At 32.7% G+C, this 144,179-nt stretch overlaps 1 protein-coding gene across 1 annotated transcript; it reads right to left on the bottom strand.

Moving 5' to 3' along the window:
• Positions 1–28,386: 28,386 nt before the first annotated feature.
• LOC129231296 (troponin T-like) lies at positions 28,387–101,974 on the bottom strand. The gene is made up of 14 exons (XM_054865584.1): positions 101,793–101,974; positions 85,714–85,767; positions 64,350–64,388; positions 60,865–60,916; positions 58,193–58,306; positions 57,894–57,980; positions 55,137–55,313; positions 52,563–52,784; positions 50,779–50,849; positions 50,651–50,672; positions 40,748–40,828; positions 37,451–37,699; positions 31,056–31,155; positions 28,387–28,733 (listed from the first exon to the last, which is right to left on the bottom strand). Exons 2-13 carry the CDS (start codon positions 85,737–85,739, stop codon positions 31,081–31,083), a joined length of 1,215 nt encoding a protein of 404 aa, XP_054721559.1. The 5' UTR covers positions 85,740–85,767; positions 101,793–101,974; the 3' UTR covers positions 28,387–28,733; positions 31,056–31,080.
• Between the last annotated feature and the right edge of the window lie 42,205 nt (positions 101,975–144,179).

Here is a 144,179-nt window from a genome sequence, read left to right as displayed (position 1 = left end):
ATGAAAAGATGCTACGCGTCATTATTTAGTTTTCAAACTTTCAATGTCAGTTATATCTTATTTAGCTGACGGCGTATTATCATACATTTATTTTATTATTATTATTGTTAGTATTATTTGTGTAATGTTTCTTAAGTAAGTAAAAAGCTGATTCGTGATTTTCTTGACATTTTGGCTATCCGTTAAATGTCAGATAAATACCGTCAAGTGTGTCACTTCTTGAAGATTTTTAAGCACATCTTGCGCATTATTTGAGATAACATAATGATAATTCTACCGAAAACATTTACACTTAGAATTGTAATACCATGGCTGAAAAAAATCCAAATACCGAGGGTAGAGGGTAGCGAACTTTTTGATGTTACACAATGCTGTGTTCATGAGTATGTCAACTTTGTGCCACCATCTTTTTCTCGCTCGAAATACATTTTAAATTCACTCTTTCATAACGTCGTCACACTTAGCTATTCATAACTGAACTTTGCATTGAAAAGTGACTAATTTTGTATTTTTGCTTTATTTTTTCTTAAGTTTTCGGTGTAATGAAGAAATGCAGAAACATCCTTTATCTTTAAACGTTTAATAAAAATGTTTAAAATAAAACTTTAAATGGTAAAATAGTTTTTTACATTTGAACAGAGTTTCTTGATATTTTTTTTGACAGATTTTAAAGGAGTTTCATTTTATTTAGTTTAAAAAAAGTAACGTTTTGAATTCAACCAAAAAAAAAAAAGTACCTGTCGAAGACACTGACTAAATCATCAAACATTAAGTCAAGCAAAAACAGCATATTTCTTCAATATTAAAATAAGATTAATTCCATAAAAATAAATTGTCCCTATTTTTTTGTTATGGGTCCTATGGTCATATAAATTGGTTCTTGTATCTCCATTTTCCTCCTATCTCTTCTTCTAAAGCTTAAAAAAAATCAAACAGAAGTTCTCAAAATTATAAAACGACACATTACGAAGGAACAACACAAATGATTAAATGAATAGTTTCATTTATGAAACTGGTGACACAAAATTGTGACACGCTTTCTCATTGCAGGATAACCTTGACATATCACTTGGATAAAAAGTTTTTTGCAATCGACGGTTCGGGTTATTAACCTTCGATAACGTAGATATGCAACATCAAACTTCTCGAGAATTTAAAATATGAGGCAATAGTTGTTTCACATGAGACTTTCCCCGCTAAGCCAATAACAACGTCTAACACTTCATTTGCATTCAAATTTACCTTTAATAATAAAGGAAGGAAGGTTATAGCTTAAAAACAACACGCATTACTTTTTACAAGCTAGTGCTACACTGTAAAATTGATTCGAAGTCTGTACACTAATAGTTCGCGCGTGACTCGATATCTGTCGCATCGCAGGTCTTTTTTTTGTCAATGTCTCTTAACCAGTTTTTATCCTGGAAGGTCATTTGTCGACTGTGACCCGACATTAGTTTTTATTCGAGAAGCCTTGTAGTCGAGCTCACTCGAGATTTTTTTCAAGTCCAAAATAATAGATGTCGCGCACATGACCGAAGAACCACATGTTTCAATTTCCTTCTGTTAATTAAAAGGAAACCAACTTATTGCTTTTACCACCCAAAAGTGTTGAGTGGTGCTGGTTAACAAGATTAAAATCCGAATTGGTAAATTTAACTCCTCAATTTATCTCACAAGCCCTTATTTCTATCTTTCTAAGAAACTGGAAAATCGCCCGTGAGGATATGGCGGGTGAAAATTGCTTCTACATTTGAACGAAGCAATTGCCTGTTTGATGATATTTTGATAGTTGAAATTTTAATCCTAATTTCGGTGGATTAACCCTTAACTCCAGAAGATAGCGTTCATTATTAACCACTTTTTTGTTTCTTCGTTCCCCTGAAATGACACAGTCGTACCGGTAAAACAGTTAAGTTACCGGATCCCAGCCTAATCGACATAAGGTCCTGCATGTCAAACATTACCAAAACATGTTATCAAATTATCATCGCGAGTTTCATTGTTGATGACGTCAGGCGCGTTTTACTCGATCATTGGCTATTATACTATATAAGAGGATTGATTCCAGGATCAACTTTTACGTCCACGCAACATGACGAGAAATTGATTCTTGTTCATTTAAAACTTTTCAAAGATTAGCAGAGCCCATGGTCCGTTTATTTCTGTACCGTGCATAACCGAAAATCACTTAGCTCTGTGGGATTGAAAGTTCATTATAGTATACTAGCAGTATTAACAAAATCGATCTTCGACCACTATTGCTCTGAATTATTCCTGTATCCACAGGAACTTAACGTTTCGTGATTATACAAGAGTAACAATACTTAAAGTAATTGTTTCGAGACACAAGGAACACCACACGGGGAAATTTAATAAATGAGATGAAGTATGAAAGGAAGTTTTTCTCAATTACCCACCGTTATATAACTGTTTGTATGTCAAGGATGTTAAAAGAAAGAAATCCTTGTGTGTAAAGTAATAATGTTCTTCATGATTTGAATTTCTAATGACGTCTTTCAGGAAAACGTTTTGTCAATGCAGAAAACCTGTAACGAAATGAAAAAGGGGGAAAGTTCGTTGCTTAAGAGATAAGTTCATTGAAACTTGTATTAGTAGGCCGCTTTATTTGAAAATCTGTTTTAAATAGTGTTTACTTTTTTCTAAATAGAAATGTATATGTGTTACAATGGCAAAAAAGATAAATTTTTACAACCTTTGACGCAGCCAGGATTCGCGTTAGGAAAGCATGACCAGAAATGCAACCGAAAATTTATTTTTAAAGTCTCCCCCCCCCCCGCCCCGAAGCTTCTGACCTCGCTTTATGTTGCTAATTGTAGTATGGTAACATATACATTGGGTACTCCATATGGTGACATATAGAGTTCGGCAAAATTTCTGAAGTGAGTAATTTTTTCGCTATAAGGAAAACTGATTTTTAAAAAGAGCCTAATGTAAGTACATACGTCATTAACATTAGAAAAAGTAATTCAACGGTAATGTGCTGTGAAATATGTATTTATTATGGACCAAATGTTTTATTCTACGTAGTAAAAGAAATAGGATAAATTTTCTTTAGAAATAGCTGAAACAAATCAAGTTCAAAGTTGGTTATATATCTTCGCATAAAATACAAGTTAAATGTAAAAATAATAGAAGCACAAATGTGTAATATTAGTCAAATTTTTGGAACTGAGCAGAGGCGTTAAAAAGTATCTCTGTTTAATTGCAACTTTGTGGAATGTTCAAACGTTTTCTGCATCATGTAACTTCAGAGGCTTTGTAATATATTTTTTAAAAGGGTAATATCTGAAAATAGTTGTTCGAAGAAGTATTTAGATTTAAAGGATGCTGAACGCACATGGGTAGTTCTTTAGAAATTCGGAAATTTTTTGTCCCAAGCTCTAGAAAAATGTTTTCCATTTCGTTTCATTATTATTATTATTTATATTTTATCATCTAGCGCAAAAGTTATTAAACGTGAATAGTAAAGATTTACTGAGGATAAAATGATACTAAGTGGGATTTCTAGTATTTCAGTTGCTTGATTTTTTTGAAAGATAACTTTATAAACTGTAGATGTTATATGAAGAAGTTTTAATCTACGTAATTCTTTCGACGTAGGAGGTGAAAACTCGGTACCGTGTCATTAACTCTAACAATATATTTGTAATGTTTATTTTTATATGAATCTTTACTTTCTTCTCGTATGATGCTTATTTTCAAGGCTGAAACCTCGTATATTTAAGTCACTGATGATGTTCTACGATTTTCTCTTTGAGACGTAAGAAGTTATTTATCCTCTTGTCACATGGGAGGCAATAGTAATGTCCTTCACATCTTACAGATGAAATGTGAATTTCGACGTGCTCAACTTTCCAAATATGAAGATTAATTTATCCGTGCTTCTAATTCCTTCCTTACCGAACTTCGGTTTTACTTGGGCAACTTCATTCACTTGTGTCACGGACGTCTAGACAGCGGTTTTAACCACTAGACCACCGGTTTTCGAAGTGGAAGGTCTCCCTGAACAAGGTTCCTTTTCAACGTGTTTTCGTCCTTCAAAAACTGATTTGTGCGAGCGAGAACCTTGTGCTTTTGCAAGGAATATTACCCAAAGACCTGTTTCATCTTTTCAAAGGTCACACTAGCGGATTCCTTAAGTTTAATATAAAACTTGATGGCATAAATAAGAGCTCCTGTACTTGAAAAGTTTTGCTTCTAACATTGTTGTATGACACTTCTTCCCAATCCTAATAATTATACTTAAAATAATACTTTCTAAAAATACTCTAAGATGTCATAACAGCTCTCTACCTTTCTAAAACTGTTGCGCAATTTATGTTTCAATTTACTAACTCGCCATTAACTTAGGATTTTGTGTTAAATTTTCTTTTTCCAATGGATGCTCAGAGGTAAGGATTGATAATATCCAATTCTGGCTACTGCTATGCACCTTTCAGGAAAGCCATCACGTAGATTATCCGCCCATAAAAAAGTATTATGAGGCAGTAAAAAGCAAAGGGTATAAGTGACAAAATAAAATATTTGGAGATAACTAGTACAAATGGTAGGTGAACTTTTCCCCTGTCTTGGGGCAAGAGATAGTATTTTTCAATGAAAGCCGTAGGACCATTTTTTTAAACGCATTTTACTGAAAACTTGAAAATGTCCACTAAAATCCCTTTTGCTTCTTATTGCCTCGTAAAATGTTTTATTTCTTACAATAAGGAAGTTGTAGAAGTAAAAAAAAAAAAAAAGGAAAACTTATTTCTACTTGAAAACAATTGTGTTAATAAGTAATAGGTAGTAAATGAGTGAATTGTTAATGCAATATCGCTGCATTTGAATTATTCCTAGAATCCTAGGAATTCTATTTGAAATAAGCCAAAAAAAAATATATATAATTAGTATTTGCTAAGGCGAATTTAGGTCTGAAGGGGGAGCATTTTTTTAAGTTGGGGAAAATGAAATAATATTATTCTCAGTTCATAGATGGCAGCACTAAATGTTATATTATGCACGTTCTTTGTTTCACCCATGGTTTCACTTTCGATTCGAACAGGCCGCAGGTAGCGACCCTTTATACTAAGAAATGCGACACAGGCTGAAATAGCGTTTCTGCGCATACTTCCGAGTCGAAAAAACCGTCCAACTCGAATTGGCGAGGGCGTCCGCGCCTGGCGCGTTATCGCTTGTTTGGCGCAGAGCAGCCAGTTTCATGCGGTCAAGAATGAATATTCCACGTTTAATTTTGCCGTTTATGTATCATATCGTATTTTTTTTTTCAAGGATTGATATATTTGGGACAAGTGGTATTTCACAATATTGCTCTTTAGTCCTTCGAAATAAATCTTCGGCTGGGCCGGATTTACCTATAAGCTAAACAAGCTATAGCTTAGCCCCCCCCTCCCCCCGTTTTGTTGGGGCCCCTTACTCCCGACTCCCGATAAATTGCATGATTCGTTCCTTAAAAAAATTGAAAGGTACTTGAAAAGCCAGTAACCTAAGGCATTTAATTACAATAAACAAGCAATCTGCTCAATAAATTTAGTTAAGAGAGTAGTTAAATCTAAAACAGCTGAATTTTGATTTTTTTTTTCTTTTTTTGCCATACATTTTGCTTTGATACAGACTAATGAATGAAATATATTTTAAACACTACGCAAATCAAATCTTGTTAAAGGTTTAAAAAAATTTTAATAATAATATTGAGGCAAACCTAACACGGCAGCGCTGCGTATCCTTCACAATATTGCGAGGTTATGTTTACCACCCCAACACATTTAACACATTAAAAATTCATTAATATCTATTTATGATATTTTAAATAAATTTCAGTGATGAATTAAGTTTCAACTACTTAAGTTTCAACTTGTTTTTTACAAGAACATTTTGAATTCAAGCACATTAGCTTTTAATATCGTATGAGGAAGAAATCCGTAGAACTGAATTACGACGAAAATCGTTTCTTCGCTCAATTAAAATTTCATTCTGAAAAAGAATAATTGAGTGCATTATTTGTGCAAGTAATTTCAAAAAATTTCTATTTGAAAAAAAAAAAAAAAAAAAAAAAAACCGTCGAACTGAATTACAACGAAAATCGTTTCTTCGCTCAATTAAAATTAAATTCTGTAAAAGAATAATTGAGTGCATTATTTGTGCAAGTCATTTCAAAATACTTCTACTTAAAAAAAAAAAAAAATCTTTATTTTTTTTAATTTTTTTTACAAATTTTTATTTAATAAAAAATTATTATAGGATTTTAATTGGTGATAAAACTAATTATGGCAGTGATAATACTAAAAGTTTAAAATGCGCTGACGAAAACGATGTGCTTCCAGCGGGAATCGAACCGACGCCCTCCCTACCTCTAAGCGCGTCCCTTATCCACCATGCTACATGGCCTCGAGAACTGAGGAACTAAGTATTGTTCATATAGGATACTGCACATTGTGTTTCCAAAAACAAATATCGAAATTATCAGATATCATGATAATTTTAAAATAAACGTCGGATTTATATGTACTAATATAGCAGCAAACCCTGCGAAAAGAGGAGGAAATAAAAAGAACTAAAATGTTTTTAGAATGTAGAAGCCAATTGATTCAAAAGTTCACGCCATCAGATTTAAAAATTTAAAAAAAAAAAAAAAAAAGGCAAACGTACACTTGCTAATGGTTTTAAAGCAATAACTTTATTATATAAATCACGTAAAAGAGAACCCTTCAATTATCCAGCTTTGTTTGTTTGTAAATACAAACTTTTTAACATTGAATACAGTAACCTGATTGGCGCGTGTTTAAATCCCGAATGTCGCCAAAGCATGCTTTTTTCATGAATCGGAAAATCCAGCATTAAAACTAATATTACAGGAAAGAAAACACTATGAAATTCGAAAGAAAGTAAGTTAACACATTAAAGTACATCCTAAATGTATTGGTTTGCTATCAAAGTCGAAAACGCTTAGGATACAAAAAACAAAACCTCGAACGTAAGCCTGGCAAAACAAAACAATTTTTCACAAATTCCTGGGGAAATTTTCTCCTTAGTGAACGCAAGATATAGGTAACCAACACGTCAAAGAATGTAAAACCAAAAATTAAATTGCATAGTTTTCCGTATTTTAAAAGGAATCCACCTTTTTTCTTTGAGCGCGTGTTGCGCGCAATGCAAATCCTATGGACGGGAACTTGAGCGTTGGACGGTTTTTGCCAGTGACCAATCAGCGCGCAGTACACCTGTGTCGCATCTCTCAGTATAAAGGGTCGCTAGCCGCAGGGGGTCTCCATTCTCCATCCTACGGCCCGGAACTACGTCCGGTCCGCGAACATATTTTGTCCGGCCCACGGAAGCACAAAACCCTTTTTCATTCGCTCATCTTTTGCGAAAACTAAGTGTAAAAAATAATTAAAAATAAACTGTGGGTGTTCGGTGTGTGTGTGTGGGGGGGGGGGGTGACGCTCGTAGAGCATCGAAAACTGAAATAGAGTTGAGTTGTTTGTCCGGCTCTCCTCCAAGATTGACAATGTGACCTCGCCCTCAAGTTTTAAAAGAAAATGGAGGGGGGGGGGGAATTGTCAAAGATAATTTTTGAAAAGCAAAATAAATTTTTAAAATGACCTTCGCTACGATTTTCTTCGTTTACCATTCAGCGGGGGACGCAGCGTCTATTCCAGTGATTCCCAACCTTTCTGAGCCTATAACCCCTCCAGAGGTTGACTGACACCTGTTCCCCCTCCCCCATCTACCTTGGCAAAAACATAAGTTGGCTCTTGTGAACATCGATATTTTTGAAAATATAATACCTAGTTTCAAAATTAATAAATCAAAATGTCAATTTTTTACGTTCCCCCGCCCCCCCCCCCTTCCTTTTTAAAAACGAATCAATAGGTATTTGAAGAGAAATGCTTAATTGAAACCATTACTGACATACTTTTCAAAGGCAAAAACACATTCGTTATGTACAGTGGCGCACCCACGGAGGGGGCTAAGGGCATAAGCCCTCGGAGAGATAAGATGAAATTCAGAAATGACCATAACCTCCTTTACCAGACCGAAGAGATGGCCTAAAATCGCGTCTTTTCGTTTTTAATTTTGGGAATTTTACAAAATCTGAAAATTTGTCTTCTTAAAATACCGGCTGCTGTAAAACTGACAATCGACATTTCTCTCCACAGAGAAGTCAGCCTCTTTCTTTAAAACGAAATAGTTGTTGCAGCTTTCTTTATTCAATGTTTTTTCTTAATTTGGGCATAATTAAGTTGGTGTCTGTCCTTTATGATTTACAAATTTAAACTGATTTTCTAGTTCGATAGATAGAGAGAGAACGCAATAAGAATAGGAGAGCGCAATTTTATTCTTCCCTCAAATTTTATAAAGTTGGTATATAATTGAATTAAAAACTGTAATAAAACTTTTCTGGTACGAAATTAAAAAAAAGAAAAAATCTGCATAAACCTGGGATGTATGTGGCCTGGGATCAACCTGGGAAAGGTTGAAAAACACTGATTTTGCCTCTCTCTTCACGTAGCAGAGTTCCTTAAAAAATAGTCCCGCCCAGAAAAAAATCTTAAGTGCGCCACTGCGTTATGATATTATTTATTATTACAGTAAAACCTGTCTACAACGATACTGTTGGGACCTAAAATAATATTGTTATAGACAGGTTATCGTTACAGACAGTTTGATTATTTATGTTGCCATTTTGCTGGGACTAAGGAAAATATTGTTGTGGACAGGTTCATTGTTATAGGCAGTATTGCTATAGACAGGTTGCACTGTATTAGTATTATTATGAATTGGAATCTGAGAAAAATAAAAACATTGTTACTTATTCTTCAAAAAAAAAAAAAAAAAAAAAAATTGAAAAGGCATAAACTGGGCGATGAATGATGAAATACTTCCTGAAGGTTCAACCGCGGTGTGAGGACAAAGCTCCTGAATTTTATTTTATTTTATTTTTTTTTTTTTAACTTTCTGATTCCTTGTTTGAACTCTGAACAATCGACTTCGAATACATTTTCAATTTCGAGATTTACTGACTTTTTATTATTATCATTTTATCTTTTAAATACCCATTGACCTCCTAGCGCCCCTCATGAATTTAATCTCCCTTCGGAGGAACCATATCGCTCTTTTAGGAGCGATAGTCCCTAGGTTGGGAATCACTGGTCTATACCAGCGGTTCCCAACCTTTTTCCATTTGTGAGCCCCCTCGAAAATCTGAAAGAAGTTGGTGAACCCCTTGTGCAGTAAGAAATAAGTAACAGGCCAAAAAAAAAAAAAGCCACACAAGCAATAAAAAATTTTATATTGTTTTTATGTAAAAATAAAACGAAAACATAATTGCCAAACATAGAAGTACAAACATTCTTACGAACTAAAACGGTAGCTATAGAAAATGAACACAAGGTAAATTCAATAAGAATAAGCGTAGAGTGAGTTTAATTTGTTGAGCGTCAGTCAACGTTGAAAAAAAGATGGGATTTTTGATATTTGTGGAATAAAGAAGCTCACAGTTGGGCTCAAATAGTTAGTTTACATTAGATTCAGCAGTTAATTTTCTTTTCTATTGATCTCTGTGCATGTGAAAATCCTTCTTCAAACAGAAACGTTATTCAAAATGGTAATAAATTTTAAAATCTCTTTTTCTGCCACGACAGTATACGTTTGCAGTAGTGGATTTACCATGTCGCATTTCTCGCAATCGCGAGGGGCCCACGAAAAGGAACGTGACAATGTTATACAGTTCTGTTCTTTTAAATAAATGTTAACCAGTATAATAAAGTTATATAGTTCACTAAGGAGCCCTAAAACTAATTAGCAACGACCCCAAAACCTGTAAATCCATCTTTATACATTAATTGGTAAAGCTAAGTTATACATCGCGTCGATTGAAGGATAATCTAAAAAAAAAACTTTCAGAGAACTGTCCCAGGTTTACCAAATGATATTTTGTCTTCCAGTAAAATTAGAAACGTCTCTACTACTACTACTAGTCTTGACTACTAGTCAAGCTGTTTGATAAAGGTTATACTGCGTATATTAATCGTTTGAAGTACTTAAAAAATTTTTTGTTTGTATACTAAAAATGCAAGATAAAATACGTGTATTGAAAAACAATAGAAACGCTTCTAATTAACTCTATGCCAAAAGTAATTTTTGCCAACAAAATATTTTTATGCTCACTTCTTGCAAGTGAAACTTTTTTGTCCATGAATCCCTTTTTTTTTTTGTTACATTCAGCGCAAATTAAGTTGCGTTGTTTAATTCCGTTATTATTATTTTTTTTTACTGCTCTGCCGTGTTAAGCACAAAAGTCGTATCTGCACTTTTTATCGAAATTGAGTTACGGTCAGCCAAGTGTTTCTTTGTCATATATTTCACGTAAGTACAATGTTTTATAGCTATTCGTCAATTTGAAATAATATTTAAAAAAATTCTAAAGAAGTTCATCTGAATCAAAAACATGAAGGCGCAAAAAGTTAAACGGTAAATTTCTCATTTCGAAATAAGCTAGAGATACGACTTTTTCGCTTAGCGCGGCAGTGTGTATCTCACACTGCCGCTCCAAAGCATTCATTCTCTTTCATCAGAATACATTGTATTCAAACGTGGAACTTTTGCGACACGGCTTCAGTTGCCGATGAAAGCGGTGAAACTCGCTGGTTAAAATGACAGCCTTAATTCTTTAAACGTAAAATGTGTAAACAAGTAGGCTAACATTTTCATGCTAAGAGCATCGAATGTGCCAGAGACAAATGAACAAATAATTAACAAAACAATCTCTTGAACTTAAGACTTTATCTCAAACAAGAATGTTAAAATTCCGCCACGACAAAATAATTTTTGCGAACCTTCGGGTTGACGAACCACCGGTTGGGAACCTCTGATCTATACTAACATAAAATTTCGCGTTTATCTCTCATGTAAATTATTCCATCCTAACAATTTTTGACATTTCTCGCAGCTCAACCTCGTGAGTCTTATGAGCTTGTCATTCTGGATTATGATTAGAAATATTTTTATCTTTATTTGAGTTCATTGCTCGGGATAGAAGTAGTGTGTCTGAGACATACGCGTGACCGTGTAAGTAAGTTTCTGTTACATTCGATTTCCTAAGTTTTTTTTTACAGTAGAGCGCGATTTAAACATGTTTATCAGGGCTATCCATAAAAAAAAAAAAAAAAAAAACCGCATCATATATATATATAAGCCTAAAATTATAAAGTAATAGAAAATTGATTGCCACAGAAGTTAACGTTAACAGGCTCGCTCTCTCTCAGATACAAAAAGCAGATGCTCGGATTGCTACTGATGCTAAAAAAATTTCAATGATGACTAAAAGTAGGTCTAGGGGAAGGAAAAAGAATAGCTAAAGTCAAATGTTTGCATCGCTTACCAAACTAAGAATCAAATTTGCGAAACATTGTTATGAACTAATGCTAGAAACACAAAGCAATTAAAGATTATACATTTTCCCACTTGGTACAGCTTTTATCACTAGTCCGACGGATATATATATATATATATATATATATATATATATATATATATATATATATATATATATATATATATATATATATATATATATATAGATGGGTGATTCTACAGGAAACTGACTGACATTTTCAAAGCAAAACAGTATGTATTTTGTAATGTTCAACGCAAACTATACATTGCACAAAAGATCTTTGCCCCTGAATTATTGTACACTACTTGCCATTAAAATTGCTACAAGAAGAAGAAATTGCCAGAATGAAGCTAAATTTTGCACACGTGATAGCAAAACTGACCTTAGAAAGTGATTACAAAATGAAAGCAAATTGATAATTTTTTGTTGGAAAACTCTCAAATGAATGGAGGTTTAAGTACCCTGTTAAGCCACCTTAAGAGTGAATGTACGATGTACGAAGCAATACAATCAAGCATTGAGGCATACTCCAGTCTCCTACGATATCCTACGTCATTTCGTACCACAGTTGCTGTAAAAGTGCCACCCATTCAATCAAACTCATACGCATGTTGGCACTCACGACGAGGCCTCCATTTTTAACATGACAATGCTCGGTCACACACAGCAAGGGTGTCAAGGGACTTCCTATTCCACATTATTACTCTCTCTGGTCTGCGCGATGCACTGATTTGTCACAAATCGAGCATATCTGAGATCAATTGAGACTGTAAATTGGACAGCCTGTAAGTATGATCGAATTAGTGGCGCGTTTACAGCAACTGTGGTACGAGAGGACGTAGGACATGGTACGAAACTGCTGTGTCTCAATGCTCGACTGTATCGACTTTTATATTTACGCTACAGGTGACGCAACAGGGTACTTAAACCTCCATTCATGTGGGATTTTTCCAGTTCTAAATGATCATTTCCCTTTCATTTTGTAATCGTTTTCTAGTGTCAATGTTGCCATCACGTGTGCAAAATTTTGTTTCATTCTGACAACTCCTTCTCAGTGTAGGAATTTTAATGGCCAGTAGTGTATTTTTTAAGCTGAATCGAACTGTATAATTAAATTCCCGAAACACATTTTGGATGACTTTTAACAATTTGCTAAAAACATGTTAACTGACTGACATTTTAAAAAGTAGCATGTCAGTCAGTTACCATTTTTTAAACATATTTTTTTAAATCATCCAAAATGCATTTTTTCAGATTTCAACTGTACCATTAATATCAGCTTAAAAAGTACAATAATCCGGGGATTTTGCTTAAAAAATGTCAGTCAGTTACCCTTGGAATTGCCCATTTATAAAATTGAATCAAAGCCGAAATTCAACAGCAAAACACTGTGTGACATCATCTGTGTGTAGACACCCTTCCAAGCATCCCATTCATGATGTCAAATGAGTTCATATGCAGTAGTATCTCTTTTCGGATTCGCAATGAATTCGAGGAATTTATAAGTGATTTGTGCGTCGCGATTGCTTCAGTATTAGACGTTGTTCGGCACATTTTTTTCTGTCCGAGCATATATCCATGTCACGCGGCACACCTTAGAGTAGTTTGTAGTGTAGAGCATTACTTTTTTTAAAAAAGTAGTGTAGTGAGTAGTGCAATACAAAAAATATTAGTTTGTAGCGATTTCTGGAAACTACTTTTAAATACTAAAGTTAAAGAATAGAGAGAAAAAAAAATTAATTTGAATTTTGACATTTGGAATTCAAATTATGTTTTTCGCAATCACGAGTCTGGGTATGTAGGCGTGTGTGTTTGTGTGTGGGGGGTATGTGTATTTGTGGATAAGGGGTTTGTGTATGTGTGTAGGCATGTGTGTCTGTGTGCTGGCATAAGTGTGTGGGTAGTTGTGTATATGAATGTGTGTGGGGGTGGGGGTATGTGTATATGTGTGTAGGCATATGTGTTTGTGTGTGTAGGTGTAGGTGTATGTATGTGTTTGTGTGTGTGTGTGCGTGCACGGGGTATGTGTATACGTGTGTAGGCATGTGTGTTTGTGTGCTGGCATAAGTGCGTGGGTAGTTGTGTATATGAATGTGTGTGGGCAGGGGTATGTGTGGTGTAGGGTATATGTGCTTGTGTCTGTTTGCAGGCATGAATGTGTGGGTAGTTGTGTGTATGTGTTTGTGTATGTGTGTGTAGGTGTGTGTATGTGTTTGTGTGTGTGTGTGCGTGCGTGCGTAGTTGTGTATGTATGCTCGTGTGTGTAGGACATGGATGCAACCTGGGGACGGGTTTTGCTATAGGAACAGCATCGTGAGGAGGGTCGACGGTGATACTGCAGAGGGTGGCGGTGGGAAAATAAAATCGAAGGACATCAAAACAGTCAAATAAGAACAATAAGCAATTATGATTGCTCAAAAAAAAAAATTAATTTGAATTTTGACATCTTGAATTCAAATTATGTTTTTCGCAATCACGAGTGTGTGTGTGAGGGGGGGATATGTGTGTTTGTGTGTATGGGGTATGTGTGTGTAGGCATGTGTGTATGTGTGTTTGTGTCTGTGTGCAGGCATGAAAGTGGGTAGTTTTGTGTGTGTGTGTGTGTGTAGGTTTTTGTGTGTGTATATGTGTAAGTGTCTGTATGTATGTGTGTTTGTGTGTGTGTGTTTGTGTGTAGTTGTGTATGTATGCGCGTGTGTGTAGGACATGGATGCAACCTGGAGACGGCTTTCGCTATAGGAGCAGCAGCGTGAGGAGCCCGCCTGTCCACGGTGATGGTGCAGAGTGTGGCGGTGGGAAAAATCAAAGGACCTCAAAAACAGTCAAATGAAAGCAATAAGCAATCGTGACTGCTCAAAAAAAAAAAGAAAAAGGTCTTAATGAATCTGACTGGTGCAAATCTTATGCGAGTACGTCAACGAATGCAATGAGAAATAAGACTCCTAAAAAAATACGAGCTGACTTCAGCAATGACATTTTGATGCTTTTTTCTTTCTTTCTTTCTTTCGGCATTGTAATTTTTACACTTCACTAAATTCGCATTAGATAGAACGTGACTTAGAAAAAAAATATATGAATAAGCGAGAGATAGCTGTCAATTTAGTAGCACGTTTGAGTTTTCTGGCAGCCAAGAATGAGAAGTTTCTCATATGTCTTTATTTTAGTTTTTTTAGTGGTTGAGTGCTGATGCGTTGATATAATAAAAGTTGACTATTAAATATTTTTATGTTTTTGAGTAAAAATATTCTTAAAAATCGCAAAAAAGGGGTTAGAATGAAAGATTGGCTCAACAAGAAGAGGAGTCATGAATAGATAATTCTTAGTACTATTCTGTGTTCAAAGTAGCTAATTTATTTAAATCACTTTTCAAATTTTTTCGTTCAATCCTCAAACGGTGTCTGTGTGCTCATTTATCTTTTAACAAGTAGTGAAGTAGCGACTACATTTTAAAAGGTGTTTGTATTCTCTGCCTTAAAAAGAAGAGTAGTTGCAATTGCAGTCAACTACATTTGTGATAAAGTATTTGTAGCTCACTGCGACAAAATGTAGTTTTCCGATCACTGGTTGAAACTCTACCAGTAGACAAATCAGTGTTCAAGACGAGAAAGGGAAAGATAGAGTATTACGTGTCAAATGGTCGAGTCGTTTCGATTATACCAGAACCCCCCTCTTCCCCCACACACAACTTCATCCCGTTAAATCTGTCGTGGTCGCAAAGATCTCTAAGTTCCCATTTTAAATTAATACTTCAAGGGGGCTGGATAAGGGATTGTTCGGCTCCTGGTCTGAACCAAAGAAACAGAACTAAATTTAGGACCTCATCCAATCTGTAAAACCACGTGTAGTGGTGGATACAGGAGTCCCTGGAGTGTAATGTAATGTATCCCCTTCAAAAACTAGTAAGGTACTCTCGGGGTCAAAGGTAAAACAAAAAGTACTTCCCTCCGAGCACACCCCACCTCTTAGCTTTCAGCCTTAGGTTTCACCACCCGCACGGCTGGGTGCGTCGGCCGATAGTCGTCTAGTTGCCACGGACGGTTTTGGCACTTATTGCGCCAGGGAAAGTACCCGTGCTGGGCGTCAGCCCAGCTAGACAAAAAGTACTGGAATAATTTTTGACTCTCAGTATCAGAACTGATCCTCTTTCTTCTCCAGTAGAACTGAACTCGCTTTAGGAGGGGCATCTAGCTACGGGACCATACATGGTCTCTAAGTGGAAGACATTTATTGATCCAGCAAAGTCAAAATAGACACCTCCTCAGTTAATATACAGCTTCCAGTGAGATTTTCGGACATTGAAAGAGTCACGGTTGACCATTCACGGAACGTCTTGCAAAGCCTTGGTGCAAGAGTTTGATTTTGTCAATTGATGGATGAAATGAGAGCCAATCAATTTGCGATTTGCTACCAAAGAGCTTATTATTAGATTATGTAGAATCGATGACGTGGGCAGATATCCGCGCGTCAGTGGTTTTGCAGAATTAATTTAATTTATCGTCAGCCAATGATTGTAAATCGTGGATTTTGTATCGCAAAAATGCTTTAGACTATACTTGCTTTAGAAGTTTTAATTGTCCTAAAAACTTCGAATTACACTTTACTTTTCACTGTAGTACTTTTCATTTCAAAACTACTGGACTATAGTTACAAAATTCTAGTTGATGGAATCCAAATCATTTTTGAGTAGTACATTGTAGATTTTTCAATTTATTATTGACACATTTATTTGAATATTTCCAGTTTATTTCCTTCCGAAATTGCCCTTTTTATGTAGACTAAAGAGAGACTCTAGACCCCACAAGCCCCTCTCTTATACATCCATGCTATTTCGAAAGAAAGTAATTCAACTACTGAAAAGTGTTAAAAAGTAAATAAATAAAATAATTTGTGTTATGTTCCTTGTATGACTCATAGATGGCAGCACTTAATACTCGTTTATTTCAGTGATTTTGTGTACCGTATCGTGAATTTTAAAGATAAGAGGTACGTATTAAAATGCCATTGAATTAGGGATTGTCGTTCATGAACGAACAGGTCTGAAAGAACGGATCCTTAAAATGAACGGGTCAGAACAATTTTCTAGAAAATGAACGACCGTTCTTTTGAATGGTGAAACAGTTTGAAACATTGTATTATTTTACTTGGTATGTTCTTCGCGTTTTTTTTTTTTTTTTTTTTTTTCTATTACTATAAGAAACATCTTCAAATTTTTCAGTCTCAATCAATCGCACATTTCCTTTTTTTCAATGCAATGCATATAACGTTTTCACTTTGAACCATTTTTACTTTCTGCTTTGTTTCTTATTGCTCTTTAATCGTTGCAGGTCATTTGCATTTTTTCAATGTGTCCATTAGTAATATTTAGTGTAACTTGTTTAGGGAACTAACAAAATGTTTGAACTTTCCACATCTAATCTCACGCATCTGTCAACATTTTTCTCACGCTTTCTGTCGCCAGTACAATTTCTAAAAATTCCTGTTATCTCTTTTTGGGCGATACTTTTGTCCACTTTCTATAACATCCCTGTTAACTACCATCTGTATTAATTTGGCTTTCTTTTAAACTAGCTTAGTGACTTCTAATTCTCAATCTTACATTCAGTGTCCTGCGAATTTTGATAGGGATTATTACTGTCTACTTTCTTTCTTATTTATTTATTTATTTTAGTGTTATCCCATGGGTAATACGGGATAATTTTGAAGCTCTCTAATATTCAGGTGAATCCTGTTTTTGAAATTAAATTAATCGGTTCCCCGACTGAGTTGCTGATAGTTTTGTTGTTACGTTTTCATTATAGATGATACATCTGAACTTTCATTGAAAGCATGGGCATATTTCTCTACTTTTAAATAATATTAGTTGCTTTTCTTTAAAAAAAAGTTACTGATCTTATGAAACATTTCGAGTGTGCGCGAGTTTGTCTTGCCGAGTGATCACCTGCAACATTTTTAAATAAATGAAGCCGTTCAAATCAACGAGTCAAAAGATCCTCTGATGAACGGATCATTAAAAAGAACGACATTGTCCATATCTCCATTGAACAAATAGTATTTCCTTCAAGTATCTCTCCCAGGGAACATTGCCCTGCCGGAAAAGTCAGCTGAATCGTCCCTTGAGAAAAATTAAGTTTACACTACTATACACAAAAGTAATTGTTAAAATACAAAAAAAAAAAAAAAAAAAATCACCCGTCAAGGTATGACGGATGAGAATTGCTTCTACATTTGAACGAAGCAATTCCCTGTTTGATGATATTTTGCAAGGGGAAAGTTTAACCCTAACTCCAGTGAATTAACCCTAAGCTCCAGTAGATAGCTTTTATTGTTTATCACTTCTTCGTTTCTTCATTCCCCTGAAATGACACAGTCTTACCAGTAAAACAGTTAAGTAACCGGATCCAGTTCAACATTGTCACAATAACGCCTTTTCTTACATTTTAAACATTACCAAAACAAAAATCAAATTATCATGCCGTGGCGCGAGTTTCATTGTTGATGACGTCAGGAGCGTTACTGGATCATTCATTATTATACATATGAGTATGAAAAAATATTAATAAATAAATACATCAGACATAAACGAAAATGTATTTAAAGGAAAGGCTACTCCAGACTCCATTTCGTCAGTGGATAATGCAAACAGTCGTTCTCTGTCAACAAACTGCTAAGCACAAGCAAACTCTTTCCACTACTAGCAGAACACTTGTTATTATGCTATTACAGCAGTTAATGCTCGGTAACAGAAGTATACCCCTCTCTTTTATCTTTTTTTTTTCATGTTGCAGGTTTAATATTCATATTTATGACTTGTGAGCTCAGCTACACAGAAGCAGTTCAGACTTAAATAACCAAGGAATCGCTATTCCATGGAATACCTACAGGCAGTTATCAAAATAATGGAAACACTCTGTGACAAATGCGTTGGGAATCGCTACTCTGCCATAAATGTTCTGTTGATACAGGTGCCTTCTGACTCGAATCACCCATGACGTGGGCAGATATCCGCGCGTCAGTGGTTTTGCAGAATTAATTTAATTTATCGTCAGCCAATGATTGTAAATCGTGGATTTTGTATCGCACAAATTACTTGCTTTAGAAGTTTTAATTGTCCTAAAACCTTCGAATTACACTTTACTTTTCACTGTAGTACTTTTCATTTCAAAACTACTGGACTATAGTTACAAAATTCTAGTTGATGGAATCCAAATCATGTTTGAGTAGTACACTGTAGTTTTTTCAATTTATTATTGACACATTTATTTGAATATTTCCAGTTTATTTCCTTCCGAAATTGCCCTTTTTATGTAGACTAAAGTGAGATTCTAGACCCCACAAGCCCCTCTCTTATACATCCATGCTATTTCGAAAGAAAGTAATTCAACTACTGAAAAGTGTTAAAAAGTAAATAAATAAAATAATTTGTGTTATGTTCCTTGTATGACTCATAGATGGCAGCACTTAATACTCGTTTATTTCAGTGATTTTGTGTACCGTATCGTGAATTTTAAAGATAAGAGGTACGTATTAAAATGCCATTGAATTAGGGATTGTCGTTCATGAACGAACAGGTCTGAAAGAACGGATCCTTAAAATGAACGGGTCAGAACAATTTTCTAGAAAATGAACGACCGTTCTTTTGAATGGTGAAACAGTTTGAAACATTGTATTATTTTACTTGGTATGTTTTTCGCGTTTTTTTTTTTTCTATTACTATAAGAAACATCTTCAAATTTTTCAGTCTCAATCAATCGCACATTTCCTTTTTTTCAATGCAATGCATATAATGTTTTCACTTTGAACCATTTTTACTTTCTGCTTTGTTTATTATTGTTCTTTAATCGTTGTAGGTCATTTGCATTTTTTCAATGTGTCCATTAGTAATATTTAGTGTAACTTGTTTAGGGAACTAACAAAATGTTTGAACTTTCCACATCTAATCTCACGCATCTGTCAACATTTTTCTCACGCTTTCTGTCGCCAGTACAATTTCTAAAAATTCCTGTTATCTCTTTTTGGGCGATACTTTTGTCCACTTTCTATAACATCCCTGTTAACTACCATCTATATTAATTTGGCTTTCTTTTAAACTAGCTTAGTGACTTCTAATTCTCAATCTTACATTCAGTATCCTGAGAATTTTGATTACTGTCTACTTTCTTTCTTATTTATTTATTTATTTTAGTGTTATCCCATGGGTAATACGGGATAATTTTGAAGCTCTCTAATATTCAGGTGAATCCTGTTTTTGAAATTAAATTAATCGGTTCCCCGACTGAGTTGCTGATAGTTTTGTTGTTACGTTTTCATTATAGATGATACATCTGAACTTTCATTGAAAGCATGGGCATATTTCTCTACTTTTAAATAATATTAGTTGCTTTTCTTTAAAAAAAAGTTACTGATCTTATGAAACATTTCGAGTGTGCGCGAGTTTGTCTTGCCGAGTGATCACCTGCAACATTTTTAAATAAATGAAGCCGTTCAAATCAACGAGTCAAAAGATCCTCTGATGAACGGATCATTAAAAAGAACGACATTGTCCATATCTCCATTGAACAAATAGTATTTCCTTCAAGTATCTCTCCCAGGGAACATTGCCCTGCCGGAAAAGTCAGCTGAATCGTCCCTTGAGAAAAATTAAGTTTACACTACTATACACAAAAGTAATTGTTAAAATACAAAAAAAAAAAAAAAAAAAAAAAAAAATCACCCGTCAAGGTATGACGGATGAGAATTGCTTCTACATTTGAACGAAGCAATTCCCTGTTTGATGATATTTTGCAAGGGGAAAGTTTAACCCTAACTCCAGTGAATTAACCCTAAGCTCCAGTAGATAGCTTTTATTGTTTATCACTTCTTCGTTTCTTCATTCCCTTGAAATGACACAGTCTTACCAGTAAAACAGTTAAGTAACCGGATCCAGTTCAACCTTGTCACAATAACGCCTTTTCTTACATTTTAAACATTACCAAAACAAAAATCAAATTATCATGCCGTGGCACGAGTTTCATTGTTGATGACGTCAGGAGCGTTACTGGATCATTCATTATTATACATATAAGTATGAAAAAATATTAATAAATAAATACATCAGACATAAACGAAAATGTATTTAAAGGAAAGGCTACTCCAGACTCCATTTCGTCAGTGGATAATGCAAACAGTCGTTCTCTGTCAACAAACTGCTAAGCACAAGCAAACTCTTTCCACTACTAGCAGAACACTTGTTATTATGCTATTACAGCAGTTAATGCTCGGTAACAGAAGTATACCCCTCTCTTTTATCTTTTTTTTTTTCATGTTGCAGGTTTAATATTCATATTTATGACTTGTGAGCTCAGCTACACAGAAGCAGTTCAGACTTAAATAACCAAGGAATCGCTATTCCATGGAATACCTACAGGCAGTTATCAAAATAATGGAAACACTCTGTGACAAATGTGTTGGGAATCGCTACTCTGCCATAAATGTTCTGTTGATACAGGTGCTTTCTGACTCTAATCACCCATGACGTGGGCAGATATCCGCGCGTCAATGGTTTTGCAGAATTAATTTAATTTATCGTCAGCCAATGATTGTAAATCGTGGATTTTGTATCGCAAAAATTATTTGTTTTAGAAGTTTTAATTGTCCTAAAGCCTTCGAATTACACTTTACTTTTCACTGTAGTACTTTTCATTACATTACTACTGGACTATAGTTACAAAATTCGAGTGATTAGAGTCAGAGGGCACCTGTATCAACAGAACATTTATGACAGAGTAGCAATTCCCAACACATTTGTCACAGAGTGTTTCCATTATTTTGATAACTACCTGTAGGTATTCCATGGAATAGCGATTCCTTGGTTATTTAAGTGTGAACTGCTTCTGTGTAGCTGAGCTCACAAGTTTGCTTGTACTTAGCAGTTTGTTGACAGAGAACGACTGTTTGCATTATCCAGTGACAAAATGGAGTCTGCAGTACACTTTCCTTTAACATTGGTGAATCCAGATGGTGATTGAGCTCTCTGGTCATTTTTGCTGATATTGTGTTCGTTCTTTAGACATTACAATCCTCTTCAGTACAGTCGGTTTCTTTCACTAAGCTTATCTTTCCGTCCACTATTTTGCTTTGCCGAGCTTGTCTTACCGTGCTGTGTGTATGTTGTCATGACTTTAGATACTGTATCTCTAGAAACACCAAAAAGTTTAGATGTTTCACTTACACTTGCTTCAGCTAGACGATCCAAAGGTTTGGCCTCTTTTAAAATTTTAGAGGTCCGATATTTCATGCGCTTGAAAAAAATCCAAGGCGTCCAGAACCTCAGTTAATCTACCATATTCTACCAGAGTATGTACATTGCTGTTTATAAAAGAAAAAAAAATAATTTGAATTTTGTCATCTTGAATTCAAATTATGTTTTTCGCAATCACGAGTGTGTGTTTGTATGTGTGTGTGTGGGGGGGGGAATATGTGTATGGTGTGTAGGCATGTGTGTTTGTGTTTGTGTGCAGTCATGAGTGTGTGGGTAGTTGTGTGTATGAGTATTTGTGTGCGTGGGGGCAGGGTATGTGTATGTGTGTGTAAGCATATGTGTTTGTGTCTGTGTGCAGGCATGAATGTGTGGGCAGTTGTGTGTATCTGTGTGTATGTTTAGGTGTCTGTATGCATTCGTGTGTGTATGTGTTTGTGTATGTGTGTAGGGGTATGTGTGTGTATGGTGGTGTTTGTGTATGTGTTTGCGTGTGTGTTGGTGCGTGTATGTATGCGTGTGTGTGTAGGATATGGACGCAACATGGAGACGGTTTTTGCTAGAGGAGCAGCATCGTGAGGCCGGCCGACGCAACGGGTGGTGCTGGAGGAGGGTGGCGCCGTGCCGGTGGGAAAAATGATAGCACGCCAAAAACAGTCAAATGAAAGCAATAAGCAATCGTGATTGCTCAAAAAAAAAAAAAAAAAAAAAAAAACAGATATTAGTAGAGGGGCTATGGTAGAGAAAATAGCCGGAAACTGCATTTTGTGATAAAATCATGAAACTTGGCATGCATGTAGACAATGTACTAACAAACATTTTTGGAAGGGGAGGCAATTCAAAATTCCCCCCAAAACCCCCCTGGCAGCCATTTTTGGTCAAAAATCCAAAACTACTTTTCTTTTTTATTTTTTGGAAAATATTCACTGTATCTTCTTTTGGGAGTTCTATTATGCTTACTAAAGCGTAAAAAGTCATCAAAATATCTCTAAACCTCCTAATTTTAAAGTTAATTTTAAAAAGTTGATTTTTTTGAACAAAACTTTAACTAATCAGTCTTTAACATTTCGTGAGGGGTCGTTTGAGAAATGTTTTTTTATGCATTTTAAAGCACTGTGTTAAGGAAAATCATTTCATTTACAGTAGAACCCAATAATCCGAACCCTAGAAATCCGAAACATCAGAAAATCCGAGCCTATGTTTTAAAGTTTACTATTAAAAATTGATTACAAAATTAAGAATAAAACTAGAAATTAAAAACTATAAACTAAGCTAGTAATTTTTCAAAACTGGAAACAAGCATTTGAATTGTTGTTTAAGAATAAATACAGCACTTTGATTAGTTAAAAGGAAATCAATTTTCATTATCAGTGAAAAAAAAAAAAAAACTTCAAACACTTGGAAAAGAAGTACGCAATTTTTTTGGAAGTTTCACTCACATTCTGCAGTTTTATCAGTCATATGTGCACTTGAAAGAAGGGGGAGGGGGCACGGACGTTATTTTTACAGAACTTCAATCTTTATTATTATTAAACGCTTTAAAACAAGTTTCAAGTTTTTTCTCATTAGACGATTTGAGGCGTTTGTTCTATGTTTTAAATGATGTAAGAGGAAGAAATATTTAATTACTACAATACTTTAGTGCTACGTTAATAAAGCTAGCAATATTTTTACTATTAATAAAATTGTTATTTATTGAAATATAATTCACTGTTACAAAAACTACAACTAAATTGCAATACAAATCTGATTAAGTGACGCATACAACGATTATATAGAAGGCAATTTAAAATGTTTGAATTTACAAGTAATTTACACAAGTACATAACATTTTCCATTGCAGCATTTACACATAGGTGTTTAGATAAGTCCATTTTTGAAGCACCCACAAGTTATTTCAGAGCAGTTTTTTTACACTTGCATAACGTAAATTCGCTTTCAGCAAGAACTTGAAACTTCGGGCAAACTCAAACAAATAAGAACGCGCTTTTCATCAGTTACTGTAAAAACCCAATCATAAATTAAAGTTAAGGCTAAATTTTTAGACATACTGCCCCACTGATGTCCACCTTGATAAGCACTAAATAATTTGCCTTAGAGCTTCAGCTGTGGGTGATGGTAAGTTATTTATTGATTATTGTTCGCTGGTGGAAAAACAGTTTCCAGCTTCATTTACGGACGGCAAGTTGCATGCAGATGAGTAGTAGCAAAGATTAAGGAATCGCTAAGATATTTGAAAATTTTAATTAGGTGTGCATTTTTTTAGGTTAAGATATATATATGAAAATACACCAATAACATCAGGATAGTCTTTTCATCATTTCCACATCGTCACTTTTTTTCGACCTGCAAGAAAAGTGGTAACCATGAGAGTTCCTCTGAGAATGAGTGAAATTCTCTTAGAACAACTGATTTTTGCTGACCGAATTTGTACGCTAAGTCTTTGACTAGTATAAGTCGAAAGTGTTTTCCAGCTCCAAAATCTTCTTTATCCCCTTTTTGTACAGCTGATAGAAGCATCGTTGTCAACAGTTCCAACGAATATGCTCATGTGTCCTCTTATTGCAGCATGCAAAACATGAACGAAGATCCAGAAATTAGTTTCCTCGTGATTTTATGGCACTAGAGATGTCTTATTTGATGAAAATCACCGTCACATCATTGAGAGCAAATATTAGATCACATAGCTAGTGCAATCATGGAAAACAATTCTGTCTTATCTACGTTTCGTAGAAACTGAACCAGTTCTTAGAAAGCAAACCATGTTCTCTAAAATGATATCTTTCTCTTATTCCTCTTATGTCTTACTTATTGTATCCTGAAAGGAATGCAGATACTCCACCGAAAAATTTTCTGTCCTATGTCGTTTTTTATGAACGATGAAAGATCCATCATAGACAATGGCGTCACAATGTATCTCCATTGCACTTATTTTAAAATTAGCATTCATCATTTGCATCTTCATCATCCCATCTTAACTCGTTTTCTTCTTCTCTCGAGTTGTTTTCATCAGTAGGAATACTATAATTTAACTCATTGAGCAGGAATATTATTGACCAGACTTATTTCCCGTTCAAAAAGCTCCAGTTATTGAAATCGATGGAGGGTGAGGTTGATTTTCATAGAGGAGAAATTCAACTTGGTTGAAATTTACGGTATTGCAAATAATGAAAAGCTTTGAAAACGAATGTGTATCGGATTTTAATCTTTTCAGTAAAAGAGCAGACTTACTGATTTTTCTGGAAAAATGAAATGCTAAAAAGTTATTGTTTTTCTATCCGTGAACATAAAGTGACTTTTGAGTCACAACTCTTTTCTCTATAAATTTGTTGCACTGTTTTTTTCCCTCAACTTGCCCAATCTTCATCAGTTGCTCCACATATTCTTCGTCTACTGCTACATTCGTCTCCAATGAGAACAATTCTTTCGATGACTCTAAAAATGGATTCTCATGTTCAGCTATTTCTCTTTAAGACCTTTCTTGAAAACATGCTTTGGAAACTTAACATTTCTTCATTGCGCATATACAGCGTTTCTTTAAATCAGCAAAGGTAACTTTTTCAAACTGTGTAATTAAATCGATATTTTGAAGACCAGCCAACATCTATCTTAACGCAGTTGGATCTGTGAAAGACCAATAGCCCCACCATCTCCTTTCACTATCGCATTGTTTTGTTAAGCATGGTCTGATCCAATTACAGAAAACACGTTTATTATCGTTTTCACAACAAACGTTCCTTTTTCAAAATCTTTGTGTACGTCTGGAAGGTTTGTGGGTTAAAGAAAAAGATTTTGAACAAAACCTGGTAACCATCCAGTATAGTTACCAAAGTATATGTATAGCTTACAGCAATAAAAGGAAAAAAAAAAAAAAACACACACACACACACAAACAAAATCAACTCCTTCAAGGTTTCAGTAAAGATACTAAAAGTGGTTGAACTCTAGGATCTAATAAACTTGAATTTTAAAAGCACCAGCTTTAATACGGTGCTCCGAAACTTGAATTTGTTTATATATATATATGTTATATATATATATATATATATATAATGAGAAAAAGCTTACTGATGATCAATTGGGTGACGGAGAATTAACAACAGCAACAATAGTAATAATAATGATAAACAGAAATTTAAAATTCAACTTTAAATTTCTTTCTATTAGAATTATGTTATTAGAATAGTAATGAAATTGATTTCTCCTTTTTTTTCTTTAAGTTCTTATTCTATTATACCCTTCGCAAATAGTTTCAATTATGCGTGCTCTATCATTTAAAACGAGGGGTATCATGACCGGATAATTGGACAGTTCGGGCAATTAGAGTTCGGATAACTGGAACCCTACTTTAATATAACACTAATGTAATGTATCTTCAAATTCAGAAACCTGTAATTCTGTTATGGGGGGGGGGGGATCACTTCAGGGAACTCACAATTTAAAAATATCGATTTTTTAAAAAAAACCACTTTTTGTGAAGTTATTTTTGAAATTAGACTTTTTTAGAGTTTTAAAATAGTAAAAAATGTAATAAACATCCATGGAATGACACAACCAAAGATTTAAAAAATTATAATAATGAAAATTTAAAAAGAATCGCCGTTTTTTGGTTTTGGACCAAAAATGGCTGCCAGGGGGTTTTGGGGGGGGATTTCGGAATGCCTCCCCTTCCTAAAATTTTTATTTATACAATGTCTACAAGCATGCCGAGTTTCATAATTTTATCACAATTTGCAGTTTCTTCCCCCGTAGCCCCAAGACTGTATCTAGTTTTATTCTTTATTACTTACGAAGCACATCCAAAAAGGTAACTTTTATTCTCAGGTGTTTCCATTATTTTGATAACTTCCTGTAATTAAGCTGTAGTGTTAATAATTTTGTGTTCTTGAATTGACTTGTCTATTAACTTGTCTTGTGACTTGTCTGTTATGAAATACCTAGTTATTCTATGAAATATCGGATTTACTACCTTCAGGACCGTCGATAGGATTTGTGGACCCCTTTGCAACTTTTTGTAGTCCCGAACATTTACATCAGAACATTACAGATACTTTAACATCTTCTTACCAGGCTCCGTTTTCACATAAATATCGTACATTTTGTCGGTGAATCAAATAAAAAGATTTTTTTTTACTGAAAGTGTTTTAATCAATTAAAACTAATTTGTTTATACTGTCGTGCTAACTGTAAAAATCGCATCTGTTAGGGTGTCCCCCCTCCCCTCCCCCCCAAAAAGCGAAAGTCGATTTTTCAAGTCGCACACCCTCTTATATTTTTCTTTTTGTGTCAAAACAATTGTAAAAAAAAGTGTCATATAATTTGAACAACAGCAACCCTTGCCGACTTAGCCTGAAAGTGTGTGTACTAGGCCTTATCGAAGAAATTTTTTTTTTGGAAGTTCGAAATTTCATATTGATAAAACGTTGCCCCTATAGCCCCACTGTACCACAAACATATTTATCCAAATCAAAAAACGTTTAGGTGTCCAGCAGGAGGCCTAAAATTAGAAGTTTTCTTCAAAAAATAGAATTTTTTTAAATATGTTTTTAAAAATGTAAGGTAAATTTTAAGAAATTACTAAGCTGAAAAACATAAAGTCGCTAATTAGCGTTAAATAGAAATATTTGCTCGCTTGCAATATTTAAGTATCCCACATGGGACTCATAATATGGATTTTTTTCAATGTTCAGTGAAATTTTTCATTTAAATTTATCATTTTTTTATTATTCATTTGTATACGTTGATTTGAAAACGTGTTCACCAATAATTTTCGAACTTGATATCTTATTTAAATTTAGTATATGTAATTTTTTAAAAGATAAATAGAAAAATGCAATTTTTTTTGAAGAAAATTAAAATTTTTAGGCCTCCTGCTGGACGCCTAAGTATTTTTAAATTTGGGTAAATATTTTTGTGGTACACGTGAGGCTATAGCGGGAACGTTTTATCAGCATGATATCTCGAACTTCCTATATATATATATATATATATATATATATATACGTATATTTGATTCCGTCAGTACATAGTGCTGGTTTACAAGGCTGGAGAAAGAGCTCTCGATTGGATTCAGTTTTAAATTGAAATCACAAGAAATAATCTCTTTCTGCAAGAACCAGGGGCGGATACAGACTACAATTTTTGGGAGGGGGGAGGCAATGCTGAAGAATGAATCCCTCCCCCTGCTTGGGTGTCAGTAAAAAGCGCGAAATCGGCCGGGAATAAGGCACTTAAGCAAGCACAAACATTAAAAATTACTAATGAAACTCGTTTATATTACAACCTGCAGTGAGAAGCAAAGAGATGCAAGTGAATATTTTCAAGTTTTAAGTAAAACGCGTTTAAAGATAAGGTCCTAGGTAGACTTTCATTGTTTTTTTTTCTTCTAAATCATGCTGTATGACAGCACTTACCATGGCTACCGGTACTATATCTGACCCCAAGACAGAGGAGCTGTTCACCTACCATGCGTACTGGTTATCTCCAAATTTTTAATTTTGTCACTTACATCCCTTTGCTTCTCACTGCCTCAACTATCCCAATTTCCACCAAGTAAGGAGTAGGTCAAAAACTCGACTTGCAATGGTCAGTTTCATTAACCTGGATGAGGATTATTCTAAACGCGATTTGTTAATATCTATAACGAGCCATCTATTTGGTCAATTATCTCTTTGCGTTTATAATTTTTTTCGTAACTCCACACTGCTTATAATATAAGTAAAGTGCAAAGTAAATGTTCGAAAGATTGCACATCATTTTTATTGGTTCTTAATAGAAGAAACAGTTATGTGGACAGAAAATAATATTTTTATGGGCTCAAAATTATTAAATTAAAAAGATGTAATTAAACATAATCACAGGTCTTTTGTTGATTACAAACATAGTTTTTAGTTCTTGAGTCCAACTAAGAAAAGCTCGTGCAAAGTATTCGGCTTGACGATCAAAAACTTGAGATATATGCAGCACCATAAAGCGAACTTATTTCAAGCCAATGTCGGCTCTTGGCAGTTGACATACATTGGTGAAGAGGAGGACAACATACAGAAAGACAAAATAGTCTTTCTATCTGATGGATGACTGCACCTAACAATAGAATGTAAAAAAAATGTTAATCAGCGTCATAGTACTAATATACAGGATTCAAGGTTGAACGAAAAATTGCTCAAGTCAAAAATTGAATTGGTTTCGAATGTGGTTTCATGCAAAGATCTTTAAAAAATTGGTTATTCTTATTAATAGTTATTAAGAAGTATTGCAGATAGGCCCACCGACAGACACACATTCCCCCAGTTTAATACCCTTTTTTGCATTTTTTTTTTAAATTTTAAAATATTTATTTATTACTAGCTGAACACAACGGCGTTACACCTCGAATATGAAAGTCATGTCAAGCAACGTATGTTCAACAATCAGGCTTAAATAATATATATATATATAATATATATATATATATATATATATATATATATATATATATATATATATATATATATATATATATATATATATATATATATAATAGGAACAAACTTTTCATTTCAGGCAAAAAAAGTCCTTAAGTAGGGGTTTTCGCATGACTAAAGTGACTATTGGGCAAGTACACTTTACTCTGCCTCAGCAATTTTTACATAACAACTTAAAAACTAAAGAAAAAAAAAAATGCTACTATTTTATTTGTTGCCTTCATATTTACTTCCTTTTATTTGTAACTATGTTCATTATTCTCATGTTTATCACTTTTATATTTATAAATTTGAATTATTTTTACTTCCTTTTACAAAAAAGGAAGTATTGTATTCGCGAAAAAAAAAAATTCACTCAAAAATCTACATTAATTTCCATTTTGCTCACCCCCGAATTACTGTTGAGCTTTTTTTTCGACTCACCCCCCCCCCCCCCCTGGATAAGTGCCTAAGAACGTATAGACACGCGAAATATCCATTTTAACGATTCCCGAGTTAATTAAGACGAGTTTTCTCATGACGTCTGTATATACGTATATGCGTATGTATGCGATGTATGTCGCATAACTCAAGAACGGTAGGTCGTAGAAAGTTAAAATTTGGTACGTAGTGGGGTCTAGTTGTGCACCTCCCCTTTTGGTTGCATTCGGATGTTTCTAAAGGGGTCTTTTGCCAGTTTTTAGGGCGAAATCATTGTTAATTTCGATGTAAACTCAAGTAGTGTTACAATTTGGCGACACTTTGCGATGTATTGACAGTCTTTTGGTCGCCAAGTTTGGTCGCCAACTTAGCGACAAATTTGGCGATTTTTTAAAAATCTGATTTTAATTTAGCCACTGTTGGTGATATTTAGAGAGTAAACTATTGAATCACATTAAAATTGCCAATAATGGGAAAATGATATTAAATTGGAGTAAAAGGCAGTCATGAGATGCACACATCGGCTCGTTCAAAGGTATTTTTATGTTCGAACGCCATAAACTGCTCGATACTATCCAAACGTCATAAGTAAGGGTATCATTTCAAAGGCATTGTTCCAGGCTTTTGGCAAAAATAAACAGACAGTTCACGTTTCAACTGTTTATAAAAACATTTAACCTAAAGAAACCGGATGGATTCGTTCGGTAAAGTTATAAATTTCCACTTGGATTGCCAAAAGGGAGAGCCGAATAGTTTAGTCAGTAGAGCGTTCGACTTTTAAACAACTGGTCTCGCAGTGGAGTCTATGTTCGAGAAAATTGCATTTATGGCATTTTGCGTATAATATCTTAGGCGTTGAAATGAATGCAGCGGAAATACGAGTTTTTGACTACTTGATGCAACCTGCAGTTCTCATACAGCTAAGTTCCCTAAGTATTCTGAACTAATGACAGATTACGTATTTCAAGATCGTTATCGCAATTAGTTCGTTAGTTATTCAGTTCGGTAATTTTATCGTGGCGAATATGTGAATTTTCAAATAGAATATTTTTACATGGTATTCTTACAACAGGGTTATAAATTTTGAGCTCTGATGCAACGCACGGATCAGCTAGTCACTTATTTTTTTCATGTTTACCTGTTATGATTTATTTATTGTCATTTGCAATATTATTATCGTATTTATTTCTAAATCTTTAAAACTTTCTTTCAATAATATAAACGACTAATTCTGCGTAAGAAGTTAAATTTGAAAGAATTTAAACAAGAAGTGCCCACCCCCTAGAGCAATAGCACCCCATCCAAAGATCACAGCCCCCTCCAAGAAAAACAGCCCCCTCCCTCCAAAAATAATAATAAAAAAAAATGCTTCGAAAAACACCCCATCCCTTAAAAATTTTCAACGACGCATTCTGCACCTTGTCACCCCCCCCCCCCTCCTCAGGTTGGCACCCTGTCTAAGCACTGGAAAACCTCTGAAAATTCAACACCGCAGTTCCTCAAAATTTTATGTATCTTATACCTGCAAGATTTGTAAATGTGCAAAACTATTCTTCCTCCTCCTCTTCTTCTTCTTCCTCCTCCTCCTCCTCATCTTCTTCTTCTTCCTCTTCCTCTTCTTGCTAAAAAAAAAAAAAATCATGCCAAGTGCGCCCATATGCAAAATTTTAAGAGGGGGTTCAAAATTTTCCCCATGGTTTAACAGAATATTTTCCCCATGGAAACCGATTTCAGTACAGATTAGAGTTATTAAAATTTGACATTTTTAATAACTTATTCATTAATGGCTGGAAAAGAAAACTTTATACATTTTTGCAAAGAAAAAAGCACAAAGCAAGAAAGTTCTCATTTATAAGGGGGGGGGGGGGTCTTGAGTCCCCCCTTGCCCCTTATATGGGCGCCCTTGAATCATGCTAAAAAAAAACTTTAGAAAAGCGAAGCATTTCTGTTGAAACATTGTAGAGAATTCTCTCTGAAATCTGCGTTAATTAAGAATATGTCTGTCTGCATTTTTCACTGTTACAAAAAAGTTTATACGAAAAAAGAACCCAGTTAACCTAATGACACAACTCTTTGCTGAGCTTCACACTAAGACATTCATTTTTAGATCCAAGGAAATCCTCCCAGCAGTGGGAATGGGTAAACATACTTTAACTTCTTTTTCGTTTTAAACGATTTTGTGGCTGGTCCAATATTTTTTTTAAAAACATTTCCGGCCTCAACACCACGTTAGTAACTTTTCCTTAGTGCATCAATTTATTCGTTCATATTTTTCATTGAATTAAATGTGATTTTATATAAAAAATGCCCACCGCGGATATTATTTCAATTCAAAATAAGAAATATTTTTGAGATACGTGTCAATTATTAGAAAAAACCCCGTTTATTGCATTACTTTTCTCAACTAATTGGAAGAAAAATAAAAGAAACTTTAATTGCGTTTTTGCAGTAATAATTACTTTTGCGGAAGACATTCGAAAATGTAAATTACATAAAATCATACTGAGATATATAGTATCTATTAGTGTTTAAGCTTCTTTGATGAATGTAATATTGTATGATAAAAACATCACTTGAGGATGAAAAAGTTAAAAAAAGTTCTTTAAATATTAATTTCACTCTGCACTCAAAAGCAGAAAAACGAAGCATTAAAGATTTTTTTTTTTAATTATATATTCTCTCGCATTGTTAGTACTCTTACAGCACGTTTTCCCAGTTATTTTAGGATTGAAATTACTTAATTTTCACGAAGAAATTTCTAATAATCTTTACTAATAGTAAATATGAAAATTTCTCTGTCCGGATCTCTCTCTTTTTCTGGATCTCTATATGTCCGGATCTCTCTCTGCCTGAATCTCTGTGGCGTGCGTAGCGCCTAGACCGTTCGGCCGATTTTCATGAAATGTGGCACAAAATTAGTTTGTAGCACGGAGGTGTGCATTTCGAAGCGATTTTTCAATAATTCGATTTTGTTCTTTTTCTATTCTAATTTTAAGAACAATTTAGCGAGCAAATTATAACAACATGGCCGAGTAAATTACCATAACGTGGACGGGCAAATTACCGTAACATGGGCGAGAAAAATCATCGTCCATCATTTGTACATAAACAGGCGAACCAAATGACCTTTTAATTTTTTACTACGGGCAAAGTCGTGCGGGTACCACTAGTTTTGTCAATAAAACACATTACAAATAACTCTATCAATGCTTTGAAGTGGAAGCAAATATTTTAGAATTTTTTCTTCATCAAACCTGATAATCTTAAAATGCTTTTACATCAAAAGCTGAATTGTGAAAAATTTTATTCACTCTCATTAGTTAGATATTAATATTGTGTAGAAAATAAAACGAAAAGCTTAAAAAAAAAGGCTGTAAACATTAAGCCTTTTTTAAAAATCTGACTGCTAAGAACATGGTACGAACTGCAAGTATGACAGCTGTATCGTCTTTAAACTTTTGTCCATATTTAATAAACTACAGTAAATCACGGTTTTTATAATATCGGTTAAAAGAATATCCCGCTTATTGTAATCCATTTCAAAAGTACCAAACTGTTGTAATTTGTTGTTTTGATCCCGGAAAATGGAATAACCCGCTTATAAAAATAGTTCTCGTGGCAAACTGGCTATTCCATTAAGCGGGTTTGACTGTACATTTAAGCTTGATAACCTAATTTACGTCTAATATGTAAAATGCACATAACATTCAAAAGAAGTGTAAATTAAGACCTGCATGAAGTTCTGGATAAAATCATAGGAACGGTCGACAGGAGTAGTAAAGAGCAAATGGTCTCGCACTAGAAGCAATCGGCAAAATTATTGAATAGAATGATAAATTCCATTCTTTAGATTTTTTTTTTTTTTTCAAACCTCAATTCAGCACTCATTGTTTTCAAGCTCTCGAAAAAGCCGGCTCCTTACGTTACTGTATATACGAGGGGGGACCCAAAAGTAACCGGATTTTTGTTGTAAAATATTTATTTATAAGTTTATTCCCAAAATTTCTTTTGTATCCTTCAAAGCGTTCCCCCTTAGATGCAATACACTTGTTAATTCTTTTTTTCCACTGTTAGAATCTCCTCTGGAACTCTTTAACTTTGATCATGTCCAGTGCCCGTTGCGAAGCAGTTTTTATAGCCTCTTTATCATCAAAACGCTTCACTTTCAGATTTTTTTTCATCCTCGGGGACAGAAAAATATCCCAGGGGGCTAGATCTGTCGAATACGGGGGTCGTTGAACGACTGGCCACCCCTGAGAGGCCAAGTAGCGGTTAATAGTGAAGGTTGTGTGTATGGGAGCGTTATCGTGGTGAAGAAACCATTCTTCTGATCGCCCGCGCGAGATCCAACTCACTCTTGTTTCTTCTAAAGTTTTGTCAGTTGTAAAACGACGACTCTCGTTGATTTTTTAGTGGATTTTTTCAACGTTTTCATCATTTCGAGACATTAAAGGGCGCTCAGAGCGAGCATGATCTTCAACATTCGTGCTACCACGTTTAAAGCCCCCAAACCACTCGAAAACTTGTGTACGGCTCATAACATCGTTGTTGAAAGCTTGTGAAGCATTTGGTAAGCTATTCCGTAGCCGACTTTTCACGCAGAAAGCAAAATCTCAAGCTTACAATTTGTTCTTTGAAATCTGCCGTAATGAGTTCGCAGGCGGACAGCAACAACACCTGAGAAAACCAACACTACGATCCAACGTTATCAACTAAACTGACGCCACTTGCACATCTGGTTTGTGAAGGTCTCCATTTGAGCCATCTAGCTGGAAAACACTCTACTACATCTAGGATTGGCATCGCACCATTAATCCGGTTACTTTTGGGTCTCCCCTCGTATTTTATAAACCAAGGGAAGTAATTAGTGGTAATAAGGTGCCTATGTTATGGCTCGTTTCAACTACTCCAGATCTCATATTAACGGAGCAGAGATGGACAATCTTAACAATTTATGCAATAAATCCTTGCTGTAGCAATGTCCGATACAACTATAAATCCTTAAATGCGATAATTTTTGGGAGCTCTCAGAGTTTGTATGCAATATAATGTAAATCGCCCTTCAATTGAGCGATCTTTTTTGTCATTTTGGATCTGTGTAAAACAATGGTTTTGTTAAGAACGGTTGTTGTTTTCTATCCCTTTGCAATATAATGTACAGTTGAACTCTCTTAATACGATCACGTTTTATATGAAATCACGAATCAAGCGAATATTTCGTTCATTAAGTTTGGTTGTTATCTAGTTACATTAAAAATTTCACGTATAATACGTACATGAAATTGAAAGTATCGGCTTAGAAGAACAAAAGTTTCTGACCTCTTTACTTAAAATGTTCGTGTTTGAATACTGTAATTTTCTTTTTCAGAAAGTATTCATTATTTTGTTAGGTAGTAGATGTCACCTTGTGTATCGAGAAGAAAATATTAAATATTTTGCATAGAAAATTAAGCCCGTGCATTTGTTTAACTGTGGACATTTCAATTTACTTGGAGATAAAACAGATCATCTTCCATTGCGGATTACAACCTATTCCGCGTTTCTCGATTATCACCTTCCTTTTTTCAATATTTTCCAAAAACATTTATTTATAAGAGGTATGTGATATTTTTTTGAATGTACTAATAAATAGATTACAATTTTTGTGTTAGAAATAATGTTTTTTAAATATAGGTAAGCATTGATTCAATTTTTCGCAGTATCACTCATTCACGGTTGATACGAATAACTGCTAATACGAAAAAAAATGTGGATTTTTGACATTTAGTATTAACCGAATTCAACTGCATTATTTTGCAAATACCATTTGTGTAAAGATAGAAAATTCTCTCATGTTCTCCTTTTTTGCCATAAAATTCTCTCTGATGAGAATGCTGAACTCAATCTTCGCAATCAAACATATTCAATCGTCCCGTTTTAAATCAAATTTCTTGCTATTACTGTTTAATCCCTCCTCTTTTTAGAACTATTTTTGTGCCATAAACTTACTAAATTAGGGAAAAATTACCTTTTAAATTCAAAGTAGGGGAATGTGGGGCAAAGTGAAATAGTTTCAGATGGCTTAGTCTTTCCAAAATGAAGAAATTTTTATTTTGTTTTGAAAATTACAGTACATAAAGAAAAAATAATCTATTTTATAATACAACTGGCATTTAAACGTTATTTTTTATTTTGACAGTAAATTTGTTCCTTTAAAAAATGTGGAAATTTTTCACTCTTTTTACTTCCTTTTACAAAAAAGGAAGTATTGTATTCGTGAAAAAATTGTCACTCAAAAATCGACCTTAATTTCCATTTTACGCAACCCCGAATGAATGATGAGGTTTTTTTTCGACTGAACCACACGTGGATAAGTGCCTAAGAACGTATAGTCACGCGAAATATCCATTTTGACGATTCCCGAGTTAATTACGAGTTTTCTCGTGACGGTCTGTATGTGCGTATGTATGTCGCATAACTCAAGAACGGTATGTCCTAGAAAGTTAAAATTTGGTACGTAGACTCCTAGTGGGGTCTAGTTGTGCACCTCCCCTTTTGGTTGCAATCGGGTGTTTCTGAAGGGGTCTTTTCCCCCTTTTTAGGGGGAAATTATTGTTAATTTCGATGTAAACTCAAGTGGTGTTATAATTTGGCGGACACTTGACAATAAATCGCCAGTCTTTTAGTCGCTAAGTTTTGTCGCCAACTTGGCGACGAATTTGGCGATTTCTTTTTTAAAATCTGATTTCAAATTGGCTACTGTTGGTGATATTTTGAGAGTAAACTATTGAATCACATTAAAATTGACAGTAATGGGGAAATGACATTAAACTGGGATAAAAGGAAGTCACGTGATGCACACATCGGCTCGTTTTTTCATGGGATTCCAAAGTGAGAAATAAAATGTTTTTCTAATGAAATCTTTTCGATTCGATTCCAAAAAATATTTTTGTTCAAACAAATGAGTATATAAAGGAATAAATGAATATATGAAATGATAATGAAACAATAAACGAAAAAATAAATTAATTAAATAATAAATATGTGAGGAAAAATAAATGAGGGAATAAAATAGGGAATGATAAAAAAAAAATAAGATAATGAATGAATAAATAATTGACTCTATTAAATGAAGGAAAGTAAATAAGTTAGTTAATAAATGAATAGGAAAGTACTGTAATAAGTGATTAAATAAAAATGAACTGTATTTCACTTTGCCACAAATTCACTTGACTAATTGCAAAAAATATTTGAAACACAAAAAGTTTAATTGTAGCAAAATAAATGCTGTACCGAGTATTAACAGGTCTGAATTAATAATTAAAATGTTAAAAACAAGAACTTTATCATTTATTAATAACAAAAATAATTTTTGATTTACAAAAAAATATTACAATGTACATATAATTTTTTTAGAATTGCTTGTATTATCATATTCCTTGAATAGAATACATGTGATACTACGTAGTGAAAATGTTACCAGATAGGGGGCGCTAAAAACAGGGTTAATATTTCTCCATTTCACTTTGCCCCACACTCCCCTATATTGCCTCGATATAGCGATACATCTCTCTTTAGCAATACTTATATGTACGGTCCGTTACGTACTGTTGTACAAAATTTTGTTCTCTTTAATAAATGAAGGTAGAAAATCGTCAGTGACCATGACGTGTGATTTTGCGGCATGTAAAAGATTCCTTGGGTATTCGTTTGGCTTTGAATGCCCTCGGATGAATTAAAACTCCTACAGCAGTTTCGCATTAAAGCGAATCGAGGTGCCACTTTCTGGTGGCGACAAAATTATCTGCGCCATTGACATCCGTGCGGCACATGAAAGACTGTGTGTCATTTCGGGGATCGCACTAGGTCTGAGAATGGTTAGTAGCCAGCCCCGTTAGAAAAGGGGGGGGGGAACGAAGGCAGCCAATTGAAACTTACAGCATCAGGTTCTGGTTCCTTTGCTTCTGGTAACGTATCAAGTAGTTCGTCACCTGGTCCAGGACCTAGAAAAGGCGAATGACCGATGTCTTCATCTTCTTCAATGGGCTCTCGAGATTCCTGCTTTTCTTTGTTCTTAGGTGCACTCGGATCCCATTTGGGCAAGCGTGATGGCCCTTTCTCTGTGAAATATTTCATTTTATTTTCCCACTCAGTTTCACTCATATGCTCTATTTGGGACATGTAACCCTAGGGAAAAAAATAGAAATGCATTGTAAAATTAAAAATAAAATTGTAAAACCAAAAAGTCAACATATAGATCAATGCATCGTAGGAAGATTTTTTAAATATATTGTTACGCGCTCGATGCAACTTCAAACTTTTTTTGAATGACAACAGAATTCTTGAGGAAACACGAGAGATTTATTTACAGCTACGTATAGGAATTTAGTTACAACTGCTAAATCAATCATCAGCAATTAAGCAAATAACAATTAAACACTGTAAACTCAACGGTCACACACATATTTACTTAAAAATACGCAAAAACACAGCGAAAGGCAAATACACACAGAGCCAAACACATGCTCTGAGCGCCACGGTTCAGACGAGTCTGGCTTTTATCACGCGCAGAGGCTATTTATTGTTGCATGTAATCGCTTTCTCTATTGGTTTAAAAGAAAGAACTGTGCTTATATCTTATTGGAAGAGACATTTGCAGCTTTCCACGGAGTTTGCGAAATCTCTTTTTTTAATCCCCCATCGGACTTAGGAGAAAGCTTATTGCTATTTGTGAAACATCATTGGATGCCGAAAATCTGCCCTCTATTCTATTTAAAGAGCCACAGTCTTGTTTATCAGGTCTTCACTATTTTTCTCTATGTCTTGCTGTATGTGTGTCCCCATGTTTCGTATTAAACGTATTTGTTTATGTTCAGCTGTCTGAATCTCTGCTTTAGACAACCTTTCAACATTTATAAACCCTAGAGAAGTTTCGACAAAATTCGAAATGCTTCCCGTATTTTCTTTTTATTCCATTCACAAATCTTATCATCCAGAAATGGGGGGACCATATACTTCAGTCGAATGTTAGGAGGTTGTATGTACATTACAAGAAGCTATTTACAGGTTACGTTACTAAAATGATTTTAGATGCAAAATATTGGAATAAACGTCTAATTTAGCCAGATCACAACAAATTAATCACAAAAAAAATTACTATTTACAGAATTTGTAACAATATCAATTTCTTCAACTGAAATTCATTATGTACAGGGTGGTTATAAAATAACGTGAGGTGGTCACGTTATTTTATAACTACCACCTATAGTTCACCCTCTAGCGAGTGAAGTAGTGCACGAAACTTTGCCAAATTTCATATGCATACACAGTAGACCATGGGATTTCGATTTCTGAAATAAAAATAAATTGTACCAAAAATCGCCACCAGGGGAAATTTTGGATTTGAAAATGTGTATTACCGTGACTATTGAAGATTTAATTGTTAACTGATAAAATACGCATCAATTTTATTCACAAAATATGATTTTTACCAAATATGACCAACATCGAGATTTTCCTGGTACTGCATACAATGCACAGTATTTTCCACACCTCTGGAGGGAGGGGGGGAATTTCGCCTACCTGTAACATTTTTATAATTTTGAAAGTTGATATATCGGGAACATGTCGCAGATACACAGGGCCATTACGAAATTCCCATGGTTAAAAAATCATAAGGTGAAAGATTGGGCGACCACGGTCTCCATACCGTAGGAAATACATGACTAATAAAACCGCTATCAAAGAAATGTAGCCGCCATACACTCAGTACATAAAGCCCAACATGGGGTGGTGCACCATCTTACATGAAAATTATTCAGAAAGAAATCCTTGCTGCCGCACCGAAATTTCTTCCCGACGACTTTTGGTAAAATTCTTCTCTTGTTACAAATTGAAATTTCTTGCTGGTTTTATTGAACCTCATTTGTAAGTAACAATTATTTGTAGCGAAAAACTTGATAAGTAGTTTTAATTGACATTTAATTCTTCAGTATTCACAAGTAATACATTTTTGCAGCGCCAAAATTCCCCCTGGTGGTGACTTTTGGTACTATTTTTTACTGTAGAAATCGAAATCACATGGTCTGATATGTACGCCCATGAAATTTGGAAATGTTTTGTCCAATACTTCACTTGCTAGAGGGCTCTGAACATCTCGCGTTAATTTATAACCGCCCTGTATGTTTTTAAACATATCTAAGTAGCAATTTCTTCTATGACAGCGTTCTGAACTCAAATAAAAGAAATTGTAAAATTTGAATCTCCATGCTAAATACGCAAATAGCTAACTTTCTCTCTTTTCAGGCCTCTAAAAAAAAAAAAAAATGTACCTCTATTTTCAGAATTTATTCTGTGACATAACTGGGACTTTCTTGGTGTCATATAACATTAGATCATATAAAAAATTTCTGGAATGTAGTATCAGTGTAACATTACTCAATTATATCAATTTTTATGTTTGTCCTCTTGATTGCTTCTAGTTTAACAAAGTTAGATATTGGAAAACATCGCAAAATTAATAAGTCTCTTGTGATTTTTTATTCGTACGAATTTTAATAAAGCATAAGTACATGTTTAGTATCCTCAAAGAAAGTTAACTGATAGGGTTATCATGTAAATACAGTATATATATATATATATATATATATATATATATATATATATATATATATGTGTATATATATATATATATATATATATATATATATGTGTATATATATATATATATATATATATATATGTGTATATATATATATATATATATATATATGTATATATATATGTATATATATATATATATATATATATATATATATATATATATATATATAACACAGTGTCTGCTATAAAGTTCTCCTCTGGAAGGTGCAGTGGAATTTAGAGATAAAAGTATAGCGTTAACAACGCTGGTTTCAAGATCCTTTCGCGCATTATGAAAACGTAATTAAGAAATTGGGAGTCATACTTTTCACTTACATAATAGTTAATGGGATTTTTATCTATTATATTGAATTCAAACTTTCCATTATGATTTCAAATTATGTCAGTTGTTGTGATTAGTGTTTGACGTTTGTCAGAAGAGGGCCTTTGCTGATGTCTTATTCCATATTTTATCTCAACAGGTTTGTTTTGTAACTAAATGAGAAATGCTCTATTAATCAGCAGTTTACAGTGAAAAACTTGGCTCAATAAATATTTTTTTACATTCACATAAAAATTTTATCTTTTACTTACTCCTTCAAACAGAGATTTTTTATCCACAAAACTTCTTCGATCGAGACGCCTTTCGTATTTACTAGCTACGTTGATCATTGGCTGAAAAAAAAAAAAAAATCCTGCTTGTAATAAAGCTTCAATTATAAGTACAGTGAAACACCGTTTATAAGTTTCTCTTTTATACGTTTTTTAAATTGGTCCCAGCATAGTCTAATACATGTTAATGTACAGTATTTTTTATACGTTCATACAGTTCCGTCAAAAACGTATAAAAGGTACTTCACTGTACTGTTACATCATTCCAACTTACTTATTACATCTTAAAAACTTTTTCAAGCATGCGATTCAACTCTTTTGTCTGTTAAAACTTTAAAAGCAAAATAATATAGAAATATAAAAATATATGTTTTACTGAAGCAAATATATTTTAAGTAAATAAATTTGCACCACAGAAGCAGCACCTACCTAAAATCCGGTAACCTTCTCACTTTTTCCGGATTTTAGATAGACGTGTGGATGGGAGTAAATTTTTAAATAAATAACATCTCGATATTAATCAAGTTTATCTACGTCGTGTGATATCTGCTTTGTTTTAAAAGAATACCATAGTTTTAAATTCTGCGCTTGCCTCCATTACGCGGCGGATTTGTGGAAAAATCGTATAGCCATCAACCATCTTTTCATATGGTTTCGTTGAAAACAATTGCTGTTTTAGTAATTTGCGATTATCTGCATGTGAGGATAATTGATTCTTATGTGCTTTTCCCTATGAATCCAATCTGTTTTATGTAGTTTTATAGGGAAAATGTTTTACGTATGAAGTTTTAAAATCTTACTGGTGATTGTATGGCTGCGCATATTCTTTCTGGCAATGTGAGCACTGTTATGGTGCGGAAAGTGAGCAAAATGGACACTCATGTGTTTAAACATTATTTTCTACTACTTTGAAGAGTTAAAAAAAATACATATGGCCGGATTACGCCGGCAAAAAACTGCTTGAGTTCCATTTGAATGATGACTTCTTTCCAGTTTTTCCCAACTTAATGATAAGATCACTGAATGAAATCACAAAACATGTGCCTTCATTTTTTTTTTTTTTTTGCAAATTTGTGTTCTGAACGTTGGTTCTTACCAAAAATATCCTAATATCACTCCAAAATTGTTAAAATGTTTGAACTCACGTAAATACAAAATTATTTGATGAGAATAACGTAATTTCAGGCACTCCACATACACTTGGCTTAACTCTATCTCACTCGAAAAATACGTGAAGTGCATCAACGAAGCATGAAAATAAATATAACTTCAAAAGCAACATACGTTGCTAAGCAAATCAAATTTCCATTGGACTTAGAATTCTAACCTTTCTTTTTCCAAAAATATTGCACATATTCTATCTCATCCAGTTTCACGCAATAATATCTATAAAATAATGTTCCAACTCATGTCACAAGCAGAAGACTAAATTTCCAGTCTAAAAACTTTCAAAGAACTTTTATTGCAGTTTATATTGTATTTCCAGCCAACGAGATGTCTCCAACTTCTATTTGACATGTTTACTATGTTTTTGAATGTTGTATGTTTTTGTATGTGTTTATGTATGTCAGGATATGTCCCTTATTTAAAACTAATGAACACATATTTTTTAATTTTGCAAAAAAAAAATTCTTAAAGTTTTTGGAGGTCAAAGTTGGACTTAGTTCGTTTTTTTCAAGAAAAACATACCGATTTATGTATTAGTATGTATCAAAATTGTTCCAGCGAGTGCTTGTTGCTCGTCTCTTGTTCTGTTCCCCCCAATCACCACATCCGGTTAAACCCTCACCAGGGTTGAGGTGGTAATTGGTGGGGTTATAAATAAATGAATAAATAAATAAAAACAAATCAAATATAGGTATGAGAGCGGTAATTATTAGGTTTCACTGAGTTTATTTGCTTCAATATCATCCCGGAAGCATTCACCTTTTGAGGCACGTAGACTTCGTTTGTGGCCTCCCATCTTTTCACTTTTGGACTAATTGTGGAAGCCACTGTGTCAGTTTGCTGAAAGATATTTAGAAAAAAAATATGGTGTCCTCTAACGAAGCCACCGTGCCTCAAAGGACTAGACATACAAGAGCACTTTTTAATCTTGAATTTCAAAACATAGATGTGAATGGAGTTAAGAGCCAGTTTTTTAAAGGATCAGGCAGGCTAGATAGTTGACATTTTTGATTTTGCTAAATTTTTCAGTATATTTCCCTTATTTAAAACTACTAAACACGTGTTTTTTTTATTTTTGCAAAAAAAAAAAAAAAAAATTCCTAACGTTTTTTTGAGGTCAAAGTTGGACTTAGTTCGTTTTTTCAAGAAGAACACACCGATTTACATACGCCAATACTTTTTACTTTAAGAGTGAACCGTGGCACTGTCAATTATTTTGTGTTCTACTACATTCTTGATATCTGCTAGTACATAATTAGTTGTGGTTGACTCCTTTCGCAAGGGTCAGGGCAGGGGCGGCTCTAGCGCCGGACAAACCGGATCCCTGTCCGGGGCGGCAAATTTGAGGGGCGGCATTTTGGTTCGAATGTCTAAAATGCATTTTACATTAGGAGCAAATTTGTATGAGAGTATTTTGCGAGCACAATAGCTTGGGAGTCTGAAAAATACGTGAAGGTTTCCTTTCCTCTTCGTTTATTGTACCTTAATTGCTGTCGCCGACAGCAAATGGTCAACAGTTGCCTGTTTTGGTTGGGAAACGAGACTGAATGGGTGGGGGGGTCAGGGTCTGACCAGAACTCTCGCCTGATTCTGGGATCTGCTGGGCCCTAGGCTATGTGCTTTACTGCCCTATTATTCATCCCTGATTATTCCATGCTCTCTTCCTCTCTTCCTGTCAATTGCTTCGCCGACTCGGGGGTTGTATTTTACCAGGGTTAGGTACTTCACACTTTTACTTCTCTTTTATAACAGTTATTGTGCGGCGCCGTATCTTCCATGGTATTTTTTCTTTCCGTTGATTGTAGTCCACGTGTCCCCGACAATTTACCGTACACTTGAAGCAGGGAACATTCAAACAAATAAGAAGTTTCGCAATAGCAGGAACCGTAGCCTTTTTTTTTTTCTGCTTGGAGATTTAGGTAGATATTTCAATGATGTTTTAGTATTAAATAACGTATCATCCTAATACTAGTTACATTATAACAATTTAAAGTATATTATATATATATATATATATATATATATATATATATATATATATATATATATATATATATATATATATATATATATATATATATATATATATATTTATTTATTTATTATGTAAAATACTTTTTATTGAACTTTCACTTAAAATGGTATATATTATTGCCAGTATTAGTTTTTATTTCATTATAAACACAACTACTATTTTAACTTTTGAATTCTTATAGCTGAGATAGAGTAACATTCATACATGTCCCGTGCATGACACAAATTAAATAAATTTGTAATTTTTCTAATTAATGTATTTGACCAAAAGGCAAGAGAATTGGATAGAAGCACTATAGCATTTGAAATTTCAGAATGAATCTTGATTTATGATCCAATTGCAAAAAAATATGAATTAACATCCTTTTTAACTGTTTTTTTGCACTTTAAATGTCTGCAAATATCCCGTGTATAACAGGAGAATGACCCTTCTACATTTGCAATTTAATAGTCAAAGTGGCATTAAAACCGGATAAATCCACTAAAGTAAGGGGAAAAAATAAAAAGAACGCCCTAAAAAAGACTAAATAGGGGAGGGGGGAATTATAATACAGGCCATATTTTCTGAACAAAAATCATGTTATGTGACAATTATTTTTTACTAATTTTTTTATTATGATAGAAATGCGTAGAATTTTTATTCGAAATTAAAACATAAAATATTTAGTAGCCCCCCCCCCTCCCCCCTTAGCTGTTTTCGGTCTCTAATATTGGTCATTTGTCGTTCGATAAGAAATTTCTTATGATATTTTTTTAAATTCTTGCCATCCTAGAAAATAAACGTTACAGTTACGTGTTTAAAATTAAAATAGTTACCAAAGTTTTCGAAAAAAGTTTCACATGAAAAAAAGTTGCTTTCATTTCGAATGCTTCTTTTTTACATGGTATTTTATGACTATTATTTTCTTTATCGATAATTTTTAATAACTATTCAGATTATCCGTTAAAGTATATTTAACCGAAATGGAGGATAAAATATTTGAAATTAAACGTTTTCTATTCTTTTTCTTGATTTTTAAGGCTGTTTCTTTCGAGTTTTTTTTTTTCCCTTATAGAAAAAAAAATCTTATTCTTCTGTAACAAATTATTCAGCTGTTAAAAATTACTCTTGTAGGAAATGGTAATCCTAAAATTCTTACGGAAAGGCACCGCAAGGTACCTTTCTATGTTTAAATTTTTCGCGTGGTGCCCTTATTTTACGAACATGAGTAGTAAATATATATTTAGAAAAGAATTGCTTTCTTTTTATATTAAATCCTAACCCACCTTCACCCCCCTATTAACTTTTTATTCATACATGGAACGGTCTAAATCTTAATAATGCCTTTATATTTCTGAAGCAAATAAATAAACAAATAAAATAAAATAAAATATTACAAAATAAACAAACAAACTACGTATAATTTGTCTGGAGGCAGTCCATAAAAATGCTACTTTTTCTTTTTCAGTATTTGTGAGCTCTCCCCTCTCATTCCCCTTTTATCAAAGTGTCACACCTGATTCCCCTTCCACCCTGTCGTCATGTGTCACGCTACATTACATAAATATGTACTTTCCCCAGCTGTGAAAACCAACACTAACTAATTCGTGCATCAAATTCCAAATTTTATTTCCCAACTTTAGCTATGTTTTATTGTTACACACATTGGCTGAAGAGATTGACATCCCGGCTAATTTTGAGCTGACACAACCTCGTCATAGAGTAAGACGAAAAAAGTACTCATTTTATGTATGAAGCACGAGATGATCCAGTGGAAGATCCGAAATTAAAATTCAAAATAGGTTTACTTTTTTACAATAGATCAGGCAATTAATGCCTTAGAAAGTAGGTTTGAATTAATGAGTACCCACAGCAGCTTTTTTAAATTTTTATACAATGTGTATGACTTAAGGGACACCCCAAAAGAAGAGTTAATTAAACACTGCAAAGATTTAGAATTAGTGTTGACGGATGGAGATTCACGAGACATAAGTGCAGTGGACTTAGCAGACGAAATAGTGTCAGTTTCCGCCTTATTACGAAAAAGGCAAAGCCCAATTGAAGTTTTTGTCGTTAGTTTTCAACTCTTGATATCGCACCAAATTTAGCTATTAGTTTGAGAATTTTATTGTCTTTGCCAATAAGTGTGGCAAGTGGAGAGAGGAGTTTCTCAAAACTAAAATTAATAAAAAAAAAAATTTCTTACGCTCCACAACTCTTCAAGATAGGTTAAATGGTTTAGCTACATTGGCTATTGAACAAGAGTTAGCTGAGCAAATAGATTTTTAAAAAATAATCACTAAGTTTGCAGAATTAAAAGTAAGAAAAAAAGCCTTTTAAATGTGTTTATTTAAGGTGCGCAGTAGTAATAATTTAGAGGAGAGGGGGGGGGGGGCGGTACACATTGAATTCCAACCTTTGTCCTGGTATTCTTTTTCATTTTTAGTTATTTAACAGACTTGATGCAGACTGAACTTTTATTATAAGTTACTACAAGAAGAGAAACATCGGTAAACAGTAATCTGACTTCTAAAACTTTTGTACAACACGAGAAAGTAATTTTCATTAAGCTGTCATGAAAATATGCACCAATACAAAAATTGTTTAATTGCATTCCTACTTTATGATTATTTAAAAAAAAAAGATGAGTTAATGTTTTTAAAATAACGATTCTATTTTTTTCGTCCATTTTAGTATTTTGCTTTGCTGTCACTTTAATTGTCAGTAATGCATAGCACTTCCAAAATCCTGTCTGTTCTCAAGAAATATTGTTAAATTAATTAAATACTATAATTGTTTTTTTCTTCCAATAATTTGATAATCCAGCTATGTTTCGAGGTCTTTAATACAAGACATGTTAATTTGGTGTTTGTTTTGAAGTGCCCTTTTTTTTTTGTCTAGTTTAATGTACAGCTTTAATAAATTTGATTTCATTTCATTGTGCTGTTTATTTATTGGCATGATCTATTAAAGGTTTATTGGCATGTATTTACTGTCAATTTATCCCTTTTTATTTTTTCCCGTGGGGAGGGGCGCCGTGGGATATTGCAATTGCGTAGCAAGTAATTATTATATACCACTAAAGTAACGTAAAGTAACAACGTCTAAAAAGCACAAATTCGCAGAATTTGTGCTTTTTAGACGTTGTTACTTTATGTTACTTTACTGTTCAGCACAAAGGTATTTATTTATATTATTTACCACGTTTTAAATAATGATACATATTTGACGGTCCAGTTTTTGAACTTCTGCATGTTGTCGGAATTGGATCCCCGCGCACAGGACTCCTCTCTCTCCCCCACCCCCTTCCTAGATTGAGCATTTTTAAAAAAATGTTCCATGCTATTAAAGAGAAGAAATTAATGCTCCTTAGGGAAACAAAGTAATTTTAATTGGAAAAAATATCGATTGTCGTGAAAAAGTCTTAATTTATTTTCAAAAGAAACTTAAAATTAAATTTTTCTATAGTTACAGATTATTTCTTAGTTAATCACACCCCACACTACACTTCATATTTGTTTTACCCCCACCTCTCCTTTTTTTTCTTTTTACTTTTACTAGACGATCAAAAAATAAGAAAATAATTAAAATTCTACGCTTCGGAAGCCTCCTCCCTCAGTTAAAATCATTAAAGTGCTCTTCAAATCTCGTTTCACCCTGCTTTTAATATCATACAAATCGTCTAAAAACGACGCTTTGTTGAGGTGCTTAGCGCGAAGTCCTCTTTTAATACATTGAGACGATGCTCCCGTATGCAATCTGAAAATGAAAAAACTATAATTTCAAAAAATTAAGATGAGACCTTTTAACCCTCACCCCAGTCCTTGAAAATGGCTTAAAAACATCGCTTTTTATTACTTCTCTTTTGGAATGTTTCTTGGGGAGATTCAAAGAGCCCTTTCCTGTAATCATGAAAGTTTGTCGGTAACTGCCTTTTGGAACTTCAGTGTCAAAAAATTGGGGTGAAAAGTTTACGTCATCTCAAATCTATTAAAAAAAAAAAAAATCATCGAAGACCCAACCCTTACTCTGAAGTCAACACATTTCGCCTATAATCGTGTTTTTAAGACTTCAGTTTCTTAAAATTCCCCCCTCAAAAGACCCCCTGAAACTTTCCACCGTCTAAACCGCCACAGAGCGTCTAAAACTGCGTTCTTAAGACTATAATTTCAAAAAATTCTCCGAGGGAGAACCCCCAGACCCCTCTAGCAGATACGGGTATTTTTTAAGCGTACCCCCCCCCCTATAAATATTTTCTGGTGGCACAGCCCAAGTGCAGGAAAGCCATGGTCGTACTTAGGATTGATGAATTGATGAATACGTGAAGACAACGCGAAACTGCTTTCAAGCATGACCATTTTAGGGGGTGGGGGTGGGGGCTTATCGTTTTTTTGAAAGAATGTTTTATATTTAAAAAAAAAGAGGAATTACCAAAAAGAAGGGACTATATTTGTAATGCAAAAATTGTAATGTTTGATTTTTTTACCGTGGAGAGGGGCGGCACTTTGGAAATTTGTCCGGGGCGGCAAAACTGCTAGAGCCGCCCCTGGTCAGGGGCCACTCAAAGTTGTACGAAAAAGTTATTTTCTGCAACTTTGACCGTTGAAATCTTCTTGCGCCAAGAGTCAGCAGATATGAAACTACCTGGAGAAGAAGCCTTTCTTGTCATAGAAACACAATCAGTTAACAGACCTATGGCATATGTTTCAAATTTTACATAATTTGACTCTAAACTTTGCTTAAAGAGTGTTTTTCGGCACTTGTGAACAAAATGCCAATTGCCTGCTTTTAGGTATTTATTACTATTATTTGTAATATTATTATAATAAATTTTCATAAACTAACTAAAATGGTAACAAAAGACAACATAAACTAGGAACCAAATTGAAAATTAAGTCCATAAACTACGCAGTATGCAACAAAAACTCTATTTGTCTAAGTTAAATAAATACCCTTGTGAATGAAAAGTAAAATGAGAAATAACAACGTCAAATAGCACGAATTGCAGATTACTGCAGACACTTGTTTCGGGGTAACAAGGAACGCCTTTTTCAAATCAAAAGAAATCATCTTATGAATGAAAAGGCATCCGACAAAAGACATACGGTTTTGTCGGATGTCTTTGATTTTTTTTGTTGTGCTTTCTGGAGATGATTTTATACCAGTTTCCTCTCCTTTCATGAAAATATTATAATCGTGCGTCTTTTATTAATACGGGAAACGCATTTTTTTGCTGTTGGAAAGGGCCTAACTCTTAGAAATCCGTTCAAATTCGTGGTCTTTATAAAAAGTTTTTTGGTTCACTTTGAACCTTATACACTCAAGCTGATTCATAATTCTCAAATGGAAAAGGGAAGACTAGATGTTTCAAGAAAAGTCGCCTGGCCAAGTAGACAAATAGAAAATAAGAAATGACAACGTGTGTTGCCACGTTTTTCGGCGTTACATGAAACGCCTTTTTCAACGCAAAAGAAATGAGTTTATGGATGAAAAGACATTCTAAAAAAGTATGTCTTTTGTCGGATGCCTTTCATCCACAAGCTGATTTTTTTTTAATTTGAAAAAGGCGTTCCTTGTTACGCCGAAACACGTGTCTGCAGTAATCTGCCATTCGCGCTATTTGACGTTGTTACTTCTTATTTTACTTTTCATTCACAAGGGTATTTATTTAATTCAGACAAATAGAGTTTTTGTTGCCTACTGAGTAGTTTATGGACTTAATTTTCAATTTGGTTCCTAGTTTATGTCATCTTTTGTTACCATTTTAGTTAGTTTATGAAAATTTATCATAATATTGTTACAAATAACAGTAATAAATACTTGAAAGTAAGTAATCGTAATTTTTTCACAAGTGCCGAAAAACACTCTTTCAGCAAAGTTTAGAGTCAAATTATGTAAAATTTGAAACATATGCCATAGTTCTGTTAACGGAATGTGTTTCTATGAGAAGAAAGGCTTCTTCTCCAGGTTATTTCATATCTGCTGACTCTTGGCGCAAGCAATTAATGACATTGAAAGTCATGCAATTTTGTGATTTCTGCAATTTCAGAGTCAAATATTTCGGTGTGCCAAACGTCAGCCACACAAATCTTTCTCTTTTTTTGGATACTACTCTATAGTATGTATTTACTGAAATATGTACTACTGTGGCTCACTGTTGGCGCAAGAAGATTTCGACGGTCAAAGTTGCAGAAAAAACTTTTTTTTCGTACAATTTTGAGTGACCCCTGACCTTTGCGAAAGGAACCAACCATAACTAATTATGTACTAACAGATATCGAGGATGTAGTAGAACACAAAATAATTGCCAGTGCCACGGTTCACTCTTAAAGTATAAAGTATTGGCCTATGTAAACCGGTATGTTTTTCTTGAAAAAACGAACAAAGTACAACTTTGATTACCTCCAAAAACTTTAAGATTTTTTTTTTGCAAAAATAAAAAAACACGTGCTTAGTAGTTTTAAATAAGGGACATATCCTGAAAATTTCGGCAAAATCAAAAATGTCAGCTATTCAGCCTGCCTGATCCTTTAAAAAACTGGCTCTTCATTTGAAAACCATGCTTGTTTAGAAGGAATAGACTGGCAAAGTTATTTTCAATTACATTTCAGTTTTTACTCTAGATAAACATTTAAAATTTTATATTGGAAAGTTCCTTTAAAAAATATTTAAAATGTTGATGAGTATGAAACATGGGTACTTACCGGATATTTCCCGCTGAGAGCGCTGGAAGAAAATTGCTAATGAGTGCAAATTATTGTATTGATACAGTTAATGGCATTTAAAAAAATGGAAAGCATAAAATATAAATAAGCAAATTAAAATATATTACTCTGGATCCAGTCCTTTTTTTAGAGCTTTGCTTCTGTTGATTTGTCTCTGCCTCTCACTGAGTTCCTTCAGCTAAGTAAGGTAAAATATCAGTGTTTATTAAAACTGAAGCTTTAAATCTTTCATGACCTTTTACGGCCGAAAGATCTTTTTATTTTTGTAAATGAAAAAAGCGAAATTAAAAATGAAAGTAAATATAATACTTCACGAAAACCAGTATTAATATTCATTGAGATGAGAAATTGAAAAACCTGAACGACGTTTGAGACGAACGAGAATTGGAAAACGTACGAGGGAGGACCCAAAAGAAACCGGACTAATGGTGCCATGCCAATCCTAGATGTAGTCGAGTGTTCTCCAGCTAGATGACTCAAGTGGGACCTTCACAAACCAGCTGTGCAAGTGGCGTCAGTGTAGTTGATAACGTCTGATCGTAGTGTTGGTTTTCTCAGGTGTTGTTGCTTTCCGCCTGCGAACTCATTATGGCAAATTTGAAAGAACTAACTGTAAACTTGAAATTTTGCTTTCTACTTGAAAAGACGGCAATGGAATAACTTACCAAATGCTTTAAGAAGCTGTCAAGGACGATTCTATGAGTCGTACACAAGTTTTCGAGTGGATTGGGCGCTTTAAACGTGGTAGCATGAATGTTGAAGATCAGTTCGCTCTGAGCGCCTTTCAACGTCTCAAAATGCTAAAAACGTTGAAAAAATCCGCCAAAAAATAAACGGAAGTCGTCATTTTACGATTGAAGAAATTGTAGAAGAAACAAGATTGAGTTGAAGCTCGGCCGAGCGAGCGGAAGAATTGTTCCTTCACCATGATAGCGCTCCCGAAACAACAGCCTTCACTATTAACCACTACTTGGCTTCTAAGGGGTGACCAGTCGTTCCTCGACCCTCGTATTCGCCAGACCTAGCTCTCTGTGATCTTTTTCTGTTCCCGAGGATGGAAAAAATTCTGAAAGTGAAGCGTTTTGATGATGTAGAGGCTGTGAAAACTGCTTCGCAACGGGCACTGGACATGGTCAAAGTTAAAGCGTTCCAGGGAAGCTTCTAACAGTGGAAAAAAAGAATTAACAAGTGTATTGCATCTAAGATTGAATACTTCGAAGGATACTAAAGAAATTTTGTGAATAAACTAATATATAAATATTTTAGAACAAAAATCCGGTTATTTTTGGGTCCCCCCTAGTACTCATGCAAGATCGGCTAGATACTTTATAACATTTGACTGTTTTAAAAAAATAATGCTTACGTTAGAACCGATCGCAATATTTGTGATTCGTAAAAAATACTGATATTAATTATGAAAAGACTCTTTCAAACTCCATGAAAATGATCTAATTGATTTTTGCCCATTTTTAAGATATTCTTAGTCAAATGATTTGAATATGTTTTTTGTTACATATTTGCTAATCAACCAACTTATGAATTTCTTTTATCTTTCCTTTTCACTACCGAGGTTAAATATTTCCGCTTTCATTTAGTGTTACTATTTTAGACACAAATCTAAGCTTTAAAAGGGAGATTGTTCGAGTTTCAAAGCGCGTAATGTTTTTTTTTTAAATGTCTACACTAAGTCGATTATTCAGTTAGATATTTCATAGGCAGTAGACAAAATTTAATTTTTACATTCTTTTAGTTTTCTGGAGTGCTCATTCAAATGCGGGGTAATAATTTTTTTATGGCTTTTGTTTTATTATTGGATTCAACAATCAACGAAGTGATGCAATCAAATACTCTTTCCATTCTTAAAAAAACTCGAAGTAGGGAAATGGCTTACATCGTATTCTTGTCTTTTTCTTCTCTCTTCTAAGTCATACTTTTCGCTCTCCAGCCTAACGATTGCTTCCCATAGCTCTTGAGCTTTTTGTTTTAGTTCTGAGACACTCAAATATTCAATGTTAAGGGGTTTCACACGAACTGTCATAGCTATTTTCTTATCGTCGGCAAGTTGCTCTTTCGTTTTGGCCATTTCATTTCGCATATAGAGAGCACTGGGAAACTGCAACAAAAAAGAAAAATCAATGTTTAAACTTTTATCACAGAGAAAGACAATACAGTTACTATGTTACAAGCTAAAAGCACACAAATTAACATTTAAAACAATACTATTTTCTATGCGTTCGAGGTTTATCATTAGAACAAGGAATTAAAAAATGGAAAATCTATCAATAATTACTTTTAACTGATTGGCCTAACAGTATGTTGAGTAAAACGAAAAATAAGAGTAAATAAAGCACATATTGAAAAGAAAATACCGCAAATACCAATTCGAGACTTCAGTGGAGCTTCTTCATCGGTGCAAAATTAGGTACTTGTTGTGTGCTGTTGTTGTGCTCACAGCAAGAGTGGTGAGTATACAAAATAATTGTTTTCATGTCTGAGCAATTTTCGGTTCTTCTGACGAAATTTCTAATTGCATTATTTTCATGTCTGAGCAAAATTCGGTTCTTCTGACGAAATTTCTATTTGCATTATTTTCATGTCTGAGCAATTTTCGGTTCTTCTGACGAAATTTCTATTTGCATTATTTTCATGTCTGAGCAATTTTAGGTTCTTCTGACGAAATTTCTATTTGCATTATTTTCACTTCATTTTGTGCTTATTTACGTTAATATTAGTGGTCAGAAAAGTCTGACTGCGGATGGGGAGGTTATGGGTTTGGATCCCGGTTCGAACAGGGAAATACTTTCTCTGTCCTGTCTATGTCCTTTCTTTGTGAGAATGTATTGTTGTGCTGTGAATGGTAGCCTATACTGTGAACGGGTCCTTATGGCATGTGTGTACTGTGGAATTCGGACTTCCCACCGAATTACGGTACAGTTGGAAAAGTGAAGCATCGCGTCCCAAAATTTCCTGCCTGGCTGGCGTACGACAACAACAAACTTCTTTGATCACTTAACTGTATGTTGTTATTTATTTTTTCTAAAAGAGTTATAGCCTTTTATATAATAGTTTTGCATAAATGATAATTTTTAACATGAACAATGCTTTGAATCGTAGGAAGTACAGTAACTCATCGCTTCATCGCACCTCGTTACATCACACTTCTCCATTATCTCTCACAAAATTTAAAGAAAAATAAAACTTGACTTTAAATTTGAGACAACAGAGAAAATATATCTCTCAGAAAAATTCTCTTATTTTCATAAGCTAAGCAAAACTGATGTGTCATTATTTTATAAAATCTCGGTTACATCGCGTTTTCAGATATGTCACGCTTTTTTGTTATCTTCCGACAAGCGCGATATAATGAAGGGTTACTGTTATACATTACACAAGATGAAAATCACATAACTCCAAGAACAGATATGTGTTCATCAATTTTGTTATCATTTACTGAAAGCCAACAAGTTAAAGCAAAACGTCTAAATATTTAACCTCAAAAAATTGCAAAATATTTGTAATATGTTGTGTAATTAGTTTTCGACCTGATATTTAACGAATCTTTAAAAATATATATACGATGCAAGAGATATATTTCGAGATATAGAGATATGAAAATTTATGTTTCGTAATTTTTGACTTTTGCAAATTTCCTTTTTTTTAAATCTTGAATCGTCACAAATGTTAATTAAATGATTGGGAAGTATTTTCAGAAAGGTTTTAAGGTTCGAGAGCGTTTATTTTTTACTTAATCATTATCAACTGTTTATATTCGCCGTAGACTACATTTTGCATACAATCATGAAAGATGAAATAAATCACGGTAATTTGATTTACTAGAACTTCTTTCTGTACGGATTACTCCAGTTACTCTGCAAATATCCAATAGGGCCTTATTTTTAACAAAGTCTTAGTGAGCATTGGTAAAATCAACCAATCCCCCCCCCCCGAGATAATAGGGAAATCAATAAAGATCTTAAAAAACAATAATATAGTTTGATGATAGTTAACTCAGTTTTTTATTAGGATTAAACACTTTCAGTAATATATCTATCCCTAAGGCTTCTGCGAAACACTTTTACAAAGATATGAAATTTAATTCAATGTTTCTAAAGGTGTGTTACGCCACAATATCATGTAATGATGCTGAACACTATCACTCAATTTAGAAACATAACAGAATAAATTTCGAATTTCCTCAATTTAACGGAACATAACTGCGAGCAATTTTTCATCCCAGCGTAAAATTACCAAATTACAAAATTCAATTTTTGCTCATCCCCCTAAAAGTACATTGCAGAAAGATTCCCAACATCGAATTGGGGTTCTATTCGACGTGAAAGTTAAGTTTCGAAAAACTTCCCCATTAAATGCGGTTCGCGTTTCTTCGAATCTGCGTCTCGAACGAGGTTCCAAACCTCGAAGTTAAAACGGACGGTACTTCAATGTAGCCGAAATCGTTTCTTACTTTATCTAGAGCAGGGTGGACTGCACTATCCTCATTTCGTTTCGTAATAATAAAATTCGGAGTGACGGGCTCTTGAATTTTATTTCTCTGTAGCGCCTCTTGCATGGCTTGCCGCTTCTTCTCCGCCTCTTCTAAACGTTTCTTTTTTGCATCCGCTTCTTTAGCTTTCTTTTCTTCCTGAAAAAATATAAAACACATTAGGATCTTTCGAAAGGGTGAGCATTAAAAAAAGGAGCGTTTTTGATAACTATTTTTCCCCTCTTCAGGTAGTAGAGGAAACCTACCGAGAGAAAGGTAGTATTTATATGTGTACAGGTTGCATTATAATAATTGTGTATGTAGATTTTTATTCGAGAAATTGATCTTTATTTTTAGAGATGAGGATATGTGTAAAGTACAGTTTTTCTTCTATTGCTTAATAGTTCTTCAAAGGTCAGTTTTACAACTGAAATTTTTTTAAAGAGGTTTATGACTCGAGGACTGAATTTTTTAAACGGAAATATGTGCTTGATTTTGTTTATTATTGAGTGGGGTTCTAGCAATTGTTTACTTTTTAGATGGTTTTGCTGCAGGGATCACTGTCAATTTTTTTTTTAACTTACCATAAAATCATGTGATAGTGCAATAATGAAATATCTAAATAAACGGCTATCGAAAGAGGCCAAGTTATGTTTTGGACGCAAAGAACAGATATGTCCTCGTGTCCTCATTAACGAAGAATAAGTCTTAACGTCTGCTGAAATTTTAAGAAAAATTTAGGGAGTTTCGGTGAGAAATGGAAGAGACCTTTCACGCGTACTGCAGATGGGAGGTCTTGCCACATGTAGATGTTGAAATCTGGTGGTGCCTTCCATTTCTCGCAAAGTCTTTTACTTAGGCAACTTTTCTTAAATTTTGGCAGAGTTTCAGACCTTATATTTCGATAGCGGGGGATGAGGGTAAATAATGTATATGTTAGATAAAAGGTTCCAATATGCTCTTTCGATTAATAGGTGATTTTTTTTCAATATTGCATTATTTATGTGGTTCCCTTGTTTGTGTTTCACAATTAAGTAATACATATTCTTTCATTCTTTCGACAAAATAATAAAAACTATCACGCACATTTTTAAAGTAGTACGTTATAGCATTCCCATCTGCTTTACAATTTTAAGTTTTAATGTTTTAGTATTGAAACAATTTTAAAACAGTTTAAATACGTTGCATTTTGAAAGCATAACTTTTACAAAAGAAACTGAAACATGTATAGGAAAGAACATTGGATTAGTAAGTCCGTTTGTTCTTTTGTCTAACTTAACATTTATTGTTATATCCGTCCTTATACGTTAAACAGTGCAAAGAGGATCATAAGTATATGTTTTTTTTTTTTTTGTTTTTGATTTTTGTTTTTTTTTTAGGTTGTCTCCCTGTCTTTCCGCTTAAATATGATTTTCTTCCGCTTTTTGAGTTTAATTTAGCTAAAATTATTTTAAAAATTTGCTGCAAACAAACATGAGGCCGAGCACTACAAAAGATGATAACATTTGCAAAAAATATCAAAAATCATACTTTCCCTACGTTTTTTAAAAAACGTAACTTTAAGTTCTAAAGATTGTGTTGGTTACTATTCTTCACCATACAATTTGAAAATTATTTCATTAATTTCAAAGTTCTTTTATTTTCCGTTTTCATACTTCTAATGAAAAATACCATATTATTGCAGTTGTTTGTTTTTTCATTTTAGATTATCATGAATCTTTGTTGAAAGGCTAGTTATTAAAATGTGTTTATTTTCATTAAATATTGATTCATAAATGCTTAAAAGAAATTCTGTAATCATTTTATTTTGAATACGAGTTTTAAATTAAGATCTGAATGAAATTTAATTTAAAAAGCTTAAGATTAAACTGTTTTCAACGTAAACTTGACTGTTTCATTTTCCGAGTTGCTTCTGTTTTTTGAAATAAAATCATTGGCTAATTTATGATTCTTTCAAAAACGGCAGGTTGGTTAATTTTTTTTTAATCAAAAGATAATTAAAATAGGTTGTTATTAAAGGAAATACGGATTTCAAATGAGTTTACTGTCTATGGTTAACGATAAAAATAAAATTCATAAAGACCTTTCATCTCAATGAGTATATTGAGTCAAAATCCGTACAGACGGGTTAGAATGATAGTGGTATTGGACGAAAAAATTATCAATTGAGTTAATCACGGATTTGCTGTTAAGCACTCATAACAATTCTCGTTTGATTTTGTTTTCAGTAAAACCAATGTAGATTTTAGATCGACAGTGGCTCAAGTCATTTTAAGTTACTTTATAACACGTAACAAGTAAATTTTCGCAAAAGTTGATGCATAATAATGCGATAAAAACTTATGTTTAAATATAAATCCTTCTTTTGAAAAAAAAAAAAAAAAAAAAAAAGCAAAATTTTCTAGTATTACGTCAAACTATGTTAGGATGAATTGAGCCAATATCATTTTAACCACGACATATATTGCCTCAGGCGGCGCATATGCGCTCAGGTTTCAGTTACTAAGTTTTGAAAATAAGATATCGCTCTCATTCTGGAATGAAATGCTTACTTTGTTCTGCTCTTCTTAAATAAATAAGTTTATGTTTCAAATTCTTGTGTGGCGATTTCAGAAAACATAAATGAATTTTAAGTCCATTAAGCTTGGTCGTTTATCTCATCGTTCCTATAGTGTAATATGTTTTAACATAATTTATTAAAGTTATGAATCAAGGAGTAAAATTGATATTTATTCCTACCATTTCTTTTATTCTTTGAGACTCTTGTTGTTTTTTAAAGGCAAGTATTTTTTTTTCTTCTTCTTTTCTTCTTTCTTTTCGTTTCATCTGGAAAATAATGTAAACATTGCATACACATTCAATTAAACATCAAAAATATAAACTAAAATACATTTTTTTTTGTCATTGAAAAGGGTATATTTTAAATTTAATTCTTACAAACATATATTTATGAATAGATTAGACTACATCAATTTCGTTCTAATTACGTAATTTTATTTTTATCAACAGTTTATTATTCAGATTTGTATGGTATATACCTGACGTTCCTTTAATTTCCTTAACTCTTCCTCTTCTTTTGCTCTCTGTTTTTTCCTTTGTTCCATGTACTCAGTCCACATTGCTTCTTCTTCTTCTTTCTTCTTCCTCATTTTCTGTAACAACATTTCTATTACAATTATGAAATGATAAATGATGTACAAAATATTTCATGCTGAAGAGACCATGGATATTTAATTTCATGTATCCAGATATTCCTTTCATGTTTAAGAAGTAGAGTAAAATATTAAATTATCTACAAATTTATTTCAAAAGGAATAACTGAAACTAAAAGACTGTGCAGTTTTGTTTTTTCAAGGACAAGGAGTATAGAAAATTATCAGTAGATATTTTTATATAATTTAGAGCTTTTGAGTAAATAAATTAAGCTTAAGAAATTTGCGCTACTCTTTAGTGCATTTTTTGCAGAAATGAATTTTGAAATATGCGTGTAAAAAGTAACTTTAAAAAATGCTTAAAACGTAGCTATATGCAGATTTTCTGCAGAAACTATCAATGGATACAAAAGTCAAGCTCAACTAATTATTGGATTCAATTCAACTTAAAAAAAATTAGAATACTGGGATGGAAAAATGAGTCAGTTTGTCTCTTATTAACATTCAAAGTGACATGCTTTGTAGAAAAAATTTAAAAACTTACACAGGGTGGCCGACTTATTGTGCTCAAATGAACTTTTCTGTATTTTTATTGTTTTTCTCTATTGTTACATAGTTTTATTATTTGAACACATTTTAAAGTTTATTTAAAATATGAATTAAACATATTAAACTTAAAGTACCTTCTGATCGATACTATAAATAGGTAAAAAAATAATTGTTTAATATTTAGTAACTACGCTTTTTGCTGCTATTACGGCTTGGATGCGGCGTGGCATGCTTTCAATGCATGATATGGATACTTGAGTTACCTATAAAATCGTTATTTTTTTATTTAAAAATCACACTCACAAGAAGAAGCTTGTAACTTGAAATTTTAATGGAGGTTGTAACTGACGTCTATCACATTTAAAATACAGCGACCTCTCACTTATACGCGACCCAAGGGGACAACGAAAGTTTCGCGCGCAAGTGAAATTCGCACATAAGCGAAAAACCAAAAAAATAAGCTTAAATGCAATAAGTTTACATCAGTTATAGTAATACTAATAGTACACTACTAATATTAATGAATCAATATGCACATAATTTCGGTTTATGCATTGTAATTTTTAAAAAAATGAAGTTGTACGATTGTTACTTTTTATACAAGGCAACGTCAATGCTTACCGCTTGACCACGACTTTTAATGACGACAACTTTTTCGTATGTAAACCGTTCTCCTCTCTCGATGTCAATCACAAGACTAATTCCACCCCCAATTGCTTATTTGTGCAAAAAAGAACGCGTGTTTGGAAGAATTCGAAAAATGAAATAAAGGCGTGCGATACATTCAAATAAACAGAACAAGAAGGGTACAAATTTTCTGATAAGCGAAGCGCAAATTCGCGATTTGACTAAAACTTGAAAAAAATTTATTGCGCATAAGTGAAAGGTGCATTTTGGGTTTCGCGTATAAATGAACAAGAGTTAACATTGTTTCCTTATATCGCTGGCCGGGCCCGCAAAAAAAAAAAAAAAAAAACGCGTATAAGTGAAAAACGCGTATAACAGAGGTCGCGTATAAGCGAGAGATCACTGTATTAAACAAAACAAAAAGTAAAGTGTTTAACTTTAAACGTTTAAATTAACTGTAAAATATGTTGAAATAATAAAACTATGGAACAACAATGAAAAATAATAAAAAATACAGAAAAGTTTGTTTTAGTATAATTATTTTGCCACCTTCTGTAATAGTTGCATCTACGGTGATAATTTAATCCTTTAAAGCTCCAGATAAAAAGAAGTGGAGGACTTTAAACATTATTACAAAACAATTGCTGTATGTTGTAAAAAAAATTAAATCTAATTATGGCAATTTTAAACAGTTTAAAATATGCTTAACTTTTGCATTTACGGTGAAATCTAAGTTTCTCATTTTAAGAAACAATAACGTTAAAAAGAATTAATGTCTGGAATTTTTTTAAACTGCTCGTGCCATTTAAAATTTACAGCTATAATAAAATTTGAGACAGAACATATTTCAAGAGAATAAACTGATACACAATTTGATGCCTAACATATTGAGAGTACAATATTAAGGAATTTTGTGGTTTAATATACCGATAGGATAAACTTTGTATGAAATTTAAGGAGTAATGTATTGAAAAGAATAAATTTTATATGAAATCAGAGGCTTAAGAAATTGGTAGAATAAATGCAGTAAGAAGATGAAATCTACTCAATTGAGCTGTTTTCTCTTAAAGTAAGTCTGTAACCATGAAAACAATATATGAAATAATAGAACAGAGACTGAAAAATGGCGTAACAAGGTCAATGCTTAAGTACTGCTAAGCACAGGTACAAAGAACACGTTAGTTCTGGGTGAACTTTTTGTTATTAAATTGATTTATCACTGAAATTTTATTAGCGGCTGTACAATATGAAATAACCAAATAATGTTCACATATTAACCCCGGAAAAATAATTAAAAGTGTAAATATGAACAATATAACTGAGACATTGATTAGTTTGCAAAATTTTAATGGTTTTCAAGTTTAAATAATCTTCTTTCTTACCTCCAGAGCCAACTCGGCTTCGGATAATTCAACTTTTGGCGGAGGCTCTTCCCTACGAAAATGAGAAACTATTCAAGTTTTGAGCCAAAAAAATTCCTAGAAATCTTTTGAATAAGTATATTTTATCAATTTGATTTCAGACACAAAACAAACTCACTCTTAATGTTGATAAATACATTACCGTCATAGGCGAAAATCCTTCATGGTCTATAATGCCAGAAAACGTCTACTTACTTTTTCCTAGAAAATATAATGAACAATTTTAGGGATCATTTAAATTAAGACATAAGAATGTAAGTTGTAAAAGGCTCTAAGTAGTTAAGATTTAAAGTTATGAATCTTTGGAGGCAAATTAACCCATTTTGAGTCACTCTTTTTTACTTCCATTTACGAAGTAAAGAAAGTATCGTATTCGCGAAAAAAAAAAAAAAATCACCTAAAATTCGGCCTTAATTTCCATTTTGCTCGCCCCCGAATGAATATCAAGTTTTTTTCCACCCGACCACTCGTGGATATATGCCTAGGAACGTATAAACACCAGAAATATCCATTTTGACAATCCTCGAGTTTATTACAACGAGTTTTCTCGTGACGTCCGTATGTGCGTATGTATCTCGCATAACTCAAAAACGGTATGTCCTAGAAAGTTTAAATTTGGTACGTAGATTTCTAGTGGGGTCTAGTTGTGCACCTTCTCTTTTGGTCGCATTTGGATATTCCAAAGGGGATCTTTCACACCTTCTTGGGGGGAAATCATTGTTAATTTCAATGCAAACTCAAGTGGTGTTATAATTTGGCAAACACTTGGCGATATATCGCCAAGCTTTTGGTCGCCAAGTTGGCGATAAATTTGGCGAGGTTTATTTATTTATTTTTTTTATTTATTTATTTTTTTTAAATGTGGTTTTATTTTGGCCATTATTGGCAATATTTAGAGAGTTAACCTTTGAATCACATTAGAATGTCCAATCTGTATAAAACGTATTTTTGCTTCGGTTCGCAATAAACTTGGGGTAAAAATAGTAAAAGTGTTTCTTTGCTTTCTTCAAGGCACTTGGCGTAAAAGGAAGTCATGTAAGGCACACACCAGCTCGTTAATTTATAAAGTAGGATGAATAATCCACTTAACACGAGTTTTAGTTGTGTGTGTATAAATTTCAACATATAGTTTTAGTTGTGTGTGTGAGTGTTTTTTTTTTTTTACTGTTTAAAGCAATTTTATCACATAAAATAATTTTTGTGTGACTAATTTAATTCATATTTATCATCTAAAGCAGCGGTGCCCAACCTACGGCTCGCGGGCCACATCCATCTCACGAAGCTGATCTGTGTGAATGCCACAAATTTGGAGCTAAATATTCAGAAAGTAGTTTCGCAAAGCATGCATTTAATAAAATAAGCATCAAGTAATTGATAACAACAATTATAGATTTGTCATTTTCTTTGCTTTTCCATACTTTCCCATCTAATTTAGAAAACAATGAAATATGTTGAAATTTATACGTTCCTTGGCCGGTGAGAATGCCTTTAATATGAGGTCTGGCCCTCGGGTAGAAAAAGGTTTGACACCACTGATCCAGAGGAATGGCGTTAAGAAAGACGGGTAAGATAAAACCTAGTCTTAGCCGTTTTCACATGGAATACGAATAATTCAAACAACACAGGGTTTTTTTTTTTTTTTTTTTTTTTTTTTTACGATTTTAAGCACTGTTTGTTACATTATATCATTCAAGTGTAACTAGTTAAACTCATATTTATTATATACCACAAAGGTATTAAGAAAGATTTATCTGGTAAGATAACGCAGATATTTCATTGTTACAAGTTATGGCAATACCACTAAGCTAGAGCTCCACCATGTATAACTTTAGAGAAATAAGTTTACTTTTATCCCACAAACCTAGACCAAAACTTTTCAAATGATAAATTTCGGACTATAGTGGCATGAAAATCCATCGAGTAACGAAAACCGCTAAGAAGTATTAGTGGAAGACATAATGTTCTATTATTTGAAAGATAGTATTTTAAACAGAATAAAGGAAAAGAAGGTAAGCCGTATCGTCACCTCGAAGCAACAAGAGGATATCTTCGGGTTATTCCTGGGATTACATGTCGTACTTCTGTTCTGAGGCGTACTCCCTTTTTTTGGAAATTAGCTTCATTCTTCCTTTTTTTCAGTTTAAAACTAAGCAAATCGTATGCAGTCAGGTGTGCCTTAAACTTTAACTTTTGGAGGGGAGGAAGTTTTAATTTCATTAATAAAACTCATAATTTTGAGTTGAACTAAATCTGAAATTTTGCAAAGATGTCTCAAAATCTGCCGCATCGTGAGACAAAATTTTCCGAAGAAGGAAATTTTTGGGAGGTCACAGCGACTCCCGTTACCTCCCATCGGGGGCGCTCCTGTATGCAGTGCACCCCAGAAATAACTGGCAAATTTGAAAAATGAAATTAAAAAAGTAAAATTCGCGTGTGTTTGAATTTGTGAAAAAGCAACAAAAAAAAAATGTTTATCCAAGATTGGTAGTGTGACCAGTTAATGAATTTAACACACCCCAATGAATGAACAATACATATTTTCTCCTTTTTTTGTTTAAAATAAAGTTTCAAAAAATTTTTTTAGTTAAATTTGAAACAGTATTTTCCTTCTATACTTCTATAAAGGAAGATACAAGAAAATGTTCTTTGTTCACTGGTTAGGGGTATTCATTTACTGAGTAGATAAAACATTTTCCCTTTGCTCCCCCCCTCAACCCCCAAACCTAATGTAGAGACATTCAATGTAACTTATTAACGATAAGCAATAGTTTTAAACGATAATGAGCAAAATTTTGCTGCTTTAGAAATCACAAACGAAAAAGTAATTTCTTAAGCAGAAAGTTGTGTCCTTATTTTTTTAAAAAAATATTTTTTAGGGAAACGTATGAGCTCTCACGTGCGAGACAAAATGACCGCTGAAATGACTTATTATTAAAATGTATTTAATGTCACTTACCAAATGCTACAGTTTTCAACAATATTACAAATTTCCAGAAATTAAATTGTGCTTAAATATGTATTTATCCGTCATACTACTTTACCCTGATGTATTGGATTTTAACACATTTTAACCTTCCAGCGAGTGCGCTACGAACGTCTGACTTAGGCTATTCTTCTCCCTACCATAGACCCGCTTTTAATCATCACCGGATTTATTTATTTATTTATTTATTTTATTTTTTTTTTTAGCTCAATAGCAGTCTGCACATTTGCAGTTTTTATCTGAGAGATGCACGTGACTATTTCATTTAATTTGATTTTTCGAAATTTGGTCATTTTGATTTGCTCCTTTTTAAAAATTTTCTCATTGCCTCAAGAAGTTTAAACGTTCAACAAAAAATAAAAAAGAAATAGTATGTACAATGATATAGAAACATACGACCACAACTTAATGTAATTAAAAAGAATAAGAGTAAAATAAGATGAAAGAAATGTTACAAACTTACTTTTCTTCAACATTTGTTTCTTCCTCCTCTTCTTCTTCACTAAAAAAAAAATGCTGTTTCAAATGATTTTACTTAATTAGAATTTTTCATTTAATTGTTCTCGTACTTAAGTAACCTCATTCATATGAATTTTACGAATGAATTTGAACAGAATATTTAAATATTGGTAAATACTTTTAGTACATAGCTAATTCTCGTTCTTGTAATGTATAACTAACGATTTTCTTCACATTTTTATGAGTTGATTTGTATTTGGAATGCATTTTTTTATACATGACTGGGATTTTTGAGCGGCACTAAAATGTTTTCTTTCAGTATTCGATTAAAAAAAAAAAAAAAAAAAACCTTAATAAATATTTATGTTTTTTGTTTTGATTTTCATGTATCTACAGAAACGATTACTACATGTCTACAGCTAATTAGAAGAAATTTAGTGCCATTTTTTATATCCAAGAGGTTATCCATGTAGCAATCTTTTAGGTAAATAAACGTATTTCTTAGGCCACCGGAACATTTAATTTCTTCACTAGTTATTGCATGAATACTAATACTAATTGCAGTATTTTATCACATTCAATTTTGCTCCAAAACTCCTTTTAATAAAGTTGCACGCATATTTTCTTCAGAAATCTTGACTACGGTTAAAACTTTAATAATAAAAAACAAAATTAAGTGAGTAAGTGATGCTTTCATTCAAAATGTTTGTACACAGTAAGTAAACGTATTTATAAAATGTACAGCTTATTCCCAGTTATGTACGATGAAAAATAATAAAAATAAAACGGTTTTGAGTTTCTTCAATTTATATCTCGTCTCGTAAATCAATAAGCAATTTAATTTTAATTGGAAAATGACAGCTGGAGCATGTCTTTCACGTGAAGAAAGTTACGGAATAACTAATCTCTTATTTCTTGAAAAATTCGCAAAAATTTTGAAGTTTTGAAAGTGTCTCGACTCTTGGTTATATTGTGTAATTTAATTCATCACTGATCATCACGAAATTAAACATTTTGCAGTATTCACTGTTTTTGTTCGATCACTGCAACAGAGCAGATAAGAATATAATGATGAAACATTGAAGAAGCTAGTTTATGTAATCGAAAATATTTATAACATTAATCCAAATGAACAACAACAACAAAAAAAGTCCTCATCTTAATATCAAAACTTTCAGCATATGATAAAAAAGTTAAAAAATTGAATAATTAGCAATTAACAAACTCAAATGAGACGTTTCAGTTGAATTATAACACAAACATGAAACTCTTTCAACTTTGAAGTATTATACACTGTTAAAACTACAGGTTGCGTTTGGCACCTTTCAGGGGTGAAAAGCTTGTTCACCAGCGACACCCAATATGGAGCCGAAATGGCACCTCTTTTTTGGGTGAAAAACAGGCACCTTCTAAAAGATAGGCAGCTGGGGTGACCAGAAAGAACCTTCTGAGAGAAAAATGGCACCCTTACTACTTGTAGATCCTACTCTCCCCTCTTCTGTATTGTGTGTGTTTTTGAATACAGTTGTGTAGTTGTTCTTTTTTTTACATATATCTAGTTTTGATTCATGATATTCTACGTTTTAGACATTTTTCACATTGCATTAAGCACTGGAAAAGATTAAAACTTGTAATTACAGCATTTGATCATATTTCAGAGTTTTCAACATAGTTAAGAAGTGCTCATTGCTTTAATTCATCTGATCGTGCTCTAGCTCAGTGTTTCTCATCCTCTTTTGACCCACGACAGATAATAGCAAATGAAAAGAATTACGGACCAGTGAAATTTTTATCCTTTTCTTTAAATTAATAAAATAAATAATAATAATGAAAATAACAACTCTGGGGCCGTTAAAAACGTGTCAAAAATTCTGCGTATTGATGATTTTTTTTTCAGTAATATTAAAAATAAATAAAACAATAAATATCCACCCCCTTTACTTGGTATCAAAGAGCTGTTACAAATATATTTAAATTAAAAGACTAGTAGTTTTTCGCCACTTTTAAAAACCAAAAGAGATTTCTAACGCTATATTATCGGCTTCACAAAATAACACCAATTAGATAACCGCTAACAGGAAATGATTCAAACACTTGAATGAAAAAAAAAAAAAAAAAAAAAAACTAGACGGAACGAGTTTTATTTTTTAGTTCATTTTTTCCCGCTTGCTATTCTGTTTTATAATCTACGAAGCACAAGAATCATTTTTTTTCATTATTTCATCTCACTTGTTGATTATTATCTTACTGTGGTGGTTAAACGTTGCTTATCGAGTACTCAAGAAAATAATGATAGATATGTTTAGTATCGGTTTGAATGTTGGAGATAGCACTACAGTAACCGTTAAACAATAAAAACCAGTAAACGTACTTTTAAAAACACTTTTAACTATGTTTGAAAGCCCTGAAAGCTACAAAGTGATCAAAAGCTGTACTTACTTGTTATTTTGGAGATAAATCCTCGAAACTTTTATTCCTAGAAGAGTTTTAATCCAATATTTTACTTAATTCAATGTGAACGTAACATCGAGCTACTTATCCTGCGTCCGCCATATTGAAGTTTTTGGATGAATGTCGAAGTCAACGCGCATGCGTAACGATTCATTCTGCGATTGCCTGCTGTTTTCGCACCCCTGCTGCGTTTCCTGGCTAGTATGGCACCCTTCGGTACCATGCCTTCACCTTAGGGGGAATATAGTCTCTCGTCTGGAACCCCTTGTTTACAGTGTAGTAAAGCAAAAGTCATCGCATGGCAAGTATCAGCTTGCTTTCACTTTTTTATCCTATGATTAAAAGCAGTTTTCCGGGATTTACTCTTTGTGCTGTTTGTTGGATTTAAATTGAAATTTCTTTTTCATTCTACAATGAAACCGATCATCTGTACCATTTTTCACAGGGTAACACGGGGCAAAAGAAAGAATAACGTATTTAAATTTTCAGACAATAGGTAATAGCTTTATTCAAGGATTGTTGAGAAAATTGCGAAAGACACTAAAGACAGAATCCATTTAGTAGATAGCTTCTTGATCAAGTGTTTGCTGTTTGAATTCCCTGCGGATTTAATTTTTGTTCATGGTTTAAATAAGGTCTCAAAGGTTCAAAGTAAGTCACACTCATTTTCGTTAATTGTTTGAAACAATGCTTAACATCCTTATTAACCCGTAACAGGGGAGGTGAAAAAGTAGGACATAAGAGGGGACGTAAGATCTCAGAGACCGCTTTACTTTCAGACTTTCTTAAAAATCGTGTAATTAAGATACATTCCTGCAACTTCCCTTAAGTGCTCTTTGTACCTTTATTAGAACAGGAAATTTTTTTTTTTGAATTCTGAATTAAAATACACCTTTTCCGAGGAAATTTTATTAGAGCCTTAAGATTTTTCATGAAAATTCATATTCTTCAGTAAATAATTTCTTACTCGTAATAAAATTAATCTATTATTTATTAATGATTTTGTTTTAAATGTTTAATATATACAGAACATTTTAATACCAGAAAATTGATTATATCAAGTTATAAGAAAATTTTGACAGTCCTTTAACTACAAGTATTTCGCGTCGTATTTCCCGTTATAATTCTGTCCTTATTATCCCTAAAACATCTTTGCGTACTTCTTGTGAACATATTAAACAACTCTCAACTTCAACTGGAATAATTTGCATTTCTACTGCATAACACGGGTAAAATAAAGGAACCCCTATTTAAACGGTTCGCCATGTCTATTACTGCCAAAAATTGTAACACTGAAGGTGAGGTGCGGTCTCACAAACCGCTTCTAAAAAGTGCAATGAAATTTAAACCAGATGCACTCGCAAAAGGGTCGTTCAAGGTCACAAAACAAAAAGCTATTAGGAAAAACCATTCAATCGGACTGAAAATAAAATAGAGGTGATCGGATGAACTTTTGAGCGATCTGTGAGACCGCACCTCCCCTGTTACGAGTTAAAACAGTATTCCGCATAACTGACTGAAGTTCAATATAATTGAATAAAATGACAGTTCATATATTTCTGCCACATGGGGTAAGATGACGAATCCGGCATCTATTGCAGAGAAAATTACATCGCCATGGTAATATTTCCAGAGCACATAACTCATCAATTACAAGCATTGGGTTTTGCATTTTTCGGGCCTCTAAATTTTGTTTCCTTTCATCCCTTCGGTATTCTTTTTGTGTTACATATAAATGAAGCAGTCATGGAAAAAACCCTTTTTACAGCTCCATAGCATTTTTACTGATATACTCTTATTAGGTATTATGCAAAAGTTGTAATTATGCCTGCTCCATAATTGCAAATATATGTTTCACGTTAACTTAAACGAAGTCATATATAAATCTTAAAATAAGATTATTCTTCATCTCGCCCCTTTTACAGGGCAAGATGACGAATAATTTTATTTTCAAAAAATGACTCTATGTGGCATGAAATTTCAAAATAAGTTTTTTTGTTAATCAATTCACGCTTTATAAATTGAAACTTAATTCAAGAATTTCAGATAGCAAAGCATCAGTTGACATTTTTTACGTGCGTGAAAAAAAACTGTTTAGGTCGTCATCTTGCCCCGTGTTCCCCTATTTAATGGGGCTAGAATTAAAGGGCTACAGCAGCATCTTTCCCTTTTTTATTTTATTCTAAAGCTAATATCCGCTTTTTAGGCTTCTACGCAACTGTTATGTGCATTAAGTGTCTATCCGTACTTCGCAATTTAATCAACATATATACTTCGCAATTTAATAAAAAAAAAAGCCAATGTTTCGAAGATTAAGTTCAAAATTTTGCTAAGTTTTAAAATCAAAGCTCTTAAACAAGCAATACACCAGTGTGTCAAATTTTCATATTTCTAGACCATACTGTTTTCAAGGTGCAGGCATCTCAGAGAAACAAACAAATGGACTATTTTATTGCTAGTATCTTATGTCCAATTCAACAATCAGAAACAAGTAAATAAAATTTAACAGGAATTAGGGAGCAGCTAATAAAGGTAAACTACTGATAAAACCCTACGTTCTTCGAAAAAAATATCAATGAATTCCAAAGCCCCCAATCTAGTTACAGAGAAAATACTCATTTGTTTTAGTGTGTTTGAACTTTGATATTTTTCTAGGAAGTGCAGAGATTTTCGTCTAACTTCAGGATTTTAAAAATTCATGGAAAATGAATTCTAAAAATGTGAAAATCGTGTAAAACATTTTTATCTTTTTTACATCATTAGACGTATCCATTTCGAATGCATTAATCTTTTGATGAAGTCGTGGATACTAAAGGCGTATGATTTGAGGCAACAATATTTTAAATTTATACAGAAAATATTTTTTCTTGCCGCTACACAATAAAAACATTTTTTTTTTAATCTAGTGCCTCATTTTTTCCCATGACAACTTTGAATAGTGTTGTAGTTAGATTTTATTTTTTTATTCTTTGTTTTTTCCTTATCATCAATTAATCTCCAATTTCTTGGAGAAGTTTGTTTAATGATTTTTTTTAAACTTTATTTTGTTGGAAAATGTTTAACTAACTGTGCAATGAAATACGAGGGATGAATGGTGCGTGGCCAATCTTTGAGCTTACAGATCAGTAATTATTCCAACCCTCTTTTGAACTACACATTTGAAATTTAAGTGTTGCTCGATTAAATGTTCGTATTTCGTTTGCCTAAATGTGTTATAACTCAATACATCATTATAGGAATGACTAGGGGATACTTAATCCCTGGGGATACATGACCCCCAGCTAAAAATATACCAAAATCATTAAGTAGAGCTTTGAAACCTGAGAACATTGTTTAACTAATGCTTGTACATAAAAGCTGGCAATATTTTGGTTTTTTTCAGCCATTTTTTTAGCTCAAGAAGTGATTGTCTGAATGTGTCAAGGGAAACTTTTTTTAATTAAAGCATTCCGAAGTTTACATTACCTGTTATGTACAACTTAAAAAAAATAGCGAAGTGTAATTTTAGAGTATATACAGTCGTTAATAGTTAAGACAATTTTAGTAAACTGCCACTGAATGTGAATTATACAAGTCTTTTGCAAAAAAAATCATATTAGGGATACTTGATCCCTTTGGTTTCAGGCATACATAATCACAGGGATCAAGTATCCCTATAACGATATAAACAGAATGAAAACAATATAACTGCTGCTTACTTAGTTGACTTTAGTTTTAAACATTCAAAACCATGTTAACATAATATAATTTATTAGTATAAGTGATAGATATAAACAATCACTGCAGTAAATCTGCTTAATAATTACAATATCAGTTCGCACTTGTAACCAAACTCAGGGTTTGTTTCATATAAGCTCTCAAACATATAAACATCAACTAACTTTACTGATGAGTTATGTTCTGATCAGCAAAATGAGCTTGAACAAGTTGAAATTGACTATCCTTGTTTGAATTAAAAAAAAAAAAATGTATTTGCTATATAGTTAGACTTACAACGAAAAAGAAAGGTGCCCATTATGCAAATTAAATAGAATGCAAAGCTGGAATTCCAGAGTTTTGAAATAAGTTTTTTAAGACGAAAAAGTAATATGCTTAATCAATCTATTTTTCTTGAAAAATTGACAAAAGTGTACTAAGTGTAGTGACATACGGGGACATGGGACCTGTCTAAAAAGTTAAATTTTGTATTTTTTGACTTATTTTTATTTTTACTTCAAATTTTTAATACCTTAACTCTGCATCTGATGTTGAACATTTTTGTAATTGAAAGTATACGTCTAGGACTAGCGGTTGCGAAAATAAAGGTCTTGCAAGTTAAAACGGAACACCCTGTATATTAGATATGGAAGAAAGTAAAAACACACTTTATGCACATGTATAATTTAAAACCATTTTTTATCTACTATATTTCCTCTCCATTAATTGAAGTTGACTACGAGGACAAATTGGTATAAGTCACAAAATGCTGCATTTAATATCTCTGTGAATTTTAATCGTAAATGTTTCAACTTTTTCGTGTTGATATTATTTTTCAATAGAGATTATTTCTCTTAACATTATTATGAGGTTCTAACGTTCGTATAAAAAAATAGATTTTGTAGTTAGATTTCGTATTTTTTCACTAAACCACTTTTTCGCTTCAAAATTTTAATGTCTGATTCATCATCTTTTGACCATTTTTACAATTGGAAGTTTGCATCTAGAACTAACGATTGGAAAAATGGGAGATAGTTGCAGTTTAAACGGGGACAATGTAAAAGTCGTCTTCGGAAAGCTATGTATCAAAGGTAAGCTAAACAAAAAGTACCCCAATGTCACGCATAAAAAACATTATATATTTTTTTTTTTTTGACATTTTTAATACTAAAAGTTAGAAATGTTTCTCTTTATGTTAATAACTTTAATATTCATTCGAAAATTGTTACTAATAATTTCAGTACAATATTTTTTTAACATTACACTAGCAAACAAATCACTAGCTCAAAACAATTGATGAGAAATGTATAGAAATATGTTTTTTTTTTTGTCTTCGTTTCAGATATAATTTATTTTATTTTGTACTCCAGTCGAATTCGCCCAACCAAAACTAATTTCAATTGGTTGCATCTCTCTCCTTTGAAATACTTCAAATCATTTCAATATTTCACTGTGAAAGCGAAATTGCAGTCCCTCGTCCTTCAAAATCTGGAATTAACCATGAATGTGCATAAAGATATTCAGAGCCAAAAATAATCTGATTAAGAATATCTCTCAGATGAGAAAAAAAAATTCCCAAGAAATGGTATTCTTAACTTAGAACGCCTTTTTGTCGGTGACGTGAAGTGAAAAGTGATTTGAGAGTAAGTTGGGAGTTTTTTGGATACGGAAGTACATTGAATGAATGCCAGATTTTTAATGCGCTAGAGTAGAGAAGAAGCTAAATGAACCATGTCATTATGATCAGGTGATTCGCGTAATGTGGTGTATTAGTGAAAATATATGCATCAACAGTGTAACCAGAGGCCCCCCGATGGAAGGTCACTCTGACCTTCCAAAAGTTTCCTTATTCGGTAAATTTTGTCTGACGATTTGGAAAAATTTTGAGCTCTATTCGACAAAATTGTCATAATTTGGCGAAATTTGGAGTTCCATTCGGCCCAACTATTATCATTTGGCAAATTCGGGTTGGTTGGTTGGTTTACTTATTTTTAATGGCGCAAGAGCTCTTGAGGACTATACTGCGCCAAACGATTTTTTAGTTTAAAATTTATACATAAATATAAAGTCAGGATATGATAAAAGTAAACATGTTTTGAGGAGAAAGGTATAAACATCAGTAGTTTAAGACAACTAATAAAAAACCTGTAAACATTAAAAACTTTAAAAAACGTATGAAAAATAGGTTGTCAAAGAACCTTGAATAACAAGAAAACGGACAAAATTACATTTTGACGACACAAACACTAAATTGAAAAGGAGAATCCAATCTCTCGGAGGAAGAAGTATATATTGCGATGGGGTGGGTCCCCCAGCAAGACTTTCAAAGATGGATTAAAATCATTAAAATATTTAAAACGTATTTGATTAAAATTTGCGCAGTTGCATAAAATATGCAACACTGTCTGGTTGACGTTACATTTTATACAAGTTGGAGCTGGTTCACGACATAAGAGGTATTTATGGGTGAATCTGGTATGACCGATGCGAAGACGAGTTAATAAAACCCATTCTCTCCTGGTAAGTTGTAAGGATTTGAAACCTTTAGCCGACGGTTGGATCGAATGCAATTTATTTAGTGTTTCAAGATTCCAGGTCCGCAGTCAATGTGTGTTAAGACAGTCAGAAATTGCGTTTTTAGTGTCATCAAAAGGAACACTATCATCGACCATGATGTTCGCGGTTCCGGCAGTTGCATCGGCGCTTCATTGCCTGTTATGCCCACATGACCAGGGATCCAACGAAAGAGAACATGAAAATTATTTTGCATAAGATTTTTGTACAAATGATATGACTGAATGGAGAGGAACTGGAGTTCCATTTGGCAAATTGATAATTTTTTCTCTCCCAAAAATTTAAATTCGTGGATCCCTTCTTCTTAAACTTTAACTTGTAATCCGTGGCAGCGATTCGGGGGGGGGGGCGACCGCCCCCGCACTTTTTTCATCATTAAAAATCGCTGGAACGTTTTTAAAATTTTAATTGAAAAATATTCTGGGGAGATCACCCAACGATAGCTAAAAACTGCATTTTTCAAACTTTGGTTTCGAAAACTTTCCGGAGGAGAACCCGTAAACACGCTTTCTCCTTCTTGTATCTGCAAAGAGGGCCTAAGATAAGATAGCCTGCTATTATAAGATTCCAATTTCGGAATTTTTTCTGGGAAGCGAATCCGCATCCCCCCAACATCAGTAAAAATGTGTAAAAATGTGTTTTTAAACCTCCAGTTAAGAAACAAATTTGGAAGTAGTCCTCCGTATTTTCCTTTGAAGTCGCCAAAGGAAGTTTAAAATTAATGTTTTAGGGCTTTATCAGTTCCAAAAGGTTTACTAGGGAGAACCTCCGAACTCATTCTTTCCTCATTAAATAATTCAAAGATATCCTGGAATACCTTTTTTAAAACAATTCAACCGGCAAAATTTTCGCGAGCGAACCCCAGAACGCCTTGCCCTTACACTGTAAAAAATCTCGGAAAACTCTCTGAATATACAAAATCCGTAATACACAGATTCGTACGCCCTCCGCAGTTTTCTCCTATAATCAAAAACCTTTCCCGTTTAGCAAGAAAGTAAGAGTCGACGCATGCGCAGCTCACACGGCAATTTTATAGTCCAGCAGCAAATCAAAACTGAAACTTTCGAAAGCACGCAATGAAAACAAGTACTGACTCATGTATGCGAAGTAACACTCATCAAGGGGATTAGTAGAAGTTTTGTTCCTCGCATGAATTCACTGAAGATAATTCTAAAGTCTTATATTTTCTTGCATATGTATCGTCATAAGATTGAATTTGAATCTATGTCACTTATTTTTAAGTACGAAGTGCAAATTCTCGACGCATGCTCGCGGAAGGAATACAAACTGAAATTGAAAACCAAATAACTACCGAGAGGACGCCATGTAAATTCATTGCGTCGCATAACTTGTGTAGGTAATTTACTTTTTTCTTGGATACTTTTCTTCTTTCTACCAAATGGGTAATTTTTGTTGGCAGAATTTTATTCTGTCATAAAAATCACCTTTTTGGTGACCAAAGCCTGCAAAAGACCACCACCGACGAATAGGTAAGTCGCTTTGCAACTCTATTACTTTAAAGAGATTTAGTTCATATACATCTCGTTAAAAAAAAACTATTTTCTTCAGTATTATTTTTTCGTTGTGAACTATTGCAATTTGAAAATATTTTACATTACATAGAACACATATTTAAAGTGCAAGTGTGTCTAGTTTTATTCTGTAAAATTTATGAATTGAAGATTATAAAAAAATTTAAATATGTGTTATTGTGTACTTTGTTTTTATGTGTCAATCTCAGTTAATATTTGGCTATGTATCAAGCATTATGAATTAAATGTTATAATATGCAAATTGTCAGGTTTGATAGTTCGTCTTTAAGGTTGCATGTTTTCATTCTCTTGTAAACAGTGTAGCTAGATTGTATGAAGTAAAAAGAAAAAAAAACTATCTCTTGTAATTAGGAACATAGTGCTTCAGTATTATCTAAATGACGATATCTCTTTAAATATTTGCATTAGAGAAACGCTTTAAATTAGTTAAATGTGTATTAATTTATTTAACTAATAGATACATATATGTATTTAAAAGTGTCTTCATTTTTTTCGTTTTACGAGCCTCAATTTTACCAAAAGCAAAAAAAAAAAAAAAAGACTTAATAAAATAATTTTGTATTTTTACACCATATTAAAGTATTTGACTTATTATTTATATGATACTTTGATTTATAATGTATGTGATACTTTGATTTATAATGTATATGATGTTGCTTTTTCAAGGGGGGGTGGGCGCTTCATAGCATTTTATGGGTGCACCATCACTTTTATGGTGGGGGAGGGGTTATTCTCGTATATATGAAATGGAATAATCATGTAATAGAGTTCAATGTTTTAATAAATAAAATATATAATGCATTTTGCTCACACTGTAGAAATAAAATCAGTAACCTATTTTGAATAAGTATTTATATTTGTGATGAGCTGGAAAAGGGCAAGAACAGAAGAATCAACCCGAATGGTTCCAGCAGGGGGACTTGGTGTCATATTTAAATTCATCAATTTCTCTGTTGGTACTTTTCGGTACACTTTGTTCGTCAGAGAAATTGACTTGAGGGGAACGAATTCCGGAACGCGAAGGGTAGGTAAGTCCTGTCAAATTTTATCCGAAGATAAAAGCTATCAAGTTTGATACAAGATATGTTTTTAAGTTCTGCATTAAAAATACAATATGTTGATAGTTTTGTCTTGAAAATAGAGAGAAAAACTGAAGTTTAAGATTGTTTAACAAACAATCCCCACTTTTCAGAAGGTACCCCCACTCCAATTCCCCGACGATTTTGTGATTAGGAATGAAACTACTAGATTATTTCATAATTTTTCAAAAATTTATAACTGTGCATATGTTATGCTGTTAACCATGCTATTTGTCATTAGAAATTCCAAAAAAAAAAAAATCCACGAATAATTCTAAAATTGCTTGTATTATTGCTCTTAGATATGAAAGAATTGAAACTGATATGGTATGCAATACTATAACAAAGAATTATGTTTTAGAAAAAATCACGGAAAAAGGATTCCGAAATTCTCGGAAACGTTTTTGAAAATTGTTTGGAGAATTCCGAAATACTCGGAAACGTTTTCGAAACTTTCATGAACCACAGCTGCACAGAATACTCAGAAACATTTCTGGAAATTACGGAAAGAGGATTCCGAAATACTCAGAAACGTTTCTGAAAATTACAGAAAGAGGATTCCGAAATACTCAGACACGTTTCTGGACATTACAGAAAGAGGATTCCGAAATACTCAGAAACGTTTTTGAAACTTTCATGAACCACAGCTGCACGATATACTCAGAAACGTTTCCGGATTTTTTTTACAGTGTACTTTAAAGAGATTTAGTTCATATAAATCTCGTTAAAAAAAACTATTTTCTTCAGCATCATTTTTTCGTTGTGAACTATTGCAATTTGAAAATATTTTACATTACATAGAACACATATTTAAAGTGCAAGTGTGTCTAGTTTTATTCTGTAAAATTTATGAATTGAAAATTATAAAAAACTTTAAATAAGTGTTATTGTGTACTTTGTTTTTATGTGTCAATCTCAGTTAATATTTGGCTGAACATTTATGTATCAAGCATTATGAATTAAATGTTATAATATGCAAATTGTCAGGTTTGATAGTTCGTCTTTAAGGTTGCATGTTTTCATTCTCTTGTAAACAGTGTAGCTAGATTGTATGAAGTAAAAAAAAAACTATCTCTTGTAATTAGGAACATAGTGCTTCAGTATTATCTAAATGACGATATCTCTTTAAATATTTGCATTAGCGAAACGCTTTAAATTAGTTAAATGTGTATTAATTTCTTTAACAAATAGATACATATATGTATTTAAAAGTGTCTTCATTTTTTTCGTTTTACGAGCCTCAATTTTACCAAAAGCAAAAAAAAAAAAAAGACTTAATAAAATAATTTTGTATTTTTACACCATATTAAAGTATTTGACTAATAATTTATATGATACTTTGATTTATAATGTATATGATGTTGCTTTTTCAAGGGGGGGGGGCGCTTCATAGCATTTTATGGGTGCACCATCACTCTTACGGTGGGGGGGGGGGATTTTCGTATATATGAAATGGAATAATCATGTAATAGAGTTCAATGTTTTAATAAATAAAATATATAATGCATTTTGCGCACACTGTAAAAATAAAATCAGTAACCTATTTTGAATAAGTATTTTATATTTGTGATGAGCTGGAAAAGGGCAAGAACAGAAGAATCAACCCGAATGGTTCCAGCAGGGGGACTTGGTGTCATATTTAAATTCATCAATTTCTCTGTTGGTACTTTTCGGTACACTTTGTTCGTCAGAGAAATTGACTTGAGGTGAACGAATTCCGGAACGCAAAGGGTAGGTAAGTCCTGTCAAATTTTATCCGAAGATAAAAGCTATCAAGTTTGATACAAGATATATTTTTAAGTTCTGCATTAAAAATACAATATGTTGATAGTTTTGTCTTGAAAATATTGAGAGAAAAACTGAAGTTTAAGATTGTTTAACAAACAATCCCCACTTTTCAGAAGGTACCCCCACTCCAATTCCTCGACGATTTTGTGTTTAGGAATGAAACTACTAGATTATTTCATAATTTTTCAAAAATTTATAACTGTGCATATGTTATGCTGTTAACCATGCTATTTGTCATTAGAAATTCAAAAAAAAAAAAAAAAAAAAAAAATCCACGAATGATTCTAAAATTGCTTGTATTATTGCTCTTAGATATGAAAGAATTGAAACTGATATGGTATGCAATACTATAATAAAGAATTATATTTTAGAAAAAATCCCGGAAAAAGGATTCCGAAATTCTCGGAAACGTTTTTGAAAATTGTTTGGAGAATTCCGAAATACTCGGAAACGTTTTCGAAACTTTCATGAACCACAGCTGCACAGAATACTCAGAAACTTTTCTGGAAATTACGGAAAGAGGATTCCGAAATACTCAGAAACGTTTCTGAAAATTACAGAAAGAGGATTCCGAAATACTCAGACACGTTTCTGGACATTACAGAAAGAGGATTCCGAAATACTCAGAAACGTTTTTGAAACTTTCATGAACCACAGCTGCACGATATACTCAGAAACGTTTCCGGATTTTTTTTTTACAGTGTAGTTTGCATAAGATGTCCTAAATTTGCTCTTTTTAGACACCAGTTGCGGGATTATTTTCGGGAAGTTTACCTTTTCATCACCAAAGACGTTTCTTTTATTAATTCAGCTTCAAAGTTGTTTTGGGGAAATGTTTCCGAAGCCTCCTCCCCACACTCTTAAATCACCCAAAGATAGCCAAAAGTAAAATCTTCAACTTCCAAAATTTTCTTGCCCCGCACTTACAATCCCCAATCCCCGCTTCTGCTTGTAATTATGAAACGTGTCAATTTAATATTATCTTCGATTTTTAAAATTCTTTCCACATCAACTGCAATGGAAGCGATTTTTTAAATACAGAGAAATTTAAGTAACATATTTTCATGCATGAGTTGAAGAAAAAAAAAGTTTTCTGTGATGAACATTCAAATCTCCATGTAAATGTTAACGATTATTCTTTTTAAATTTCAAAACTCAACTGCACACATTAATTTCCCCTTATGACAATAGCCATATAAGTATGCGATTCAAACTTAAGAGAGAAAAACTCGAACTCTCTTTTTTGGCAAGAAAGTTGATAAAATTGGTGAAAAAAAATAATGAATTACTGAAACTCATCAGCAAGAGCCAGCGATGAACAATTTAAAGTTATTGAATATCTTTTAGAAGTAAATAGTGGGGACGGGGCACTTTTATATTGCTCTACTGGACGAACTTTAAAATTTAAGAATTTTTCGGATGCATTATTATTACATTGCTGGGAAAAATAACAAATACGTTTTGGAGAAACTGTCATTCCATGGCATCTGAGAACATGGATGAATTTTGAAACTGTTCATTGCAAAGTTTTGGCCCAGTAAGATATAGTTAGTTTGTTCTGCTTTTAGTCTAGTTTCTTCATTCAGTCTGAATGTGTAAAAATAACGAAAACGAAAAGAACGAGAAATTTACAAGCGATGTTTCATTTCCTTCGGTTTTGGTGTTCTATAATGTGGGTCTGAAAATTTGATATTTGACCTTGACAACGTTTACTTTTTTTTGGGGGTGGGGGCAATAGAGAAGGTTGGTTAGCGGTTAAGTTGAGTTGGGACACTTTCAAAGCAGTTTTGCAAAAATATTTGAATTCAAATGCGGCGGTGGCAATAAGGGTCCCTTTTTCGCGGAACTTCTCCAAAAATGTTATATATTATTAAGGTCAAGCTTTAACTAATCAGGGGTTCCACTGTACCACCCAGTTCGAGCTCTCTCTCCTCTCTCTGTTTAAGGATCTAAAGTTCAGAGCTGCCCAATATGTTTACTGGGAGATTGGTTAACTGCTTGCATCTGTTTGTATCCAAGTGGTCTATACATGTATGACAAACCCCCATGATTGAGAAATGCAGTAAAATATTACATTTTATAACAAATACCGCCAAAACGAGTCTTAAATTAACTTTTCCCATCAATCTTAATTGAACAATATACCTGATATTAAGGTAACTGGCTTTTAATCAATGACACTACTATTAAAAGGAGTGTGGGAAAGGCAAAGCGTACGGAATAAATGGCTTATTAACCATGTAATTGCCCGAAAACAACTAATAACACAGAATGTTCGAAAGAGTTTTATAAGATAAAAAATTGTAATTTTCCACTTTTAATGATAAAATATTGACTAGTTTAGTAAATTATGAGGGTGATGCAGTATTTGCAAACCCTAACTTCTCGAGAAGTGGAAGAAATGAATTTTGCAATGGGGCCAGAAGGACGTTTAATTACTAAAGAATGGGTGAAATGGTAATCAAATTTTTACACCTAAGAGGAATGAAGAATTATATATTTGAATCATTAGAGTAACAAAAATTTAATTTCCCGAAAATGATGTTCCTGAGAAGTTTCATTTCTAAAGGAAAGCGATAACATTTGTTTTTATTTTTAAACCAGGTATTATAGAGCTTTATGCGTTGTTGTGCGGGTCATTCTATGTCTATTCTAAGTGATCCAAAGTTTTTTCATCCCATTTTTGTATTTCTTTGAAATTTGGCTCATCGATTGTACTTTTCAAGGTAATCAAAATTCCAAATTTTTAGATTTTTATCTCTTTTATTTTTCGATTTATGAGACTTTGATTTTTAGAAAAACCCTCCTTTTCTTTCATGGATGCTTGAACATAAAATGGACGATAACTCAGCACCAAATATAGATAAAAAGATTTGGTAGAACAGATTTTAAAGTACATTAGTTTCTGTTTTATATCGATATGAAACATGACTATTTTTGCAAAAATTTTTATCTTTAAAAATTTAAATTTAAAATTTAAATTTCTCAGAATACATATCATGATTTTTTTTAAATTCCCAAAAATTTTTGTGTATTTTATCTTTATTTGTGGTAAATTTCTAGTTGGGATCTCAATGTGATCAAATTTTTATGAATGTTTTAGTAAAATTTGACTTAAGAAATAATGATATTTTTCAGATTCAATTTAGTTAAATATGGGATTCTCTTACTAGTGATGGTCAAATGAGTAGTAAATGAACATGACTATGCTTGAAATGAACTGGCATGAACTTGTAGACTGGTAAGCCCCCCCCCCCACCACTTTTTATTTATTTATTTTTCAAAACTGTTTTTTAATTAAAAAAAAAAGAAACGAAAAAAAAAAAAAGAGCTGATACGTAAGAGTAATTATCATAACAAACGCTGCCAAACATCAGAAATGACTGAGGCTCATAAATGGGAAGGGGGGGGGGGATCACAAACACTAAAAGTTGGAAAACTTTAAGAGAGAAATAGAAACCAGGGGTATACTCCATTTACGCCGTGTGCTCTCAAACATTTTTTAGACATATTATGTATATGAAATATACACATATTGTGCATAATGGATTACTGGGAGTATACCCTGAGAAAAATTGATGGGAATATCACTGAATAGAACCACACTCATTTGCAGCTTTTTTTTTCGGAAAGTGGGGATGGTAGAGTGAGAAGGATGGGAGGGGGGAACAATCTTAAATGAAGCTTAACAACATGGAAGGTTGTGTTCAAACGAGCAAAGTTTGTTTAAACTATAACTGCTTTTAATACGTAGATAGATCTCGTTGCATTACTCTCCTACACAACAGAAATTAAAAAGAAATCAAGCAATGAAGAAAAGAAAATAGAGCTGCACTCCAGGTGTTGTTGAAAGACAGCTATGTATGGACAAACAAATGATCTGATACTTTGATTTATTTGGTAGTTTTGTGTAAAAAGAATGGAAAAATATTAAAACAACATGGAGGAAACACTATTTTGCTATGGTTCTTGGGGCTAACTATTTCTTACCTCCTTCTGAAATTGAAGGTTGGTGCTGGGGTAGGGGATGAAATGAATCATATATTTCCTTATCAGATATTGAATTAATCAAGTACACTTAGTGAAGTTATGATCTAAAAACAAACACCTGTTCTGAAAAAAAAAAAAGAAAAGAAAACATATTGGGCGATACTAGTATAGTGTTAATCGTATGTTTGGGTGAGGGAGGAAATGGGGGAGGGGGGGTGTATTTTATCTTGTTTTAAAGAAGAACATATACCACATTTGAATAAGTTTACTATTCATTTTGTTTTATTTAATTTTATTTTATATTTTTTAACATTTGGAAAACTTAACAAAAAAAGTGGGGGGGGGGGGGGGGGGTAACAATCTACAAGCTTATGCCGGTTCATTTCAAGCATAGCCATGTTTACGTACTACTCATATGACCATCATCAGTAAGAGGAATCCCATATTTAACTAAATAGAATCTGAAAAATATCATTATTTCTGTAGTCAAAATTTTATTCAAAAATTCATAAAAATTAGATCCCATTGAGAGCTTAAATTTAAATTTTTCACAAATAAAGATAAAATACACACAAATATTTTTTTAAATTCAGTACATGTTTCCTGAGAAATTAAAATTTTATATTGAGAAATTTAAATTTTTAAAAAAGAAAATTTTTGCAAAATTAGTCATGTCACATATTGTACTAAACAGCAAACTAATGTACTTTAAAAATCTTTTTTACCAAATCTTTCTATTTATATTAGGTGCTGAGTTATCGTCCATTTTATGTTCAAGCATCCATGAAAAAAAAAGGATTTTTCTAAAAATCAAAATTTTATAAATAAAAAAAATAAAACAGATAAAAATCTTAAAATTTGGACTTTTAATTACCTTGAAAGGTACAATCGATGTGCCAAATTTAAAAAAAAATACAAAAATGTGAGTGAAAAAATTTCTGAAATTTTGGATTATTTGACATGGAATGACCCATATGCATAATGTTCTAACTATCTTAACTATCCTAGAAAATGATTTGGAAAATAATTAGAAACAATAGGGCTCTAAGTTGAGATGAAACTTGAGAGCTGTGCATGAATTTCCTTCAGAAAACATCGTTTATCGACAACAACAGTGGCACATCTCGAAAGAAAAAAAAAGTGTTGGAAAAATGTCAAGGTTTTACGCAGTAGTACTTTTAACTGATATGTTTATAGGTTAATTTTCGCAGACGTAACTAATAGTTCTAAACTTGGAAAAACTTTCTTCTAAATTATGAAATTACAGTGATATGTCATTATAGGTCACATGGTTTATACGCCACCACGCGTCTGTGTACAATATTTTTTTTGAAGAAAGGTAACTTAATTAAAATTTTAAATGAATACAAATCAAAAATTTTCGAATTTGTGAGATGTGCACTACGTTTGCTGATGAGCGATACATTCTTACTTTCAGTTTTAGCATAGTGTACTGAAACCTGTTCGATTTCAATTCCAAATTATTCCTGACTATATCACTATATCAAGCAATGCAAAACAATGAGAGATGGGCAGTCACAGAAATATAAATATACATTAATCCTACATTATAAGCAAAAATAATTTCATTTTAATCTTATTTGCATTTGCGAATGTAACTTGAATAAATATAAATAATAGGGGAGTTTCCATGCTGAAAATCTTTTGTGCGGCTCGTATGCATCATGTGGTGCTTCCAGATTTTTAATAAAACATTTTTACTGCGTGAATTTGTTTTTTCTTTTTAGAAATTGGGGCTCATTGGAGTGAGTTCTATACTCCATTTTACGCCGAAAAATAAGTGATAAAATTGTAAAACAAACCCTTAGAAAGAAAATTTTTTGGGTATTTTATAAAAATACTTCGGGGGAGGATATAACCCCGAGTCCTCCAATTTTCTACAAATGTTCATGCTATTGACGGATTCCCTTCTCCAGCCCCCCAGAAGAATGGTAATGGTTAATATAATGCCCCCTTCAGTTCCGAATAAAAATAATGGCTATGAAACAGTCGAGACTTGTAATAGAACGGGAGGGGGGGGGGGGGTGCCATTTCCAAAAAAGTGGAAGGTGATGGGAGAAAACGGTGGTTATGTTTGGATTCAAGAGGCCATTTTACATAAGAATCAGCACGGATGTTGTCGGAAGCAATTTAAAGATTTTTTTTTTCTTTTTGTCGCTTAGTGGAATTAAGTAAATGACGATTTTTTAAAGAATGGCTTAGAATTTCAAATGATAGTAGTTTATTAAACTGTGCATTCATCGTAACAAGTGTGAAAAGTATTCATAAAAATTTTAAAAATAAAAATTGATTTTATTCTTTTATTTGCTTCTGAAACGTAAGAGTATTTTTCTCATGTAATGGTATGTTATTCCTTTTTGATAAATGAAATTCGTACAGACACTTAAAAAACATTAATTACTCCCCCTGGTAACTATTAAAGCTCAAGATTTATTTTCATTTTGGCGCGAAATGAATTCCATTTTCTGTGAAATGCTTCGCAAATTTGGCGGAAAAAGTCAAAATTTGTATTGGCGCTAAGCCTTACAAGGCGAGAACGTAGTTCATCTAAACAAGAGATACTATTTCAAACTGCACGCGGCTCGCGATATTCATTACAAGGTAACATTCTGACGTCACAAATGTAAACATCCGTCAGTTGAAATGTGCTGTCATCTTTTTTTATCATGCGTCTAGCGTGATGTCACAATGCTGACGTCACGAAAGAGCCCGTCTCAGGAAGTTGCTTCTTATACCTCGTTCTTAAAGAATCATTGAAGCTTTTAAAAACACTATGACTGGTCCTCCATAGGGCTCTAAAAGTTTGGAACGTTTATTTAAATAGGAGCAGACGAACTATTTTGGGAGTTTTGAGATATGCTTTGGATTTTATGTTTCGCCGTTCACAGCAGAAATTGCTGTAACAGGCAATTGACGTTTTGAATGTATTTCCTCTTTAAGTTAACAGCTGGGATTTCAGGAATTTTACAAATATTTCACTTAAATTTAATTTGTCATTTACTCTTAAGCTCTGCTTTTTTTTTTTTTTTTTTTTTTTGTCGTTTTGTGGTTTTAAACTCCGTGTTTTTCTACGAGAAACAAAGATTAATAAGCCTCCCTTTTTATATAAAAAATATTTTCTCTATCATTCACTTCTATAACTCCATGTACTTAATAATCTTTTTCGATTCAGAAAAATATTGTTCCTGCAGTTTCTTAAGTTTACATTGCCTCACCGTTTAAGATATAAACGTTTTACTTGACGTGACATTTCTTACGAAACAGATTCCCCCGCTATTTTTTTTATACCTAATACATTATATATCGTCGAATCATGGATGTAAACAAACCCCTCCACCCTTTAATGAAAACATACGATTGTTGCTACTTTTTCCACTTAATACTATTGTGTCCATCATCAATTACTCAAAAATTTCACAGTCAATGAAATTAGAAAGATTCCAGCAATTAATGAAATTTCGAAAAGCATTCGTTAGGTCAAATATCAAGTGTAAACCATTATGTGGTTTTTATCATACCTTTCACTAGGAGTGCACTTTAATCCCCCCGCCCCAAGGACGATGGCGCACCCCCTCAAATTCCATGAATTTTTCGTCCAGAATGAGAGACACCTCAAAAGAGAACTACAGCTTGAAATTGATCCATCGACGCCCCCCCCCCCCCCCCCGCGCTCTTGAGCACCTACTCCTGTTAACTAATACATCAATAACAAAGGTTTCTTTTGATAAGGCTTTAAAGTTTAGTTCAGACATAAAGGCTTTAAGTCTTCAAACATGATTGATGGCGTTCTGTTTAATGCGCGTCAATAATTTCTATTTTTACATTATTAAACGATTTAATTTTTTAGCATGAATTTTTAAGTTAATTTTATAAACAACCGTAACTTTAAAGTTCTTTCGTATTTGCGTATAAATTTAAAGAAGTGGAGTTTTATTATGCGTAAAGCGGTTCTATGCATAATGTGCACATACGAGTATAACTTTACACTCTATTTCGATAATTAAATTTTTCGGTAAGTTCACAGAATAGCGCGCATCTTAAATTAAGTGTGCCCATTTTATTGATAAACAACTGTTATTGAAATCTAATCTAATATAAATTGAATAAAATAATAATAATTGAATATAATAATAAGTGAATACAATAATAATTGAACATCTGTGTGAAATCTAATAAAAACATTGATTTTTTTTTCAACGATTTAAATATCATTTACCTGTATTCGTTCTCGTCATCAGCCATTTTTTTCAGTCAGGAAAGTGAAATATATCTACATGGATAAAGGAAAATTTTTACCAACAGTTCTTACAAAAGTTTAAGAAAATAATTTATAAGTAAAAAAGTTTGGTAATTCTCCAGCAAGATGAAATTGTACACATTTCAATAGCATTCAAAAATAAACATTAAAATGTTGAAAGTACTTCAGAGGAAAATATTTCCTCTTTTCAAAGAGACCAATATTTTTTATTTACTGTAATGACAGCCATATTTTACTCATTCATCTTGTAAACTAATTTTTGATTTAACTTCTCCCAGGATCTAGTCTTAAAAGCAGTTTTTGTTTGAAAACTCATCTCAAACGTTTTCCCATTTTATTCGAGGCATTATAATTCCAGTTGACTGTCGAAAATTAATTTTTTAAACTAATAACGCTAGTTTTTTATATCATTGAAAAGTTAGTGCATTCTAAAAAAAATTCTGTTTGATTTTTGTTGAAAGGAATTTATTGGTGGTTTCTGATCAAATTTAAATCTGCATTTATAAGACCTTTCGTTTTTATCACAGAAATCAAACACTATTAACCAAATGTGTAAAATACAGATTACTTTGCAAGCTGGTCATTTGGGAGATCAGTGGATGCCAATTATCCCCCCCCCTCCCCCTTCTTTGCAAATTTTTACTTTTACACATATATTTATACAAACAAGTACTTGTGCGTTTTTACCGATACGTGTAGTCTCACCTCATAAAATACTTTGAATTTGTACCATTCCCCCTCCCCCCAAATTCCGGTCCCTAGAAAACTTTGCAATGACGAGCTTGTACCTTGGTTTAGATGCATATTTTCATAGCTTTAAGAGGAGTCAGCACCCCCTATACCGTCAATGTTAGTTTGCACAGGTTCATGTACATTTTTCTGAAAATCTAATTAGGATACAATTATGAAATTTTTTCTGTACCTTAAATAGACTCTTTTCTCCATACTGAAGTAAAATTTTACAGGAATAAAGCTTAGTTTTATTTTAAAACATTCTAATGTGTAAGAGTCACTGTATCTTTATCAAAAAAAGCCATTTTGCAAAACTATATCAGCTCTGTAATAAATATTTTTCAAATATGAGCAAAAATTTACTTCAGTATATGCAGTTAGATGCATGGAATAGGTGGTGAAAATTTCAATGCCTAACACAATTTAGTTTCTGAGAAAAAGGAACGTTTAGTTTCAAAAATTCCATTTCGAGATATTGAAATTTAAAGGGGAAAATCATACCTCATCACAATAGGTTTACATTTTTTTAAAGCTTATTTAAAATTATTTCTAATATGAGCCCGATAAAGAAGTTTGTATCATTAAAAAGGTATTGAAATGGAGTTTCAAAATATATAAAAATAAAAAAATTGAATTTTTGAAAGTATTTTGGGTATTGGCTCACCTTAACTATTATAGTTAAGAATTAACGTCTAAAAACAAAACTTCACTTTGACAACCATCTAACGCAATATGAATTTGATATCACATTCTTTGCATATCTTTCATTTTTTCCGCCCGCCCTGTCTAGTTGTCAAAGGAGTCTGACTGCGACGGGGAGGTGTCAGGTTCGAAACCCATCTCTGGCATGGATGTACTTTCCCTCTCTTGTCCTTTCTTTGTGTGAATATGTTGTTATGCTGTGAATGATTGCTTACCTATAAACGGGTTCTTATGGCATGTGTGTACTGTGGAACTCGGACTTCACACCAAATTACGGTACAGTTGGAAAAGTGAAGTAGCACCTCCCAAATTGACAACCCTAGCTGGCACAAGACAACAACGACGTCTTCCCTTTTAGAGTGATATTATGATCATGTAGAACGTTGTTTCTTTTTAACGTACGCAATATATCGATATCACGTTCCAGGATTTATATATTTACAAGGAACATAACAGCACATTCGTCCCCGTCAGAGCATTAAAAATCCTTAATCATCTCATAGCAAATTCCATAGTCATATTTGGCAGTTTTGTACTTTTACGTTTAAAAGAATATTAATCACACGTTATCAATTTGAACAAAGCATTCTTAGGAGGAATGCATTTTGTGTCTCAGTGTATTTTAAGGAAGAATCTCAGTTCTTTACCTCCGGACTAGGTTTAGATATTTAAAAATATATCTCTTCAAAAATAAAACAAAAACATATTTATTGTCCTTCCCTATCTAGGAGTACATTTCAATTTTTCATTTATAAAAAAATTTATTATTTTACAACCAAATACAAAAATTAGTTTTAGATTGAAATAATAATTTTGTTTTGTATAATGTCACACTTTTCAGAATGCATACTAGCCCCTGAAAATATTGATTGTTTCTCTGGCATATATTCATTTGCATGTAATGCGCGGATTCTTAGTTCTTTACGTTCTTCATTTTACATTTTTTCACATTCATTTTCATTCCTTCATTATGCGTGAAATTCACAAGAAATGAATTGGTTTTGGCCAAAAGTATTTAAAGTTTGAGAAATCTATCACTTTTTCAATATAAGCCTCCAAACAAGAATATCGGTTATGTAACTTTTGATAAATCAAAGATATGTTTCTGATAACATGTTTAGATAAAAGTTAAATCACCCATTCATTTAGGGAATAGCAACAAATTGAAGACGCTGAAAACGGTTTTCGATAAACCTTAATCGTAAATAGCTGTGAATAAGTTGTAAATTACGTAATTGCTGAAATTTACAGCTTGTTCCCAGCTACTCACAATGCAGGATGATCAAAAATCCTTTTTGGTTTCTTCAATTTGTTTTTTGTCTTCTAAACGCACGGTTGATTATTTTTTTATTGAAACATGTCAGAAAAAGAATGCCTTTAATTTAACAAAAGTTACAAAATTGTTATTCTTTTATTTGGTGTTTTTTCTTGCAAGAATGATAGATTTCTCATACTTACAATTCTTTTGACCAGTACTGTATGACTAACGTTTGAAATAAATACTTTGGCGAAGCGTCTTTCGTTCGTCTACAGATTCCGATTTTTTACTAATGAATAGTTTCCTGTCTAGTAGCGGTAAAACTCATTTATTGTTAACAGAATAGTCATCATTAAAAAAAAAAAACTTTTTGTCAATGCAATTGTGCAATGTATTTACTTCACATTCCTAGTAGACACTTTTTCTGTCTTTGTATGCAAACTTGTATCATTGCCTAAGTTTGGACTTGGATTGGAGGATATTAAGTTAAATCGAATTAGTTAGCTTGAAATGAATGTGCAAAAATAAAGCATAAGTACATTGGAGAGAAGACGAATGACAAAAATTCAGACTATTGCTGCTCAATTAACGTAGGTAACCAAAATCTCAAAGTCAAAAAACTCAAATTCTGTCGAAATTTGAAAAATAATAAAATTTACCCTAAACGCTGTAGTATTTAAATATAGCTCACTTCGCCAAAAAACAACTATTCATTTACCTTGTAACACTATTTCTCTGGTACAATACTCACACGTTACAGAAAATTTGTCAAAAAAGTTAAGTGCCTAAACTTGGAACAATGCCCTAACTTTAAGACTTACTAATATTCAACACCTAAAAATAGTTTTTAGACGAACTAATTATCTATAACAAAATTGAAAAATGGAAGAAAAAATACTAACACGAAAATAAAGGTAAAAAGAAAAGGATAAAATATTTATGAAACCAAATTTTTTTTAACAAATCCTGTGTTCACATTATTGTTACAAATACTTTTCTCACACAGCCTTGAAATTATTTTTTAAATCTTACCCTGATCAGATGAAATCCTTTTCTACTTTGAAAAAATGTAACTTTAAACTGTATTAGGTTGCTTTGTACCGTTTCATATTAACTACTTTATTTGGATTTATAAGAAACTGTCGTCGAAAGCCCAGTGCTGCACACTGAAGGCCAAATTTATAGTATCCGTTTTTTACCTTTTATTTTACAAAATAAGTTGACGTGATTTTAGCTATTTTTCAATTCATACCATTAGTTCACGCTCTTCCTATGCATATTTAAATATCTTGTTCAAATTTTCAGTCGTTAATAAAATACTTTTTACTCTTCCACTCAAGTTCGAATACAGTATTTAAATTTGTGAACATTTAGTGGATGACATTTGATGGTAATACAGTTTTTGAAATATTAACTTATTAATTATGTTTAATTAATTATAGTTTTACATGGAGAAAAAATATTTTGTATACGATATTTAGATTGATAAGACCTAAGTATAATTGACTTACCTTTTTATATTACTTGTTTGGTATAATGTACATTGAATATACACTTTTAGCCCCCTTCCCCCTCCACTCATAAAATTTCGAAATAACGGACCTGTCTCAAGTCTCTGGTTTGGAAGCTATTTTTAAATGCAGATTTAAGGTCCTGGAAATTTCTTGCCATACATTGCAATATTTTATGCAGTATAATTAATTCGAGAAGCGTTGAGGATTTTTTTTTCTGGTTCAAAGTGTCACTCCTTTTGTTACAGTAATTTATATTTTAAAAAACGAACTCCTGATATTACTGCAAGCCGCAATCAAATTCTTACTTCATTTCAACTTGTTTACCATTTCTTAATTTTTGATAACTATACAATACTTTTGAAGTCTTGCATCAGGTTCGTACCAATAACTTCACTACCACTACTATTAAAATATACGAGTGGGTAGTTGAAAATAAACATTAAGGAGCAAAGGTTCCCTAAAAGACGGCCTGTTATCAAATTAGTTTTAATTTTTCGATTGCTTTTTTTTCTCGCTAAAACATGTTCAATTATTACGTTTGACGTTCAGTTTTGCGTAGCTCTAAAACTTATAATCCTTCAAACTCAATAAAAGTTTACTTTGCTAATCCAAACAATTAAATAGTAGTGATCTGCAGATATTTTCCCTTTCAATACAAATCTACTGTGGCTTCATTCTTGTGCCTTAGGAATTCAAATAATTTTAAAAGATGAACTTTTCACTGGAACAAATATAGATCCAGTGTTGTATATCGCACCCCTGCAAGGAAGTGTCACAGCTCAAAATTTGGGGAAAACGTTTTAGCTATTGATTTAAATTATATAAATTTAATGCTCTTTCTTGCCAAAAAAACTCGCACAACGTTAGGTTACATAACTGGTGCGTGGTGGCAAAAAACAATATACTGTTGGTTCTCTGTTTAACGACTTTCAAGGGACCACAAAAAATCGTCCTTAAGTAGAAAGCGTCCTTAAATAGAATGCTTTTAACACGACAGTGGACCATCTGGGACCGTGAAAAGCCGTCGTTAAATAGAGAAAGTCGTTAAATAGAGCGTCGTTAAACAGAGAGCCAACTGTAATTAGTAGTGACAAATCATTAAAATTTCATAATTTAGAAGAAAATGTTTCGAACTTTAATATTCAATCAATTCAGTTACTATTAATTTATTTAGCAAAAGCTAACCATTAAACAAAACATCGTAGTTTTTTATGGTCATTGTAATACTTGAGACTAACGCTCTTAAAACTGTACTTTTGTGCAAAACCTTGATTTTCTCCAATGCTTTTTTTTTTCTTTTCTTTTTCTTTCTTTTTTTTTTTTTTTTTGACTTGTGTTTGTTGTGTTGCTTTTTCCTTGTCGGAGTGCGAAATGCTAAGAACGAAATTTAAAACACTACCTGTTAGTAAAAGAATTAGTGTAATATACTCTACGCTCAGGAAAACGCGTTGGAAAAAAATAGAGAAAGAGAACAACAATGAAAATAAAAATGAGTTCTAGAAAAACGAAACTCTTTTGCCCCTACAAGTATCTAAAAATAGTTAAAAAACAAAATATTTTTCTTTTTCTACGAAAAATGCTTAATAATTCTTAAAAATTATGTTGAAAGGAGTTAACTTTAAAGATAGCTTAAAGCAGAGTGCATAAGAGAAATGCAGACTCAGAAACCTTTAGAAGTGATGGCACGTTGAGATAATGTTCTTAAGTAAATATGACCTAGTTTCTAAGAGAAGACTTCAAAGAGTTGGAGTGAATTAGCTCTGTGAACAAACAATTTTGTTGTTCTTTAGAAATTTTTAGACGAGACGGGGAAGTAGACAAAGAAAGCCATAATACCTCGGAATGACATTTTATTAATTTAAAGGAGTTCGTCTCAAAACTAAAATAAAAATAATGTTGAGGTGAAACACTTTGTTTTTCTTACGAAATAATGCTTAAGTTTTAAAAGAGCATGAAAGTAACCGTTCCTTTCTGTCAATATTTGTTAGAAATAAGGTCACTGCTTAGTGTTTACCCATTTTAGTGAAATGAAATTTCTGTATCTCTAGCTAACTTTTGCCATAAGTACCAACCTCAAAACAGTTGCAAAATTATTATTTTAACTGTATCTAATTTAAATTGATACAATAATAATACTAATTGAAAAATTAGGTATCGTTTCGAAAAAAAATATCGATTATAAAATAGATCTACTTTTTTCCGTGAGATATTAGTATTTGGGGGGGGGGGCTCTAGCTCTTTGAGGGGGGGAGGTGTGCTCCATAGCATTTGACTGCATGCGCTATCACTCTTGATGATAAAGATGACCGATATAATAACTTTTTATTCAGCATGTACAAAATACTTGATACAGTCACGAAGATCAACAAACAAAAATGAATTAATGCAAGGGTAATAGGACTTTGTGAACGTGCAAAAATTAAATTTAAATTGGTTTGGTCGAGTGACATTTGATATGTTATATGTTTCGAATCTGTATAATTTGATTACAGTAGTCGATAATGGAATTTTGATTGCGATTTTAGATTTGAATCCACCGGAAAAATTGAAATTCGTATGTTTTAAAAGTGAGAAAACAGTAGAGCTCCAGGAAATCTTCACTTGATCATTCATTGCCGAATGATGTAAAATATGCCACTATTCTTTCAGAAAAATTAATTCACTGCCTAGATGATTAGGCAAAGATAGACGCAAATAGAATATGTGCAACGTATTAGTTATGTAAAATTAACTTTATGTTTCCCACGCGTAGTGGCATGTGGATTTGCTTTTTTTTTGTTTATTTTCAGATATTTGGTTGAGGGGTGCCCCCCACCCCCAAGTTTAATGGCGCAAATTTCCCCCAAAATTTTTTTCAACCATCTTTCCCTTTTTATTTTTTGTATTTTTAGCTTTCATTTTTAATTTATTTATTTTTAAAAATATTTTAAAATTGGTATTTATTTTTAATTATTACTTACTATTATTGTATTATTAGAAAAGTTCTGACTTTTAATGACACCCACACTTACACACACACAAACTAAATAATAAATGAAATAAAATATAAACAGAATAAAATAAAATAATTAAGTAATTTAAATTCAAAATAAATCAACAAATAAAATTAAATAAATAAATTTTAAAAAATTAAAAAATCCCCCTCAAAAATTTTGATGGCGCAACTTGCGCCATAATCTCCCCCTGGGGTACCCATGATTGGTTTATAGTGGAGAAAATGTCGTTTCTAATACATAAAATACACCGCCAACTCAGTTATTAAATTCGAGGACTGCAGTTTCGTGCTTTTTAGCACTCATCAGCACGGAGTAGGAAGTAACTGAGCTAGAGGCAGAAAACCTCTTAAAGACACCAAGAGAGCCAAACAAACTGGTAGTTAATGTAGAATTAGTACACCAGACGAGTGACCGCAGCAATGGTGCGGTTCAACTCAAAGATTGAAGGTAAAGCTAGGTATTTTGCAGTAAGATTTCTATTGTTTCATTTTTTAATGTCTATAGCTGTTTTGAATTTCATGTAACAGTATGTAAATACCTGCTTGAAATATTTCAGGAGGTACTAATCAAAACCACGTATGTCCAGTTTAAGAAAGAAAAAGAGTTATTAACTAATTCAAATATAACAGGATGGTTTCTACAACACTATTGTTACTATCATGTTATACTTAAATTCTTCTTTAAAACTTAGAGTCCATAGACGTGTTTCAATCAAAACACAGAATGTCTAATTGGCCAATAGGAGACACTCATTTTGGTCACGTGACATGGATCTGATCTTCAATGTCAAGCTTTCTACTACTTACTGTTCAGGATATGGTGGATGTTTGCGAATGTTTTTGGGTTCCTAATTTGTTCAGAAACAAACATTTCCACTGCGATTTCAATCAAAGAAATCATGTCCAGTAGATCCCTCAAATTGAGACTTATCCAAATTTAAAAGTTACAGATTTATTGGTCTTTTACTGTTAAAAGCTTTCTCAGTGAGACTAAATCAATCTACATACATGTATAAATACATTTTTTCCATAAAAGGTTGTTTGGCAACACGTTTTTTGTGAACTCAAAAAATCGTTTAGAATGGACATGTGTGGTTATGATTAGTAGGGGAAAGTGGGGCAAAGGTGAAAAAGCGGGGCATGTGATAATACAGGCAATTTTCAAAAAATGATACTCAGATTGTAATATTTTGGTGTAAGTCAAAAATTATTTTTGTTATGCTAATGTTCTTGTTTTTAAGATTTAAAAAATAATTGAAAACTTCTAACATTCGGTGAATTATTCATTTAGTAAATGTTAAGCTTATATGTATTTTAACTATTTTGTACGTTTCGTCAAGTACATGCGGAGCAAAGTGAAATAGTTTATTTCATTAAATCGCTCCATCATTTACAAAAACACCAACACATTCATTTATTAATTAATTCATTTACATTCCATCAATTGATAATTTACTTATTTATTCATTCACTTATTTTTTTTTTATTTATTCACTCTTTTACTTACTCATTTTTCTTTATAAATAAATTCATTTAATTACTTAACTATTCGTTTTTTGCTTTATTATCTGTTAATTTCTGTCTATGTTGTTCATAAAAGCTATTCCCATTAATGGGACTAAAGCTTTAGTAATTTTTTTTTTATATTTGTGAGCACATGCTTCACCATATTAGCAAATGCTGTTAAAGTGTAAAATTCGGGTGTAAAATTCGTCAAAAAAAATATTTTAGCTAGGTTCTAATGATATCGATAATAAGTTGTATTAATGATAACTTGATTCCTGCTTGGACTTGGAAAACTTTAAACTCAGGCTAGTTCTTATGCAGTTTAAGTACTTTTTAACCGACTTCAAAAAGGAGGCGGTTATCAGTTCATACCGTATGTATGTTTTTTTTTTTGTTTGTCCACTCATAGCGTCTCACCTAGTGAACCGATTTTGATGATTCTTTTTTTAATGGATAGAGGATGGCTCAACTTAGGTCCCATTACTTTGTTTGACCATATTTGTTCTTTAGATAAAAAGTTATGGGCAAAAAATAGTAAATTTCCCTATTAAATGACTAAAATCATATTGTAGCGAAGTTCGCTCTTTTCATCCGAGGATAACGGTGGCTTAGTGGTAGAATTCTCGTCTCCCACACGAGCAACCCGGGTTCAAATCCCGACTAGGACAAAGTGAATGTTACTAAAATTTCGTTTCTACTGTTTCCCGTATTTTCTCGAATGTTCTATTAATTTCTGTATCTTTTAAAGTCTGGAAAGTTCCAGCACTTTTCAAGTTGTATATAAGGAGATGTAACGTTCATTCGTGGTTCTGAATAAAGATCTCGAGTTGAGACTAACGAGTATTCGCTTCATTTGGCTTTCACATTGTCTTCGCTATTTTCATCTACGCGACAATATGAAACTCATTGTTATAAAAGTTTGGTGCCATATAACTGTAACATTAATAGTAATTGTAATGATAATTTTGAATAAAGGCTTTTCTAAAGCAATACAGTGATATAGAGCCGCACTTCTTACTAGGTAACTTCTTACTTTTACTGAAATATCTATATTTACACTAAAAAGAATGAAATAAAAAAATTTTGAAAAAAAAAAAAATAGAACCGACTTCAAAATTGCTCTAAAAAGTGAAAAATAATTTTATTCTTTAAACACCATCGATAATACTTTTAAACATAATTTTTGAAGTTGGCGCAAAAACAAAAAGTAAAATCCATTGTAACCATGCTTCGTTCATATTTTTATCAAAAAATCATCCAAACTTAGGAACGAAACATTTATATCGTTACTCAGATATGCTGTCATCAATGCGTAATGCATGTGGTAGTGAAGAAACTGGACCTGGTTCAATTTATACTTGTAGTTGAGTTATGGCTGTGAATGATTTTATCGATCATTTTTGCGCCAACTTCAAAAATTATGTTTAAAAGTATTATCGATGGTGTTTAAAGAATAAAATTATTTTTCACTTTTTAGAGCAATTTTGAAGTCGGTTCTATTTTTTTTTTTTTTTTTCAAAAATTTTTTTTAAGTGCCTTTTCATTCAGCCGGAACTCGTAGCATAGGTGAAGGAAATGTTCCCTTTTCTCTTTAGTTTAAAAAATGATTTTCTATTAAAACTCATTATTGACATAATCTGTTGATTACGATTGAGACTGATATTTGTACTTAAAATTCTTTATTTTCAAAACCAAACTCATATTTTGGCAGTATTTGAAATCTAAAATACATCAAAATGTTCATTATCAAAAGTGAAGATTTATTTGGACAGAAAGTACATCCCATAAATCATTAAGTTTTGCGGCATTCACTTCGTAATTTGAGTGTTAGAAGTCTAAAAGTCATTCACATGGGGAATTTTTTCAGAAACATACCAAAAATTATTTAAATTGCATGTCTTGAACCCTTTTCAAAGTCTTCTTATTTATTTCAAACATGCCACAAAGCAAGCTATCCGGCAACTCAATGGCAACAAGGAAACAAGCAATATACGCTCTGAGGAGGTCGGGGGACCCAAAATAAACAGTTTATCGATGAATTGGATAAAAATGGAACAACGTTTAAAGGCACAAAAAGGATAAAAAGTTTATAAAAACGCAGACATGTTTCGGAGGCAATAGCCTCCTTCCTCAGTGCGAAATGTACAAATGGATGAATCAATACGCAATTTAAACTCTCCCTTGACCTTGATTCATCCATTTGTACATTTCGCACTGAGGAAGGAGACTATCGCCTCCGAAACATGTCTGCGTTTTTATAAACTTTTTATCCTTTTTGTGCTTTTGAACGTTGTTCCATTTTTATCCAATTTACCTTGCACAAAGCTATCGCTTTTCAGTTTATGGATGAATTAATCGATATTCACAGTCGCAATACAGTTGCGTATGTTTCTCAAATATTGTAACGTGAATCAGTTTTTAAAATGGGAGATGAAGTATCAAATGTATGGTTGTAGGGCTGATTTCACATCAGTGAGATAGCGACAAATATCTGCTGTAAGGTTTCAGCGCACGTCATTGGTTTTACATGATTTATCTAACTCACTTTAGAGTAATCAATCGTCTATTTTAAAAACGCATGTATATTATTGCTTTTAAGAAAATTAATGCTTAAACTAAATTTCCACGGCATAATTAAGCGCATGTTTTTTTGAAATCTGATGACGCACTGTACGTATTAATATTTCCGCAGATTGTATAACTCAAAAATAAAATAATCCACTATAATATTAAAATCAGTTCGCGTCTGTCTGTGTGAAGATCGATCTTTTCGAGAACCGCTGCGAATCGAGAGTCAAACGAGATGCCGAAAAATTCGAAAATTTAAAAAGAAAACAATAGGTCCAAGCTCGTAATTGTGCGACTTTAATTAGCGGAGTTATTAATTAAAACGTTAATTAACATAACGTTATTCAGGATTTTTTATTTCTTTCCTGTTGCCATTTTGCATATGGGTGAGCAAGTAAAATTCTAATAATTGTTTTAAACGATTCTTTTGGCTACTCTCCAAATCTTAAAACAACGTTTCCATCTGGAATTTCATTTTAAATTAGTTTAAAATTGGTTGCTCTATTCGGACATAGCCTTTATTTTATCCTCTGTCCTTTTTTTTTTATTTTTTACATTCAACGTTCTTAACTCTTTTCAGCATATGAAAGTTGTTACTTTAGCTATGTTTATTGATTGTAATGTAAGTTTATCATTCACCGGCCTCATATTTTGGTACATTTAGGATGTGCGACTAATTATGTTTATTTTGTTGGACTTTTTCCCGTCACATGGGTGAGTTTTCGAATTGTAATAACTCTCTTTTTCCTTCCTGTTTCTGTTTTTAAATACAGTTTGTATCATTAAAGGAACATGTTAAATTAAGATTGTTTGAATTTCTTTAAGTGAAACAGAGTTGAACAAAACAGATTGTTTTTAAGGATTTTAACTAAAGCTAAATTGGAATCTGATGACTTGGTATTAAATTAATGCTTATTGGTATTTATTTAGTCTTAGTGCTTTAGTTTCACGTAATCAACCAAAAAGTGTGTGTCATTTTATGGAAAAAGCTGATTGTAATTATACATAAATATTTCAGATATAGTCTAGCAGATTTAATTCATTTTGACGTGAGCACAGATTATAGTTGATAATGCACATAATTTCATCTTTTGTGTTAATTGAAAATATTCATAACTTGTATCATTGATAACTATGATTAACGTTAAAGAGATTTTTGCCCAAAATATGCTCTACTGGTGTTTTGTAAACCTTGCATTACGCGTATTTATTTATTCCTTAGCGCTTTAGAAACTGATGTCAGAGTAATACAAAAACATCAATTGGACATCTCTTTCATTTTTTAAGTAGCCCGTGCAACGCCGGGCACGCAGCTAGTAATAATAATATTTTTTGAAAAAATAAATAAATAATAATAGTAATGCTAAATAAATGAATAAATAAAAATCTATCGTGTAGTTCCAAAATTCCCAATAAGAATTGTGCCGAACATGTTTTGGAGTGTGAACGATACGTGCCAGAAAATCAACGCCATATCTGGAGAAAAAATTCTGGTTAACATTATTATTTTAATATTAAACAGAGGAACAAGTAATGTACAGCAGTGTTAAAGAAAAAAAAAAACACTTTTTTTCAGAATTATACACTTTTAGTGCTTAGTCAAATAACATAAGTTTTTCAAAAAAAAAAAAAAAAAAAGTCTTCGACAGTTATTTTTATCTATTTAGATTCGAATAATGTTAATAGTAATTATAATGACGGTTTGCTTTTGGGAATTTAGAAAAACAATAAGGTAAACACACCGGTTGTAGCCAGCGCTTCAGAGTGCTTCAGTAGTAGCCACTCCAAGGTTTATGTTTGAAAAAATAGGATTCCAGGTTTCCCAATAGATTCAAACGTGCTTAATACCTTTTGCACGTTTGATGCACATCTGAATCCATTGACAGACCTGGTATCCTATTTTTACAAACATAAACTTTGAAGTGGCCACTACTAAAGCACTAGCCACTACTGGTGTGTTTACCTTACTTATTGAAAATTGAAATAATCCTAAGAACATTTCACAGAAAAAAAAGTTTAATAATTGTATATTCTACGTAAACATTTGTTTTGAGTGAGAAATGTTTTTAAGTTCTTTCGAGGCATAGTCCTTTTCAGTTTTCATTTCTTTTTTCAGAATTCCGTTTTTCAGTTTTAGAATGCATAAAATCATCATTAGTTATTAACATTATTTTTTAATTTTAAAACGAAGTGATTTTACGTTCTAAAAATGCTCTATTGCAGGGGTGCCCACCTGGGAGGGGGGGGGGGCGCAGATTGTGCCATTGAAATTTTTAGGGGGGGGGTGTTTTGAAGGGTATTTTCCATTTTGGGGGGTGCACCCTTGCCCTTAGGAGGAGCACTCCTGTCTATTGGGATTTTATATCGTTACGGTTCCAAATTAAAGACTCCATTCTAAGGTATGCTATGAAATAATTCGGATTTGTGTATTAAGTGAAGTCAAACTTTGATAGTGTTTGGTAAGTGTACTCAAGCTCAGAAAATTATTTGTATTTTGTAATAAATAATTTAAATCTTAACTAGCAGAATAACATTATCAACTAAATATTTATGAGTACATTTGAGATAATTAAGAGAGGAAACAGATAATTGATGACCGTTTATTAGTAACTAAATGTGTGTCAGTTTGAGAAAAGGAACAAAACGTATAAGGAAGAGAACGAAAGTGAGAGAAATAAGTTTGGGACAATCAAACAATGCAAATAATTCTTGTTATTTCGTCATTATCAATTCTTTATTGATTTAATTTCCATCTATGCACACATTTTAAAGAGTGTTTTAATTATGCTATTCAATACTTCAACATCTTTTTTACTCAAACTAGACTATTAACAGTATTTGAAGTGAATCAAAGTGTAATAGTTATAGCTGTTTAGCAAATTTGTTTACATTCCTCCACAGGTTTTCATTTATCAGCCAGCAGTAAATGCACTTTTTGATGAAAAATGTACCAGTGTATGGACCTAAACATTATTTGATAAGCTTAAAAATCTTTTAACCTATTGGTACCTTATGGTAAGGAGTTACACAGCAAAAGAAATATTTCATATATATAGCATTATAGATGACAAAATGTTTTACTTATGCATAAATATAATCCTAAAAATACATAATAAAAGTCGATATGAAACATTTTATGGGATAGATATTATTTTTGATCAACAAAGCATTTTTGTCATAAAACATAGAGAATTATCTTAAAATTTATGTCGGGGAATGTGGGGCGAAGTGAAATAGCGGGGCAATGTGAAATGGTGAAATATTTACTCTGCTTTTAACAATCCCTATCCAGTAATATTTCAACAATGTAGTAACACATGTTGTCTATTTCAGTCAGGAAAAAATTACCTCCGATGATCAAAGTATAAGATAATACGAGCAATTTTCACAAAATGATACACATATTGTAATATTTTGATTTAAATCAATAATTATTTGTCTTATTATTAGTTACTTTAGATCATATTACATAAAGCTACTGTTGTTTACATTTTGAATATTAATTGAGACCTACTATTACTCGGCGCAGTAATAATTTGTTTAATATTAAGCATATTTGTATTTTAAATGCTTTGTACAGTTGGTTAAGTGCATGCGGGACAACGTGGATGGGGCAGATTGAAATAGTTCATTTCATTTACTTATTCAATCCTTTATCAAACGACTTACGCATTCATTTATTAGCTATTTCCCTTACAATTCCTGCATTTAATAATTTATTTATTTACTCATTCATTCACTTATTTTCCTATTCATTCAATATTTTATTCACTCATTGATTTTTTTCCTATATGTATTAAATATTATTTATTTATTCGTTTGTTTCATTTCCTTTCCTTTTTTCATTCATTTTTTTTATTTACTCATTTATTTGATCAAAAATATCTTTATTAATCGAATTAAACATGTTTCATTAGAAAAAATCATATTTTTCACTTTGCCCCACATTCCCCTATACAAAATGACTTTGTCACATATGAAACAATTCTTCCAATCTTTACATCAAATTATTCAAAAAAATTATAGCTAAAAATTTTCAAAAGTCAAAATTTGAAAGTCTAAATGTAGGGTATTTACTACTAATAAATATTGTAACAATCTTAATGTCTTAACGTAAGCAAGAGTAGGTAACTTAAATATTTACCAATCATGCAAAAATTCTTACCAATAAAGTTTGAATTATTTTTGATGAAATTGTGCAAAATAAAATACATGATCAGAGTATAAACAAAATTATAACAAAAATTCCGAAGAACTTCATTGGTTCAAACTAAGACACGACTTGACAAAAACGTTTTGACACATTGTGAAAAATGAGTAAAAATTCAATTAGTGTCAGAGTGCTATAATTTGCTTCAGCCTGAGTTGATACATGTGGGGTAGACCAATCAATGAATAATCAACTCGTAATTTGTTGCAAAAAATTGCGTTTCAAACGTTTTTTTCTTCTTGAAGGTATTGGCTACAGCTATTTCCTTCTACGATATCCTTAAAAGAAAATAACTATAAAATGTATTGTTTGTTTGCGGTAAAATGTGTTCATTTACTGGGCAGCTACAGTTTTTTTTTTCAGTTTAACCCCAAAAAGCCAGAAATAGAACCAAATAGGTTCTACCAGTGCACATGTTCTTACTGTCATGTATGAAATGTTACTTTTTTTTCAACAATAATAAGAATTTCTGAAAATGAAATGATGCTTAAATGGTCATCCACTAACCAAACTGCCCAGAAGAAAATGTTTTCTTCTTCCTACTAAACTTACCTTCAACAAACAGAGGCAAAAATCCGAAAGCGCTTCGATGGATTTAGTAGATCCGCCGTGGGGAAGGAGAAAGTTGGACTGACCAGCACGGCAATCTTTCAGCCGAGGATCTTCCCTTCTTCTATATTTATCTCACGCGACTTCTAGTGTCCCCTAAAAACTCCACCCACATGCGGCTCTACTTGTGCCAGCCATATTTATTTCATTTACCCAGTCAGAGCTAAAACCTAGAAAGGAAGTAAGATATCTAGCGCTTCCCAGACAGCCCGAATCACCCAAATCTTCGTTTTCTGCTCAAAGAACGACTCTTCCTCCCCCCCAACCTCCTTTGAGGTTTAAATTATCCTTTCAGAAAACTCTGGCTAGTAGATAGTGACAGTTTTCACGGGCTGTTTAAAGCCAGATGCTTTTCGCTGTTTTCCGCACGTGCGCTAAATAAGCAACGTTATTGCAGGAAGGAAGATTCAGCTACAACAAAGCTTAACCCTTTCTTGAAATAGAGAATCACATTTTAGGACGGGAAACGCAGCTTATAGCCAGAGTCAGACTGGGGTGGATTGAAAATCAAGGGAGAGTTTGGAATGATTTGACGAGAAGAAAAAGATTGAAACAGTTTCCTCGAGATTATCATTGAAGATGTTTTATTTAGTACTAATCAAATTGACTATGACCTGCAAAAGAGAAGGGGCAATTAGAGTAAAAAACAGTCTCCTCTTGCATATCACTAATTATGTTTTATTTAGTGTCGATCAAAACGACTACGGCATGCAAAAGAGAGGGATCAATCAGAAAAAATGCAGTTTCCTTGTGCTTATTATTATGTTTTCGTTAGTGCCAAACGAAATGACTATGATATGCAAAAGAGAGGGGGAAATCAGAGTAAAATCTTTGATGAGGAAAAACTGAATCAAACCTTTTTCTCACTAACAGTAATTTACTTAATGTCAGATGAAGTCACTAGGATATGTAAAAAGAAAGGGAGAAATCAGTATAAAGTATTTGATGGGGAGAAAAATGATCAAATCATTTATACGCGCTGATTGGTAGCTAAACATTTCGTGTCAATTAAAATTACTAGGATTGGCAAAAAAGCAAGTGTGAATACGGAATAAAATCTTTTATGGGGTGACGGGGAGTAAAACCATTTTCTGGTGCTTATTTTTGAATAAAGAGTATATACTGGCAAGCAAAATTGCTAGGACTCCTTAAAGATTTTAAATCATCAAAAGATGAGAATTTGGCTTCTAATACTTTACTTTTCAAATATCAAAAGAGGACTATTTTCTTTCTAAAGAAGTTTACATTATGTTCATTTGCTTTAACAGATCGAAAACATGAGCGGGCAATAGTGTGTCAAAGTTTTTCATTTGGCCTACATTTGTTGATCAGGGGAAGTTTTCCTAATATCTATTAATCAGAAAAAACACAATGATTATAAAATCTACGCATTTAAGTGTATGTGTGTAGTTTTTTTAAAAAGAGCCTTTCATATTGATCTCATTTACAATGACCAAAAAGCCGGCTCGTTAGAGTTATTTCCAAATCATGGTAGGAAAATTCCCCCCAAGTAGAGGAAAGAGCGGAGGTAGAGATCTTTCCCTTACTAGGCGGAAATCGGGTTAGTTCCAAGGTGGTGTAAATCAATTACAGGGTTGTAAAAAAAAGTGTTTTTCCGAAGTTCCCTACTACTTGCATTAAGTCGACTCAGAACATGTACTTTGAAAATACGTCCATAAGGTACAGTAAATAATTGTTATAGTATCCATGCCCTTAGTCCTTCAAATCAGCAAAATTCGGCGTATGTAACATGTTCACTACGCATTAGTGATTGCCATTCCATCATTTGAGCTATGAGAGAAGCTTGGTCTTTGCAATGAATTGAGTTTGTAATAATTATTGCCAGAAACTTTAAAAAGAGAAATTAAAGTAGATAAATTCAAACAGTATTAGATACTTCTGTTTATAGCTCAAATCTTCCAAATTCACTAGAAAAAATGGTCGGAAGTACATAGTTGGTAGTAAAAAGTACATAACTTCAACTAGTGCATTCTTATCTCATCTTGCGCGTTAAATTTAAATGTGAAGGAATGTACGGCACTTTGAAAAAGTTAAGATAACTTATCTTTTTCAAAATAAACAAATTGGAAATTAGTATAAAATAAAAAAATCAGTATATGTAAATATAATGTACTAATAATTTAATTTTGAGGTAATTGTTTATGCATGCCAGTAATGTCATGAGTTTTAAACGTCAAAAACTGACGGCCACTAGTTATAGAACACATCTTGGTGTCTCCTATGGGGCGTATTATACAGGGTGACCAACATAATACGCGTTGAAAAGAAATCTCAATTTCTCGAAAACTGTTTGGCGTATCAAATCCAAACTTGGCGGTTAAATTGAGTGCATTGGCGGAGTTTATTTTCCCCCCAATCTCATTGAGTTGGCTTTTGTTGTTTACTTTTCAGTGAAAATGTGGGGATATAACGTTTCTGAACGCATTTTCATGGTTCGAACGTATTATTCGAACAACAACAGCCCGATTGTGACTCAAACAAAGTTTGCGACTGAGTTTAAATTCAAAGCAACAAACAGACTTACTTCTGAACGATATGTGGAAATTTTTTGAAATCAATTCATTCCAGCGATTTAAAGCGACCTGGATTTCGAAAGCACGTGGCTCATGCAAGACGGCGCACCACTTCATCGTTTCTATGATGTGCTAGAGCTGCTTCAAGAGCACTTTAATGAGCGGTGTGCATAAGAAATTGTACTTTGCGTGGGGGATTAAAATATCACTAAGAATTTTGGTTTACATTATTGTTGCAATGTAGCATTAATGAGAGTATTTAAAAAACTGCGATTAAACAGGGCTGCTTGATGAAAAATGACCTAAATGAAAATTACTACTATTAGCTCACTCTCCCCATACATATTTATAAATTTAGTTCAAATTTCCAAGCGTTAAAAACTATTTTTATTCGTACATTCAAATTCAAATATTTTTAGCTTGCAGCAAATGACAATTGATGTTAATGAAGTATTTTCAAATATTAACTCATTAATTAAATTTAATTTCTGTTTTTCCATTTAATATTGTGATTCTGTCATGTGTATATACATATTAATGTAAATTGAATTCAAAAGCGATTGTAAAGCTAAAAAATAGAGCTTCCTATTGATATAAAACATGACTTTCTTACAACAGGTTTAAGGTCATTCAACGTCACTTTTGCCCTTGAATATCTTAAAACATGTCTTCTTAGAATTTCTTCAAAAAATATACTTTATAGATCTAACAAAATTCTTCCACTGCACCAAAACTTAGACTGAGATCGTAATGGCAAGGTACTAAAAAAAATCAGGAATGTTCACATGTTTTACATTGAGGAATTCCATGTCAGGTCAGTCACCTTCTTGACCTCCTCACCATTTCCGATTTTAATGAAATTTCGTGCGAAGGACACATGTGACAAGATAAAAAATCATGCCAACTTTCAGAATTCTACTTCAAAAGTTTTACGAAATGCAGGGTTGTTAAAAATATAAAAACTGCGAAATAAACAGAAAGTTGTGACATGCAAATGACTGTAACTACTATCCTAATTACAGTAGAATAAAAATTAAAAAACGGTTGTATAGTTAAATAATGTAGCTTTCTGTTGGTTTAAAATATGGCTTTCACATGACAGGTTTAAGTTTCAAGGTCATCCACTAACTCTTGATAAACCGTAGACTTAATACACCGTACCTTAATAGCTCAAAATACGCCCCCTTAGAATTCTTTCAAAAAATATATATTTTATAGGTCTAACACTGTTCTTTTAATACATCAAAACTTAGGCAGCGACTGCAATGGCAAGGGACCAAAAAAAAAAAAAAAAAAAAAAAATCAAGAATGTTTACATATTTTTGCTACGTGTTTTACATTAATTCTGTCCTAATATTATTGCTTTAATTTTTGGGCATATTCTTCAAAAGTATGCATATTTTGACAAATTGACAGATTTCTCAAATAAGAGCTAGAATATGACAGAACTTTTATTTGATAACCATAATTTTTATCTGTAATTAGCAACAAATCTTGGAAATAAAAAATAGCTAGTTTTAGCCTATAACAAAGCTTTCCGTATAATGGCACAGTTTTGTTTAACATCCAATGTTAGAAATTCTATCCCAAAATTAATAAAAATATTTGTTAAAGTTCAAACGGACAGGTTAATAGCTTTGTGTTATCAATAGTTCGAGTTACGGGAAGTTGTATGTAAACATTCCTGAGTTTTTTGCAGTACCTTGGAATTACAATCTCAGCCTAAGTTTTAGAAAACAAGTGTTAGAGCTATAATATGTATATTTTTGAAGAAATTCTAAGGTGGCGTGTTTTGAGACATCCGTTGACACACGGTGAACCTTGAAACTTAAACCTGTCGTGAGAAAGCCATGTTTTATACCAGTGGAAAGCTCTATTCTTTAATTTTACAATGGTTTTAAATTTTTACTCTACTGTAATTAGGATAGAAGTTACAGTCATTTGCATGTAAACACTTTCCGTTTATTTCGCACTTTTAAAGTTTTTGACAGCCCTGCATATCGTAAAATTTTTGAAGTAGAATTCTAAAATCGGTAGGATTAATTATTTTGTCACATGTGTCCTTCACATGAAATTACATTAAAATCGGAAATGGTGAGGAGATCAAGAAGGTGACTGACCTGACATGTGGAATTCCACAATGTAAAATATGTGAACATTCTTGATTTCTTTTTCAGTACCTTGCCATTGCGATCCCAGTCTAAATTTTGGTGTAGTGGAAGAATATTGTTAGAGCAATGGAATTTATTTTTTGAAAAAATGCTTAGTTGGCATGTTTTGAGATATTCAAGGTCAAAAGCCACGTTGAATGACCTTGAAACTTAAACCTGTCGTAAGAAAGTCATGTTTTATATCAATAGAAAGCTACATTTTTTAGCTTTAAAATAGTACAGTGAAACCTGTGTTAGTTGACCACTTGCGGTGCACTACTTTAGTGGTCAACTTAAGCAGCTGGTCAACTTATAGAGGTTGTATTATATGATAAGATCTAATTCTGTGCCTGAAAATAGCGGTCAACTTAGGCAGGTGGTCAACTTACAAGGGTGGTCAACTTTACAGGTTTTACTGTATTTGACTTTTTACTCTACTATAATTAGGAGAGAAGTAACAGGAATTTTTTAAGTCACACCTTTTCGTTTTTTTTTTTCGTACTTTTTCAGTTTTTAAATAGCTCTGTAATTTGTAAAATTTTTAAAGTAGAATTCTAAAAATTAGCAGGATTACTTATCTTGTCATATGTGTCCCTCACACTAATTATCGTTAAAATCTGAAATGGTGAGGTCAAAAAATTATTTTATTTTTTTTATTGATTTGACGTGGAATTATCGATCATGCTCTCGTTCATTGCTTAGTACATTTTCATCTTGCCAAAAGGTTAACTTAAAAGAAAAATGTTTTAACCTGATTTTGTTAGATCAAGAATTTTGAAAACTGTATCTTCCATGGAAGATGATTTTTCTCCATAAACATATGCCAAAAACCATTACACATAGCATGGTTAGTCTAAAACCTCTATAGTATCAAAATTTAACTTCCAAAACGCTGAAGCATTACGATTCCATGTATTAAAGTATGGGTGAGGAAATCCGGGTTGCGTAATGATAATGATTGCTACTGATAATGATTGCTAAGAATTTCCCCTCTTTCAAATCTAACACAAATGAGCTTGTCCAAGGCGACGGGTTACCAGAGCGACATTGTAACCCTAATATTCCTGCTTCTTACATATCTTTGGAAATTGCGAAACTTAAAGTTCACGAAACATTTTGAATTTTTTAAAGTTATCAGTGACGTACGGGAGGCAAGAAGAAAGACAAGCATTATTTTCTGTATCCAGTTTTGGATTCAATACTAACAATAAGAAATGTTGAAATTACTTTTTTTCCGGGGTTTTTTTTTCGACGAAAACCAAATAAGCAAGCTTGTACAATAAAGCTAGCGTGCAATAGAGGGGGAAAATACGGAAAAAAATAAACGAATAAAAAAAAATTGCGGATTTATAAGTGCGACTCATATAAATATTTGAGTTTTTGTTTTAAACGACTTTAAAAACAATATAAATTATATAACTTTAACAATAACTTTAAATTATATAACTTCGCAATTAATATGTACTCAAACTTCTGTATCAGAGATAGAACTTGTAGACCTTACATCGCCACGTGTGGAGCTCAAGGAAGAATTTTCTGAAGTAAAGAGTTTTCTAGCATTTGAAGGTTGTCCAATGTTTTTTAGCGATACCTTTATCTTTCAGCTTCAAAGTTATACATTTGCGAAAAAAAAAAAGAAATTCAACTATGCTCCTTCTCATTTTTTTTTCTTTTTTGGCACATTTTCTGAGGTTATTTTCGCGTGAAGGAATTAATTCTCACCTCTTTTAATGCTTGGACGAATTTTAAGGGTTTTTATTCGTTTTGTACAGTTAAAAGCTTTAAGTCAAGAGTTTTAAATTTTGAAGATGACAGAAATATTTGCCTTATTCTTATGTTTTAATACCTTTGAATTTTCAATCGAAATTTAATTTTAGAAGTTGGAATCAAAATAAATGCATTAAAGCTGGAATATAAGTCCATATAGAGAGCTATATTCTTGTATTTATTAGCGTGAAATTTTCAAAAATACGAAAGTAATCTTTAAAAAATCCAAGTATTGATGACAAAAATACTTGTTTTATCATTTAAAAAACTAATTGTAGAGTACTTTGCAGTAAAAAATAATTGATTAATCGAAAAAAAAAATAAATAAGCACTTATCAGGATTCCACATAGAAATAGCTCAAAACGGTTATATGTCTGGTGCAAAATCCATTTAATTTCTTTTCCCTTGATTGCTAAAGACTTATTGAAAAAGGATTTCTTAAAAGAAAATGAGCGAAATATTTAGGGATTTTAAATTATTAGGAACGCGGAAATTGTCGATTTGCCGAACCAAATTTCGCCGATTGATGATAAGTTTGCCGAATGGTCAGACAAAGTTTACCAAACAAGAAAACTTTTGGAAGGGCACCGTGACCTCCCATGACAACTGTAGTAAATGAATATTTTTCATATTTTTGGAATATATAGTACTTTTCATTCTTTAAACATAAACGATCTGTTTTACTTTCAAGTCACTGGTTCAATCAATGAAAAAGTACACGAACTGATTCAGAACGGAAAGCTTTTGATAAGAACAAAATCGATACAGGATAACAGTAACTTAGGTTATTTTAGTTCTGAAGAACCAGTTTTCAAGTTTATTTTGAAATATTTTGAGAGCTAAAACATTATGCATACGAAATGCTTTTCTTTTTTCGCGTTCATGTCTTCCTGTTTTAAAAAAAAAGAAAGAAAGGACAAAGAAAAACACCTACTAGTTTGAATGATTTTACCTTAGGAGCCATTACGGAATGAAAATTTCATAATACATGTTGTTGAATCTATTTACTCTGATATACATCCTCATTAAAACATTTACTATTTTAAAGCACAGTATTAGCTTAAATTTTGATTGTATGCAGGTACGGCATTACATTTTTTATATTTAACAAGATTAGAAATTACAGATAATATTTTGTGCAAAATTCCTCCAATTCTTTTTATAATAGGGGTTTTCCCACATGGTAAAAAACAAATCATTTGTAAAAGCTTCTATTTAACAGAATTTGGTAATTAAATTTAATCTTCAATCAATTTTATCTTGCTTGCAGAATAATGTATTGATCTTATTTCATATGTAGTAAGGAGTGCTTAAAATATCGCATTTTCGGGCGATGTATCTAAGGACCTATTTTTTTCCCCGTTCTGAAATGGCTGCGATGAAATATGTCCAACAATCAAGTTATTTTACTTGCTTTTGTTATAGAACTTTCATTTTAGATCAATTCTCTCAACATGTTTCCAAATTCAGATAAAAGTATGAACTTTATCTAAATGTTAGAAGCGTGTTTAATGTATCAAAAAACAAATTACGTACTTCCATATACGATTGAAATTCGGTGTTTACTTTAAAAAGAAATTAAATTTCGCCTCTAACGCTTTTCAATGCTTTAAAGAGTATTCTAAACTCATCTTGTATTCAGTATGGAGTCCTTAAAAAGCTATGCTTTACGCAATGTATCTTTTGGGTCTGTTTTTTCCACAAAAACAACGCAAAAATGCTACAATGAAATATTTTGTCACCTCAGAGCAACAGTATGATATCTAATTCCGGGAGTCAGTAAAATATCCCACTGTTGCTTTGAGGTGACGATATGCAACTAACGAGCTTTGTTTTGCTTGCACATAAAATATTCGCTCTCTAGTAGTTTATTAACCGACTTCAAAATAGGAGGTTATGATTTCTTCTTGCGACTTTTTATGTATGTTTTCGTATTGCTCCAAGAATACTGCACCGATTTGAAAAATACTTTTTTTGTTTGGAAGGGTATACTTTCCAGATGGTCCCATGTTAATTTTGTCTGGATCTGATGAGGGTTCTCGGAAAAATCTAAGAAACTCTAAATTTCATACGTTGTGGCTACGCACTACCTAACGTAACTCAGTAGGTTTAATTTTAAAGACTTTCGCGTTTTGTTAAATTAGTGTTTAACTCAGGATTTGGTGGATTGTCAGTTACGTTAGTTAATAGTTTATAGTAAGCCCCGACTTCAAAGGGTTATTAAAAATTAATATATCGTACATAATTAGTTAGGTATTAAAATAATTCATCGTACAGTAATTAAAATCAGTGTTTATTCTATAATTGGGTGTTTGGATTAGTTTTTGTACAGGAATTGTAAAATAAATTTGATTTGTACGTTTCGGTAGGAAATCGTATGTTAGTATGAGCAATTATTTTTTTACCTTTTTGTTCTTTTTTTTTTTTTTTTTTTTGAAGTCGGTTCTTTTTTTTATTGGAATATAATTTATTTAACGTAGTATTTACAAATTCAACTCAAAACTTATAAACGTCATCTTTATGCATTCGAGTATTTTATGTGACGCCTACAAAAACAAATTACTTCGAAACACAATTTGAAATCTTCATTTAGACTTGAAATAATTTAGAAATATTACAACTTTTAATATTTTTTTGCTGACGAATTATTGCCATTGCGATGTGTCAAAACTTAAAAATTTAGAAATCTCAAAATGTTTGTACCTCAATTCCATAAGTAAGACTGTTTTGACATTTGTAAAAACAGATTTTTTCCAAACACAGACTGGACCAGAAGCTTGAATTCAGCTTAACTCATCCCTATAAACTAAAAGGGGTCGGACAACCAGAGGTTAAAAAAATAATTAAAATCATCAATTATCATTCACTACAGGAGGCATTGAACCACTGAAGAGGGCGCACGGAGTTTGTCAAGCAGAAAAAGCAAGAGGCGGAGCCCCATAGTATTGATAGAAAGGAGTGAAATCAAAAGTAAAATGATAATCAGATTCCGTTTTATTCCGTAGCTTCTCTAAACTGCTGTTCAAATGCTGTGCAATGTCGAAAAACGGAAACCATATTTGAGCGCTGTCTTTCTTGCAAACAATATCTCCAATCCAACTTATAACATTTCTGTACTAACAATGTCCTCATTTCATTTTGATCCGACAGTGTTAGGTTTCTGATCGCACTATTTTTTGGAAAAATAAAACAGATCATTAATATACATGGTACATTTTACTAAGATAATTAGAAGTAAACAACCTAGAAAACTTCTCAAGTGATGGTACTGCCAGTCCAACCTCTTTGCTAAACTTTTAGAGCAATGAACAATTTTGCGTTTTCATGTTGACAACTTTGTTTTAACAGGTGTCTTATGTAATTTTATCACTGACTTCTCCACGTGAAAACATATTTTAAACTAACTAATAAGCTACATTTAACTATGACAAAACCATTGTATAAACATTCGAGTAAATTTATGCAGGGACGTGCAGAGAATTTATGAAAATATTTAAATTTCTTTTATTGAGTTAGGGATTTTTATTTTTGAAAGTTACTCCTCAGGGCGATGATAGGGTGTTTGTGAACACAACATCTAGGGCAGATATAAACACTGAACAGTTCCCATATTCCAGTTAGTGTAGAATATTATCAGTTTTGAAAAATGTGGAAACATTTATAACCATTATTTTTTTCATTATCAATATATTTTATATATATATATATATATATATATATATATATATATATATATATATATACAGGGGTGGACTGGCCAGGTCGGCTAGTCGGGGATCCTCGAATGGGCCAACTGTTTTGGAGGGCCAACTTTAATAGTTGACCCGGTTTTGTCAAACAAATTTTCCTTAAAAAAAATTATTAAGCCCTTGTCCTTCAAATTCAAGTCGATATTGTGTATATAAAACGGGAAAAATTCTATAGAACTGAGATGGATGTATACATCAGTGGTGCCCAGCCTTTTTTATTTTTACCTCGGGGCACACCGCATATAAGGAGGGATATGACGGACCAGAACAAATATTAAATTCATTTTTTTTTCTTGGGAAAACAAGGAAAATGCAAGACAATTAGAAACCAAAACTTGCTTACATTATTACTGCATGGTGATTTTAATGATACGAACTTTGGCTCTGTTTTTTAGAAACCAATGCATGACTACTTGGCTTCAAATTTTGCAACTTTCATTTATAAGACCAAATAAAGATGATCAGCAGGTTTGAAATACTTCAGAATATATTTTGCGTTTCACAAAATTGAACAAAACAAAGGGCCACATATAGATCAGCTTCGCGGGCCCCATGAGGTCCGCAGGCCGTAGGCTGGGCACCACTGCTATACTTGATATTTCAGTCGTAGACCAGCTATTTTTATGCATCCATTACATGGGGAAATAAAATTAAGGCTATTAAAAAGGCTAATAGCCAAGAAGACAACGATAGAAGCACTTGGGATAAGGGAACAACTTTTGAGATAAATCGAAAATTTGTTCTCTGCAGCCTCGAAAATTGCTGACTGCCCATTTAGAATTCGGGCAAAAAATATGAGAGGATAATATCCTGGATTGCTGACTCAATTGGATAAAGACAACCGTAACATTCACTATGTACTCAGCTGGTTGAGACAGATTCAACCTAAATGCTGTAAATTTGCAAGAGATTTCCGTGTTCTATTGTAAATTATCGCTACAAATACTTTTATCTCAGAATCGCATACGGGAAAGCAAGTCTGGACTCCGATAAACTGTATCTGAAACAGGAGAAAACTTCGGCTTAGAAGGGAGAGCTCTTAAATCTCTCATCACTACCCCAATATTTTAAAACCGCAGTGTCGAAAAACTTCCTAGGAAAACCTCGAAATCCTCCCTCTTACGTCAGCAAAAACACAGCGTAGAAATTCGTTCTTTGGCCTTCAATTTTGAAAATTTTCCTATGGAAAGTACGCGTACGTAACTTAAGACTGTAAGTACTTTAACGTAGATACACTCGTAACGTTTCCCTATGCAGCCAAAAATTGCATTTTTTAATCTTCAATGACAAAAAAGCTTTGGGATATCTTGACTCTTCTGCGCCCTCAAAGACAGCTTAAATAAGGCTTTCAATCTCAAAAAAGCACCCTTGAACCCTCTAAAAACCTAAAAGATTTGAAATTGACTTAAATTCAAGAACGATTTTATGATTAAAGATTCGAGAAGCCTGAACCTCGCACCCCTCATTTCTCCTACATCGTTTCGAAACAAAGCCTAAAGTCACGTTTCCATAATGTCAAACTCGAAAAACTTCGGAGAAGAGTCTCCTGGCTCTACTTTAGGTAACGTTAAAGCTTTCTCCTTAAGTCACCAACGATAGTCTACAATTGAGGGCTTTGATTCAAAAATCAGGAAGGGTCTAAATTTTTCTTTTTTTTTTAAATTTATTTTTGTGTGCAGACAATGTAGATGTTCCGATTGGTGCAACAACTGGACACAAATGTAAGATCAGATCTCTGCTTTGTAGTAAATAATATGAGAAAGATAATAGAGTTTATATTGGATATTGATGTTATTTGTGGGTCTTACTGAAAATAAGTGAGCCTGCACTTTCCTGGTTCTTGCATCAAGGCTCTCGATTGTGCTTTTCAGACTTAAATGTCGAAAAATTTTCAGACTAAGTCTTCGAACCTTTCCCATGCCTTTAAAGTCATTAAAGATAGTTTAAAATTTCACTTATAGAAATTTCCATGGAAGAGCTTCATACCCCTTTTATCTGCACAACAGCCTAAAATTGACTTCAGTTTCAAAAAAAATGCCACAGGCCAAATGAGGGGCAGTTCGCTTTCAGATAAAGGTTCAGTTTTTAAAATTAATGCTAAAAATATTCAGAGATATCCTAATCAGATTCTTTAAATGATTGAAATAAGGGAGTGACGTTTCAAGGATAGGCTTGGAAAAACTTTTGCTTTTGTGAAGTTTTGTTGGAACTTTTAAGGGGCAAGGAGGGTTGATTAAGTTAAGGGTCAAATGTTAGCTTAAGACGGAAGATCACGATGCCCTCCTAAAAAATCTTGGAGGAAACACTAAGGAAGCCTGACACCTTTCCTTTTAATATTTCTAAACATATTATAAGATAACGTTTTTAAAATTTCAATGTCGAAAAATTCCAAAGGTCAGTCGCTATAGATCCCCTTAAATTTTGAAAAAAAAGGAAAAAAATCGTGTGGGGGAACTCTTTCTTTCCTCTCTTCTTTAACGTTACCGAAAACTGTAAAATAGCGGTTTAATAATAGGGCAGAATAATAAAAGAGCAGAAAATACTTTAATTGAACTTTTCAGTAAAATATCATTTTTAAATGCATTATTTTACTCTGTATGAAGCTTAAAAGCAATAAGATTTAACAAGATAAAGAATTACTCATTATATAAATAATTTTCCTGTTTATCTAGTGAGCCGAACATGAATCGAATCTTTAAAATTTTAATGGGAGTAAGGAGGAAAAAATCTCTTGTCATTAACACATTACTGTACAATTTAAATTGACATAGAATAGGTTACAATCTTTCAATATAATTAGTATAAATGCATGTGTTTCACATTAAAGTGCTTTTTTTTTTAATGTGATCTGCAGCAAGTGCGAATGAAAACATGCAAAAACGTAGTGTACAGGATCCAACTAGTTATTTGTTTATGGGCACGGTTAAGTGTTTTTTCTTAATTTGAATTGTTGTTCAACTGTGATGTTGCAGTTCTAGTTTATGAAAAATCTACTTCTCTTGGTATTATAACTTTGAAATTGCCCTTTCGTAGCAGTTAATTTTTCATTTATTTTCAACTATGATTTATATATTTATTTCGATATCAGTACTGCAGAATACTCTGCTTTGACCAATTATGGTCACACTCGCTTAGTTGTGGTCATGCTCAAAACTAGTAATTGTCATACTAGCTGAATTCAATTACTTTCAGGAAATACACACACACAAAAAATTAAACAATCTTAAATTTATTTTTATTATTATGTAACCAAATTTAAAGTATTTTAACTTACCAATTCGAACATTAAAATTAAAAAATGGATAACTGACAAGTCGCTTTTGAAAGGTTCGTCTGAATACCAACAACAACAGAAACGATAATAAATAAATTAAATAAATATAACTATTCTATTGCCGCACTTTTTATTTGTCGTCTTTCAAATTTAACTTACGTTTTATCATATTTTAAATAATAATATTGAGTAAGACCGACCAAATAATTAATCCGTATGGTCATATTTCCAATAAATGAAATACATACTTTTAATTGATTATTAATGAGTATATTAGCTTAAAAGGGTCTTAAATATCTTAATTAGTGGTAAAAATCTACCTATATGATGGGAAAAGAAGCTAAAGAATGATTAAGTACGAATAAATTTGATCCGATAAAAAAAAGAAAAAAAAAACAGCAATGTTAGGTTATTGAGAAAGAAACCCTTCAAAAGCATAAATGCAAAGAAAATTAGCTATTGGTAACTGAGAAGTAGTAAAAAATAAATAAATCACACTACAGATAAAAACTTATACGTAAAAAAAATTGGTGGGATGTTTTTGAAAGATGCTAATTTGAGAACCCACTGACGTTGTTCCTGGAATTCACTTACAAATTTGATATTGACAATACAAGACAAATCTGCCCGTTACAGGTTGGGTTCCAATGACTAGTCATTTACCCTCGGGGCCGGCGCAACGATCAATGGAACCCGGTACCAATTTTAATTCTTGGCCGTCACTTTTCTCTCTCACTCATTACACTTACAAACTTCAAAATGAATTGTTTAAAATTGCCCCACTAGAAAAGATCTCAAAAAAAAATCCCTTAAAAAAAAGTTCGGACAATCTTAAGTTATTTGGCCCACTTCTTAAGCCTACATCTTAAAAAAATCAGCAGACCGAAGATCTCTAGGTTTTCTGCAGAATGTTCTGGAGTTGAGAAAATCTTAAGTTATTTGGCCCACTTCTTAAATCTAAATCTTAAGAAAATCTAGAGATTTCAGATCTCTAGATTTTCTGTAAAAAGCTCTGAAGAAAATCTTCAGAATTATATTCTCAAAATTTTCTTAGAACATAGGCTTAAAGTGGACCAAATAACTTGAGATTTTCCAAGAGTGGGCGTTTTTGAAGATTTTCTTTAAAAATTCATTTTTTCAGAAAATTTTATTTTTTTTAAATACAGTTACTAAGAAAATCTTCGAACGCTTCTGGGTAAAAATATAGTTCCAAATAACTTGAAACTACTTCAAAATTGCATCATGAGAATGTATTTAATCTAGATTTAATTATGTGTGATTCATATGTGATGATGCATTGTTTCGTTATTTTTAACTGTTTTTTTTTTAAATTTTAATGTAAATTAAAAAAAACTAATTTGAAATTTGCACAAAAATTTGTTTTCAAGTACAGTATCTTTATACAACAAAAATTGTATAAGTTGTCATGTTTGAGATAAGTGAGATGTATTAACTATACAGCACGTTTCTGGTAATGCCATGAGAGAAAATGCTTTGCAGCATTTAGTCCAATTAAATTTAATGAATGCGCCCCATAAGGTGAAAGTAGATTAAGTGGGTTTTCGTTTATTCGGCTTTTGACTCTTTTCACAGCACGATTCATGTTCGACCCATTGTCAAACACTTGTTCTCTGCAATCTTCTAATGGAATTCTGTGTCTTTTAAGGGTATTCATCAATTCTTCAGTAATATCAAATCCAGCTTTTTCTGAGAAATTCAGAAACTCAAAAAATCTCTCCTAAAATAGCTTAATGTTTTCTGATGAAATTATTAAGAATTATTGGAAAAACGGTTTCATGACCGTGCGGGTCTCCCAAAGCCCCGGGGCCCCGGTACTATAGGTCTGGTATCCCCTCCCAAAGGGCGACCCTGTTTACCCTACTATTTTCGTAACAAAAAAACTTAATTTTGTACATAAATCAATCATCAATAGGTGCTTATAACGAAATGGTATGTAGATGAAGCAACGTTTTAAGTCAGAAACTTACAAAATTGATTGCATACGCTTGTATTAGATTACGAGGAATTTCCTTTTCAATATGAGAGTTTTAACGTTCTGCACGCTAAGAATCAGTCTCAATGATCGCAATTGAAGCATTCACCATAAAAAAGCTAAAGTAAAAAACTGAATATAAAAAAAGGAAAACCCTTAATACAAAATGATAAAAACAGGGTAGTAAAAAAAGAATCAAAATGTAAAAACAGATATACATCAGTATTTTTAGTTATTTTACTTAGATGAAATAAATTCAGAAAATACATTATTTTATTCAAACCGAAACCAATTCCTTCCTTTTAATTCGCTGTCAATAAATGAATAAAATAACAATAACGTTTAGAAACTAAAAACAAGATAAAATATTTACATCTCAATCATCATTTGTATAAGAAACGGTTTGAGGTTTTCTTTTCGCAGGAAGTTCAAAACGCTTCTAGAACTTCGAAAGCTGTCTGGCAATTTGCCTATCAATTTTAAGTCAACGGATACATTTTTTTCTTGCTCATCTTTTTTTTCTACTTCCTCGAAGAAAAAGTAAGAATGCCGTTCCGGCACGCAAAAAGTTTTTTCAAGTTTATTGTACTGAAATTTAAACTCAGACGCTATTAGTTTTTTTTTTAATTTAAAACTAATTAAGGCTTTTAAACATGCTGGAGGAGTAATTTATCAAAAGGGAGAAAAAAAATCATTTTTAGAAAAAATCATTTTGTGACATTTTCTAAATCTTTCAGATTGATATTTATCAAATCGCTTACTCTCAAGAAATCCACACGTGGAAAATCCTATTTTATTTAAGTGTAAAGTGTGGCTTTTCGATCAAAAGGTAACAAATCCGTCCTTTGCACGTTTTGCTTTGAACAAAAGGGGACAGATCCTGAAAGAATCTGTAGTACGAAGACTTTTAGATTCAAAGAAACACATGTCCAAAATCCCTAAATTTTAATCCACTACTTTTAGGTTCATGTACTTCATTAAGAGAATATGAGAATGTGAAATATTAGGGTTTTGGTAAATTGGAATCCTCAACATTCATGTTGTTGTTCAAAAGGGCACATATCCAAAATTAAAATGGCGATATCTCCTGGGTTTTTTTTACACAAACACTTCTTACTCTGGGCAATGATTTGCTGTGATTTTGTGCTCAATTCTGTACCCAGAGAAGTTGATAAAATTATTTTCCTCTTACCCTAATTCATTTTCTCACCTCCTGAACATTTTTAAGAAATGAATACGTTCCCTTTTGATAAATTAGTCCTCATTTGAGCTATTCAAAAAATTACCTGTACTTAAACCAAACCAAATTAACCTTCTATGCACTTTCCACGCAAAAGTAATTTGTCCCAAATCAAATCTACATTGACTTAATAGTTACAAAGGATTTAGTTTTCCCAACAGTGATTACATTTTCCTGAATTTGAGTCATACATAATATTTTCCTATGTAACATTCTCTGAAAAATACTAACTTGTACGATTTTCTTCCAATTAAAAAACTAAACCATGAGACCGAGGTGCTCTGACGGAGGTCTGTTGAGCTTTAGAGAAAGGAACGTAGTGGAAAGGGGGGGGGGGGGTCATTAAAACGATTTTTTTCCATTTCTTTATTTTTTAAAAATAGTATCAATTTATCAGAGCAAAAGTGCCTCCATGATTAATCAGTCTTTTTTTTTTTTGTGTGTGTGTGTGTGTGTGTGTGTGTGTAACAGAATTTCTTTAAAAATATTTTTTTTTGTTAATAACATTTCTTTAATTCTCTTCAATTGTTCACATGGTCCTATAGGTGTCACATGGAAACAAGTTCAAAAAAAAAAAAAAACAGGACAATCATCCTATTTCAAAGAAAAACTCTATAATATGAAACAGATACGTATATACCAATTACATTGGGATTGTAACCGATACTGTGGCAGTTTAAATTGTACACTAATGTATCAATTAGAAAATATGGTCTCCTAAATATATAAACATGTTTGCTGTAAAATTTTAACACTTCGCAGCATGTTCTGATTTCTGGATACAGAAAAATCTTATGAGGCTACATAAGTACAGATAGCATTTTATTGCGTCAAGAATATTCTTATTATTAGTAATTATAATGCCATTATACCGGTATACCGAATACCGGTATTTGCTGGGGGTAAAATACTGATATTTTCGGTATTATCTGAAAGTAATCAATAGTTTCACTTAAAGAATTTTCAATTTAATTTATTAAATATCTGCTTGATTTTAAATGTACATTTCTTTTTCCATGATAAAGAACCAAAATCAATCTTTTGATGTAAGTACTTGGCTTTAAATGCACGAACTAATAAAATATCATTAAACAAAAATAGCGTAAAGATTGCGAAATGATATTGTCATTACTAGATGGGGAGATGAATCGCATTTTCGTGCGCTTTTGTGCACCATGTTTTTATTTTTTCCATTTCCCTAATCACTCAATTTCCCTTTTGCGAAAATTAATTTCGAGTGTAGTTTTGAATGCATTCGTCATATTAACAATTTATTCAAACTATCTATTGCAGTAATACTTTAAGATTTCTTTCTCAATTATTTGTCTTAACTGTACTAAATTTTGACAAAAACTTTTCTTGTTAGCATAAAAAATGGTAGTTTGTTGTCAGCGGTATTGGTTTGATGTATTATCTAGCTATTTGGCTTTATACTTGGCAAGATAATATTCAGAAATTATATTGTACCTTGAAAATTTGCATAAAGGTAAAACATAATCAATTGAAACATATTTTCAGATATTTACATAATTATAATGGTAAAGAATTTTGAAAAGAAAGCGAAAACGAGAAAGATAAATTAGCAAGATCAAATTTAATGAAGTTTATCGTAAATTTCAAACCAAAGGGCTAATAAAAAGCAAACACAAACCTCTCCTGCTCAAGAAAAAATTACGTTAATATTAGAAAAGTATCGTCTCTCGGAAGGAAATACCTACTAGCTATAAATTAAATAATAATAATAATAATTCATACAATACAAAAAAAAAAAAAAAAAACACACACACACACACATAAAAGGATTTATCCAAAAATAACACGCAAGAGACCGAATTATTTGAAGATGAAGGACTTCTCGACAATTAGAGGAGGTGTATCGCTCATTGTTAACAGTACCACCGACCTGCATGAATTCAAAAGAGTATTTTCAACTGTAGAAGAGTTGAGCACTAAAATGAGTTTCAGACTTGGAGACAATTCAATAGATGCATTATGTTGTTTACTGTTATTGATTTTTTATTAGGACATTTGTTCCTTCTTTTTACATTTGTTCACAATACGTTTTCATAAATAATACAATTTTTGCACAAAATTATGAAATGTGGCAACGAAACAATATGTTTTCGAGCATTTTTTGAGAAATTTCAAATACCGGTATTTCGATATCACGTTTAAAAAATACCGAATACCGGGTTTCCCAGTATCACGTTTAAAAAATACCGAATACCGGTATTAAATTAAAGTTTTAATTAAATGAAAATATTTTGTGTCTATTATTTCCTGTAATTGTTCTATAGCACTACATTATTGACCATCAATTTGATAACAAAGAAAATTTAAATAACAGTGATAACAATAATAAAAATGAATAACTAAACCAATATATTTTTTAAAAATTGATTAAAATTAATTTATTGTAGAAAATTAATAATTATAAATGTTTGCACATTTTAAAAAAAATATCCTTTAAGCTATTATTATTAGAAGCGTTCAAATGAAAAGGTGCCCAACGCCACAGCATCGGAACCATTGACATATTTGCGTATGTCGCCTATGGGAAAACGTAGCGAGACATCTAGACATGCGATTGGAGTATTCAGCGTCGATTGAAGCATGCGCAACAGAGATTAGAGGCTCTTACAAAGAACGCCGTCCAATTGACCCGTCTTTTTCGATGCACGAGGTTCACTACTAGTTGAATTTCTTGAGCACAGTAGAATCATTAACGTCGATGTGTACTGTGGGACACTTCAAAGTCTAAGCTGGTTTATCAAGAACAAAAGACTGGGGATGCTCATGAAGAGTGGTTCTGCTCCGTGATGACGCGCGTCCGCACGTCTCTAGGGTAACACAGGCGGCACTCCCTAGGTTCAAGTGGGAGCAGCTTGACCATTCGCCCTACAGTCCGGACACGTCGCTCTATTTCCATGTGTTTAATCCTTTGAAAAAGCATTTGAAAGGGATGCCAATCAATTCGGACGACGAACTCAAGGACACTGTGAAGGACTGAGTTTCGTCAAAGTCCCAGAAATTCTGGGAACAAGGAATCCTTCGGTAAGTTAATTAGTGGGATCTTGAAGCTCAGGCTTATAGGGCATACTTTGAATAAAGTATTCATTTAGACCCTCAGTATCGTTTGGTACTTTTTTCATCTTTACGCCCCTTGTAATATCACAAAGTTGTCTTGCACCCATCATATCACAACATCTGGGACCCATATGATGTAAACTGCTCACATGTGCCACAGATGTTTGTTCAAAAGTGCTCCATTTCGAGAATATTAGGAATAGTTTGGAAAAACAAAGAATTCTTAACTGAATAAATAATTTTAACATCGTCAAATTTATCTTAATACAATGCAATAATTAAGTTTCGCTTATTAATTGGTTTCAAATAGCTTTCTTCACTTGAAAACTGCAGTAATGAAGTGAATGAATGTTACAGCCACGGAAAAAATTATAGGACACTTTGAAAAATGAGTATTATATATGAAAGTAACCATCAGCTGCAAACAAAATCAAACAGTAGGGTAGACCGAGGCACGTTTACGCGAATTTTTTTCAATGAATTTTCTGAATTTTATGTTTTAACAAAGAAAATTTTAGACATTGCGGTTTTATGAAGCAGTTAATGGAGTAAAAATTGGTACATTCAGTTGTTGCTCAGTTTGTGTTTTTAACCGTGAAAAAAAATTACCTTTGAGTCCAAGTCGGTTGTGTAAACTTGCCCCGGACACGGGGCACGTTTACGCATATTTATTTTGACACCTAACGTGGCTCCCTGCTAGTGTTTTGAATATAATGTTTTACCACCGTTAAAATAAAGCAAATTTATTACAGACTGAATAGTGTATAAAGTAAAAGCTGAACGAACATGAAGGCAACACTACATGATTTTAAGCTATAAGATACAAATTCGTAACTCAATTAAAAATTAAATGGTGCTTTTCAAAACTAAATAGCCTGAAAATACTAAAATGTTTTGAGACATTTTGGAAAGGAAAAAGCGCCAGGGCACCTTTAGAAGACACAGCAAGAATGTGCGTAAATGTGCCCCGACGAAAATGCGTAAAAGAGTCCAATCTTCAAGTTTGGATTTATTTTTAACGCGCAAAAAAATATTTAATTACATTTCAGTTTATACAAATACAATTCTCAAAAAAGGATAAATTCTGCTAAATTTAATATGGTTGTTCTTTCTTAACCAAGCATTATTTAGTCACAATAAGCTTCAAAACGTTCAACTCAAAATTTACTCTACTTGATAGAAAGCAAATTAATCTTTCTGTATGCTAGACCGAAACTCGACTGATGCTTAAAAACTTGTAAAGATATTTGCTAGGGTGCAGAATCAATAGGTTATGACTGTTGAATCTCCAGTTATTAAATTTTTTGAAAAAAGGGCGCTGCGTAAACGTGTCCCGGTCTACCCTTATTACTACAATTTGTAATTTGGAAACATAATAAATTTGTCACTATGAAATTAAATTTTAATCAAAATTGTTAAATCACATAACATAAATGTATTATGTGAAACATGGAAAAAATTGTAAGGACATTACTATGTCCCGAAAAAAATTAATTTTCAACAAAATCATGATCTTTTTCAATTATTCTTATCAATCGTCCAGTTATTGGCTCAGAAAGTCCAGTTAAAGTTGATTTAGAAATGTTTTTCATGCCAATTGAATGGATGACGTCAGTTCGTCTTTATTTCCATATTTTGTTCCATCCTTACACACTTCTCAAGTTACAATATCCGACAGATTGTCTGTGGGGTTTAAATCGGAGCATCTTGCCGGCCAGTTCAGAAGTTTCACGGAATTGGCCTCAAACCATGAACGTGGTCCACAAGACACGTAGCAACTTTAATTGTATTGTTGAGACAAATAATCACCACCAGTGATGAGGGGTGCTTCTGGTAATACCGTTTCAGCTAGTATATCAATTCGTATATGATTCTGAATTCAAGGCATCTCAAATGGACACTATTGCAATTTCTCCAAAGGCTGCAAAACATGTCTGTTCGGGCTGTCCACACATATCACAAAAACACCTCCGAAATGTCGCTATCGTGACGAAACTGGTTTGTCTCAATTTATTTAATCGCAATAAATGCTCATTTTTATACCTTCAATATCAGTGTACAAGATAAACTTGAGCTTTCTTCTTAGCAAAAAGGCAACCTAAGTAGCATTTACATTACTTAGCATTCAATGAAATACAATTTAAAAAGCCGAATAAAAACTTGAAATACTTATTGCATTGCAAAATATACGTGGCATGCCAAATTGTGTTAGTTTTTTCTCCAAAAAAGGTTTAAAATTATTAAAATAATTGAATTAGGCTCTATCAATATAGAAAGTAATTAAAAAGCTCAAAAACATTTGATACAAATAAGTCTGATTTATTTAATGCTCGTTTTTTTAAGTTCATTTTTAAAGCCTTTAAGAGAAACGCAAGAATATACGAAAAATAATGCTAAAAATAAACGTTTATGTTTTGACAATGTCAAAAAAATATTTAATCTGAATGAAATTTAACAGGATATGTTTTTAAAACAAAATATTTTGAGTTTCTTGATTTTTCTATATCAGTAAAAAGTATCTTTTTCTCACTGTCGGTAGCTTAAACTGCGCTAAGACGCGGAACAGAAATATCGACTTAAATGCCAGCGTTAATGCTAGCACGAATGTTGATGTGAGAAATAACGGAAGATGTTTTTCTTGGCCCGAAAAGATACAAACTCCTCCAGAGGAATCTAAGTCTGCATTTCTTAGTTAAAAACGATGTCACAAGAAGACTCTAATTTTAAGATTTCCTTAAAATATTCACAAGTACAATGAAATTTAAAAAATATTTTTAAGGACAAGAAGTCACGAAAATTATAAAGTTGATGCAATTTGACGAAATATGTTTAAATATGAACTATTAAGGAAGAAAACTGCCTATTGAACGTTATTTCAAATAAATTATGAGGGCAATTTAGTTAGCTTTTCGTAAACATATTTAGCTGTTCAAATACCATCGCGGCTTGTTATGTCTCGTATTCATACTCCAATATTCTTTTAAGCTTACTTTCCCAGTAAAAGTCCGAGAAAGAAGAAAAAAGCATGAAAGAAAGCTTAGTGCATCTTTAAAATATCACAAAAAAACAAAAAAAAGTAAAAAATAAATTTAAAAAATAAATATCGCAAAATTAAAAATTTAAAAGTAGGATATTGAGATGAGGAAAAATATCTGCGATCTGTCTGTCTGCTCCCCCCCCCCTAATAAATTTTGAATGAATAGCCCGATTCGAACTTTTTTTTTGTTCAAAAGATCTCGGCGAGGACACCTCATTCCCATATCTTATTTTTGATTTGATCAATTTTTCGCTCAATTTTGAACAGTTCAAAAAAACTTAACATCACTTAAGGAGAAATTCAAGGCGAATATAAGTCCCGAACTTGGAGGCGAATTTGCTCCAAACAAACTTTGTAGGAAATATTTTTGAAGAAGAACATGTGTAGGAAATTTCTTTTTGATTTGAAAAATTTTCTATTCAATTTTGAACAGTTGAAGTCACTTAACATTAAAGCCTACGGCGAAACTAAACGTCATTATAGATCCCGGACTTAAAGGCGGATTTACTTCAAACAAGGTTTGTTTGAAATCGCTCTTGATGACCAATTACCGACGCCTAGAACTTTAGGGTAGTCGACTCCGAATCCGACTTCTTTACACGAACATTTTTCGGACTCTTACTCCACGACTCCGATTTTGCAGCTTTGGCAAAAATTTAGACGCGGAGGGGAAATGACTGCGACTCTGACCCTTTGAAATTTAAAGTCTTTGACTCCGACTCTTTTATCCCAAAATAAGTCCGACTCCGACTCCCCAAACATTGGCAGAGTTGCAGACTTTAAGAGAAAATGACCGATTCCGACTCGTGAGACTGAAATAAAAACCTTCTACACCCGACTCTGACTCTTTGATCCTTAAATGAGATTAACTCCTACTCCGAAGCCACAGTTTCTACTGTGAAATAAATATTGTTAAAATTTTTTGTTTCTATTTTCACTTTAAAGTTTAAATCTATGCATTCCGTTTTTGGCGGAGAAATTCGGAGTCTTTTGTATTTCTACATAACGCAGACTATTTTTTTTTCGACAGTGAAAAATATTTTTTTAATTTGACATTTTATTGTTTTTATTTAATTTTCAAAGTACATTTATTCAGTTTTAAAATTATGTTTTTGGCAATAGGGTAAAAACAAACAATTTTTTATATGATGTATTTAGTTGAATAAGCTTATTAATTTTAATTCTATTTTTTTATTTTTGAAAGCGATTAAAGAATTTTTTTGATATTAAAAAAATGTATTAGCTGCTTTGTTTAAAAGGAGCTGCTACTTTATTTGTTCGTTTGTTTATTTTTTACACACGTATTTCTTCAGATGAGTGAGGAGTATTTTATTTCTAGAAATCAAGTAAAATGTTAAAATGTAACGTTTGAAATAATTTCCGATTTTATCTAATTTTGAGAATATTGATTAGGTACTAGAAAGTAAATATTGGTATACGGGAAAATAGGCTCATTTAGTTCTGAACGGAACTTCTTGTTAGAATAGGAAAAGCTGAAGTTTTACGGTTGTTATAGACTAAATTTAAAATTATATATTATCTAATAGTCTGCCACCCAAGTAGTTAAGCATTTTGATGTTTTGGGCCATCATCAACTTATGCCAGATTCTAAAGTTAAGAAATTTCAGTTAAGAAATTCAGTGTTCCATTTCCAATTAAATCTTTTTCTTGCTATTTTCTGTGCTTGTTTTATTTTCGTGTAAATGCTAGTTTGTGTTTTTCAAGATTAACGTTTTAAGAAAAATATCAATCAAAAGATCTTTAAAAAAATTTGCTAAAGCTATTTATGAAGAAATTTGATGCGTTAAATTAACATAAACTTGTGCAGAATAAAAAGAAGATATCAAGTTAGTTTTTCCCTTTCTCTTTTTTGTTTTCTACGTTTCGTCAACTTTATGCTTTATTATATTTTCATTACAAGAAAATTAAAAGTAGACATTTTAATGCTGGTTGTTTGTCCTTTCAAGTTGTTAAAATAAATTTAAAAATAATACTATATAAACGTTTAAAAAAACAACTCACTTAACAATTAATCAATCAAATTATTATAAAATAGTCTTAAGAGGGCAAGAAAAGGCACTGACATTACGTTAATAAAGTAATTCTTTGATTTTACAGCCCGGGGAATCTCGATTTACGGACAACCCTAACAGCGTCACATATTTCCCGACAGGAAAAAAAGTGAAACCAGAACCAACCCTCATTTCATTAAAAAGAGAAATATAGGAGCAGAAGAAGATAAGAGTTGTGTAGTGGAGTAGCTCCATGAGTGACTGTAACGTTAGCCACATTGTTAGAAATTCTTTGGTTGAAAAAGTAATTCTTTGGTTTTACAGCCCGAGGAATCTCATTTTACAGACAGCCCTAAGAGCGTCACATCTTTCCCGACAGGAAAAAAAAGTGAAACCTGAACCAATCCTCATTTCATTAAAAAAAGAAACATAGGAGCAGAAAGAGATAGAGTTCTGCGGTGGAGTAGCTCTCCATGAGTGACTGTAACGATAGCCACATTGTTAGAAATTCATCTTTAACTGCTTTTTTGTATGTTGTTGAGGTTCTTACTCTACTCCCATTGCCTCTTATGTTGGAGCAATCGAAATCAATTCATTTCAAAGAACGATCCCATTAGCCTTCGTATGTCAGAAATTAGAAGAAAAAAAATGCACGAAATGTAACTGTATTAGCGATGTGCATTCAGCCTTAAACTGTATCAACAACCCTTGTACAAGGTGTGGCATATCAACCTCTCGTATTTGAAGAGGGTGATGTGTGCGTTTTGGTGTGAATGTGATGGGATGAAGGTGAGCTCGATCGATATCAGTATAAGTGCCATTTGTAATATTTGATGTGTGATATTTAGTGGATCGTTCGCAACTTGAATGGTTTTTAACTACTGATATCAACTCTTCCCGGTTCAATAAAGTTCCATCCTAATTTATAAAGTCATCAGCAATTTTTCTCCCTTAAACCTTCGTTAAACGAGTCCTTTTCGGAACGTTTACTGATCCTTTCATCCTTAACATGAAATTCTTCCCCTATTGATACAAATGTCTCAACTATTTTACTTATTTTTCGTGTCCAGTTGATTCTCAGCCATTAAATGCATAACTCGATTCAGTTCAATCGAAAACTAGATTCACATTTCTACGTTTAATGCGCACTGACCGACAACCTGTGGAAATTTTAATGGAGTCCTCCGTTATCACCGTTTAAGAACATCACTGAGAGCCCGACAGTCGAAGTCAGAGTGCAGAGTGAGAATAAAATAACTTTAATTTACTATATTTTAAGATAGAACAAATATAATAGCAATTATCATTAAACTGAGTTGGGATTAATCTGAAAGCATTCATTCTTCAGCTTATACAAGTAAATGTCCGTGAAGAATAATGACTAATGCATTAAAATTGCTAAGAAAGACATTAAAGTAAAATTCTGTATGATATTGACTTTTACTCTTTCGATTAAATTTGCCTCTTATTATATTAAAAGGTTAATCTTGTAATTAACGATGTAAAGCCTCTTATATTTAAAACAAAAGCTTAATACATGAAATACACCACCTGCTCAGTCATTTCCAGCGTTTCGTGCTTATTAGCACTCATCTGCCCGGCATAGGAAAGTGACTGAGCTGGAGATGGAAAACCTCTTAAGGAAGCCAAGAGTGCCAAACAAACTGGTAGCTAATATAGAATTAGCGCATACCAGACGAGTGACCGAAACAATGGTTCGGTTCAACTCGAATATTGAAGGCAAGGCAAGTTATATTCAGTAAATTACCGCCCAATAGCCAGGGCTAAAGCAGAAATACATGAAATACACCACCAGCTCAGTCATTTCCAGCCGAGGACTGCCGTTTCGTGCTTATTAGGTTTGCGCTAATTCTATATTAGCTACCAGTTTGTTTGGCACTCTTGGCTTCCTTAAGAGATTTTCCATCTCCAGCTCAGTCACTTTCCTATGTCGGGCTGATGAGTGCTTATAAGCTGGTGGTGTATTTCAGGTATTTCTGCTTTAGCCCTGGCTATTGGGCGGTAGTTTACTGAATAAAAGCTTTATAGTTTAAAATGGATATTATACATTGATTTGGACAAAGGTGTTAGCACTTTCTACCTATTGCCCGCAAGAGATGTTCTTTTTTTGCCTCATTTTCTATTGAAGTAATAAAAGAAATAAATGTTGCAATTCAATCTATACTATTAAACGTGTGTTCATCTATCTTTCTAGACTGCCAACTTTCAGGGCTGACACTCATGAACTAAAGAATTCGAAAAGTTCCCGAAAAGTCATACTCTCCCGATATAGAGAGCTTTAAGTAGGGGAAGGCACCTATATTGGACCCCTAAGAACAAGAGGCCCGTGTCGCTAAATGTGAAGCAAAACAAAAATAAAAAATAGGGCAGCTGATTCACATTTAATTAGGAACCTCAATAGGTACTTACATTTTCTGTACATATGACGGTAATGTTTTAGAAATTTTTTTTTGATAAAGTTGCAGAAGTCCAATTTAAGAATATATGCGCCTATATTGAACCATGCACTTCCTAAATTGGACCGTAACAATAAATGATATAATAACTTTAATTTCAACTGTACAGTCATTTTACAGGATTTGCAATAGAATTTCCTTTGCTTTGAGCTAACTTGGCGCAGTGTTGATGAACCCACTGAAGGTATTTCATACACTAAATCATGCTTTGCACTTCATCTCTATGGCAAATATTGCAATAACAGTTGTTTAGTGTGGTTTTTCGCTTCTCGTTTGCGGCTTTTTCTGTTTTGTGTCCTTTTTCTATGGGCAATGACGTTAGAACGTTTGCCGAAGTAGTTTTCCTTCTTCTGCCATCCATTTTTTATACTAAGGTAATGTGTGTGCCACCTTAACAAAGTCATCAATAGAACTGACTATCGTAACTTCATGAGGGCTAACCATTGATTCCTCGGGACTTGTATTGATTTTATGCGTACATTGTTCTTGGCATCTTGAACAGCTGACACCAATTATGTACCATGTTTATTTTGGTAGTCTCATCTGGACTACAAACTACTGACTCGATTGCTGCAAAGTCTTTGTCATTAAACACAATTGTACTAATAGGTCAATATCCTGTTCTAGAGAATCCATTCACAGAATACTGGTCGCGCTTGCAGTTTATCCATAAGAGTCACCTAACAGTTCTCTTATTCTATACAGGATGTTTCAGAACTCTTGGGCAAATCTTTAAGGGATCATAATACACATCAGGACAAACGATATAATGGTAAAAATAAAGGTACCAAACGTCTTCCGAAGGATATAGGCGCCTTTAAAGTTTAGGGTGAAAATTTTCAAATGATCATAAAATACAGAAAAATTGGTCGATTCGTTTGCGGTTTTCGCTAAAATTAATATTTTTATCAGTATTTTCTTGAAAATAAATTTTGAAAATGTAGTTTAAAAAATGCTGATAGAGGGTGCTTTAGACTTTGGAGTAACGACAGCTATTTTTACTGCTATTTTTGAATCTCGTTAAATGTTTTCTAATGCTTGGACTTAAACTTAAATTTTCAGCTTAAAATAAGAATCATCGGGAGTGATTAAGTTGTACAAACTGAACTGTGTTCAGAAGTTGAAACATTTTGTCACAAAAAAAAAAAAAAAATGTATGCATGGAGAATAAATTGAGATGCAACCAACAAACTCTGCAGGAATGTAGTTTGGTAAGAAATAATTTAAATTACGTCGCCAGTGAGGAAAGGGTAAGCGCGCTATGCGCATAGAAGATGCGCAGATATGTACGATTGAAAGTGGGAAAGCTTGCGTCGAAGGGCACTTCATACGAAAGTGTCGAGTTGTAAGAACGCTAATGTGAATAGAAGGACCTTTTAAAGATATACGAACAATTGTTAGACTTTTTAAAGGGACGTACAGTAGGTCTCAGAGAAGCAGATTAGTTGTACAGGCGTATCTGCCGTCACCTCGGTCGGAGCGATATGGTAGTAGCTTAGTCTAGGCGAAAATAATTGAATCACTCCCTTGCGGTTGGTTAAGGCATTCTAGAAACAGAAATGATCTTGAAGATCGCAAATCATAAGAGCAGCCACTACTGTATTAACAATGTCGCTAACATTAGTTCCATGCCGCTTAACACCTTGCAAGAAATTGATGGTATCAAGAAAAACAATCCGGAGTAGGTTGGAAGACGCTGGTATTTCGAATCGGCGTCAATTGCGATAGATTGGACTTTCGTCGATTGAATTTTTGCTGCATTTGATTAGCTAGGTTGTGACAGATAGTAGGAGTGTTATCTTCAAAGATAAATCCCGATTCAGTCCCAGTGGTTATAGGTAACATATTTAACTCCATACCACGTCGTGTTTTTTCCACGTCTAAGGCCTGTAAACGATGCTTAGTGTGTGCTGGAAGAGGAAGCATTATTACACCGCTATTGTTAGCCAAGTTTATTGCATATAGCGCCATGTCATCATTCCTACAAACAGCGAAGGCTCTTTTCATTATTTTTTCCACCTAAGAACCCCATTTCCCCTTTTAGACATGTTCTAAAACCAAGAATGATAGAAATTAACGTAGCATGCAATTAATAAAGAAGCCAGCTAAAAAAGGGGGGGGGGAGGGTTTACGAGCACAAATTTCAGTCAAATTATTTTTTAAAAAAATAAGGAATTTTATCTAACAAAACTGAAATTGAAGATTCTGGCTAAAAAGAAAATATGAAAAAAAATCTATTTTATTTGATGAGGTTGAAGCTTCTAAGCAACTTACTTGATAAAAACCAGTGTGAATGCTTTAATAAGCCTTAATTTATATTTTACGTAATCCTGAAAGCGCATTTAAATATCACCTATTTTAAACAAACTTTTATTATTTTCTATAAAAAAATAATAAAAAGTTTGTTTGAATTTCATGATCTTAAACAGTACTACCGGTCCTTGCAATTAATAAAATAACCAGTCAACACGTAACATGAGTAAGCACAAATTTCAGTCAAATTGAAAAACTATGTTTAACAAAACTGAAATTGAAGCTTTTCGCATAAATACCTAGTTTTATGAGTTGTAGCTTCTAGAAAGTGTGCTTGAAAAAAACAAAAAGTCAAAATGAATGTACTGAACTAGTGTTAAAATATGCTCAAAAGAATCTTAACTACGTTACAAAGTTACACTAATCACTTATTTTATAACGTGATAAGTAAAAAGGCTTGCTTCATTACGTATTCTTAAATTAAACCACCGGTCCGATATAGGTAAATTTTTTCGGTCCAATAAAGGAAAACACGCCATTTTTTACTCATTTGCTTATAACTTGTCAATAAGTTTCCCCAATCGTGCATGTAAATATATTGCTGTAATCCAAATTAAATACTGTTTATAATACTATAAAAGCAATTTTCGCAGTTCACAAATTTTAGTATTATTATACTAGATACAAGTTCTCAAAATAAGATCGAACGCGTTTACAACACAAATTACATCGTAACTCAAATTATGCAGATCGAAATGTGACGAAACTTCATCCTCCAAGGTTTCAGACACAAATCTTTGTATTTCTACCGGTACAGTGTAGCACAGAACTCTACGCTAAAATTTTAAGCCCCCGGTCCAATTTAAGCAATGACCAATATAAGCGGTTTTCCTCTACCTAAAACAGGAATTAAAATATCTAAAAAAATCGATCCATTAAAATTCATAATTTGTATATCTGAACGTTTTTCTGGACATCCGTTCTCGTTAAATGGATATCAATAGGTTCAAGCTTGCAAATGCAACTTGACGAAAGTATTCGAGCAAGGACTCCATGAAGCTTCCTGGTGGCAAGGTTTCAACAAATGCCAAGCAGCTGCCGAAAGATGCTCATAGTGCGACTCTGGTAAACTGAGCTTTGACATTGACAATGTTTATCTTTTTCGGGTAATAAGGAAGGGCAATTGGTTCTGAATTGAGTTGGGTTACTTCTGTAGCAGTTTCACAAAAGTACTGCAACTCAAATCCGTGACAATAACGCGTCATTTTTTCACTGAACTCTCCAAAAAGAGGTAAACATTGGAGGGTTTATAGCTCAACTAACCAGAGCTGCACTAGGCTCTCGGAAGCATAAAGTAGATTGGCAGAAGTAAACTCAGCAGTATACTAGTCTGACGGAGAGCATTTGCAAAAAACTACTCATCATCATCATAGTTGGCTCGACAGCCCAGGGTGGGCCAAGGCCTTCCTTTGGAGAATCTTCCAAGACGTCCTACTTTTTGCCTGGGTTTTCCAATTTTTAACTTTGAGAATATCGAAGTCAGATTCAACAGAATCCAACCATCTCATTTTTGGTCGTCCCCTTCCTCGAATTGTCACAGGTTTTGCAGCAAAAACTTTTTTACTGGGTTTTCATCGTTCATTCGAGAGACATGGGCCGCCCAGTTCATTCTCCTAATTTTTATGCTTTTTATTATGTCAGGTTCTCTAAACAATCTGTAAATTTCAAAATTGAATCGTCGTCTCCAGACACCGTTCTCATTGATGCCTCCAAAAATGCTTCTTAAAACCTTTCTCTCAAAAATTAATATCTTGTGCTCTCCGGTTTTAGTCAAAGGCCAAGTTTCAGAAGCATAACTTAGAACTGGCCTAATAAGAGTCTTATAAACCAAGATCTTTGTTTTTCTTGAAATCAAAGACGATCTGAAGATGGGGCGTAGTCCAAAAAAGGCCTTGTTTGCCAACGTTATTCGGTTCTGTATTTCTGAGATTATGTCATTTTTGTTGTTAACACAGGACCCAAGGTACGTAAAACTGCTAACGATTTCAAATGAATGAGTACCAATTTCTAAACATGTGTTCCTGTTATTTGGCGGAATTTTTTGTACAGGCATATACTTGGTCTTGGAGTCGTTTATTTTTAGTCCTATCCGACCAGCAGCTATCTCCAAAGATGAAAAAGCCTCTTTCAAGGCTGGTACAGTCCTAGCAACTATATCAATATCATCAGCATAGGCTAAGATCTGAACTGATTTGTAAAAGATGGTGCCCTAGTGTTGATATTTGAGTCACGAATAGCTTTTTCCAAAGCAATATTAAAAAGAAGGCAAGACAATGAGTCGCCCTGTCGAACACCATTATTAACATTTAAATCCTCAGAGAGGACACCCATGAATTTTACCTTGCAATTAGTGTTGTTCATAGTGCACATTACAAGTCTAATTAATTTGCTTGGGATCTTGAATTCATACATTGCATCCATTAAATGTTTTCTATCCACACTGTCAAATGCAGACTTAAAGTCTATAAACAAGTGATGAGTGTCAATATTAAACTCAATTGATTTTTCAATAATTTGGCGTAGACAGAAAATTTGGTCTACTGTAGATTTTCCACTTCTAAACCCACATTGATAACTACCAATTTCTGAATCCACAAATGGTTTTAGTCTCACAAACAGAATATTGGATAGGATTTTATAGCATGTGGTTAGCAGGCTGATGCCTCTATAGTTGGAGCAGACCATTGGGTCTCCTTTCTTGTGAATAGGGCACAAAATACTAATGTTCCAGTCTGATGGTATATATTCAGAGCTCCAAATATCAATTATTAGTTTATGCAGGTGCTCATATAGCTGAGGACATCCATTTTTTAGCAACTCTGCAGAAATAAGATCATGTCCTGGCGATTTATTATTTTTTAGTTTATTTAAAGCAAATTGAATTTCATCTCTATCTGGGAGGGGGATGACTTCGTTATCATTTAAATCTATGGAGTCGCGCCGATGGTCTTCCACTGGTTCCTCCGAGTTTAAAAGGTCACCAAAATGTTCCATCCATCTACAAAGTATATCCTGTTTGTTAGCCAGGATTTCACCCTGCTTGTCTCGACACAGAGCAGAACTTGGTTTAAAGTCAGAACGACTACGATTAACCTTTCTATAGAATGCTCTGCATTCATTGATGGTTTTGAGATTATCAATGTCTTTGAGGTTCTCCTCTTCAAAAGTTCTTTTCTTCAACTTGTGAAGCCTTTTTTCCTCTTTTCTAGCTCTTTTATATTCATCTGAGTTATGTCTGGTATTTCTCTGCAACATTATTTTATATGCTTGATTCTTCTTATTTGTGAGTTCAGCACATTCATCGTCATACCAGTCTTTATCCTTCTTGCGTTCAATGTTTCCAACTACAGCTTTAGCTGTATGACAGACACTTTCTTTAATTTTTCTCCAGTATTCATCTATGGAGTCGCTATCACTGATTTCCGTTAGATGCTTTTCTAAACATTCAGCATATTCCTTTTTTACTTCAGTGTTCTTAAGTTTCTCACAATCAAACGTTTTCAGGGGCTCAATCCGTTCTTTCTTGGCATTGGAAAGCCTTGCTCTAATCCTGGAAATAATTAAATAGTGATCAGAGTCTATATTTGCACCTCTGTATGTTCTAACGTCAATTAGGTCTGAGCTATGTCTAGCATCAATCAAAACATGGTCTATTTGATTTGAACACGTAGCAAAAAACTACTAAAAATTATAAAAAGTATGTTTCAATAAAAGTAATTACCAAATTTCATACTTCTTTATTACTATCTTTCAATTGGAATCGAAAAAAGTGAAATTCAAGTGTTTTTGGACTTGGAAAATCCTACTTTACATGGCTGAATGGACCTGTTTTCTTTAGTTTTATTGCCATTTACTCAAGAGACGAGAGCCTGGTTTTCAAACGCGTGCCTACTTATTTTATTGCGAAGCTTTTGCCGCACTTTTTTTTTAATATATAAAACTGTCTTTCAGATAAAAAACTGAATCCCTGGACGTAGTTTCAAGAAAAAAAAAAAAAAAAAAAACCCTCACTCCACCAAATGAAAACTAGAGATATATGAACTCTACTCTGAATATTCCTATTACATTTACGCTGTTACAACAAGTGTTATACCGAACTTAAGAACAGTTTGTCACTTTACTGTACAAATATTTTTTACAATTTGAATCATTACTTCCTTTAAAAATGTATTAAGTTCTTGTTCCGTTGAGGTTACATTAACATAATTTTCTTCCAAACTGCCTTCGAATATTTACTACAAGTCAAAAAATCGTCAAAAACGTATTACCATTCTCTGTTTTCTTGGGAGGTTACAAGGAACCTTTGTGTTAATGCAAAAAATAAAGAGCTCCCGACGCTAAGAAGCAATCACAAAGAGACTTTTTTGAGACTTCTGCTTAGCTTCGAGAAATGATGACATTGCAACACGTCTGTCTAAATGTAAATGAATTGTTTAAGAACCGAAACACGTATATATCCAACGTTTGAATTTTTTTTTTAAATAATGACGTCATTTAACTCTTTTTTTTTTTCTGATAAGCATTTTACTTCACAAAGTTAGCACGAAAGTTTTTAGTTTTGAAATGTTTGTTTATAGTTTGCCATAAAACTGCATACGACATCCAAGTTTTATTTATTTATTTACATGAGCTTGAGTTATTTCTGCAATTTTTGCATTTGATACAAAATTTGTCTAAATGTATGTTTTACTGAGATAATTTTTTTGTAAAGTTCATGGACTTCTTTAATTTGATATTAATCACATATTTTGAGCGTTTGCCACATAGTACTACAACATAGTCTAAAAAATAGCTTAATATGCTATAAGAAAGTTAACACGTAAGCAGTGCTTCTCCACTTCGGTCCAAAACTGAAAGCGTTTTTGCGGCTAGATTTTTGATTACGCTAGATGAAATGGAAATTTTTTTGGGCTTTGATGAGTTTCAGTTGATCTATTCTTACCAACATTGAAACGATGAAATTCCCGTTTCTTGACTTGATGCTCCATCAACTCAGTTAACTTGGCCCAACACCAATGTTGGCAGTTTCAGTAATATGCTATTTATATCTAATAACTATGCCAAAAGTAAGTTGATTTAACCAGGATAAAATTAATGATCCCGAAAGAAATAACCAAAATTGGATTTCTATGGGGAAAGCGCATGTTATCTTTTCAATTCATTTTTTCCTTTTCGTTTTATCACAAGTAGCATCGTAATCATCCAATATATCCATCTTTGAAATGGTTTCATCGCGACAAGAAGAATTAAGATTTTAATAATCTTTGCGTTTTATTTATTTCTTAGCTCTGCAACTTAAACGAACGGGGGGCACACATGTTTTCTGGCCGTATGCCATTAGTATGCATGTCGCCTTCAGATTATTTTGGGGAGGAAAAAAGATGTTTATATTTTATAAATAACGTTCTTTTTTGATGGAAATCTTTTTGATGAGTTAAAAGCGTAAAACTAGACCACGACCCACACGCGCAGAGAATTTTGCTTCCACATTAGCAATTTTTTATCAGTATTAATTTCTTTTTTGAAACATGACTGCGAATTCACTGTGTGCAGCTTCTGAAAAAAACTTCGAAGCGTCTGGAAGTCAACACGTTACTCGCACTATTAAAAAACGGAAATATGTATTAATTATTCTTCTTTGAAGGGAGAGGTATGGGATATCCTAATTAGAAACAAAAGGTAATTAATGTTGGAAAGGAAAATCCAATTCATCTACAACTTACATCTAAATCGGGTTTAATCCATCATTCAATAAGGCATTAATCCACTATTTTTCTTATCTTAATCGGAGTGTCCGTCTGAACATATAGAACATATTCATCGTTTTAAAAGAAAGACAGTCAGCTATGGTTTCTATTTTAAAATATTGCTGACATTTTTCTAACTGTAAAATTAAATTAAACATTAAAAAAAATGAACAAAACTACAAAAAACATCTTAATGGTTTTCCCATTTTCAACTTTAAACTGTCTTAACGTGAAGCATTTTCTTTCTGTAAACTCAGTATCTCATAAAGAATATATTATAAAACTCAGGGAAAAGTTACTCATTATTAGGCACTCATATCGGTAAACGAAAGGATCTACTTCATAATGAAAGAATTAAGCTACGGAAAATATAGTTTAATTTACATAATTATGGTGTACGTTATTTTTAAGTTAATTCCATTTTTTCGCCCTGAAAAGAGAATTTTTTCCAACTACTACAACAATAATAAGCCAAATAGATAAAAACAGCGCTAATAAGTAGCAAAATCAACAAATTATTGTGTAAACGTGTTTCGGCATTTCTCGCGTATAATCCTCAAACTCGCGTTTTCTGCAGTGAAAAGGAGTTCTTTGTAATCCCAAAACACGTATATACAATAATTTGCCTTTTATTCTTGATTTATCAGTAATGTTTATTTTTATTTTCAGCTCGAATGTATTGTTTTATTTCTTGATCAGATTCTGTCTTCGGATTAAATTTGTGAGAATCTTTAAAAAAAATAGTCTTTGTGAAATCTAAAAACTATTTTCCCCGAATGATTTTAAATTAATTATAATTCTCCTTACTACTTTCTTTTTATTGACTTTAATAAATTACGAAGTAGTTATTAAAAATATATTTAAGTATTATTAAGATTATTTAACGCGATTCAGAAAAGTGAAACGAAATTTTATTGAAAACTGATTTAAGAAAAAATGTGCAATGATAAAATTGATAATTTGAAAGCACTGCGAGGAGAGTGATTTTAGTTCTGTTATTGAGAAGTATTGCAGAGCACATGCACTGATGGCATAAAAGCTAATTTTAGTACGTAGCATTTGAAAAATAAATATAATTTGAAAGCAATATTAGTGGCGTATGCCAAAAAATGTGTTGAACTTGCGCAGAGTTCATAATTATCCACACTTTAAAAACCACTTGCTTTTCCTCTTAGGGATTGCACAAATGACCAAACTAGTGATTCACCTGGAAGTAAACCTAAAATCTTGCTCAAAAGCAATGTAATTTACTTACGTTTTATCGCAATTTCCAAACAATGAAACTGTTTCAAACAAAACGTAATTACAAAAGATTGTATAGGTGTACTTTTATAAAATTCATATTTTGCTAAATTCACTGTATTAAATTAATTCAAAGTATTTATCAAGTCTTGCACTGAAAAAAAAATAAAACAAACTATGATTTACACATATTTTTCTTAATTTTGATACTTATATCATCAATTTTACCATTGGTACAATATAAGCTGAAGATGACACTAACATCAAAAACAGAATATGACGTCTATGAAAGAAGAAACTTCTAGGGGAGTCGAGAGGGGGATTTTAAGGATTAATGTGTTGAAACCCGTCAGAATCTTTGATTTTAACATATATTACCAATTGTTCATATATAAAAAGAGTTATGACCAACATTCGTCCCCCCCCCCAGAAGGTAAATGCTGGCGGGAAGTTGAAAATCATATTAATCCTCTTATAACTAAAAAAGATGCACACGTAAAAGTAACGTTTTAAAATAAGGATCAAAATTCAAAAATAGTTATTTTTAAATCTGAAGATGTTTTTAATGAATTTTTCATAACCATTTGCCCTGTATTTTTAAAACAGCAATGTACGAATTTCAATGCTTTTAATAATCGTATCAAGTTCAACCAGTGAATAACATAAACTATATAATAAAATAAACATAATATTTATTTATATGTCATTTTTTTTCTTCCAATAACTGCTAATTGTATTTTCTCACATTTCTTATCCATAAATTTAATCTCTTTGAGTGTCACGCCCTTAAAATAAGTATATTTCTTGTTACGGTGACTTTTATTACCTCAATAATGTATGAGGTAATAAAAGTTACCGGGCAGTTTGGCAGTTTGCAAATCAAATATTTACGTAAATATTTTTGAAATATGAGAAAAAGCAATTACTTTCATTTCCATGTGCTTTTAAATAGAGATAAAATGCTGAGTTCCAAGTTTAAACTACACATTGTTAACCCATAAAAACTTACAAATAGAAGAGTTTTGCTGTTATAACGTCGGCAGATGCACGAAATAAGACAAATACTTCTCATTTTTATGCTTCTAATTTAAAAAAAAGGAAATGGTAGTTTAATAATATTGTTACAAATTCTGTAAATAGTAATTATTTTTGTGATTAATTTGCTGTAATCTAGCTAAATTTGACGTTTATTCTATTATCTTTCATCTAAAATTATCTTAGTAACGTAACCTGTAAATAGTTTCTTGTAATGTATATATAACCCCCTAACATTCGACTGAAGTAAAGGGCCCCCCCCCCATTTCTGAACGATAAGATTTGTGAATGGAATAAAAAGAAAATATGAGAAATTTGTAGAACTTTGTAGGATTTTCTAGATATTTCTTCGCTCGGTATAAAACACCGGGACTCTCGTGAATGGAGGAGTCAGTTAGTTTGCTTTCTAACTGTGGAGTCTCGTTTTCAGCGTTCCGCTGGAAGTGTGTATTAGCCGTTGCGCTCTGTTTTTGCGTATTTTGATGTAAATACGTGTGTGACCGTTGAGTTTACGGTGTTAATTGATATTTGCCTAATAGCTATGGTTAATTTAGCAGTTGCTAAGAATATTTCTTGTATATAGTTGTACATAAATCTCCTGTGTTTTCTTAAGAACTGTGTCGTCATTTAAAGAAAGTTTGAAGTTGCATCGAACCGTGTAACAATATTTAAATCAAATCTTTACAATCCCCAAAAATGGTAAAAAAAACTATTCATTTGTTAAGCTTTTCTCGAAGCATTAGGGGAAAAAACTAAGTTGTAGTTACCTACTTGTAGCATTCACCCCACGATATGCGAACTTATTTCGAAGGCAATTCTGTTGCAACTACAGCTAAGTCAAAATAAGGAATAACAACGTATAATTAAACAAAAGTTACAGATTACTGACAGCCGACAAAAGCTTTTGTCTGATACCTTTTTAACCATAAGCTCACTTACTTTGCATTGAAAAAGAGGTTCATCGAAACATGTGTATTAGGGTAGAGATTTTTTTTTTTTTTTTTTTTTTTTTTTTTTTTTTGTGAGTTGCTATAGCGCGGAAAAGTTGCGATTGGTGAAGACTTAAAAAGTTTTTTTTACGGATTTTTTTAAAAACTTTATGTCAATGATTTTTTTCATGCTTTAAGACGGAAGTGTTGCAATTAGTGAAGCCTTCAGAAATTAAAAAGAAATGTTGAAATCGAAAAATACCTTCTAGATCAGGAACAAGCCTAAAAAATCGAAAAAAATGAGAATTTCAGCTTTTTCTGTCATTTAAAAAAAAAAAACGGTTTTTTTTCTCGTTTTTTTCAGCAATATAGGGAAAACTCTTTTATAAAGCACTATATTACACAAAAACATTAAAAAACATTAATTTATTTCTTGATTTTGTAGGTATCTTCTAACCATATAGAAGTTCATTCTTTACTGCAATTAGCCATTTTTAAATAACAGAAGGGTATAAAATATTTAGCAAAATATCTACCATCCAGTACACAAGTCTTATTTTTTTAAGTGTTACTTGTTGAACCTAATTTACAATTAGAGTTTTTGGAAACTTGGGCATAAATTGATCTGGCTTTCAATGTTTCTTTTATGTAGCCATCTCTTGATTTTAATTCGCATCAAACTTTAAGCGAAGACTCCGTGACTAGCTTCACGCATCTTTCGACGGCTTGCGAATTCGGCAGGGGAATAATTTTACATTCAAGTCTGTTGTAGTACCTGTTTTGATAAAATATTTACTGTCTTCGTTAGTAACTTTTCGAAAAAAAAAAGTGACGGAGATGACTTTGTCGTGCTTCAAGTAAGAATCACTGAGTAATCATTGGCTTCGAAATTTAGGAATGGAATAACAAAGTTTCTGATGTTTTTGCCTTTAGAAACAAGCTCTCTGGCTTTTAAAACCTTTTAAATAGTCTAGTTCTCATATGTGCCTCTTTTCATCATAAACCATGCCCATCAATAAGTTTTCTGGATGCGCAAAGAAGGAGTGTCTTTCAATGAGAGGATAAAACAACTTGTTTCAGCTTCTCAGGCAAGTATTTATAGGTTTAAATTGTTTTGTAAACATGAATAGAACCGTTCGTGAAGTTTTTGCAGTTCTTTATTTCAAACCAGACTAGAAGGACCCATTTCAAGATAAAAGTAACAATGTCTTTTAACGCATCTGATGGGATCGTTACATTTACGTTCAAGTCTGAGAACTCGATTTGCACAAGTGGGTCATCTGGAATGTGAGAGTGGGCCAGGGTTTAAGATTTGACCAATCATTTGGACAATTGTAACTCTTTATTTTTCTCTTCTATAGCTGTACAGTCAATTACTTGAAAATCTATTACCGGTAGTTTTTCACAACCTCTGAGACGCTCCCCTATTGGTCCAAAAAATGAACTTGAACCGGTTGTTTCACCATTCATATGCCGAAAAAGTGAAGAAAAGACAATATGATGAAATGGAATAAACATATAGCCCATTGCAATGGTCGTCCGACATAAACTTCGAATTGACGAATCGTGTCACTTTCCACCTCGTATAAATTTTAGTACCATTATAACCTATGATGTCTAATAAATTGCCTGGTGAAATTCGTTGTTCATTTAGATATGAAATAATGCTATTGACTATGTATGTCTTTGGCTGATCGAGAGTTTGGAGAAGACACGTGGTTTCGCTTAAAGTTTGCGGATTTAAATTAATAGATGGCTACATAAGAGCAACATTGAAACCCAAATAAATTATGTCCGAGTTTTCCAAAAAATCTGATTAATTAGAATCAGCAAGTCACACTTAAAACAATAAGACTTGTGTATGTGTACTGAATGGTAGAAATTCTTCTAAATATTTTATGACCTTCTATCATTTGAAAATGGCTAATTACTGTAAAGAATGGGACTTCCGCATGGTTAGAAGATACCTTAAAAATCAAGAAATAACTTAAAGTTTTTGTGTAATATAGTGCTTTTTAAGAGAGTTTTCCCTAAATTACTGGAAAGAAAACGAAAAAAAAAAAACCTTGACCTTTTTTTTAAACTTCAAAGAAAAGCTGAAATTCTAACATTTTTCGATTTTTTAGGATTGTTCCTATAAATTAGAAGGTATTATTCGATTTCAATGTTTCTTTTTAATTTCTCAAAACTTTACCAATCGCAACATTTCCGTCTTAAAACATTAGAAAAAACATTGACACAAAGTTTTTTAAAAATCCGTTAAATAAAACAAAATTTTCTATTTTTCCGAATTTTCAGGCTCGTTGCGCAATCGTAAGATATTATCCGATTTGAAAGTCTTCACCAATCGCAATTTTTCCGCTCTATAGCAACTAGCAAAAAAAAAAAAAAAAAAATTCGTTTTTTTTTCGCTCCACCCTAATATGTATGCATTAATCTGAAAGTTTTGTGGAGTTATACGTTGCTATTTAAAATTTTTACTTTTCATGAACAAAGGTATTTATTCAACATTACAGTTAAGTAATTTAACACTAGTTCTCACAGATAATATTCAGGCAAACCCTTTTACTTCCGAAACTAATTTTTATGGACTTTTAAGGCTTAATTTATTGTATTTTAAAAGGCAAGACCGGGCAGATAATGAATTTATCTTCTGTGCAGTCAGAGGGCTTGGAAAAGAGCTAGCACAGTCTCCAGCGCAACCAAGCGTTGGTGGAGGAACAGAGCGTACATTGTCGTCTTTGATGTAGAATGTTCATCACCGCTGCTGTGCAAGATCCAAATGAAAGAGATCTAGAAGAGCGATGAAACTTTCCAGCGGAAACTTAACGCAAAAGTTCCAGCACCCTATCATACGAGTATCATTTGTTGAAACATAGAAAATGTAATGTGGACAAGAAATTGAATTTCTTTAAGTTTAGTTCTTTAGCGCAATTGTTTACCATCGTTTTAAAAGTTAAATAGAAAAAAAATAGATGAAGCGTATGCCTGCAAAAGTAGGTGTCTCCAAAAACAAAGGGGGAATTACCTCCAAATAGCGTTGGTTTTTGCAACGACTAGAGTATGAGGCGTCAAAGCAGCAGCAAGGTGATTCAAATTATAAAATGAGCTATTGTAGGCCATTTTAAATGTCGGCGAAGTTGTAAATCTTCATTTGATAGAAAGAACACATATAGTTTCGATGAAAGTGATAATGACGTAACAGAAATGAGTTTGAAAAAGTTGTTTCCCAGAACCAAACTTTGGGCTAATAGTTTGAAATTTCCCTCTAAAATAATTAAATTAACCGCATGATTAATTATTTCATCTATAAATTCCAAATTAGTATGTCCTGGTGTTGATATACACTCTCACACGAGAACACCTTTACTGTCCTGATTAACTAATCGAAGTAAGTTCTTAATATTAAATTCCTCATTTTTTCTTATCCTTATAATAATACAACATTGGAACCAAAAAATGTTGAATTTCCTTTCATCCGCAAATAAGACGTTATTCCAAAATTTTCGAGCTTATTTGTCATTGATTTTGCCATGGAAAGCCCATACTTTCTGATTTTAGCAGTAACAAAACATTTTTGGCGGAAAGAGCTGCTATTTAATGCTGCTCATCGGACAACTCGGCGAACAGTTTCAGGTGAAATTAAAACACAAAATGTTTCATTAAATTCAACAAAAAATTTTACAGCATCCAAACGTGGATGTTTCATAAATTTTCTAATTGTAATTTTTTGATCAGGTGTT

Source organism: Uloborus diversus, chromosome 10, assembly GCF_026930045.1.
Source record: "Uloborus diversus isolate 005 chromosome 10, Udiv.v.3.1, whole genome shotgun sequence".
Taxonomy (NCBI): Eukaryota; Metazoa; Arthropoda; class Arachnida; order Araneae; family Uloboridae; genus Uloborus; species Uloborus diversus.
The sequence above is the reverse complement of the archived record's forward strand: the minus strand, read 5'-3'. Positions and strand labels throughout refer to the sequence as shown.

Coding starts and splice junctions, on each gene's coding strand:
- LOC129231296 (XM_054865584.1), bottom strand. CDS start 85,739: ATGGCTGATGACGAGAACGAATACAG. Junction 57,981..58,192: donor GGAAATTAAAGGAACGTCAG/GTATATACCATA, acceptor ATTATTTTCCAG/ATGAAACGAAAAGAAAGAAG. Junction 50,850..52,562: donor GAAAAAGACAAGAATACGAT/GTAAGCCATTTC, acceptor TACCTTACTTAG/CTGAAGGAACTCAGTGAGAG.